This window comes from Homarus americanus, unplaced genomic scaffold (assembly GCF_018991925.1).
Source record: "Homarus americanus isolate GMGI-L3 unplaced genomic scaffold, GMGI_Hamer_2.0 scaffold11022, whole genome shotgun sequence".
NCBI classification, from domain to species: domain Eukaryota; kingdom Metazoa; phylum Arthropoda; class Malacostraca; order Decapoda; family Nephropidae; genus Homarus; species Homarus americanus.
The window spans coordinates 11,837,725-11,981,903 of NW_024737068.1; the positions used below are offsets into that span (position 1 = coordinate 11,837,725).

The 144,179-nt window shown below is 38.6% G+C and overlaps 3 protein-coding genes and 2 non-coding genes across 8 annotated transcripts; 1 reads left to right on the forward strand and 4 right to left on the reverse strand.

The window, feature by feature from the left end:
* Positions 1–23,261: 23,261 nt before the first annotated feature.
* LOC121872961 (E3 ubiquitin-protein ligase ZNF598-like) lies at positions 23,262–43,210 on the reverse strand. The gene is given in 7 exon segments (XM_042376107.1): positions 23,262–23,659; positions 25,571–27,326; positions 28,428–28,602; positions 29,786–29,898; positions 33,469–33,680; positions 40,554–40,796; positions 42,832–43,210. Coding segments are annotated over 7 exon segments (2,886 nt in total). The 5' UTR covers positions 43,033–43,210; the 3' UTR covers positions 23,262–23,473.
* A 5,393-nt stretch (positions 43,211–48,603) lies between these two features.
* LOC121872962 (synaptogyrin-like) lies at positions 48,604–64,124 on the forward strand. The gene is made up of 5 exons (XM_042376108.1): positions 48,604–48,762; positions 52,972–53,206; positions 56,253–56,386; positions 60,268–60,448; positions 60,840–64,124. Exons 1-5 carry the CDS (start codon positions 48,661–48,663, stop codon positions 60,863–60,865), a joined length of 678 nt encoding a protein of 225 aa, XP_042232042.1. The 5' UTR covers positions 48,604–48,660; the 3' UTR covers positions 60,866–64,124.
* A 16,466-nt stretch (positions 64,125–80,590) lies between these two features.
* On the reverse strand, positions 80,591–99,921 carry LOC121872963 (mpv17-like protein). Of its 4 annotated transcripts, none has more exons than XM_042376109.1 (6): positions 99,769–99,921; positions 96,266–96,430; positions 85,965–86,056; positions 83,964–84,076; positions 83,767–83,837; positions 80,591–81,150 (listed from the first exon to the last, which is right to left on the reverse strand). In XM_042376109.1, exons 2-6 carry the CDS (start codon positions 96,383–96,385, stop codon positions 81,019–81,021), a joined length of 528 nt encoding a protein of 175 aa, XP_042232043.1. In that variant the 5' UTR covers positions 96,386–96,430; positions 99,769–99,921; the 3' UTR covers positions 80,591–81,018. The 4 variants fall into 4 exon arrangements, with proteins under 4 accessions (XP_042232043.1, XP_042232044.1, XP_042232045.1 ...); XM_042376110.1 differs by lacking the exon at positions 99,769–99,921 and adding an exon at positions 99,551–99,694; XM_042376111.1 differs by lacking the exon at positions 99,769–99,921 and adding an exon at positions 99,192–99,535.
* Positions 99,922–138,947: 39,026 nt separating this feature from the next.
* On the reverse strand, positions 138,948–139,020 carry Trnaa-agc. Its single transcript has one exon. It is a non-coding gene; the product is annotated as a tRNA-Ala (tRNA).
* Positions 139,021–139,032: 12 nt separating this feature from the next.
* Positions 139,033–139,104, reverse strand: Trnaa-ugc. The gene has a single exon. It is a non-coding gene; the product is annotated as a tRNA-Ala (tRNA).
* Positions 139,105–144,179: the final 5,075 nt, after the last annotated feature.

A 144,179-nucleotide genomic window follows, 5' to 3' on the forward strand; every position in this document is an offset into this window, starting at 1 on the left:
GCATGGCAACCCACAAGCTGGTCCTCCTCTGAGCACCCTCACCAACTTGCTCTCTCTACATCACGCTTGTAACCACGCTGCCACTTCTCAGCACCAAGCTGCACTGTACATCCAATATAACATGTATACAGAGAGCACATTGTGAGTTTCCTTTCTCCAACCATCCTGAGTGTGAACCCAAACCACCCGTTCCCCACAAGCGCTTTTCATGGAGAGCCAACTCCATCACTTCCACTACAAGGTTTCTGACTCCAGGAGCTTGATAACGGGTGTAAGGACCAAGGTAACATGCAATTACCTTGAGAATTACTTAAAGAAGGATCTAGATAAGTCCTCAATCACTTGCGTATAGGGTCCCCTCTCTACTGAATATAATCGCCTCGTATTAACCAGATAAAATATTAGAAGTGGCTTCCCCACAAAGGCGGATCCAAGGGGTCCAGACCCCAACCTTTTCACCAGAAAATTAAAATACGTTTTCTTTAATGCAGTATTGCATTCAGACGTTTTTGTAAAAAGGGTAAAGGTTAACGAAACCGTTATCACTATTAGGAAATGTGCGATTTGGTTTAAATTTGTTGTGCACACTATTAACACATTAAATACATAAAGGGAAATGACAATACATAGAGCCTAATAGTACCTGACCTAACATACCCATAGGTTGGGTATGTTAGGGCAGATTTTATCAAGTTCTATGTATTATCATGTTAATTTATGTATTAAACAACTTACCTTAATATTTAGGTTGATATCCATCAGCAATGGCGAGGAGGAATTCATGGAAGCATTCACCATTATTTAGGATTCAGCGAGGTTAACAACAAAAATGGCACTGGGAGGAGAATTGTGAAGCGGGATAGAGTAAATAAAATAAAATAAATACTAAAATTTTACTAGTTTTAATTTCTTGTAATATACTGTACTTAAAATCATCAAAACAAAAAGTAAAGCAAAAATAAAGAAAATCAACAAACAACTTCTAGTGAAAACGGTTTTGTAAACATTTACCGTAAAAAGCATTGACTATTGACTTCAGAATATCTCCTAATATCAAGTGCACATGGCTTCAAAATGGCCATGATCTTGGTCAATTTCAAAATAAAATTTTAATGGATCATGTCAAATACCACGGGAAAACCTAGATTTCTGGTCAAAAACCAATTGGTATCGAAACTGCATTTTCACCAAAATTACAGGTTGACAAACCTTTATCCGAAATTCCGAAAACCGAAAGTTTTTTTGTGGAGCAATTTTTTTTTTTTTTTTTTAAACAGGGATTAGCTCACCCAGGCATAGATCACTGACCCACAATGGGGCCTGGGGGCCGAAAATGTAATAGTAATACTAATTATAATAATAATTATTCATAGTAAATAAAAATTTTCATAAAAAATACACCAAAATAAAATAATAATAATAATAATTATAATAATAATTATAATAAAATATAATAAAATTAATAATAATAATAATAATAATAATAATAAATACAAGAATGAAAAAAGATAAAAAGTGAGAAACACGACCTAGACCTATGAATTATTATTATTATTATAATTATTATTATATTTTCGCCTCCCAGGCCCCAATGTGGGTCAGTGACTTGTGCCTGGGTGGGCTAATACACATATATTAAAAAAAAAAAAAAAAACCCTAACCATTTTGAAAACCGAAAAATTCCGAAATCCGAAATTCCTCTGGCCCCAAGGATTTCGGATAAGGGATTGCCAACCTGTACTATCATTTGAAAAAGGGGCTACTGTCGTAACTCTATAATGTAACTTGTCACAGCAAAACACTCATTCTGAAAGTTAATGCCCGCCAAATTGAATTAGGCACAAAATTTTTCTTATGCCGACTCAGTAGTGCCTCTGGCTTCCAGGCATAAGATTCCTGCATAGTCAGTTTGGTTAGCTGTATTCAGCAGCAATTTCAATAGTTTCTGCTATATTTTGATGACAGAAAAAATGCCCATTGCCACACTCACTGGGCTTTTTCTTCTGGAATAGTCAACATGGGTCCCAATAACATGTCTGTTAAGGAAAAGACCTGCATCCTTGACTTGTTGGGTTGAAAAGTTCCTCTGATAAAAATCCAGTTACGAGGCACTGCAATAGTTATTAAGACTGAATCACAAGGCACCCAATCTTCCTGTCAATTTCTTTCCATAATGAAAATCATCTCTTGGGAAGCCCAGAAAGTCCTTCAAGACAATGAAATGCTTATGAGATGAGAAGTTACAAAGAATCCAACAATATGTGAAGCAGGAATAAAAAAAAAAAAAATCTCCTTAAGGATGTGTCAGAATGAACGATTTAATAACATCTGCAAAAGGAACTGAACATGCCAGTTTGTCAAGCTCCCATAATACCACGTCTCACAAAGTGTATGCTACAATAGTCTAGTACAGGGGTTCTCAACCAGGGGGGAATTTCCCCCCTCAGGTTTTCAGGGGGGGGGAACTGATACAGGTACTAATATGGAAAAAATAAAGGATTTTCAGTATTATATGCATATTATTTGGAATGCACTTTTTGAGGCAGACAATCTTGGAAAGGAGGGGGGAATGACATTCTGACATATGGTGAAAGGGGTGCATGGGGCAAACAAGGTTGAGAACCACTGGTCTAGTATGTAGAGTACTGGAGTGACTGGGGAACTCATCGGATCTAAACCCTACAGAGAACACACTGAATCAGATAAAACGCAAGCTGTCAAAATGGACCACACCATCAGTACCTTTCCTGCAGGAAGATATCAGGCAGATCTGGACAATAGACAAGTAGTGATTACGGGTATTTCAAAACACTTATGAATCATGCTGAATGGACTTCAACTACATACAGTAGTGTCAAAACCAAAGGGAAACTTGACAAAATATTAAATTATGTAATATATAAGCTTGCACTTGTTTTATCGTTTCACTTATCCTTAACAGGGCGGACCAGCATTTTAGCTTAAGCTCCACAGAGGTAACATTCCTACAAATCTTAAAAAAAAAAAAAAAAAAAATTATATATATATATATATATATATATATATATATATATATATATATATATATATATATATATATATATATATATATATATATATATATATATATATATATATATATATATATATATATATATATATATATATATATATATATATATATATATATATATATATATATATATATATATATATATATATATATACGGGGTATATATTATCCTGAACTAATGCTTTTGTTGGATAAATATATTTTGTGGCCACTGTACTTTCACTGTGAGTGTGGACTAACCTTGACATAGCCTGGGTAAGGTCAGACCCATAGGTGTCAGCAGACTTCATAGGAAATTGGATCACCAGTAATGAAAATACCTTATGCGCCTTGAATCAAATAAGGACTGAGATTCACCTTAGTGCTAGTTTTGTATGGTCATGCAGTAGTTAGGTTACAACGGTAAAGTTCCCCAAGTGCTATACATGGGGTATAAGCAAAACTATCCAGTGAACAACTTAATTCAAGCAGGGAGATGGCTGGACTGAAGTTTGTTACTGTATGCAAGATGGCTGAAGATGGACAAGGAAAAGCTTTGATGCACAAGCTGCTGTAGAACCAAGATTTGCCTGACTTTGAACCATGAAAAATGAGAAGTGACCATAATTTTGCATCCCAAAACCCTCTTTGGATAGGGTTCTGATGAGAGTCGTACAAATTATTTGATTAATGTCAGCCATCAGTGTTAAGGATTAGCCAAGGTTGCAACCCATAACTTGCTGGATACTATACAAGATCCTTTGTACAGTATACAGTCTAGTACAGTAAATGCTTACCATCTTCATGTAGCAAGAACATAAATAAAAAATATAAATCACAATAATTACTGTTTATTAGAGTATTTACACCAACTATACAAAACTTCAGTATAATACAATTGGTACATTGTTTATATAACAATATAGGCACTTGCTAATCACAGGCTTAAAGAGAATAAAGTAAATGGGGGAGATATTTACCTCGTTAACAAACTCCATCTCTTCGGCACACCAGGAACATATTTTGGAGATTAGGCATCAGAGCAACTGTTGAACAAAACCTTGATAATGTTGCACTTAACCCATAATTGTGTAGTCTAAGCCATTCAAAATGGTGCACACTGTACTCACAAAGGCACATTGTCAAAATTGTCAAATTAATTACCACCAATGTAGGCTATTAAAACAAACTGCAATAAAGGAGGTCAAGCCTGATCCAATATTAGAGTACTGAATAATATACTTTATCTGTATCCTAAATAGTAGCTCAAAAGGCTTTTACAGTACAGGTACAGTATTTGCTATATTAAATAAAAGTGTAAACAATTACTGAAGTAAATTCAATTATTGCAAGAAATATATTTGAATTACATTAAATAAAAAATTAGTACCTGTATGTGGACTGAGGGTGACCAGGAGTGCACTACACTTTATTATGTAATGAATTTATGGAAAAAATTTACTAAATAAAGAATATGTTATGAATATAAAATATAAATGTAAAAATAAAACTTACAATGTGGCATTTATGAAGACAGTAAGTGCCAATATCCTTCAAAATACAGTTGATGCTGATGCCACCAGTGCTCAAGAGTCACTTTTTATATTCTGCATCATTTAAAGTAAAAACAAAACAAAAAAGGCATATACAGTACAATAATGGTTTACGTGTAGAGTTAAATTTCAAAACCTTTCCGCTTCAATTTCCAAAAGTTTTCAACACCAATTTCTCACAGCACTAAGGCGTACACAATGCTTCTCTATAAGAACTTCTATTTTAATATAGTTTCTAGCAGGTATAACTATCTTATACAATTTTTTTTTTAAATCGGTAATGTAACAGATTTTTTTTTTTTTGGCCATTTTGCAGAAGCAGTAACATGTATCGATGAAATAAGTAAATAATCTGTCTTTAAAAGCTGCGACGAGATTGTATAGAGCAATGACTTAATACATTTAACTCTGATAAAAGAAAATTATAAAGATAAAATGCGAATATCATTCCTACCAAAGCACTTCATATCTGACAAAACAATATCAAAGTGTTTAATTAAATTCCCAATACTGTACACAACAATCAACTATGGTAATATAAAATAGTCAAATACAGGAAGACCCCAATTTATGAGAGGGTTATGTTCCTGAAAAACCTCTTGTAAAACAATTTTTTAACTCAACGCACATTTTCCCATAGACTCAAAAAAAAAAATTATATATATATATATATATATATATATATATATATATATATATATATATATATATATATATATATATATATATATATATATATATATATATATATATATATATATATATATATTTATTTATATAATTTATTCCTAAAGGGGGAAAACCCCCAAACATCTTAATAGAATTATGCCATAAAATAATGTTTTTATGTTTTTTTTAAATAATGATCAAAAGACAATAAAAAACATAATAAGTGATACGCATTCAGTACAGCACATAAATGAGTTTATACCTTTACTTAGAAGAGAAACTGAATAAGATTTGCGAGAAGTGTAAATCAGGCAAATAAATTATTGGTTCTTATAAGAAGGTCGTTCAGATATCAAGACGGTCCGTCACTCGTTGCAATCTTCAAGAGTGAAGTGCTTCCCCATCTGGAGTACTGTCACCCCGTCTGGTCCCCAAGATATGCTAGGGACAGTCAGTTGGTTGAAAATGTTCAAAGGAGGGCCACCAGACTGGTGCCTGCACTTTGGCACCTCAACTACCTTGAGGTATTGGAGCGCCTGAACTTGCCTAGCTTATACCACAGACGGGAAAGGGGCGACCTAATTGAGGTGTATAAGCATCTCAAGGAGCACTACTCAGTCGAGTGTCCTTACTTGGAGCTGGCGGACGCTCACCCCACAAGGGGTCACAGCTCAAGATTGAAGAAGCCGCAGGTCCAGAAAACTGAGAGCAAACTTTTTCGGAGTGAGAGTTGTGAACTCTTGGAACAATCTGCCAGAAAGTGTTGACGGCACCGAGTGTGAGCTCTTTCAAGACCAGACTTGACCAACACTGGTGCAGGTTTAGGTACATTCAGGAGCCGGTGCATGCCCAGTACTTGCCAACAGTGAGTAGCAGAGACGTGACCGATCGCCCAAGCGGCTAACGAGCCGATCATTTGGTGAAGAGGATAAAAGAAAAAGAATGGTAACAGAGATGTGACAAATCGCCCAAGCAGCTAACAAGTCGATCAGTGGTGAAGAGGATAAAAGAAGAAAAAAAAAATTTAAACAAAGTAAACAATATGAAATGCTAAGCTAAAATTTATAATACTCTCTGGCTTACTCTTATTGTATATTACTGTAGTAATACATTGATGAAAATATAAAATCAAATTCCTGATGAGTTACTGTACAGTACCATCCTAAATTCCTGTTTTGTTTACATTGTACAAATGCTGATGTCACAGACAACTTGAACTATGATCGACACTGGTTCATGTACAGTGTCATTCCAGGTGTGCTGTATTTTTTTTTTTTTTCATATTGATTTTATATTGCTTTCTTGATGCCCTCAAATAAACACTAAAGTGACAGAAATGAGTTTAACAGTACTAAAAGAAAACAAAGTGGTGTATATATACCACACTGTATCTTAAAAAAAAGAGGAAATTCTACGAAAACTGTACCAAGGACAGTCTATGAGGAACTAAAATTTCAACAATATTGTGATTTCAGCATGAGCTGGCATCAAATATTTAACAAACAATGCCTTAAAATTTTTGGAGAAAAATATCAGTACTGTACACAAAGAGGAACAATATGTTTATACACCAAATACCAGTCAGTCTCACCAGCCAGTCAGCCGCCCAGCAGTATTTCAGCTCAATCAGCAGACGCTCCATTCACTCTCCTTTTGCGTTGCTGGTGATATCTACACTTCCAAACCCTTCTTCATTTCCAAATTCCACACTCTACACCTTTATTGTGCACTACAGTCCCCCCAAAAAGTATCATTAGCCATGGGGTCAATGTCATTCGAGTCTTTCCGAGCAATGTTACTCGACCTGTTTCTGAATGGTTGGTAGGTTTTACGTCTGCGACCTTTGAGTATGAAAGAGTATTTCAATATAACAAGAAATTCATTAGGCTATATTAATGTATGTCTCGTTCAAACATATATTAATATAGTTTAATGGATTTCTTGTTATATTGATGTACAGTATCTAGTATGCCATACAAGTACAACACTACCCAAATCCTACCCTCATCGCTAGCCTAGCTGTTGCTGATATGGCGAGCAGACGTACCAACTTAAGGCGGTGGAACACTGGGCACTTTCCTCCCAACATGCTGGCCTGACATCCCAGCAAGATTTCAGCTGTTGTGAGAAATGGACAAAAGTTTGGTGGCGAGCTTTGCTGGCCAGATTGGTGATTTAATGAGCTTCATACTAAGTGATGAATATTTAAGTAAAAATGGAAATAAATCATCAAACAAAAATAATTTAAAATATAAAACATAAAATGGTGACATGTTACTATAAAACTTCTTTAGTATTATTAAATTATTAAGCAGGATCTTCTTTGACCAACCAGCCACTGCCACTTGACAAACTTTATGATGGCTTCCCCAGCACCCAAACATAAGCCTTTCCTAGTCTTTTAGGAAGGCTATTTAGAGTTGTGAAGCACAGCACAAATTAACAGTGTGTGCTATGGACTACCCTATTCTGTAGGACCACAAACATGAGCACTTCAGCAAAAATCTCCTGAAGAAAGGCAAGTGGAAGGACATCGCCCTAGAACTGCAACAGGAATTCCCAGTGTGACGAAAACATCTGCTTTGCTGACTGGACCATGTTGGCCCAGCACGGTTGGGAGGAAAAGTGCTCGATGTGCCGCCGCCTTTATGATGATGCACTGGGAACCATATCAAACCATTTCATCTTGCATTTCACCTTATAGCAACAGAAAATCTGATGAGAATTTTTGGGGGGGACTGTACATTAAGTAGTTAGCATATGAAATTTTAGAATTGAGAACAATTTTCCTTCATTTAATATTTCACATATTACATGAGTAAATGAATAAAAATTGGCCATCATGCAACTGGGTGACTGAATATGTGTTATGGTGTAAGTGACCAGTGTAATTGTCTTCACGTGAGTTTGAGGAATAAGTTACAGGGGTATATAGTGATTGTAGGAGAATGGTGACATTGTGATAAATAATTTGTAGACTTATAACACTGCAAGTGTAAGAGTATGTATTGTATAATGACATAACTTAGAGAGGTAATCAAGCATACTAATAGTAAAAAAAAAAAATTTGCATATTAGGACGTTTTCATTATTACAAGTTATTTTTTCATACATTCAGGGTTTCACTTGTAAATCAAAACATGGGACAAAATAAAATTCCTTGTAACTGCAAATTTTTGAAAATCAAATGCTCATAAACTAGGGTCTGACTGTAATCATAAAATATTCTGAATATTTTTTCAGATAACCCACACTAACTCACCTTTATGATGAGATAATAAAAACAAAGACAGGATGACATACAAAAAGAAGCAGAGGCAGACCAAATATGGAAGCTAAAGAATTTTAAGCAGATATAAGAAAATAACACCAAAAACTAAGAGCTTGAGCTGTTCTGTCAATTGATCCTACTTGCAATTTTGCATGTATACAGTATGATAACTTAGATTTCAGAAAAAATAAAATAAATAAATAAATAAAAATAACCAAGGCATACATTTCCTGAATTGCATCAGGAGTGACCTTATCATATTCATCTTTCCTCTTCTGAAAAAAAAAAATGGTATCAATACAGTAAACCCTCTCTAGTCTGCATGCCTTTGGGACTCTGTTTGCCCAATACAGTAAAATAATTTTACAAACCACAGAATGACTAATACCATGAGTGCAATTAATAGAGAACATGAACCCGAAATATTAGTGATGTAAAATACTTATGTTTGGACCCAGAGACAACAAGTGCAATTTACCACACGTAAAACACTTTATAATACAATCAAGGTACAGTACAGCTAGACCCCGACTTACGACTGCTTCGACTTATGACCGTCGGGACTTACGACCACCGCAGTTGTGACCAATTTTTTTTTTTCCCCAAATGACACACGCATTTTTTATACCGAAACGTTTGCAGTTAATGTAGTCTCCATGTATAATTAGAAAATTATGAGGGCTCCATGTGCATTCAGCTGACTACATTAAAGGTAAGTGCTCAGTCACACTGTATCCATTCCTCATTATTTATTACTTTCACTGTACTGTATCCATTCCTCATTATTTATTACTTTTACTGTACTGTATTTCATTGTAGATTTTTTATTTAATTTTTTTTTTTTTTTTTTATCTATCGGGCTTACGACCATTCGGACTTATGACCTGGATTTGGGTCCCTAACCCTGTCATAAGTCGGGGTCTAGCTGTACTAGTGATCCTAGGAGCCCATATTAGGCATATGTGCTGCCTTAATAAGTTAAGAGTACAAACTAAAAAAACAGTACTGTAGAATCATACCATATATACTCACCATCCAGAGCTGAAACATTTAACAAAAACAGATGTAAAGAAGGATATACAGGTACAGTCTCACTCAAATATTCATTAACTCTCCCAACCAGCTATTGCTGCACTACCTGCTACAGATGTATGAACTTGAGTCTGTTACTTCGAACCTTTAGATTCATTCGTATCAGATTCATGTTCTGGTTGGTACCGAGACAGTTTCAAACATCTGAAGCATGCAGTGCAGCAATAGCTGGCTGGGAGAGTTAACAAACTTTTGGGTGAGACTGTACCACATAGAAGTCGTAATCCAAAATGTACTTAATTAATTTAATTAAAAAATATAAGATCGCCAGTACTTTTGACGAGATTTTGTTCACTTCCTCCTACTTATTTATTTATTGGTATACAGTATTCAATGTAGAGAATATGTCATCATTGTATAAATGTCAACATCATTACTGTACTGTATACATTTTTTTTTGTATATCTGCTTTTTAACGATTCCAACGTGGACTTTCTGAATTACATGTCCAGTAGGTGTTGTGTGATAGCATTTGATATGGTTCAATTTTCATTATGCTATGTTGTCTAGGCACAAAATCTACCAAAAATAGTTTTGTCTCATCACAAAATGTGGTAACTGCCTGGTAATGGTATCACATCACTGCTCCAACATCAAATCTGATGTTCAATGGCTACACAGAGCAAATGGCAGGGGGGGAGGGGGGGTCTATGCTGCTACATCACAACAATTGTTATTTTGATGTTAGAAATTTTTCAATTGTAGATTTTTGCTGTAGTACTGTAATTTATAATAGACAATACAGTGGTCCCTCGGTTAAAGAGGGCAATTCGTTCCAGAAGGTTGCTTGTTAACCGAAAAATTCGTTAACCGAAACCATTGTTTCAATGGGTTTTTGGGTAATTGGTTCCAGCTCACCAAAAATTGCATAAAGTCAACAAAAAAGGTAGTAAATTACACTTCCTTTGAGGTGTGTATGTAGAAGGCTCCTAGATGATGATGCTGATGTGAATTTGAAGTGGGAGGTGCAGGAGGAGAAGGGAGAAGAGAAGGAAGTGGAGGTGGAGGAGAAGCATTTTACTGCTTCTTGGAAGGTGAGTCACCTTCCATGAAAATGTTAGGAACCTCTGGACTGACAGATTCTCCAGCAGGAACATCCTCTCTCCTTCTTGAAGTGGAAGGCTGAGGGCTAGCATCTGTTTCCCGCTGCCTTTTGATGAAGAAACTGTCCTCCTCATCATTAACTGATGTTTAAAGAAGGAGACCACTGTGTCCTCAACATTACACAAGGCAAGTTCTGCTTTTTTCACATTAGGGTGCCTTGAAGCCAGCTTCCTGAACTTCTCCCAGTACATGTAATGAACATCTTTTAAATCTGAAGTTGACATATGGTCATCACTTTCCTTTTCCTCCTCACCACTGTCAGCCTCTAACATCTCATCCAGTTGCTGCAAGTCTTCAGGAGTAAGTTTCTGCTCATGAGACATCAAAAGCTCTTCTACATCATCCTCCTCCACTTCAAGGCCCAATGACTGACCAATGGACACAATCTCCTGGTCCAACTCTGCTTCTTCCTCAAATCCCTCAAAATCATGGACTACTGATGGCCACAGTGCTTTCCATGAAGAATTGAGGGATCTGGTGGAGACTTCTTGCCATGAGGACACAATCAATTTTACAGCCTCCAGGATGTTAAACTGTCTTCCAGAACTGTGCCAGTGTTAGTTCAGGATCAGTGGAAGTTGCCTGATGACACCACCTGAACAATTTCTTCATGTACAGCTTCTTAAAGTTGCTGATCACATTCTGGTCCATTGGCTGGATGATTGATGTAGTGTTGGGAGGCAAAAACAACACCTTGACAAAGTCGAATTGAGACTCCAAAGTGCTGGCAAGTTGAGGGTCATGACCAGGGGCATTATCCATAAGGAGAAGTGCCTTTAAAGGAAGGGCAAAACACATCAACTGCCCATTCATTAAAGAGCTGTCTTGTCACCCATGCCTTACGGTTGGACCTCCAATAAACTCCAAGCCGTCCTCATACCACTTTTTGTTGCTTGAACACCCTGGGGTTCTCAGAGTGGTAGACAAGCATAGGCTTCAGTCAGAAATCCCCTGAAGCATTGGCACCAAGCAATAGAGTGAGTCGGTCTTTCATGGGTTTATGCCCAGGTAAAGAGGCTTCATCTCTGGTGATGAATGTCCTTTTGGGCATCTTTTTTCAGAACAGCCCAGTTTTGTCCACATTGAACACTTGCTGTGGAAGATAATTTTCTGTATCCACCAATCTTTAAATTCCACAAAAAATTTTGCTGCCCCTTCCTTATCAGCACTGGCAGCCTCACCATGCCTAACAACACTAAAAATGTCACTTCTTTTCTAAAATTTTTCAAACCAGCCCTTGCTGGCACTAAACTCTTCAAAGTCTGTGCCTGAAGAACCAGGTTGATCTACCTTTAAGTGTTCGTATATTTCCCTGGCTCTTTCACAAATAAATTCAGTAGAAATTGAATCACCTTTCATCTGTTTTCCCTAATCCAAATGAGAGGTAACCTCTCAGTTTCTGCTTTTAGGGATCTACCTTTGAACACTAGTAGATTTGTCTCTCACTTTCACTTCCTTGAATTTGTCTTTCTGTGAAAGAATTGTCGACACAGTTGATGTCGACATGCCATATTCTTTGCTAAGCACATTTGTTCTAATGCCTTCTTCATGTTTCTTAATGATTTCCTGCTTAACCTGGATTGAAATCGCTTTTCTTGATTTCTTGGGACCCATGCTGGATTCAAAAACAATTTCAACATGTGATATTTTAAGTTTAATTGCTGTAAATAAAGAATATTTTCTTTAAATTAATACTGCACTGCGCTATATATAATCAATATGTAAAATAAATTTCAAAATGACCAATAATTTCACTGTAAAAACAGAAAAAATCATTTATGTTGGAGAGCCTGAAGCAAGATGTTACCTCCACTGAAAAGACACAGACTGACGCCTGCTTGGTGTGTTGAGAGGCTGTTTGGCGCACTAAAAACTAGTTTCCCTGTACTTAAATTATGTTAAATAATTGTTAGAATGACTAAAAATTTTAATTTAAGACTTAAAATTATTGAATAGTACAAACTTCTTGATATTTACTAAAATAGTAAGGAATTTAAGCCCTAGAACCGATTACTGTATTGGCAGACTAATACGACAGCTAGTGTGCAAGCGAAAACATGTTGAGGGGCACTCGTAAGGAATTCATTAATCGAGGGATTGCTCGTTAACCGAAGTTAAGAATCTTATGGAAGGTAATTCGGTAACCGAAATTTGGTAAACCGAGGCGCTCGTTAACCGAGGGATCACTGTAGTAGATATCTAAATTTAATCTTTTACAAAAGTTTTCTCTAATGTTCAGTAATGTCATAGAAAATAAAGACTGGTGCCTTTACCTATCCAATGTACACTACAATACAGTAAGTAAAAATAAAATACTGTACCTGTATTCAACACAAAGTGTGTGTGTGTGTGTGTGTGTGTGTGTGTATGTATCCTTGATTCACATGACATGTATGAAAAAAATCACTCTTTAAATACAATACTGTATGTGAATTATTGCATTTTTTTTAATGATGCAGGTAAATTTATACTTTATATTGACAAACCAAGCCATTTTGCAAAATACCAACAGGTGTACTAGGTGAGGTTCTGTTGTAAATACATTATTTTATGTAATAAAAGATCATCTTGAAAGCTTTTGCAATTTAAATATTGAATGCGTAAAGAGAAAAAGCAAGATCTTGAGAAAAATAATGGATTGATTTATTCTCATTAAAAATTAAATTTCTTGTGAATTGCATACGGCACTACTTGTTAGTTATTCTAAATAGGAGAGTAATTATCACTTCAATTAAAAGAATGGAAGGGGAATTTTTTCCAGTTCACATAATTTCTCTCCTCAGTGGTTTAGGAGCCTACAGTATACATAAAGGGCAACTAATTAATGATGACATTTTGAAGCACTGGATACTAGCAGTATTTTGGCAAGTACAGTCAGTCAAAAGTAATCATCTATCCCTTCTAATATCATACCTGTGAGCTCAAAATCTTTCTACACCCTCTTTGATCACAAGCGGTAGGTATTGATGGCGGGAGAGCTAGAGGTGGCGGACCCAGGTAGTGTAGGAGGGAGCAAGTCAAGAGCTACATACGTAGTGAGTGTGTATGTGGTCTTAAAATTATCCTGACGACCTTGGCAGTTGATAAGCCTAAGGCCCAATCAACCAACCAACCAGGAGGGCAGGTGTCCGGAGAGGTGTCATGTAAACTTAACTTTTCCTAAGTTATTGATGCTTTTATTTTATATTCTGGGGAGGAATATGAGCAGGCTTTTGGCAGGCAATGTGCCATTCGGGTTTATAAGGTATCTGGCTTCTATGAGGGAAAGCCCCTGATATGACAACCTAAGAGAGGAGGGGGCATGGCATTGCTCACCACCAGTAACACTGAACAAGGCTGTTACTTGCTCACTTCTACCTCCCGCCACTACCGTTCTTGAAAAAAAAAAAAAAAAAAACACTTTTAATTGAGAAAAAATTATGAATGAATTGTTACCTGATCACTTCTACCTCCCACCACTACTGTTTTTGAAAAAAAAATCACTATTAATTGAGAAAAAATTATGAATGAATTGTTGGATAAAATGGGACTTGTCAACCCTGTGATATGTTTATTAGAGTTGTGAAAATCATTGCAAAGTGATGAGATGGAATGACAATGGTATTTGGCCACTGTTCTTCACCGAGACCATGATGAACGCTAAGAACATGTTGGTAAATATTAATGTGATTTCCACCCTCGTATGCAATATTTTTCCTCAATCAACGTTATTGTAAATATCTAATTAACCATTGTTGAAAACCTGGACCACAACCTGAAAAAATAAATAAGGAAATAGATGGCGCCTTATAAGGGTCCTCATTTATTACTCTTTTAGCATATAAACCTAAAATATGAAAATAAAAAAATTAGATCCATCCTCCCCTTCCTTCTTTAATAAATTTCCCTACCCTCCCACCCCATGTAACTTGGCTCACAGAAAGGACCTGGCCAGGCACTGGGGTTAGGTGGTGGGGTGGATTATTACTTTTGACTGCGACTACCTGAAAGGCCAGTAGTTCTGTTTTGTTGACTTTACACTCTCTCAATGATATCTTCTGTAAATGAGGGTTAGCATGAAACTGTATAACATCTGTACAGTATAACATTTTGCTCAGAACATTCCCTATACACATAAAGCTTACACGCTCTTGAAATTTTGTACCATTTCTTTTTAAGTATGTAAAATCTAGGGAGTTTGTACTCACATTTACGAGTAACCTTATCTACTGTACTTCAGTGACTTCCATGAAGACTCCATCACCAGGTATCTATTAAGAAGTCATTTCATTATCTGCATTAGTAAAACATAATTTTCATCAATAATGAGTCTTCAATCAACAGATGTTATCCTCCAGTTGATAAGAGTGATACTTGTTCAAATTTTTGTACAGAGGGTCCCCGACTTACGAATGCCCACCAATACAAAGCGTTGAATTTGAAATTTAAAGTATTTTATTTACCTGATGACATATTTTTCACTTTCTTTTACCGTATTTTGTCATTCTACTTCTTCTTTTGTCTTAAATTAAGTAATTTTAGATGGGTATAAGAACTTAGGCTATGATATAGTCGGATTTTAAGCATTGTTCTGTAAGTACAGTATGCACATAGCATGTGTTCCAACTTACCTACAAGTCCGACTTGAGAACGTCCTCGGGAATGGAAATCGTTCATAACCCAGGGACCCCTGTATAACTAAGAAAAAAATGTGTTCATAATGGATTTATAGAGCAGACTTCAGTAGGTATACAATTATAAACACATGAGACAAATGTATATCAGGGGCAGATCCAGGGGGGTCCTAGGGGTCCTGACCCCCCCCCCCTTTTTTCCAGAAAATTACAATAACTTTTCTTTCATGCAGTATTGTACTCGGGTAACTTTTATATAGTAAAAAAGTATTTACTATTGACCTCAGAATATCTCTTGATATCAAGTGCACACAGCCTCAAAATGCCCATGATATTGGTCAGATATAAAAAAAAATTCTGGGGCTACCCAAATCCCCCAGCTGGGTGGATTCACTGTGCTCGCCATATCCCCACCCCCCTTTAATATTCCTGGATCCGCCCCTGCATATACATTACAGTATTTGTAACTATATATTACTAACTTTCTTTGATATATATTACAGGCAATCTGTCAAATCAGACAAACTGTAAAAGGCCTGTTAAAATCTTCTGCTTCTGTTGTGTATGTAGTGTATATTAGGGGTTAGGTTAAATATTTTTAGAATATTCAGCTAAGATTTGTGAAAATTCATTAAACTCCGCAGTGAGCCTAACCTGACCTAACTATACATAACATATCTTAACCTAACCTATACACAACAAGAAATGGAATTTTTTACAAGCATTTACAAATTGCATACAGTATATATACTGTATACTATAGTAATATTTTCGTTAGCCAAAATCCCTCTTAACTGGAACTATCCGATAGCCAGAATTGAAATTTGCTTGGAATTTTCCAGAAAATTCCATGATGGGAATGAATTTCCGACGGGGAGCATTTTCTGGGAAATTCCGAGAAAATGTTCCTAATACTGTACATATCTGGAAGATCCCAGGGATAGGGGATTTTTTTTTATGGGTTTGAGAGTCGTCTCGTTACCCAGAAATTTTTCAGTCCCAGAAATGTTCTGCACCAACTGATCTGGCTAATGGAGATATCACTTGTATATACAGTATGTATATTATTTAACCTTTTAAATAGCTATGTATATTTATGGAAAGCTATTAATAAATGCATATAATATAAACTAAACTGATGTAAACAATCTGTATTACTCTTTACATATGTAAAATGTATGTATGCATGAATGTATATGTAAACACAGGCTTTGTATCATAAGCATTTGTGCAAATGCTGTATACAGTTAAGGATTTAAAAAATTTCATAAACTCATTCCTACTTACTACATACGGTACTGTAAAAAAATTCATAAAATTTTAGTATATGATCCTGTGGTGTTTGCTGATCCCTTGCAAGTTGGAAATAATTCATTAAAAAATTCATAAAAATACGAGATTTACTTTACTGTACTTAGGAAAGTGTTTCTAATCTTCAGTATCAGGGTCCATAATATCAAGTGTGTGATAACTGAACATAATATTTATCTCGGTGAAGCTGGTCAATTATTTGTTCTTGTTTGTGGGGAAAAAATTAAAGATGGCAGAAATAGTTTACCACTTATGCATTTGGTGATATCAGTCAAACACTCTGGTCACTGATCACCTCCATTCCTTATACTGTGTGCTAAAGACCCAACTGCTCATTGGTAGCATCTGCCTAAGAATTGGTAAACTACATGATGCAACCACTTAATGTTAACAGTAAGACATCAGTAGGTACGGTAAGGCTGATGATTGCCAAACTAAGTACTGTATGGAAAAGATGGGAAGCTTTAAGTAGAAAGCAAAAACAATGAGAAAATATAGCAATCTTTGACAAATATGTGCAGCCCAAGAATGTGGCACTGCAGTGTCAATGCCACCAAAGAGGGCAACAACCAATTAATAAATGACACCCCCTTTTACTTGCCCTAGATGACATTTTCATGGGAGAGTAGAGCCTCTTTAAAAAATTAATGGTCATATTGTGAATATGCATAAAACGTCTCCTCATCAGCAAAAAAACTTTTTTTTTTAGCTTAAACACTCCCAAATAACCCAGATTACTTAGTACATGTATAATGGGTCATATGCAATACGATGGCACGCACTTGTAAACGTGGCACTTAAAAATACTAATTACCATTTTTTTTGGCTACAAAGTACTTGCAACACTTCAATATACAGTAGTACAGTATTATATCACACTAAATCGGCTATATTAATGCACACAATGTTTTTTTATGAATGGGCTACATTACCAGTCACAGCAACACAGCCCAACAGGCTAAATTACTGAACACCAGGGGCAGACCCAAGGGAAAGGCGGGAGATCCTGAGGGTGCACCCCCCATCATCAGAAAATTTCAACATTTTCTTTAATACAGTATTGTACTCAGGTGTTTTTGTATAGTATAAAGTAATTACTATTGACCTCAGAATAACTCCTAATATCAGTGCACATGGCCTTAAAATGCCCTCAAAATGCCTATGATATTGGACAGATTTCAAAAATTTTCTGGGGCTATTGCATTTGCTGCCACCAACCAAATCTTGGGAATTTTATCTTTGCAATTAGTAGCGTAGACAATTCTAAGACACCTTTCTTCTATGACGTTTTCCTCGCAAGCAACCTAGAACCTAGATATTTAATATACCGAGGGGGTAATGTTAGGTAGGTTTGGTTGGCTGAGATAGCTTAATTAGCAATACATATTTGACAATACAATGGTCCCTCAATTAATGAACACAATTGGTTCCACAGAGTTGCTCGTTAACCGAAAATTTCGTTAACTGAATCTATTATTTCAATGGGATATTGGATAATTAGTTCAGACTCACAGAAAAAGTACATACAAAGTACAGCGCCTCCCCAACTTACGACCTAGTCGACTTACGACCTGCCTCAGTCGTACCAAATATTTTTCAAATTAAGTATTTTCGAGTCCCAACGTCAGTTCAGACAAAATTTTTGTTTGTAATTCACTTCAAAATGGCTGGCAAGCTTAAAAGTGGGAGATTATGGTGCTGAGAAGAAAAGGAGATACCCATTTTAGATTTTCTATGTATTATTTAAGCATTTTCGACTTACGACCTGGATTTGGATCCCTAACCCCATCATAAGTCGGGGAGGAGCTATACTGGTAATAGAATTCATAAAACATTAAATATAAACTAAATACAGTACTGTACTGTACAGTATACTGCATAATAATAAATAAAAAACAATAGAATACTATATTTTAACTTACTTTGAGGTGTGTATGTCGTATTCCAGGCAACTTTGTTTATATATCAAACAGCTGATTGTAGAGGCAGTAGTGTAATGCCTTCTTCATGTTTCATAATAATTTCTGACCTGTATATTATCAATATGTGAACTAAATTTCAGAATGACCAATAATTTTAATGTAAAAATGCAAAAATATTCAAGAGACCAACAAACTGGATATTCACTCCACTGTAAACAAAGTTAAACTGAGAAGAGTTGGCGAGTGATTCGATCAGCTGATTGGCACACAAAAACTGTTCCCTGTACTGTATATATTATCAATATGTTAACTAGATTAGAATGACCAATAATTTTAATACAGTCAACCCTCGCTTTACGCGGTCCCACTTTACGCGTTTCCACGTTTACGTGGTACCCTGCCGAAACCGGAATGCTCACTTTCCGCGGTGTGTGTACCCTTTTACGCGGAGAGCGGCGCGAGCAGGGTGCCCACAAGGTCGCCCAGTCATCAAAACATTACCGAGTTCTTCACCCGCCACCCACCACAGCCGGCCCAAGTCAGTGATAATGATAGTGAGGATATGGACTTATATGGGCTTTGAGGGGTTTGACAAAGAGGTCCTGCAAGCCTCTGTGGTGGATAGTGATACAATTGATACAGGTGAGGGCCAATAATCTGCCCTCTGCCTCGGAACCAACTCCCCCATCCCCGTGTGCCCAGCCACCTTTTCTACTAATGTAAGTGTTAAAAAACCTAATATTATTGATATTTCTCTTAATTATTAATTGTGTGTGCATACAATCATAAAATTAAGAAGTTATTTTTACTACAACGTAGGTATTGTGTCTGAAAAAGTGGAGTTTGGGGGTCGGCCCGGTCTCTATTTCAATTAATCCCATATGTTATGTTGTTCACTTTACGCGGGCCGCCGTGGGTTGAATTAACCGCGTAAAGCGAGGGTTCACTGTATAAAAAATGCAAAAATATTCAAGAGCACAACTTTCTTGATATTTACTCCACTGGAAACGAATGTAAACATAGAACCAATTACTGTATTGGCGGACTAGCCGATCAGCTGATGCGCACAACAAGTTTTGTTCGTACTGGAATTGAAAATCCTTATGGGAGCTAATTCGTTAACTGGACCATTCGTTAATCGAGGGACCACTGTACAATAAATACTATTATATTATTTCTTCTATTACATAAACAATGGACTGGCAAAATAGCCTGTCAGCTATTGCCGTGACCAGTAATTTACCCTTTGAGGCTATTTTACCGTGACCGGTAAGTTACCTTTCGAGACTAATTTGCCATGACCAGTAATTTAGCCATTGCCTTCATTTTATTACATGCAACACATGATTAACTGACAACAAAGATGTTATATGACTATATTTCACTTCATTCTCAAATACCTTTCAATGCTGCACTTGTTAGGAGGTTCTCAGGCTGGGAAAATTTGTACAGCGCAGATATATTACCATTTAGTGTTTTATAATGTTTGTGAGTCTGGCAGCTGCCCAGTGGACAAGTAGATTCGAATAATAATCATAAAGTTGACAGAGATTAAAACCAAAATAACCCTACAGAAATATACAAAAGTAGACCAGCAATTGTTTTTTAACCCTACACTCCTAGAGCCATGTCATAGTTACCACTGAGGCACTGCTATGGGGCCAAAAATAAATTGCATCTCAAGCTACCAAAATATCTATGATTCTTTTTCAATTTAATCAGATATTTATTAGCCTACTTCTTTACCAAATACAATATATAATGAGAGAAAATTCAACAAAACAAACAAATACCTGGTTTCGCACACATGGACTGCCCCTATGCACACACATGCACCAGTTGTGTCAGAAGCTGGAAAGATATATATTTTTTAATATTTACTTGTAACTTACAGTATCTACGATTCTTTTTCATCATATCTATTAACCTACCTTTTACAAAATTGTATGAACAGTAAAATTTTATTATGAAAAAACAAATCCCTGGTTTCGTATATATACACAGCTGTCAAACGAGAGAGAGAGGGAGGTACAGCAGCCTATGGTGTACTGTACTTTTTTGAGTGTGACTTTCTATATATTTTTCTATTCCTTCTCCTTTCTTCATTTCACACCTAAGATTGTATGACCACCACATAGGCCTTTCCTTATCTATCCGAGCAATGGGGTGTGGGAGACTTACTGTACTGTATATTGATTCAATGGGTAGTTGGACTGATTTTATCATTTACAGGGTATATTTGTACCATTGGATGACTAGCATGTGTGGTCATCACAAGTAAGAAACAAGCAATTTGGGCAAGATTCTTCAAATGGCAAGGACCACCAACAACAACTTCAACATTCAGTTAAGAAGAGACTTCTTAAACTGTTGGCTGCCATTTCTGTCAACAGACATTATAGTAGTATTTTGTTAACTCAGACTCACACTCTGGAACATTGGGTACTTTATCGTGGTTACCAAATTTCTCTGCCTAATGTGTTATTTAACATTAAAGAACAGTTCATTCTAAGCTGCAAAAATAGTTCATATAATTTTAATATACTGTACCGCACCAGTACCGTATAGTATTAAGATGTGTAAAACAATGCTATGAAATGATCTATGACTGATATTCCTTTACAAACTATAATAGGTCACTCCAGTTCCAGTTATCTACTGTTGAATTCATGACAAAACACTGCCAGTGTCAGACCCTCACACACACACACGCACAAAAATTATATATATATATATATATATATATATATATATATATATATATATATATATATATATATATATATATATATATATATATATATATATATATATATATATATATATATATATATATATATATATATATATATATATATATATATATATATATATATATATATATATACACAAACACACAAACACAACAATTAAGAGCTAGTAAATTTCCAAAACAGCTTTATCAGCGCAATGAAAAAAAAAATATATATTACGAAAAGCAAATTTCAGAAGTCAGTAGCCTGGGACAAGCACATCCTCAGCACAATCTTCCCAGCCTCCAGGTTAGGTTCTATTTATTTATTTATTTATTTTAACATTTTAATTTAAAAATATTTGTGCTGTGGTATGTGCAAACTAAGACTAATCAAATTTATTCCACATCTTTGAACTGCGAGAGATTAGGCTGTCTGATGCAGCTGGCGTATGATGGCGCCACTGTGATCAGCAGTCATCTGAATTGTTTACATCTGTTTGAATCTTCAAAATAATATTTTGCTCGACTCCACAAGGAAGGAAAGGCTGTGTTGTCTGCCAAAGACAAATCCAGATACAGGCATATAAAGTTTCTTTGATTTCCCAAAGATTCTAAAAGGTTTCAAATAAATAGTATAGTCTACCATCTAAAAGGTTTCAAATAAATAGTATAGTCTACCATCTACCATTCTCTACACATTTTCCTTTGAAAGTATTATGCTCTACCAACAGGAAGCACCGCGGTCTCACTGTGGTAACTCCGTAAAAATAACGGCTGCAATGGAGAATTATACTTCCTTATTAGACATTCCCTGCCATATACAGTATACAGTATTACCCCGCTTTACGCGTTTCCACGTTACCCTGCCAGACCCGGAATGCTCACTTTACGCAGTGCGTGTACTCTTTTACACGGAGAGCGGCGCGGGCAGGGTGCGCACAAGGTCGCCCAGTCATCAAAACATTACCGAGTTCTTCTCCCGCCACAGCCGGCCCAAGTCAGTGATAGTGATAGTGAGGATATGGACTTTGAGGGGTTTGACAAAGAGGCCCTGCAAGCCTCTGTGGTGGATAGTGATACAATTGATACAAGTGATACAGGTGAGGGTCAATAATCTGCCCTCTGCCTCGGAACCAACCCCCCATCCCCGTGTGCCCAGCCATCTTTTCTACTAATGTAAGTGTTAAAAAACCTAATACTATTGATATTTCTCTTAATTATTAATTGTGTGTGCATACCATCATAAAATTAAGAAGTTATTTTTACTACAACGTAGGTATTGTGTCTGAAAAAGTGGAGTTTGGGGGTCGGCCCGGTCTCTATTTCAATTAATCCCATATGTTATGTTGTTCACTTTATGCATTTCTCGCTTTACGCGGGTCTCCGTGGGTTCAATTGACCACGTAAAGCGAGGGTTCACTGTACTCTGATACACTGACTGAATCATAGCATTGTTTTGAATAAAGTATACAGTATATATGTGCTGCCCAGGAATCATACAGGCCAAAATCACGTATAAATACGTGGTGTGGTGACTATTGATGTGTTGTGTTATCTTTAAAATGTGGCTGGGATTACTACATTTGCAATATGTAACTTATTACAAAAGGTAATGTTCTATATCCCTAGCTACCTGGTACAGTAGAGCTAATTTATGATTGATGACAGATACAGTAAAACAAGATAGAGTGAAAAACATTACATGCAGACAATATTATATAGCAGTCCCTAGGATTTTTAGCAACTAAATACTTAAACTTAACTGAAATGTATCTAGTATTTTTTACTGTTTACATTATCAACAAAACCCAAGTCTTTGACCAAAAAAATTGTGAGAAGTCCAATTACAAATGAAAAAAGTCCAAAAATCCAAATAATAAAACCTTGCACACTGAATGAAAGACTCAATTTCTTTAGTTTCTGACGTCTCAGAAGGAAATGTATATTTATTAATTAAATTCTTTTTAACTTAAACCCCTGTATTTAAAATGTCATCATGGAAGTGCACTACACAGGGCTCAGCCCCATTTATGTATTTCACAGATTTACATATTTACAAGAAAAAAAAAAGTAGTGTATTGACTGTTTTTCTCATATCACAAAACACTGTGATTCTCAAAAGGTGACTCTTCCAGTGGCTGCTTCCTGGTTACCCTGCTTAAGATTTTTTTTTTCACTTCTTGAGCAAGTGTGAGGACACTTGAGCTAAAGAAGGAAACTCTACAGTTGCTTGGTCATGTGTTTCCATGTGTTGGCTGAAGTCATCCTGGTTTAGAACCTGCTGGCATACCACACACACAGCAAACAATGTGGTGCATCCACGGCCGCCATCAAGTTTTCTGTAGGCTGCTAGTACCTCCTGCATACAGATAATGTCAATATGAGAAATTATTTTGTGTTAAATTAATTAAAAATACATATACAGGTAACTGTTTTATGTCTTTCTTAGATTGGGTAACATCCTTTAACCCTTTCACTTCAAGGGGACAAAATGGTCCTAAACCATTATTTTACCTGCATCATAAATTATGCTAAGCTTACAATGCTTAATTTCTATGTATATTACCATATTATGCTTAGTGTTCAGGATTATTTCGGTAAAAAAATGACGGTTCTAACTACAGCCACTCCTCGACTTACGACAAGGGTTAGGGACCCAAATCCAGGTCGTAAGTTGAATTGGTCGTAAGTAATACATAGAAAATCTAAAATGGGTGTCTCCTTTTCTTCTCAGCACCACAAGACTCTCACATTTAAGCATGCCAGCCATTTTAAAGGGAATTACAAACGAAAATTTTGTCAGTACACAGCACAATCACTAACGTCGGGACTCAAAAATACGTAATTTTAAAAAAATTTGGTACGACTGGGGCGGTCGTATGTCCGGGTGGTCGTAAGTCGAGGAGTAGCCGTAATTAGAACTGATTTTATTGACTCCAGTAACAACATTTCTTATATTTAAAAAATAATAAAAAATTGAACCCTAATCTTTATACAGTATTGCCAAAATATTTTGTTTAAGGACCTATTGGAACAGTCTTGGAGAGCAAATGTTCTGAACAAAATTTTATACACCTTTTTGCTAGGGTATTGGGTGGAGTGAGTGAGGGAGGAAGGGACAGAGTGCGGTTGTTTCTCCCCCAAGGTACACCTCACTCCCTCCCACCCATTGTGTGCCCTTGACTCGCTGCCTCTCACTCATTCTACTATGACTGTCATTCATGATACAATACAGTATTGTTCATTTGTTATTCATTAATTAGTAAAGATAGGGTACTGTAATAATGTGTTTATTAATACCTGTACCCTTCATATACAATACCTGTACTGTATAAACCTATTAGGTAAAAAATAATGCTATCAGGAATGCTTCTCCCTATATGCAATGGTACCAAATTCATTTCTCAAACACAAATAGAGTACCTCAAAAATACCTTAGGTTTCGTCTTTATTCAAGACATCTTCAGGTCATGAGACCCCCACCCTGACAATGGGTGACCTGACATTGCATCATAAGGTCAGTAATATGAGACCGCTAATCCCCCAACCCCACCTGCACTTAACATTGATCAGGTCAGTAACATTAGACCCACTAATCCTCTACCACACCTCCATCACAACATCTCCATATGTTTTTTCATAAAAGAATTGAGTCCCCCATCATTATTAACATGTTTTGGGGACTGAAGTGAGCAGTGTAAATTTGAAAATGTCTGGCAAGCATTTTGCTCGATTCATTGATGTCTCTACTCCATCTTAAGAGTCACTTTAGCCTTGAAGGGGTTCTGTGAGGACAACCAGACTTGTTCTTAATGATGTGGTGAGTGTTGTTTAGTGATACATGTGGGTGTCTGACTGGCCAGGAACCTATCCCATTGAACCCCTTGTTATAATAATCCTGATTTATGATATTTCAACCTGCAATGGGGTTTTCAGGAACCTAACCCCATCGTAAATCGTAAATAGCGGGATATCTGTATTAGCATAAACTTGAATTATTAGCTGAAAATTGAAGGTCAACTAATGCACCAGAAGGACTAGTATGCCAGTACAGTATACAGGAAATACTGTATACCTGCACACTAAATATTGGTATGTTAAAGTCCCTACACACCAAAATCAAGGAACTGTTTCAGACCTTCTCAGGTCCCAAATTTCCTAGATAAGAGATCCCCCCCCCCCCACACACACACACACACACACATGTATTATATATAAACTACACAACAACTTTTATCAATAACAGCGAGATCAAGTAAACAAAACATACCTGTTGCTTTTTAATATCAGGCAGCAGCACCAGTAGTTCTGGAAGTATTTTGTGGAAGGTGTCCTTACCCATAACTTCCCGACACTGTTCATAATATAAGTGACCCGAAAATTCTCCTGTCCTTAGTTGACTTGCTAAATGTTTAAATTGTGTGAACTTATTCTCATCCCCTTGGCACTCGTCATGAATTGTCTTGATTAATGTTTTGTTCCTGAGCTCAAACTCTGGTGGGAGGTGGAAGGAATGAGTTGCAGTGGGGTGTGCTGTGAAGGTAGTAGAAGAGACAGCAGCCTCAGAAGTTGGAGAGATGGGAAATTTCTCCCCAGAGCTACTAGTGAAGGTCATATCAGTGGCACTAAATCCAGGAGGTACCTTTGGTTTACCAGCAAATCCCGGGGGAGGTGACTTCTTGGCTGGGGAAGACCATGTAGAAGTGGCCAATAGAGAGGGAGCAGCTGAAATCCCAAGTGTAGGGAAGGCCTCCTCACTGTCCATCACTGGTGGCGGAGATTTTAAAGTTCCAATTTTTAGCTCAGATTTTTTTCTTTCACTCACCAAATCAGTTGTAATCATTTGGAGATTTGAACTTGCAACAGGAACTACCGACTGATAGTCTCCTAATCTCTTCATTGACAAATCAGTTTCAGGGCCCTCTTCATCACTGTTGTCAAATATGTTGTGCAAGCCAAGTGGTTTCTTTTTTGGTCCAGATTTTGCCTTTGAAGTATAATTCGTCAGGCCTGGAGCTGCATTTCCATTACCACCGATGCTGTCTGATGAACCCGTCTTGCTGGATCCTTTTTTCTTTTTCTTACCTTTTGATCCACTCGAATTCTCACTTACTTCAGTAGGCTTGGGAACATGGTCTATGGTGTGTGTCCAAGCATTACTAACAGGAATGGTAAGACTCGAGCGGCCATGATAATTCCGCATGTGTGACTGACTTTCAACATTTGGGTTCAAGGATGGAAAATCATTAGCATGAAACTTCTTCCCAGGCTTAGATGGTGTTAAGGATGGAGCACCCATAGATGGTCCCAATGATGGAAAGTCATTCATTACAGTCTTGGACACCTTACTTGGCACACTGATTGGAGGCGGTGTCATTGCGCTCCCCCAACCAGTTGACCCTAAGCCAACATTTGTTGTTTTAGAAGGAACTGCTAAAGCTGGAAAATCTTCCTCTGGAGTATTTGATTTAGGTTTCCCATTGGCTGTACTCTGGAGAGTTATGTTACTGCTATGTGAAATTACTCCAATCTGTGGCCCTGTTGTTCTATTAGTTTCTCCTTCAGTGGATGGTGTTTTCGTTCCATTGGTTGCAGCAGGTACTGTGCGATTGTATTGTATTGATACATTGCTACTCCTAGAACTGGTACCCTGAGCATCTCGAGGAGCTTTCTTGGTGTTAACTTTAAGGTGTACGGAGGTGGTCGGTGATGTTGGAGACTGGGTTGTAGCCTGGGCTGTACTTACTGTAACACTTGTTGAGCCAAGGGATGGAAATTCGTCTTCTAATAAATTTGTTCCACCTCTCGCTCTTATAGTAAATCTATTTTGTGCTGCCAAGTGTGTAGCCATTGATTTACTCGCACTGCCTCCCCCAGCCTCTGCTCCAGAACCAGGGCCACTATTATTTAATGATGGAAAATCTTGCACACAATTTATATCAATGGAATGTTGTGTGACTGGTGGTGGTCTAATGTCCACCTCATCCACTGTTCTCTGGTCTTCATAGTCTCTCTCTCGATCTCTCCTGAAAATTTAAAATAGTTAAAGTTAATTACAGTAATATGAAAATAACAATATTCCCTCACTAATCAAGTTTTGAATATCCACAATATCCAATGTTAAGTATCCACAGATTTCCATAGAGACTGTAAGATTTCTAGCTCAGCATAGGTATGTTTGCTGGACCTGATCTACCAAGTGATTTGTAATATTTGCTTCATTGTGTGATGTTCCTCAAATCAACAATTTATCATCATATACCATGGCCAGATCCTCTTCCTTCTCTACCCTATTTAAATCAATTTATTTCCATCATTCATATTACAGCATACAATACAGTACTGTACATGGCATTCTATTGTCTTGGTAATAGTCATCACTAAACACCCTCAGGGTTGGGGAGTCGGCCACACACCTCGTGGTGTGGGTGCTGAGCTCACTCAATGCCTATCAGTCAAAAGGGTTTATATTGATAGAATACATTCTAGAGAAACACCATGTGTGTGTGTGTGTGTGTGTGTGTGTGTGTGTGTGTGTGTGTGTGTGTGTGTGTGTGTGTGTGGTATATAAACCAGGAAAATAATCACTGAAGCTGAAAATATTTCATGTTATGTATAGTGGCATGTAAGTTGGGTAATGCCATGTTGTCTCAGAGCCGAGGGCACTTGAATTCTGCGGATTCTGACCAAACACTCACCAACCCACTGTGACCCAAGCCAAGCCGCATTAGCAGTGCTTTGTTTATAACCATACCCAGCGGACACCACTGTGCCTTTATAGTGATCTCAGTGCTTGTGTGATGTCTTTTCTCTTTGATAGTACAGTACAGTATATCAAAACACTGCAGAGAGCCCGAAGGGTAATGGTGCTAAAAGGAAACAATTCCATACCTATAGGAAAGATATTTAAATTCTTCAAAAATGTAAAAGCAATGCATCAGCATAGAGGCTAAGTAAGGAGAATATACAGTGCAGTAATTAGTTCACCTGCAATTTGAACACAGATACACTCATCCCTAAAAAATAGCGTATTTAGGATTCGGAAAAGTAAAATTATGGATGAGCAAGAGGAGAATCTTAGGGTATATACACTTATCACTAAAAGCAAATAAAGCTCTAAACAATACCTTCCTCCTCTGCCCCCTCTGCCTCCTCTTCCTCCTCTGCCTCCTCTACCCACTCTGTCATCCTGACGATGGTTGTCTTGTTGACGGTGGTTGACCGTGAATTCTATATCTACTGTACGAGCCTGTCGAGCAGCTTGTTTACTCATGTTCTGGCTATGGGTCTGTGTACAATGGGCTGTAAAAAAAAATAATCATTATTTACTGTACAGTATATATATATTCTGTACTCATATTTTTTTACATATACCCACACCAGCTACAGCATTAAGAGTGTGGGCACGTACAGTATTATAAGAATATATATAGTAAAAAATAATCCATTAATCAACTTGAAAATGGCTTTACCAAAAATGTCTAATAGCAGCTCTCCATGCTGTGTGGTCTCTTGCAGCTTCTGTTATGTCATGTTCTTAACTCTAATGTCATTTCTTACAACCTCACATCATGTCATTCTTGGCCTCCCCTGGCTCTCCTCCCCTCCATATTCAGATTATTGCACCTCTTGACCCAATTGGTCTCTTTCATTCCTTCCATTATTCTCAATATCCAGCTGCTTCCTTAGTGCAGGAGGGTGGCAGCTTGTGGTTTTTAAATACCTACATAGTCTGCTTTTTGTTCTCTCTTATTGTGAAGTTTAATTTAATTTGTAAATGTACTGAAATAGTAGTGATTATGGATAAATGTAAAAAAATAAATAATATGCTATAAAATAAATATTATTATAATGTTCTCATATAATTTATTAAATTATATCTTTCGTGGTTCTTATAGGTAAACGTTCGTTATAGGAATATTCGTAGTAGGATCCGTTCGTTATAGCATACCCCACTGTACATCTTCAATGCATTTTTTTATTATACACCATTGCAATTGAGGAAAAGGAAAGATGCTGGTATGATTAATATGAGCATTAAGTGTATCATCTTGCAATAAATTCTGGGATGTCTAAGCATATTCTAAAGTGAATTATTTTAATTTATGTGTTTAGAATATAAAGCATGGAAATTTTTGTACAGTACAGTATTTATTTCTGATATGTAGAGTAAACTGTCTACAGTATTTCTAAAGCAAGCAAAGAATTTGATTTCCAATTTGTAAACAAACGAATATTTTTGCAACCTGCATGCTACAGCATTGTACTGGTACAGTATTTTGATATACAGTATACTAGGGAACAATATAACAAGCTTCCTCTGTAACTCATAAATTAATACAGTGAAGTATTACAGTACAAGGAAACTGCTAAATAACCACTTTAACTCATAAATTAATACAGTGAAGTATTACAGTACAAGGAAACTGCTAAATAACCACTTTACACTGAGCTCTACATTGCATAAAACAAATTTTCCACTCACCTTGTAAGTCTAGCTTAGTACGAAATACAGAAGTAAATCGTTCTTCTTGGCAGTCTCCCTCTTCACACAGGTAATGATCCTTGCGGAAATGTCTTCGTAATGCATTATAATCACTTAAAAGTAAAAGAAAATACAAAGAATTAAAAGATTTCACCAACAGTTCCTTTAGGAGTCACTCAATGTTAAAGAAAAGGTTATGTAAAACACGTTCCCACTAAGTTCCAACTATACAAATATAAAATTATACCACCTCTTTCAAACAGCAGTGTCTGATGGGACAAATGGAAAGGGAAGCAGAAAGTTTTTTATGTCTGTGGCCCATGGCATAGGCTAGGTATAAAATTCCTCAAATCAACATGTACAGGATACGCTCCTGTAAATTGGAGCGCATATAGTATGGAAATGTGTTCCTGATGACAATACTTTTTTTTACCTATGAGATATATACGATATTGTATGTCAAGAGTACAGGTATTAATACTTTTGGGGTTTTCATACGCAAATTTGCATATGAAGTAAAAAAACTAAAAATAATTTTGTTTACGTATGAACGCTTGATACACAAGACGCACATTTGATACCGTCGGCGTGATCTGGCAGCTATACAGACTGCCCTCCAAGGTCAAGTTACCACACCAGTCTCCCTTTGCGTTTCAATGACGTAGGACACACCTTTGACCCACATTTCCCAGGCATTTTCTCATTGCTTGTGCTGATATCTCGTTCATCACAGTGATTTCATTTACTCATAACAGTGTTGTAAGAGCTTTGAACCATGCCTTGTGTTGCTGGTATGGGTGGAGGGGTGGGAAAACGTTAAAGGTAGAAGGAGATTGCACCACGTGGTGATAGTGTGGTGCCTCCTAATGCCTTCTATTCTCACTTATGTATAGAAATAATCCACTAATCCGGGAAGCTTGGGACCAGACCAGTTCTGGATTAGTGAAAATTCCGAAACATCAAAGCCGAGGTTAAAAAAGGCAAAATAATGCCTAAAATGTACTATTATTACTGTCTAATTTCTTCAGTCTGAACTACTTTTCTAAAATAATTAATATCACTTGCTTATGTTTTGCCACATTACAACCACTTCCACTGCTTGCTGGTCTCTTAGGAGTCATATTTAGGGGTAAATTATAAGTATTTATAGGTAAAATAGTGGCAACAACCACTAGAAGTGAACCATGACACCGCCCCGAATCATCGAAGCTGCCGGACTATCGGGGTCCAAGTACTGTAGTACTTTATTTACAATGGTAATACTACAAATCCCATCTTTTTATCTCAAATAGCAAACTTGCTACAACTAATTATGTACAATTATCTCTCATGTGGTGCAGTCAAGTGTGATGAGGTGAGTAACAGGTCAGACCCCAATGGTCTCACAGGGAGCTCCTACCCAAACCCAAGAGTGTTAATAAACACAGATTATTACAGTAACTAATCTTCACTAATTAATTATTAACAAATAAACAATGTACTGAAACTTTTTTTAATCATGAATGACAAGTCACACTAGAGTGTGTGTGTGTGTGTAATTGGCAGATTGCCAAGATAGACTGTCCCTATAGCTTCATTCCCTACCAGGTCGAGCTGTATTTTTTTTTTCAACTCGTATTTTCAGGTAGATAAGGTATACTTATTTTTACTAATTTTTACTGTTACATGCACAATAATAGTACATATTCCTAATTTTATTTATTTATAGATTTTTTTTGTTACATACACACAATCATTCATACAGAATGTGAAGAAAAAAATCATAAGGTAAAAAATTAAATAAATAAATAAAACATTTCTTATGTCCGGAATTAATTCACAATCGTGGGAGCACAAGGGTAGCGCACTACTGTCTCTCTTGCCATTAGTGTAATGATTACTAAATGGCAATGCAGATTTTTTATTTTAGTTTATTCATTAGTATTATTTTTATTCATTCCTCACATTTACAGAGGAATAAATTAGACCACGGAGGGATAAAGACGCCACAGTATTCTGCGGATACCTGTGCTTGAAATTCAATATACAGAGGTACCTCAGTTAACGAACACAATTCGTTCCAGAGTCGTTCGTTAACCGAAAATTTCATTAACCGAATCTATTATTTCAATGGGATATTGGGTAATTGGTTCCAACTCACAGAAAAAGTATACAAATAAAGTACTGTACTGTATACCAGTAATAGAATTAACAAAACATTAAATATAAACTAAATACAGTACTGTAGTGTACAGTATACTGTATAAATAATAAAAAAAATAGAATAATGTACTGTATTTTAACTTACTTTGAGGTGTGTATGTCGATACCGGCAGCTTTGTTTACATATCAAACAGCTGATTGCAGAGGCAGTCGATGATGATGCCATATTCTTTAGAGAGTGCATTGGTTCTAATGCCTTTTTTGTTTCATAATAATTTCTGCATTGTATATTATCAAAATGTAACTAAATTTCAGAATAACCAATAATTTTAATGTAAAAATGCAAAAATATTCAAGAGACCAACAAAATCGATGCTCACTCCACTGTAAGCAAAGTTAAACTGAGAAGAGTTGTTGGGTGATTCAATCAGTTGATACGCACAAACACAGTTACCTGCCTGTATATATATTATCAATATGTTAACTAAATTAGAATGACCAATAATTTTAATATAAAAAAGCAAAAATATTCAAGAGACCTACTTTCTGATATTTACTCCACTGAAATGAATGTAAACATAGAACCATTACTGTATTGGCGGACTCACCGATCAGCTGATCGCACAACAAAACGTGGTTTGTCGAAGGATTTGGTTAATCAAAGTTTTTGTTAATTGAACTGAAAATCCTTATGGGAGCTAATTTGTTAACCGAAATTTCATTAATCGAACCGTTCTTAACTGAGGGACCACTGTACTGTATCTTGGTGAAATGGTATAGAATAAAAACCGTGAATATCCAGAATCTGCATATGGGAAACCATGAAGGCGAGGGTTTACTTTACGTATTTATTCTGAGCAGCAAACACTACTAGCTTTCTCCTTTTCAAGTAATTTCAAGCCAAGTGTCTCCTTTATAATAGAGATCCAAAGAAGGTGAAGAACAGTGTAGTCTTTTAACTTATTCTACCTTTGGATTCCAGTCAACAATTTGGTCCTGGGACTTGGGGTTTTATCCCTAAGACATCTCTGGCTACATGGAATTGCTTGGTCCTAGAAAGAGGTTCTACAAAAAAAAATTTAAGGACATGAAAGAATTTTGCTTCTGGATTACACCCTTGTTTTACCATAAATGTTAAATCTAAGACAAAAAATTTGCTAAAGACTGATACCCTGCAGAACAAATTCTTGTTCCCTGTCAAGGGTCCACTGTAATTGTATTGAGAAGTTTCAGATAACACAGACCAACAAAGGGCATGGGTGATGACAATAACATTTCCTAAAACTGGACAATGGGTAAAACCAATGGCCGAACATTAAAATAATGAAGTGCTGGGACATATCTCTGAAGCAGCCTCCTGGATTTTGGTCATTATTGTTAGCATTAAGAGTTCAAACATCTTTTTTTCATTAACAAACTATTTTACTCACATTAAGAGGTGATAGATACATATAAAATGCAAACTATGTAATAGAGTATTGACTATACATGACCAGTACATTTTTAAAAAATTAATCAACTTCTCAAGTTACCCAACTTACTCGTAATACTGATGTGAGCCGTCGGCATCACAAAAGTGGCAGAAGAAATGATCTCGCCGCAAGTGGCGAAAGAGGTCGCTATTATCCATGAATCGAGCATCACAAAATTCACAGAGTGGATGACCACGATGACTTTTGTCATCAGTATCACCTTTGCGCCTGCAAAGTGATTAATCAGGTTGAGTGTAGGAACGTGCCTTATGAGTGAATATCTGTAAGGAAAGTATGACATAATTTTAAGACAAATTTACATCATAATTAAGCATGAGGCCCCGAAAGTTTTAGTTAAAGAAGCTTGTTCCTGAAAATCCATTAAGTGATAGAGCTTGTTAGCTTCACCTTGAAACCCATATTGGTATATTGTGTGTGCCTGGAGGCAATCCAGATCACTCAACTTTCATGTGACACCATCACTCATAAAGGACACATTTGAGGTCTCAGTTTACCTTATGATGATGGCAAACACAAACAACTAACTTTTCCAGTGGACAGCTCACACTTAATTTGACACCATTGAAAACCAGGTTCACAGCAATAACCCCTTCACTCCAACCAAATTTCAAGAACATTCCAGGCAGGGTTGGTTGATTTAAATCAACTTGAATTAAATCACTTAATTTGGTACCATATTGATCCTGAATACATTCTCTACATGGTTGCAAAAAAAAAATCCATAACAAAGTATTTCTACACAATATATATAATGGTGGGAACTCAATTATTTTATTATATATATATATATATATATATATATATATATATATATATATATATATATATATATATATATATATATGTATGTATGTATGTATGTATGTATGTATGTATGTATGTATGTATGTAGTATATATATATATATGCACTTACAATTTGATTTTAATTGGGCTTCTATTATTCATGATGACACCCTGGATGTACCGATGGATGTCTGCGGGTAGTTTTAAAGTTGGCTGCATTTTCACGGCTCAAACGGGGAGCCTGCGAGTTTTATGGCAACCACAAGGTGTCTCTCTTGCCCCAGGTGGGTGGGCCATGCGTGCTCACTCTGCCTCAGTCTGGGTTAAACATTTGTCAGTTTCGTGATTGTGCTACTCTGCTCTCTTAACAACTGTGCTCCTCATGCTTGTGATGGCTCCCAAACATCCTTCATCCAGCCGTGGGAAGGTGACCAAACAAGTAAAGAGAGAAAAGAAGGTAATGTATTTCTCCCATATGTATGCCTGGTAATGGGGGCAGCCAGGAGAGTGAGTGACTGCTAGTTAGCGCGTCGTCTGCAGTTATAACTCTCCTCACTCCCTGCCATATTTCACTGGATTTATTGTTATTACTGGTGTTTACTGATAGAATAGTGTTTAATAGTGATTAATCATAGCATTGTAGCTAGGTTAGCTCGTCATTGGAACCACCAGGCTACTGGGCCGAGCTGTGAGGTGTTATGGTTGTTTTTCCAGCACGTATTTTCAGGTAGATACACCGATGCGGCATATAGGACGCGCTTTTTGTTCTCAAAATTTTACCCTCAAAATCACCCCAATCCAATATGGTGGAGGTCAGGATTAGGGTCCAGCTTGGGATCTCGGTATCCCCCTAGTCTAAGAATCCAAACAACTTCAGAATGAATATATATGGTATATTACAATAATATTTTAACAAAGAGAACAATTAAAACAATAATAAATAAACAAGGAATATTCAGTAATGACTACGATAATTCTTGAAACTACCGTTGTCATAGATGATTACAGATTTACCACCAATAACCAGTGTTATATTTTCTGTATAAACGTGCAACTGCCTTATAAAATAAAACAAACCTTCATTGAGGCACGAAATGCTTCAATTACCGGTTAATGCTCAACAAACAACGGAACAACAGTCTACCCACCCGGCAGTATTTTTTTTGGTAGTACCGACCGAGCACTGACAAACCTTGCGAACTGCGCCGAGTACCTGCAGCCAACTTACTTCACCAGTCTGGAACAAACCTCCTCGTAGCATAGTGCTATTATTCCATGGCTGTTCAACCAAAATACCCTAACAGAATGGAGTCAAAGAAAAGGCATAGCTACACTATCAGCTACAAATTACAAGTGATAACATATGCAAAAGAACACGAAAGCAGCTGCTAGACACTTTGGACCGCCTCCGACAGAGGAAATGGTACGGATGTGGAATGCTGTGAAAGCCGAGAAGATTATAAAATCTTTAAAAAAACATGTGGTATTAGCAATGCCCTAGATGGCACCGAAGATGATTTTCTATATAACGATAGCGAAATCTGATTCTGAAATCATTGATGGCCCATAAGGATATTCAATTTGGTTAACGAACAAAACTTTGATTAACGAAATCCTTACAAACAACACGTTTTGTTGTGAGCATCAGCTGATCAGCTGATGGGCTAGTCTGCCAATTCAGTAATCTGTTCTATGTTTACATTCATTTCCAGTGGAGTAAATATCAAGAAAGTGTTTTTAATATTTTTTGCATTTTTATATTAAAATCATTATTCATTTTAAAATTTAGTTAACATATTGATAATATATGGAGTACAAGGAACTATTTTGGCCCATCAGCCGCTTGACTCGCCACCAGCGCAGTGTGGTTTTGGACAGGAGTGAACATCTATTTTGTTGGTGTCTTGAATATTTTTATTTACATTGAAATTATTGGTCATTCTGAAATTTGTTAACAAATTGATAATAAATTGATTTAAATAAAATAATCTTGAATTACACCTAGTAAACTTAAAATTTTATTGGTGAAATGACTGCATCAAGCATGTCCCCTGAAAAGTGATTTCTCCTCCATCCGCACTTCCTTCTCTTCTCCCTTCTCTTCCACCCCAACTTCTAATTCCCATCATCATCATCGACCAGAAACCTTCTGCATACACACCTCAAAGTAAATGTACTTACTGCATTTTTTTTTACTTTGTATGTACTTTTCTGTGAGCTGGAACCAATTACCGAATATCCCATTGAAACAATGGATTCAAGATGAACGACTCTGTGAAATGAATTGTGTTCGTTAACTGAGGGACCACTTTATATACTATTTCCTATAAAAATATCATTGAATTTCTGCATATGTAATGTATTTCATGGGACAAAGGAAGGCCCAGGAACATAACTCCCGTATTTTATATATTTCTTATGGGGAAAATTTATCCTCTTAACGTTATTTCGTATAACGTCGTGTTTTCAGGAACATAACCTTGATGTTAAGCGAGGACTTACTGTACAGTACATTTCTTTGCAAACGAGTTAGCTGGCTGAGTGAGGGAGAGGAAGACGGTCACAGAGTGTGTGGGGGGGTTGCTAGGGAATCGGCTTCCCAGCTGATCTTTGTTACCATGGTGATACAGGGAATGTATGCAAATGGCCAATGTGTTAAAATTTCATTTGGCTTTTACTTACTGATACAGCAATACAGTATTTTTTGTTGGTATTACTGTTTGTTTATTCCTCACATTTCCTGGTACTGTATATGTTATTTTAAGAAAACTATGGCTACAGGATGAAAATACACACAAAAGCTTTTTCCTAAATACTCCCTGCCATAAAATACAGTAATGTATTTTTGGTGCTTTTATATTATTTATTGTTTTTTAACATTTAGTACATTTGCTGTAGACTGAAGTAGCATTCATATTTTTTGCATTATTATTGAAAAATTAAACAATAACCCTGGCCCCTAGAAAAGTTTGGTATCTGTAAGGGTGGTGAGAAGGTAAGACTAAGGCCTTATCAGTTAACTAAAAGTAAGTGTACAGTACTTCATGTACACTCGGTAAAAAAAACTACCGTTACAATTCCTGCACAAAATAAACTGACACTACAAACGAAGTGTTTAAAAAAAGGCCCCTGAAGCATTCCTCGCATTGGTAGCCCCGCAAGTGTATGGGATCGGCCACACGTGCTCGAAACAAGTGATCGGCACTCTGAAACGAAACCCAATACAGCTCCTCTCCGACTTACGACAGGGTTGGGGACCCAAATCCAGGTCGTAAGTCGAAAATGCTTAAGTAATACATAGAAAATCTAAAATGGGTCTCTTTCTTTTCAGCACCACAAAACTCTCACTTTTAAGCTTGCCAGTAGGTCGTAAGTCAGGAAGAGCTGTACAAGACTTTCCGGAATTATCGACAGTATGGTAAAACGTCGTTGGGCCGGGTTCCATTATGACGACATGCGAAACTGTGAAGCTATTCAGATGTTTCGGAAAAGCATGGTATAATTTCCAATACGAATAAAGAAAGACAATGTGGCATTAGACCAAAGTGAAGTAGCAATAAAAATTCAGATTCGAAATAAGGTTGCAAAATAATTTTATTCCTTTACTGTATCCACTAATTCTGCCAAACATATAATACATTCTTATATGGCAACTAGTCCACTTCCATGGTTACTGTAGTCCACAGTGTGTGTGGAACACTTAATATAACATACAATTTAACTTATCTAGTTATACGAACATTCTCCAGTCATACTGTAACAAAGTAATTCAATATTGTCAATGAAATAGCTAATTCCAGCCTACCAAATTAAGTACAAAATGTCTCGCATTCAGGCCTACCAACCCACGCGAGACAACGGGAACGTTCAGTTGGAAAATCATCGGACCCCACCTGTACAGTAGTTTTTTACCGAGTACATTACTTTTAAAAATTAATTTTGATTAAAAAACGTGTATTTCTTTCATAAAATTGGATACATTGGTGCTGTACTTCTTTTGTCTATAAAATGGCAGTCTTTTCAAAAAAAATTGCTCTAAGATGGACAATCTCTTATCCCAGACACCCCTTACCCCCAATGAGTCTGCCTGAGCAAGATATTGAAAGTGGGTAACATTAGAGAGGGTAGTACCATTAAGCTAGATGGATGGAGGTGGTGTGGCTGAATTAAGGGAAGGTTGAAAGAGAATCTGAGTCTTACGTAAATTCACCTCAAGGCCGAGGTGTGCATACACATCTGTGTTGGTGTTCAGGATCTCCTGTAGGTCGCGTTCAGTGTGAGCAACAAGGGTGAGGTCGTCTGCATATTGAAGCTCAGTAATGGAAGCTGCCGACACCTTTGTTCCTGCCTGGAGTCATCTTATGTTGAAAAGACCCTTCATCCAGCAAAATTGGCACTGGCACAAGTAAGGAAGGCAGCCATGAAAATGAAAAAGAGAGTTGGTGCAAGTACACACCCTTGTTTATCCCCCATTTGGATGGGGAAGAAATCAGACTGGGTGGCATTGTACAGGACACTGCTGTTCATGCCATCTTGGAGTTGCTTCACAATGGCAATGAATTTTGGTGGGCATCCAAAACAGCTGAGGGTCCACCAGAGAGCTTCCCTGTCGACTGAGTCGAAGGCCATGGTTAGGTCAATGAAAGCCATGTACAGGTCACGACGCTGTTCTCTACACTTTTCCTGTATCTGACGGGCAGCAAAGATCATGTCAGTGGTGCCATGTGATGGTCTAAAGCCACAATGAGATTCTGGGAGGAAGTTTTCCGTCTCTGTTTAGGAGGACTCGGGCGATAATCTTGCCAGCTATGGACAGCAGCGGAATCCCATGGTAGTTGCCACAGTCTGACCAGTCTCCCTTGTACTTATAAGAATTCAGGGGATTTCCTCCTTTTCCCATATATTCTCCAGGAGAGAGTGAAGATGGCTGGTAAGCAGAGGTCCTCCTGTTTTATACACCTCAGCTGGGATTCCATCAGGCCGCTGAGGGACCTGCTGGGTAATCAGGACATCCACATCAGTGTTTCGGTTTTACAGTGAATGGTAGTGCTCTTTCCAGTGTTGAAGGATGCCTTCATTGTCTTTAATTAGGGAGTTACCGTCAGATGAGCGGAGGGGGGCTGCGCCACGAGTGATTGGCCCATAAAAATTTTTGTTTCACATGCTTTATTTTTAAACCAACCATTCTTTAGAATGTGAAGTTCTCTCTGGGCTGCCGCTTTCTTCTTGCATCAGCTTTGGTCCGAGACTGAGGGTTGTTCTGCCAGTCAGTTAAGGTAACGCGTTTATCATCGACGAGTACATTGATTGCCGGTCATTTTCATCAAACCAGTCCTGGTGTATTCTTTCAATCTGGCCGAGGGTCTCTCTGCAGGTTTTTGTCATGACAGTATTGAGAATATCCCATTCGACACTGGGATATAGGATGTTTGTTGTTGGGTTGTTTGTCAGCCCACGTTTGAGCTGCTCTCTGAAAGCACGTGCGAACGCTGGATCCTCCAGACGCTTAGTGTTAAACCTCTTCTAGAGGCTTGCTGCCTTCACCGTTTTGGGGCAACTTGATCTGCATGTGGTTCCAGCAGGAACCATCTCAGCAAATTGGAAAATAACAGATGCAGCTGAACAATGGGAATACTTTATCATCATATTACGAGAAGCTGAGTAAACTGGTGAACATTTACAACTGGATAGAGAGATCAAACTCCTTGAACAAATCTTCATTTATATACTGTTGATTCCACATAATCACCAGTATTCACATTTGTCCTGGCCTTGAGTGTGGGACAGAGGTTAGCATACTGGATTCTAATTTGTATATAAGTATTATCATCTTGATATTAGACACAGTATCTGTACATGGGATCTGCAAGTGAATAGTGCATGAGGTAGATATGAGTTGTATCATTGAATCAGATTTGTTTTGTGTATGTGTAGACACACACAAAACACATACAAATAAATAATAATGGGAAAATCCTCTCAATTATTTAATCAGAAACAAGACAACAAAATTTAGAAAAAATGTGAGTCTACCTTCAATTCAACTCCATGCTTTGTTATTAAAGTTTACTTTAATAACAAAGCACGGAGTTGACGTGAGGGTAGGCTCTCACAGCATTTTCTATTTTTTTTTATCTTGTTTCTGATTCTTTGTGAGAGGATTTTCCCATTATTATTTATTTGTATGTGTTTTGTGTATCTGTGTGTGTGTGTGCATATATACTGTATAATACAGGTAAAAGAAATAATTGTCCTAAGGGCAAACACATAATGGAATATACATTTCTTTGCACACGAGTAAAAATAAATTATTCAAGAACTAATATGCATACAGGACAGTACTCATACCTTTAGGTGTTCTACACAAAGTTCACAGTAGAAGCGTTCATGAGATTTTCTCATGTGGTCTTTAAGCTGAGTGAAGTTTTGGAAAGTAGAATAGTCCTCACATACACGGCAAGTGTGTTCCAGCAGCAAATCGTAAGCCCTCATCACTGCTTCGTTTTCAAAGAAAATAGCATAGCGACGTTCAAAGTGCATATTTCTTGTCTTGACGTTGGCAAAGGATGTCACTGTGTAGGTGAACACTACCTGTTGGGTTACAAACACATTAGCTTTGAGGGTCACCCTATACAAAAAAAATAAAAAACTCTCTCTCTCTCTCTCTCTCTCTCTAACCATACATGGCATAAGAACTCTGTTGTGCAATATACAGTACACAAAATCAATTTAAGACATCAATAAACATAAAACTCAATATACTCACTGTAAAGACTAAACTGTGTGATATCTGTAAAGCTAGAAATATGAAAAAAGCAAAATCCATACATGTCAAGAACTTGATGAATGTGAACTAGAGTAGTACAGTATATAGACCAAAGAAAACTTACTTTATAAAACCAAAATGTTTAAGGAAGTTTCATTAACATACACAGTAGTACAGTATACTGTATGTGGTTACTGTTTCATACTTTGTGCTTTTCCCATTTCTCATATAAGAACACAAGAACATAAGAAAATATGGAGTCTGCAATAGGCCGGTTGGCCTGTGCATGGCAGCTCCTGTCGAGAGTTATTACCACTCTCTATCATCCATGAATCTATCTAGCCTCCTTTTGAAACTTTCCAGAGTTCCCGCACTTACTACAAAGTTGCTAAGCTTGTTCCACTCGTCCACCACCCTATTTGTGAACCACCCACCTCCACTTTTACTGAAGATCATATGAAACAACCAAACCTAACAAACTTAGAATACTCTTTAAGCAAGTTAGGTAATGTTCTTAGAATGTTCGAACAAAACAAAAATGACTCATGACAGTTCTATGAAATTTAATAAAAAATTTGACATGCCATTTGCTATTCACATTTCATTTTCTTCACACCAGATTCTTACTATTTCAGTACAGTATTGTACTGTACCAGGTATACAGTAATATTGTACAGGTACAGTACTATATTCTGGGACAGGGGTGTGGGTTAACCAGCAACTTTAGAATTTTTTTCAATAGAATACTATAATATCTTTCTTACCTCAAGAATAAGCTATACCAAACTAGGTGGAAGATTTGCCATTTTTTTATTCATTTTTTCCCTAAGTTTTTTTATAATTTTTTTTCGAGACGTTTTTCAACAAAATTAATCGCTAAACGAATAAAAAATACACCAAAACACACTCGAAAACCTAACCTAACCGACTCTCACCATATGATGGAATCACCTATTTCTTACCTTAGTTGGCCTGGAGACCAGGTTCTTGTTCGTCGTTGGATTCTGAAATTCTTACACAACGCCACATGTTGGTCTTTGCGATATTCACATTGTCTTGCTCTTAGTACACTTTACTGAGGTTGGAAGAACACCATGCGATAGAAAAAATGCTATAGTGTCTTCGTTTTTTTCCCCCAAAACTCGCAATCAGCTCCATATAATTCAAGTGACACCCATCGCAGACTTCCATGGTCGGAACTGACCTTGAATTTCGAAATATGAGACCCAAAATAAAAATATATTTTGATTGGTCTAAATATACCGCGAATTAAACCCAAAATAATTTTAATTGGTTGAAAAAAAAAAGGCTTTTGATTGGTCGCGTGACGTATACGGGAAGGCATGCGCGTGATGATTTATGAAGGAGACACGCAGAAACACGCAGTGTGAAAGGTGAAGTGCATGATAAATGGCGCATATTATATCATTATGTCTAATTCAAATGTAAGTCTATATTTTCAGCCACCGGCTGCAACTCTTAATAAACCGTTTATTATTATTATTATTATCATTATTATTATTATTATAGAAAAAATCGAGAAAATTTTGGATTTCCTATCTCTGTTAATATACATTTCCGGCGATAATATAATAGATGAAAATTATATTATAATTAGACGTCTTATTAGAATATGATAATAGATTAGCGGTAGTAAGTAGGAGTTTTTAAACGCAATAATACCCAAAGATTGAATTGATATCCTAAAACATTCACATGACAGATGGTATTTGAACAAGTCCAGAATAAGAGCAGGAGGTCTAGTTCTTTGACAATGACAGGTCATAAAATACCAGACTTTGGCCAGCCACACCAACCTTGTACTGAGATTATGCACCTTATGTAGTGCTGCCACCTTACCTTGGAAATGTCTTTCCTGCAAATAGGGCATTCATTCCTGGCACACAGGACCCTCATCCTTGTAGAACACTCGTAGCACACGGGATGGTCACACTCTCCGATGCTGTAGATCTCCACCCGCCTAAAGCACACCACACACACCTCTTCCTGGTCCTGCTCAGGACACTCAACCACCCGGGGCGCCACTACAGCTTGAGACATGGTTTATTTCTCTCCAGTAATGTCACTAAACTGCACTGCTGGTTCACTCTCTCTTGCCTAGGCTACTGTTACTTTTGAATAAATGAGTTGAACTGTTGGCACTCCGGCCGGGGGAACAAAGCCAGGATAGATGGCGCTGAGGGGACCACACAACACCATCTGATCCCATTCTCTTCTTTCTTGTTTGTGCCTTGTAGTAAGACAGCTGAAAAGATATTATAAATAAATATACTTTTTTCAGAGGAAGGAGGGAGTGGGAGCAAACATGACGATCTACTAGTTTTATCCATACTCTATGAAGAAGTAAAAAAAAACCTTGGGCTTTCTGCTCGTGGTAGTTTTCTAACTTCAATTATTTTCAAGATATTAAATTGTTTGGTTGTTAATACTAGTTTAGTATGGATTGGAAAAAATATTGAACTTCTACGAAATCATGTAATAAATCATGTAGTAAAGAAATTCCCGCAAGTTACAAACATTTTATCCAATATTCAGCTCAAATATAGCGAATATATGAAAATCACAAAGAACCAAAAAGTTGAGCAGGATAGAAGAGCAAATAGGCATTGAATCAGTTTTTTTGTTAATGGGCATAACCACTGCTAATCAAAGCAATCAAATGAGAACGTCGTAGCATATATAATTTTTAAAAAAATCCAGTCTACAACTCTGTAACTTGCAATAGGTGCAAAATCCCTTCCCATAAAGCATCAGATACCCTATATTGTTTGTACCTTAACTCTTGGAGGGTTCTTCAGGAAATATGATGACAATAATTACACCACGTTGAACTATGTGTAAACAGACATCGGCATCAGTTTCTACTTTATAAATTATAACAGGCTTTTAGGAACCCGAATGTAATAGTTAAATATAGGCTAAATACAATTATATAATTTTTTTAAATCCTGTTGCATAATCATTTATTATAAAAGAGGACATGTAAACATTATTAAATGCAGTTATAATTAAGTCACAATTATGTACATTCCTGATACTTGTATTACGTTGGACAGTAATACACGTGTAGCGTACTGGAGCTCAGTTGGAAGTTGTAGGGGAGAGTAGCCACTACACACGTGTATGTAATTACATTGAAGGCCTTATATCAATTACTCTCCAGCGAAATCCTAATATTTTTAATACTGTTTCTCAAGGCTAGATTAAGCTTTTGTCCAAGGGAGTTTTATGTCTGAAGGGATTTTGTCCTATGGGGATTTCGGCCAAAGGGGATTTTATCCTAAAAAGATTATGTCCAAAGGGAATTTTGTTCTATACTCGGCAGCCTTTAGGGAGAGTTAACAATGTGTATAAGTAAAAACAAAACAAAACAATGTCAGTGCAAACTTTTTCGGAGTGAGGGTTGTGAACTCTTGGAACCTGCTTGTGACGGCACAGAGTGCGAGCGCATTCACTTGACCAACACTGACGCAAGTACTTTTTACTTTTATCCTCTTCGCCACTGATCGGCTCGTTAGCCGCTTGTGCGATCGGTCCCGTCTTTGTTACGCACTGTTGGCAAGTACTGGGCATGCACTGGCTCCTGAATGTATCTGAATCTGCCCCAGTGTTGGTCAAAGTATTGTGGGGTACGGGTTATTTGGTTCACACTCAGGATGGGATGGAGAAAGGAAACTCACAATGTGCTCTCTGTATACATGTTGTATTGAATGTACAATGCAGCTTGGTGCTGAGAAGCGGCAGCGTGGTTACAAGCGTGAGGTAGAGAGAGCTGGTTGGTGAGGGTGCTCAGAGGGGGACCAGCTTGTGGGTCGCCATGCTCGCCGGCGGGAGCGAGGGCCGCCAGGCAGGAGCGGAGGAGGTGGTGTTGCTTGCTGGTTGGTGTAGGTAGAAAGAGAGCTAGGTCACCACGAGGTCAGGTCTTATATAGCGGAGGTAGGCTAGAGTGTGTGCCGCCCGGGGCGGCCCTTGAGTTTGCCCCCCCCCCCCCGTGCCCCCACAAAAAATACATATTGCACAGTGACTGGAGGTTGAAGGTCGAGACTAGGTCGGCGATCGTACCCCTAAGTCCACTGCATAGACCTAGTAGCTCGGCGTAGCTGGCTGTACGCTCTCACCATGAACGGTTACGAGTTTGATAACGTGGCGCGGATACGTCCGGATACGCCGACCTGCCCCAAGAAAGTAAACCTCCTAGTTCTCAAGAAGTTCTTGAAAACTAATGAGATCGTGGGGGTCACCAAGGTGGAACGACTGAAGCTCCATGGTGACATCAAGGTCACCTTCGCCGAGAAGGGTATGCCCGTACAGCTCGCGGAGATCCCAGACATCACCGGCATTCCATTTAAAATGATTGCCTACAAGTGGGACAACCTGATGCTGGGAGTAATCTCCCACGCCGAAATTGCCCACGTGGACCAAGCAGAGCTGAGTGAGCTCCTCAAGGGGCAACTCCAAGTTGTGAAGAAGCTGTCCGACACCACTGCCCTCATCGGACACCATACAACCTTACCCAAGGAGGCTCAACTGGCGTGGGTAACTGTGCCAGTCAAGCCCTACTGCAGACCGAAACGCTGTTACAAATGCCAGCACTAGGGACACACTGTCAACAAGTGTGAGGCGCAGGAGGACACCTGCTCCCTGTGCGGCAGCCCCGGACACCGCTACACGGTCTGCCCCAACACAGTAAAAAAAATGCGCTGCCTGTGGCGGCCCACACTCCTCCGCCGATCGGACCTGCCCGAAATGGAAGGAGGAATGCAGGATAGCCAAGGCACGACTCGACAAGAAACTGAGCTACAAAGAGGCCCTCCTCGCTGTACGCTCCCAAGAAAAGAAAAAACCAGCAGAAAAGAAAAAACAAGAAAAGAAAACACAAGAAAAGAAAACTCAAGAAAAGACACCCGCCACACGGAATCAAGAACACCACGAGGCCCGTGGAGCTGAAGCCCACGTGGTCAACCTCACCGTCTCCGACTTCTTCCACACCTATGAGGACTTAAGACACGAGGAAGACGAACAGCAAGACCCAAACACGAACGAATGGACACTCCAAGAGAGCAAGAAGAGGAGGAGAGTTAGAAGAAAATCTACATCAAGCTAAGAAGAATACCAAGACATTTCCTCCACCTGACGCTAGCCTGACTTTGTCCTGTCGCCTCCTGGCCGCGTCCGGGCGAGTTGCTGCTGCCTCCAACTTATACTCCCTCACGCAAGCGGTGTTTAGCCACTGCACCTATTCTCTCCTCCTAAAATTCACTTCAATCCTCCCTTTATTCTTCCCCTGAACCTCCTTCCCCCCTGTCACTAGCATTTCATGTCATGTCATGCTGTACGCTGATTGGCTGGTAGGCGCGCGGCCGGAGCTCAGTTGGAAGTTGTAGGGGAGAGGAGCCACTACAATATACCTGAATTCTGTAATGCAAGGGCTGATTCAGGGGTCCTGGGAGTTAGGACCCCCTTTTCATCAGTAAAATCCAATACTTTTTCTTTAATGCAGTATTGTAGTCAGGCATTTTGGGATAGTAAAAAGTAATTACTATTGACCTCAGAAATCTACTAATATCAAAAGCACATGGCTTCAAAATTCCCATGATATTGGTCAGATTATAAAAAAAAAAAACCGGGAGCGAGGTTTACAGCCCCCTCCCCCTAAAAAACCCAGCTGGGCGGGCTCGCCATGTTCCCTCACTCAAAACTTCTTCGACCCCTTCCCTTTTTTATATTCCTGGACCCGCCCTTGAGTATAATTTACAAAGGGGGCATGTAGATGGACTAGTATAATATATAGTAATTAAACTGTATGGCCTATTAGACAAGATTTATTTATCCTATAAAATAAGTTACAATATTTTTTAATTACTTTTGAACAATATCTTGGGATCATTTAAATTTGTTTCATCAGCTTATTTCACCTATAGATTAAACACCCTAATCCTACCTAGGGATTTATGTTAAGTTAGGTTAGGCTTAGGTCACTTTAGGTTTATGAAAACTGGGATCGAGATGAAATCCACAGCGAAAGTACACCAACAACTTCTTCCTGCACCCAGAGATTTACTGTAGATCTATTGAGCATCACTACCATATGACACTATTCCCACGATGCACCCACTCCTCCCAGCTAGGAAATCGATTAGGCTTAACCCCAATTCCAGTTGACTGTTATATACTGCATAATATTATGGAAGTACACTTCGTGCTTCAAATAATCTTCAATGGTGGCTCTCAACATGTTCCCAGTACAGTAGAAGGACGGGAAGTGCAGTTGTCGTGGTATACATTGTAGATAACGTGTACATTGTATAGTTAATATAGAGCTTACTGATTCCTAGGCTATTTGTGTAATTGGAGCCTTTTACACTGCCATCCGTAGGTGGATTATGGGGTGTACAATAGACGCCGCGAAAGTTAAATGTAATGTTGATATTGTTTGGACGATAATTTTGTGCGTCAGCTTTAGGCAGTCAGGCGCATTTTTATATCAGCAATTACTAAGAATATTCATAGAAAAAAAATGAAAATCTGACTTTAATACCTTCAGCCGAGATAGAGGGAGATAGGAAAGGGTTGAGAGACGGAATGGGCGTGACTCCACCTTACCCTCCCTCCCCCACACCACCAGTATTCACCCTAAAGCGGGAATATAAAGCTAAACAACACTAAATACGATACATGTACAGTACTGTACCAACATTTTGGTTTCCACTTTATCCGAGTCGTGATATGAGCAATGTAAGAGATTCTACAATAAAGTTTTCTGCAATGAAAAACAAGTTATAATTCTTAATTTATTCCATTTCATGCTTTGAGGGATATTTTATAGTTTAGTTTATTACAGTTACTCTCTGCATTGTATGGCACGGTAATATTAATATATTCATATCCTCACTATAATTCATCAGATGCAATACTGAAAAGCGTTAAGTAAAATCAAATTGTATAATCGATGCTTAAGTAAAATCACAGATCTCCGCGTACAATGACGTAAGAATCAAGCCTATTAAGTTCTGTATTATTTCAGGTATGTCTTAATTGCATCGTCATTTGAATAGCTACTTATCACAATGAACTACAGACATTATATATATATATATATATATATATATATATATATATATATATATATATATATATATATATATATATATATATATAACAATTATCAATATTAAAAATACCCAACAGTAATAATAGCGAGGTGGTCATGTAGTACTGTAGTGTAATCCACTTCAGTACATTTAAACTTCAAACCAATAAGTAGAAGTAAAAGTATTTTCGAAAACTTATGTATGGCAATGACCCCTGTACTTTTATATATACTTACAGATTACTAGATAAATACTTTTTTGTAAAACTATTCAGCAAAGCTAGCTATGCGTGTTCCATATAAACCGATTATTAAGTGTAATTGATTCATGTTCCCGCACTTGCGCGAAATTTCTGTCGTCTGCTTTGGTTCCAGAGATATTCTAAATTCTGATAATGTGTCAATTTTAAATTCTTTACGATTTGTATATGCTAAACTAATACTGATCAAAGGCTTTATGATTCCAATTAGTATTTAAATTGTATAAATTAATTTTAAGAAGAAACTGAAAGTGGCAATGTATTTTCAGAAGATTTCAGGAGTGGGTGGAGGAAGCGAACATCTTGGCAGACGCAAGGATGATGGAGGAGGGGGTATACGGCGGCGGCAAGGCGGGGGCACCTTTTGACCCGCTCACATTTATCCAGCGGCCCCAGGTCATCCTCAGGGCAGTAACTTGGGTATGTAACATCACTGGATCCTTTAGCCATAATATTTTGGCACTTTGTTCACTGGTGGCAGTTGTTTGGCCCCAAACCTGATCGGCTTGTATTGATTTTTGACCGAGTGTAGAGGGCTAAACTTGGACTAAAGTATATAGATGGTAGTTGATATGCCCAGCTTGACACACTTAGGAGCTGACGTTATGTGGCCGCAGTCCAGTAGGTTTACTAAGAACCCTATTGATCTGTGAATGGTCCTGTGACATTGAGTCAGTCGTGGTAAAAAATGGTGGACGAGTTGTGGCGTTTCGGGACATTTTTTTCTTTCTTTGATTTAATGCACTTGTTTGTTCCCCGTCGGCAGTGATAGCTCCCCTTATTTGAGATAATTACCTAATTCTTACGTCATACAACTCCATTAGTCCATCACCCAACTCTTCACTCAATGCTGAGATAATTCATCAATTTGCATGACTGATCATTGTGTTATTCACCCATGTCTAAGATAATCCTTATGTTTTGTTTAATATAATTCCAAAACTTCCTCATAATGGTAATTCCGCTTCAGGCTTGGTTGAAATACTGTCATTATTTAATTAATGTTTAATTCCCAAAGTACTGTACAGTACATTATGGTTGAAATAATTCAGGGTAATCTCTAAGAATATGGCTATTTATTCTGTTGTCCATTGCTTATTTACAATTGGTACCATCATTGTGGGTGGGGTCATGTGTATGTATCCCTGGCAGGCTTTGATGAGACTTGTCAGTCTTTACATAGACCAACGATTACAGGTAGGTACCTTTCCAAGAGCATTATCATAGGCACACACCCCAGAAAAAATAAATGTTAATTTAGAACCTATCCTACACTGTATATCACTGTACAGTATTAAAATATCAAATAGGCAATTTTGTTCTCGGCACTTGGAATGTTTGTACAGTGGTGGCCAGGCTGTAATCATTCATGCTCCGTAATTGCGAGGAGCACCAACTTATTCAGGGAGATATTGGCCTACTGTAGTCAGCTGTCTGTCTTCATGCTGCAGACTTAAGCAGTCACTGGATGGTGTGTCTCTTATTGCCTAGCTGGAGAACCTAATCCCCTCTTGAGTAGGGAAAATCTAGGTGGTAAGCTGGTAACCCTTGTATCATCCTGTCAGCTGAAGGTAAAGACTAAAGCTTTTGCCTGATTTTGTAACACTGTCAAGACTTCATCAGATTTTAACTTGATTTCCCTGACGGTCACCTAACTACAGTAAGAGGTGGCCATGTTGAGGGAAGGAGGCCAGTTGTCTGTGTTGGATTCCTCGTTGTTATTGCATAAATCACCCGATATTGAATTTTTAGAATTTTATGGTTGCAATCAATAGTTTTGACAATGCTAAGGCACTTTTCTTCTATGATGTTTCCTTTGCAAATGACTTATATACAGTATGTGGGGGGTATAGGAGGTTAGGTTAGGTCAGGTCATCTGTGAGAGAAACATCATTGAAGAAAAGTGTCTTAGAATTGTCTAAACTATTGATGGAACCATAAAATTCTCAAAATTTAATAACGGGTGAGTTTATGCAAATTTACCGATTCCTCCATTGTTCTTGATATTCTTGTCAAGGGCTATTTTGAACCCCAGTATTGTCCTCGCTTCCATGGCTGAAGCGATCAAACTTCCATAGGTCTACTCCTTTGCGAGCTTGAAGTTGTCCTCGTGTGTTTTAGTGTGCGTGACATCACGAAAAATTGGTCTGGGTTTACATTTTCCAATCATTCAAGATTTTGAATGTCTTGAGGTCAGTGCTGTAGTGTCTTAGTAGGAAGAGTTGTCAGTCCTAATGCCCTCAGTCTATTGTACTTGGATAATTGAAACCATTTACTTCAAGAATAATCTGTTGCACCTTTTCTAGGGATGTTATGGCTTTCTGGAGATATGTCTCTATGACTAAGGTAGCATCCAGCACCACCATGGCTGTTACAAAAGACAACAGGTTATCATATGCACAAGTTTCTCCAGTAAAATTTAATGAGTGGTCCTGTGTCATGGGATATTTCTCTTACGTGATACACAGTGCTAGTTCCCCAGAGTCATTTTTGGGCATGGGTGACAAAATTTATACTTATTGTGATCGATGTATATCTACCCCACACTTGCCTCTGTATTATGGTGAGACATTACTGTACTCAACATGAGATATAATAAAGTTTTAACACATTCACTTGACCAAGAATCAGGTAGTTCAAAGAGATGGCTTTTGCAAATACAGTATACAGTACAGAGAATTTTGAGCATGGAAATAAGATTTTAATAGATATCAATGATAAGTATTTCAAATTTAATCATTATTTAATGAATAATAAGGACATTTCTTAGGGTGGCATTTACCTAATGGCCACCTACTAGAGGTGGCCATGCTGGGGGGAGGATGCCAGTGGCCTGTGTAGGACCCTCCATTGTTCTTGGTAATTTTGTCAAGGGCTATCTTGAAGCTCAATACCTGATTTCACATCTTGGGCTGAGCATGTACAATACTGTATGTGAACGAACCATGATACTGGGTACCGTGTAGCCTGAAATTTTAGAGAAATAAAATTAGCTCAATCCTATTTTCCTCCCACCCATCAAAACAATACCTACTGTATACAGTACTGTGCAGTACATATTTTCAAATATAATAAAAAAAATTAATTGACAATTCTATTTGTCAATAATTTTATTGCCATTTTCTATGCGTGTGTGGGTTAGCTGTGATTACCTAATGTCAGTTCTCTATGCTGTATGGCCTCTGGAATTCTCTCTTGTCGAATGTCATTTTCTACCTCCTATTTCGGCTTACCGGTATGCACCTTTTGACCCATTTTCTCCACATGACCAAATCATCATGGCCTTTCTATGTGCCAATCTACACCAATACTCTCAATACTGTACCCAGCTGCCCTCTTAGCTCTGACGAGGTCTTCTTGTTTTTCAGTGTCATACCACAGTCCTTATTTTATGACCATTTTATTGCCTACTGTGTCTGAAAAATATTTGTCAAAGATAGGAAAACACAAGGTACAGTCACCCCCACATTACAAACATTTGGGTTATGAAAATTTGCCCTTACCTGTATTAAATTTCTAAATTTAGACTATTTAGTTTGAGATACGGAATGAAACTTTGCCAATACGGATTTATTTATTTATTTTTATAATAAAGAAAAAAAATATCAAATTAACTGTGTGTATGTATATGTTGATTTCATAACATCTTTGTACACCAACAAGTGTACCAGTCTTGTTTACATCTTCTAGTGTGTGTGTAATGCATGATCCTTAAACTTCCTTTGCACTTTTACAGTATTTTATATGATCTTTAGGTTCATATGGTTTTAAATGTACAATATGTAATTATAGATGTTCAATCAGAATCATTAAAATGTATTAAAAAATATAAATGACGGTAAATAGCATCACAACTTATAATTGTGTGAACATATACAGATGCTTTACGAACAGTGTGAGCGCCCGGGCCATTTAGCACATACTGTACAGGTACAGTACAGAACAGTACCAGTATACTGTGGTGTCCCGCTGGTACCACCCACCCGGCCTGTTAAAGTGGAACTTTATTTTCATTATTATTCTGCCCACAACTGTGGCACAAGGTAATGTTTTCAGTCCTGTAAAGTATGTATTTGAAAATTGTCTATAAATTGATCAGGTGTTGTTGTCATGGTAACGATTTGTGCAAGAACAGTTTTTTGGGTGTGAAAGAAAATGATGACATGACTCAGCCACACGGAGGGATGAGTGAGGTATGATTTACAGTACTAGTTATAGTAAATTATACTTCACTCATACAGTTCCAGAGGTTTTGAACATACTGCAGTATACTAAGGCACAAGTGAAAAAAAAAATCTTTTTTGACTCGAGGCTTGACTCCTCAATTAAGTCTTGAGACTTGCTCTCAGTGACTCATGACAAACTTGAGACTCAACAAGAATGGCTTGTAAATATCTGCTTAGACCTGGGTCAATCTGTAGATTTAGTTTCTACATACAGGATGTGATTTGTCTGGTCCAAGCTTAGTCATAAAATGGGATTTTAGGATCACTCCATTTATGGCTTCATATGTTTAGATTTGTACCATTGTACATGGTAAACCTTTAAGAGCAAGTCTGTATTTATGATGATAATGTAACCAAACGTATGTTACGGATGGGACTTTGATAATATTTTTGTTTGTTGCAGTTGTTTTCCGTCATCATCTTTGGGTGCATCTCTGCAGAAGGCTGGTCCAAAGACGCGAAAGGGGTTGAACACTGTCACTACAACAATGACAGCAATGCTTGTAATTATGGTGTTGGCATCTCTGTTATTGCCTTCCTTGCATCCATTGGCTTTATTGTTGGCGAATATTTCTTTGAGCAGATGTCATCTGTCAAGACCAGGAAGCGTTATGTCATGGCAGATATGGGATTTTCAGGTGAGTTACTTTTAGTGTTGCAAGTTTTTTTTAACACTGTACAGTACAGTGAGTTCTGCTATAACGCGTGTTTTGATAACGCGAATTTGCTCTAACGCGATTTATGAATAGAGGAACGATATTTGTATAACGCGAACGCTTGTTTGCTGTAACGCGATTTTTGCTTACTATTTCTCCAATTTTGTGGTATTAACTGTGAATATGGTAAAGAAGAATATCTCCAAGAAGCGTTCTAGTGATCGAATTCCCGGTGATGATCGTAAAAGAAAGAATATAACACTTGAAGAGAAGCTCGATGTTATCAACCTCAAAATCACCCTTCTCCCCCATCAAGTTATATTCATATTTTTTCAAGGTAAAGTGTTACATTTACTGTATGATTTCATTATTAGATATGAATGTAACATTTATTTAGACTGTGCTATCCTTTGTGTTAGGCTAACTACTAATTTTTTTTTCGATTTCGAGTAGTAATCTGCACCTAACCCTATTTTCTCCATAAGCCCTGTTATTTCTATTACGCGATTTTCTATAACACGATATTTTACAAGAACACAACTATCGCGTTGTAGCAGAACTGACTGTACCTGTAATAATAATAAGGCCATTAATTTTTATTTAATTGTATTAAATCTGGCAGTCAAAAATTCATTAATTTTCAAAATTAAAATGATTCACATCCATAATTATTATGTTTTCTGTGAAAGTAGAGCTGAGAAAAAATTATAATACAGTAATTTGCAAGAGAAAAGTTCCTGAGTTTAATCGGTTTGTTTTACAAAATTTTATTACCCGAATACTGTACCTGTATTGAAATATCACTCATTCCAAACGTTACATGTTAAATTTATGCATTATATTAATTTGTCTGAGGTGAGAAAAAAATCTTATTATTTTTCCCCACCTCCTTAGGGTTATGGAAATATCATTGAGAAACAGTTAGGCAAAAAATAACTGGCTTGAGAGGAGTGAGTGAGCAATTACTGTATTTTATGGCATATACAGTAAAGTCTTCCTTTACGCTGTCAATTGAACCCGTGGAGGTCCGCGTAAAACGAGAAACGAGTAAACGAAATAACAGAACATATGGGATTAATTGAAATAGAGACTGGGCCGACCCCCAAACTACACTTTTTCCCACACAATACATACGTTGTAGTAAAAATAACATCTTAATTTTATGATGGTATGCACACACACTTAATATTTAAGAGAAATATCAATAATATTAGGATTTTTAACACTTACGTTAGTAGAAAAGATGCCTGGGCACACGGGGATGGGGGGTTGGTTCCGTGGCAGAGGGCAGATTAATGGCCCTCACCTGTATCACTATCCACCACAGAGGCTTGCAGGGCCTCTTTGTCAAACCCCTCAAAGTCCATTTCCTCACTATCACAGACTTGGGCCGGCTGTGGTGGGTGGCGGGTGAAGAACTGGGTAATGTTTTGTTGACTGGGCGACCTTGTGCACACCCTGCCTGTGCCGTTTCCTGCGTAAATGATGGAATGAACCGTGTAAATAAAAATTGTCGGTCTGGCAAGGTGCCGCTTAAATGACCAAACGCGTAAACCAAATCCGCGTAAATCGAGACTATACTGTAATGGGATTGAGCTCAGCGTGCATTTAATTAGTGAAAGTCCCTTTATCTCGTTTGATGTACAATATCCTACTGATTGGTCAACCATCACCCAGGCTGCCATTACTGCATGCTGATTGTTCAACAGTATTATTACTGTTACAATATTAGTAGCTCATTAAATGTGAGTGTACAGTACAGTACTTTATAATTATAGAAATTTAACATAATAGAGATTTGTCAGTTTATCAGCAGAAATTATCCTTTTAATCTCAGACGGTTTTCAAGAACAAATCATAAAATAAATTACAGAAATGAAAAAAATAACAAAAAGAAAACAGATCAAGAGTGAAAAATTATATTCAGTAATATCTCTGTTAACTGGCATCCCTCTTAACCGGAACTCTCCAATAGCCAGAATTGAAATTTTCTCGGAAAATTCTGAGAAAATTTTCCTGGTACCTGGAAAATTCCGGGGATGGAGGATTTTTTCCAGGTTTGAGAGATGAAAATCAGGCCAATTTTCCGGAAATTCTGAGAAAAATTTTCTGGTACTAGGAAAATTCCTGGGATGTGCGACTTTTTCTGGCTTTGAGAGATAAAATAAGTATCGTTCTGGAAAAGACTGATAAAATTCCTGTACCCGTAAAATTTCTGAGGATGGGGTATTTCTTTTCCAGTTCGAGAGATGACGTAATATGCAATTTTTGGAACTTCCAAGAAAATTTTCCCAGTGCCTGAAAAATTCCGGGAATGAGGTATTTTTTTCGGCTTTGAGAGAGTCATCTCTTTGCCCGGAAATCTCTCATTCCTGGAAGTGCTTTGCACCAATTGGTCTGGCTAACAGAGATATCACATATGTTGTGTTGTCAAAGTAAGAGAAACAATTGAGAGTCCTGTATTTGTGTGTAAATGAGAGAAACAATTGAGAGTCCTGTATTTGTGTGTAAATGAGACAAAGTCAATCAGATCAGCAACCTGGAACTTGGTCACAATTTTTGTGATGCCATATGGCAGCAGGGTTGTAGTACAGTACCTCCCTGTTTGATAGCTGCCCACTACTTATTAATTTGACAGGATTGGTCATGATAGAAATAAGTGTTATATTAACTCCTTGTGTATGGCTTCTTTCTGAACATAATAAAATTGTATGGCCTTAGGCAAATAAAATATTAAAAGTGGCATCCCCGTAGTGAAGGAGTTAAGTATAGTATGTTGTAATCATTGCTACCCACTTAAAGGGAGAGATTGTGAAGTGGTTATACCTTACCTGATAACACTGAGACCTGGTACATTTAAAGAGGTTTTGTGTGATGCTTGAATTATGAATTGTAAATGTTTTTTAAGATTAGTCACAAAGTTTTTATTTTTTTTATATGCATGTCTACTACGAGTACCATATTACATATTTCATAGAGGTTACATAAAAAAATAATTATCCTGCGTAATAATGTTGGTCCTTTTCAGCATTATGGTCATTTCTGTACTTCATCGGATTCTGTTACTTGACTAACCAATGGACCAAAGCTGAAGCCCCTGAATATGTTGTCAACAACATGCAAGCAGCCATTGTCTTCAACTTCTTTGCAATCTTCCCTTGGGTAAGTTGTTATGTTGAGTTCTTGTGCTGTCTTTTCTTCCTTCTTTCTGTGCATCCAGTTCAATAAGATCCTCGTTACTTAGCTCTTCTGCTACACTTTCCACCAACTGCTCAACATCTTCATTATCAATTTCTAACACCAGTTGTTTACCCATCTGCAATATCTTGTTAATAATCTCAGAAATTGCTTCATCTTCATTAAATCCTTTGAAACTGTTCACATATCTTTTCAGGACCTTCCATATTCCATTCATGCACTGACCTGTAACCATTTCCCATGCTGCAGCTATGTTCTTTGTACATTGCAAAATGTTGTAGTCCTTCCAAAACTCTGAGCATTTTCTCACTTTCAGTAGCAGCAATAGCCTGAGCGAAGGTAGTATGTAAATAGTGTAATACGCTTTAAAAGCAGTAATAGCACCTTGATCCATGGGTTGGATGATAGAGGTAGTGTTAGGTGGAAGGTAGACTACCTTAATATCAGGGTGCAGGTCGTCCAGGTGTGGTGGGTGCTCCGGGACACCGTATCCCGTAGCACTTTCTAAAATTAATAAAATCTTGAACGCAATTCCTTGTTGCAGACAAGACTCCTTGGCTCATGGAATGAAACAACTCAGGAACCAATCTTCAAACAGTGCTAGGATCATCCATGCTTTCTTATTACTGCAATAAAACACTGGCAGTGTGTGCTTGTTGACATTTTTAAAAGCCCTTGGGTTCTCTGAATGATATATCATGAAGGATTTTACCTTGAAACCAGCTACATCCCCCCCCCCCCCAACAGAAGTGTGATTCGGTCCTTGAATCCCGGCATGGTTTTCGCCTCTGCGGATGTATATCCGTTCTGGCATGCGTTTCCAGAATAAGCCAGTTTCATCCACATTATATATTTGCTCAGGCAAATAATTTCCCTCCACGATGACACTATCTAGCTCCTCCTTCAAAGCTTCGGCAGTACCCACATTAGCACTTGCTGCCTCTCCACTCACCTTTACACTGCAAATTGTAATGTTTCTTAAACCTTTGGAACCACCCATGACTTGCTGTGAAGTTTTGGTTGCATTCATCTCCTGCCTGCTCTTTCAGGCTTTCGAAAAGGCTTCTTGCCTTATAGCCTGTATGGTTAGAAGGCTTAAGGGTACATGCTTTTCAGCTGATCTTCCATCCATATCACAAGTAATTTCTCCATCTCATGAAGAGGACCTTGTCTTTTTTTCGTTATTATTGTTCTCTTTATAGGTGCTGATCTTTTCACTACCTCACGAATTCGTTCCTTGTCCTTCAAAATTGTTGCTACCATTTTTCCATTTTCATATTGCATTATTATTTTCATTTTCATCTCAAAAGTAATTGACTGTCTCTTTTTCTTCTCAGCACCACCAGAACTCTCACTTTTAGACTTGCCAGCCATTTTAAAGGGAATTACAAACGAAAGTTTTGTCAGTACACAGCGCGATCACTAACAACAACGACGGCCAAACACCAACTGAGCGGGCTACGGCATGTATACTGTACACCACGAGGCGGACCAGCCCAAGCTGTCGTATGGCGTCACATTACGACCAAACGTCGGGACTCGAAAATACGTAATGCAAAAAATATTTTATACGACCATGGCGGTCGTATGTCCGGGTTGTCGTAATTCGAGGAAAGACTGTACTGTATTGCCAACTCAAGAAATATTTCCTTAACTTAAGAGAAGTAATTAAACTCGGAAGTTGGAGACTCATTCCAGGGCTAAGGCAGGCACAACTGCTTAATTTTTATACACATACATATCCAATCTTAGAAATTGTGGACAGCAATAATATCTTTTTTTTTTTTTTTTTTTAACTAAGGAAAATAACCCCAAATTATTGATGGCTGAAAAACAGATGTCACATTTCTGTGCCACTGTTAATTTAGAGGAATACAGTATATTTTCAGAAAGCGGATATTTAATCGTATCAGTCCTAAGCATGGTCTAATATTGTATTTCCTAAAGTTTATTTACACTTACACATGCACACAAATATTAGAACCTCGCTAATTTGGCTTCTATTAATTCAAAGTACAGCAGGGTCTTAGAGTATATGAGGGTTACATTTCTTTGAAACCCTGAAGAGCCAGAGTTATCACTCAATCCGTATTTGGTTATTTTAAAACTCGTAATTTTGAGTAGACATGTACTGTATACAATTTTTTTTAACTGTTACATGCACAGACGATCTTTCACCATACAGAATGCCCCCAAAAATTATTATAAGGTCAAAAACAAGGGAATAAACATGTCTTACGTGTGCAGGACTTGTCACAGAGTGAGGATAGACAAACGTAAATTTAATTAATTATTTTTTCTGTTACGTGCACAATTTTTCAAATATAATGGGTTTTATTTTTTTAATTACTATTATTTTTTATATATATATAACAAGGTCAAACGGAATAAAAATTTCCTACGCCCACGTAAGTTAGTGTGGGAGGTGGGTGCGGCATCAGGATTTCAGCCTCCCCTACCAGGCCAAGCTGTGAGCTATATTATTGTTATTTTTCAACTCGTAATTTAGGGTAGATATACCGTACATGATATTATTAATTTATTTATTTTTTACTGTTTCTTACCTACACACACACATTTCCAAAAAAGGCCAGTCTTGTCTGCGATGAATACTTGTTCTAACATGTAACCCTTCTTCTGAATTAACTTTTTTATTATTTGATATACAGCACAATGGCTTGGTGATCAGGTGATGCTGATTCCCCAGAGAGTTTCACATTGTGTAGACTATCTTTTCTTAAATTTTTCAAACTACCCCTTACTGGCTTGACACTCTGTCTGCTACACTTCCCTCACCTGAACTTTCAACAAGGCGGTTGTACATCTGCCTGGCCTTCACACAAATTACCTCTTAACTTGAAGGTATATTTATCCTGGCCTGGTCTTCCATCCATATGTTTAGTGTTTTTTTTTTTTTTCATCTTTTCAAGATTATGGTCGTGTGGCATATATGTCATTTTTGCACTTTTCGGTGTACCACCAGCAACACTTGCCCTTATCATAGCCTTGCTCTCTTTGATGGCATGAATCGAGGATTCGTTTACCCCATAGTGCGTCTCACTGATGCTATACTCTCCCCACGTGCTAGCCTATCAAACACTTCAACTTCCTTTTCTAATGTCATTTTGTTTCTTGCCCTTTTCACCTCCTCACCTTTATCACTCACACTCAATGAATGCTTAGGAGCCATAGTTAAGGATAAAATCGATGTTAATACAGTAGAAAATAAATGAGAATGCGGGGCAGTGCAGTATGTCAGCATGCAACGAGATCACAACACTGAGAGGGTGTAGGTAGCAGTGGCGGGAGATGGGACGCTGTGTGGAAGAATAAAGACGGTACATAAAACAAAATGCCAAGGCCGGTGAAATGGTAGAGTGAAAGCCGTGGATACTTAGAATCGGTGGTTGGCGGAGGCTACTGTATGATTAGCCAAGAATACTGTACCATAAAAGCAGTTAAAACGTAAAAAGTAAGTAAGGGTACTGTATTTTGTTTATTTACAACACATATATTGTATGTGTACACGGGTACTGTAATAGCATAAATAAACACAACTCTGTGTCTGTACATGCGAGATGCATATTTTAGACTCGGAAAACTTTCCCCAGTACTGTACCCGGAAAGATTATGGTGATATGCAATTTTTTCCGTGGATGAAAATATTTGTCTCCATACCCAGAAATCTACCAATCCTGGAAATTCTCTGCATCAATTATTCTTGCTAACAGAGGATCTCACTGTACAGTATAGTATATAGAATATCTTTCGAGCAAAAATGTACAGTATTGTAAAATGGTTTGAGAATTCTAAACTCTTGTATGAAAAAGTTTATTCCTTTCTAGGCTGGTGCAGCATATCTTGCATTCTTGAGGTACAGGCAGGGATCAGCCCAAGCTTTTGCCCCAAGTTATGAGGCTGACCCCACCAACATGGGTGGATACAACAGCTACCCAGATGCCACAGATCCTGATGGAGGTTATTCTCAGCCTCCATTTGCTGGGCAGCCAGCACAACCTCAATCAGGTAATGAGAATTTCCCTTCTGAAGAGATTGGCTACCAATCACAGGCCTAACATCTAAGAGAAGAATGGTTAATTACATATGGGATGATTATATGAAATTTATGATACAGAAACGAGAAATCAGAGTTGATATTTTAAGGAAATGTTAAAGAATATAGTTATATAATTCTCACAGTGCAAAGTTATCCACAATTACATCTCTATTTCTTTAGCAAGACAACTATAAATTTGAGTATAGAATACCTGTAGAGTAAATTTGCATGTTATTCAATATTTTAGATGATTATATTGAAGACGTTGGTGATGCATGCTTGCTTATTATATACTGTATAGTACTATGCATTATTGCTAGTACCCAGCTTTTATTCAAGTACTTCCATCCTGGCATACAGGTATGCAGCAGGCACCGCCCTATTAGGCTGCAGGCGTGAGTGTTTCTTAAAGCTCAGCTAGTCAGTCAACTTCACTAGTCAGCACCGCTCAGCTGGATAGCACCAACATTCCTGCCGCAGCTAGCCACCAAGTATTGCCGATATTCGCCAGCTTTCCCTGGGGGCTGGGCCATCCAGGAAATTTCACTAGTCAGGGGCAGACACAGCCCTTGCACAGTGTTGTGTTATGTTGAGATTGTTGGGGAAATAGGAACTATGTTGTACCAAAGGTGAGGCTTAGGTAAGAGAAAAAATTTTGTCGACTCTAAAAGTCACCTCGCTCATTTGTTTACCTCACCTTTCGGAGGAAAATCTTCCTTTAATAAATAAGGAAAACTTGAAAGTTAACCTCTCGTTCCGTTACTGAGGTGTTATTGGCGGGGTAGTGTGTTAACTCTTAAAAAGATTGTTTGTTCTTCATATTAGCCAGATCAATGGATCAGTTAATTTTAACACTTTGGGATAAGCCTACATTTTACATGTAAGAATCCCAAAAGGTATACATGTATTTTATGTAAAGAAGAGGCTTCATTGAAGTGTATTTTTACTTTAACAGTCAAGTTGTATACAGTTGTGGTAGTGTGTGTAGCAGTGGTACTTCCTCAGTAGATATTCCTATTAGCACTACTATGATACACCAATATACAGTGCCTAGGTTATTCAGTGCCTGGTTGACAAGTTTACTTGTTATCCTGAACCTGGAGTTTGGTTATTTATTATTAGATTTCATATAGATATTATACAAACTATGATATTGTGAAAAACCCAAATTATTGTTCTGGATAAATGTGCATCATGTCAGCTGGGGTTTGTTTAACTGAGGTAATGATGTATATGTGGAGTCTGTAACACCAAGAACAGTTTAAGTTTTCTCTTAAAAGACATGGTAATATTATTTTGAAAATGAAGATGGTTGATGTAAAGTATTGTAGATGTGTCACTCTTAATTTTAATAGGCCAGCATTTCTATACCTGTATAATAATTGGAAGAGCCTGTTTTCTATACTGTATATTGTATTTTAGTTATGAAGAGCATGAAAACTAGAAACAGGTGTCCAAAACCTATGGTCTGGTCAGTATAGGTAAATAAACCACAAGCGAATCTTACTCAAAGTTCCCACATTTTTGTGTTCAGGTGGATGACCTTACAGTTGTTACACAAGACGGCATCATTAATGTCATGACTTTTTTTTTCTTACTCATGTGCCAATAACCTGCAATAATAAATTAAAAGTCTTAAATACTTAAGGTGTGAAACACTACTTCAATTCAAATGTTTACTGTACAGGAAGTTGATGTGTAGTCCTGTGTAATTTACTAATGGAAGTGTGTGAAATGTGTGCCGTTTTAATTAGGTATGGATAGTGTACGTTTAGGGTTGCCAGCTTTATTTTTGACAATTGGAATGAAAAATAAAATTGTCACATGATGATCCGGTACTTTATTTAAAACTCATAATCTGCTGATCATGATTTAGATTTTTAAATTTTATACAATAATTTATGTAAATAAGTTTCTTGGAAGAAGTTACTGTCAACCTTCCTTATTGGTATTTTTACCTTTGTTTTTGTAGGACTACAAACCTGAAAATGGTAATGAGATTTTCCATAGAGGAGGATAAAGTGTTTATGCACAACACTCCATCCTGTCCAGCATCTTATATTATTATAGATAAATACCACAGTGATGGTTTGGAGTATACTTCTCATGTTTATATTTATCCCTTAAAAATTTACGCGCAGTACTACTTATACAGTACAGGGTACTTGTTTTTATTAAAAAATAACGATAAATTTCTGAAGTTGAGTATTATTATTAGTAACTAATTTGTATGATATTAATTGTACATCCACATCACTGGTATAATGAGAAAAGGTGCACGTCTTGATGATTTGAATTACGTATATAATATTTTTTAAGTTTTTATTGTTCATAGTTTTATAATATGAGAATGGAGCTGATGAAAGGAGTAGTAATTATAATGAAACTTGGCACAACACCTTTATATAGACACTTAAAAGTTAATTATTTATTACTGTGTGTTACTTGCAGAATTTGGAAAAGGTCTTAATGAAGGAAATATACTTTCATCAAAGTTAAGGACATATAAATGCAGTTTTACTAAATCACAAGATTCCCAAACCTGTGTATGCTAGAATTCATCAAAGACAATATTATGAGAAAAATATTCATATGGCAACCCTGCATCAGATGGTACATTATTGAGCATTCTTTCTTAATTATATGGAGTAAAAGCAGTGTAAACTCCTTAATTTGTGTGAAGGATTTTCAATTTATATTTTCAAGTATATTTTATGTATATAGACTGGAAAAGCAAATTAATATTGTTAATGTATTTTCCTTAAAACAGAAATGTAAAGTGTGGATATATTTATATATTTTGATCACAAAGCCATTATTTTTGTCATTAAGTGCTAAAATCTTCCACATGCTGTTTCTCCATTCCTAACATTACTTCCACATATCAGTCCAGAGTACTTATATGATCCAAGATTTAAAATTTTTGGAAAGATTGCATGCAAAATGGTATTATCAGGGATGAAAAAAAATACACATTGTCCCCAATTAAAAAGGATTTGAAGAGACTGGGCATCATTATGAATATCTATTTTCTTATGAATCTCTTGCTAATTTTACACTGCCTACACCAGTTCTAACACACTCTGGGAAAACACACCAATGGTGGTTCTTGTATTATTGTTGCGTATTATTAAACCACCTCAAGTCTTCATTGTTTGGTTGGCAAGACTTTTTTTTTGTGTAAATGTTGTACCTATGTGAAAAAGGCAGAGTAGCCAGGTTCTCTTTATGTAATCATACCTAGTTATTGGTGTATAAATGTACGTAAGTTTATTGCAGCGTCAGAGTTCGTGAGTGTAGCTAAAGAAATTGTTAAAAAAGGCCTTTCTGTAGTTAAGTTGACTGAAGGTAAACTGCCTCTGCAGCATCTCATGTATGTAACAGTATCATGTACTGTACTGAAAAGAAAGATTTGTTAAATAATTAATAGTTTTTAGAACTGTTCAAGTACAAGAAAGAGATGATTCAGGGGCTGTGGAGCTACACAAGCGATCTCTGATATTATATGTATAGTGAAAATTCAGTGCTGTAGATACTGTTGCCAGGCTAGGTGAGGAGGTTTGAAAGCGTTAATGGGTCAGCGTTCAAGGAATATCTGGCAAATGCAAATAAGATTTTCTTGCTAAAATTTCACTTTGAGGACCTATATATATATATATATATATATATATATATATATATATATATATATATATATATATATATATATATATATATATATATATATATATATATATATATATATATATATATATATATATATATATATATATATATATATATATATATATATATATATATATATATCTATCAAGAACACTAATTGTACTTTGTCGACATGAAGCTCTTCTTTAGTGTCGGTGAGAGTACTGTTCATGAAGAAAGGTCAGTATTTGTTTGTATACAGAGGCATTCCTTGATGACTGATTATTCCCATGATTGTTGCTGTTAAGTACTATACATTCCACATAGTTTTGGGAAATGGGTAGTCTTAAATTTTTTTTGATGAATGTATGTGGCTAACATTTACTTGAAGGTTAGTCAAGGTAATCTTGTTTTCATTTCGCTGTCTTTTCTTTATCTTTGAGTTAGAGGCATGTGGTGTCAAGTTACATAAGTAACAGGATAACCACAGTTAGTTACATATAGTTATGAGTTTACAATTTACTCGAATACTTAAATGCAACCTCTTCCAAGTGATTTGAAAATTTCTCACTCAATACGTTCTTTGACTTAAAAATCAAAATGAATTTGACCAGATGTACAGATTTTCTAAAAATTTCTTATAATTGTTATTAATTTTTGAAGATATAGATTCTCATGAGTTAACTGGCCAGTGCATTATTACAGCCCAGGACCTGTGCTGCAAATCATCGAATCTCATTTTAATGCTCACAAAACCTCTTCTGTACAGGAAGAAAGTACCAGGTATTTGGCTGATACTTTTATTCATAGGCCCCTTATTGTTTTAATTTTCATATATTGTGTATGTGAACTTTCATTTGAGTTCATGTGTGAACCTTCATCCATAATGGAATGTATTGTAATGCACACAATAAAACAAAAGTGCTTGAGACAATTTTCATATTTTTTTTGGTCCAAGTTGTAGGTGTACTTAAGTACAGGTCTAGAATCCTTTACCTGAAATTCAAAAACTGAAAAGATTCAAACCCTTTTAATTTTTTTACAGGCCTTACTGTATTTGAGTATAAAGGCAAAGAATTCTGGGTATCTTGGATGACAGGATAAAGACAAACCAATAAACTTTGCCAGTACAGTAACTTAGGATTGTGAAAAGTTGTGTATGCAAGTACAGATTCAACAAGTAAAATCTGGTTTGTGAGGAAAGTACATTTATACCATTACTATGTCACAATAAATTAATTGACAAACTTAGGTAATTGCAGATTGAATCTTAAAAGCAGCTGGATGGGACAATCAGCTGACCTGGTTAATGCTGTCTCAAAGCATCTTGACCTGTAACCCACAAACTTTTGTGTTTTGTGTAAAGTTTTTGCTGGAACAGTTAAAAAAATACCCAAACAAAATTATGTTTACTAAAAAAACAATTGTAAATTATACATCTAAAACTAAAGCAGCAACAATTGTACAAGTATTTGGTGAAAAAGTGGCGGTGCTAGTGGGGAAGAGAGAGCCTGCCAATATTTATTTGGTTTTATTTAGTGTTCGTAAATCAAATGAATCGTTACCAAATTCTGAAGTATACTCCTACAAAATTATGTTTATTGTAAAAATATCTTGAATGCAAAAAGGTGGGGAGTGGTAGTTAAGTAGAAAAATTACCTGTGTCAGATTTGTGGGCTAGATATTGTAATTTAGGTAAGCCTACACATTTATGTATGAAAATCTTGTAGGGTATAAAATCTTGATACAAATCTAATGCATTGCTAAAGGAAGTAGCTAAGGAAAGCATCAAGGCCAGGTATGTGGTGTCAGGGGGGGACTCCCAATACAGGTACTGTATACTTCATTTTATTTAATACCTGCACAGTGTACAGTAGACCCTCGCCAACAGCAGCATTTAGTTTTATGTATCTGCTGATTTGCATGACATTTTTATCCCTCTGCGGTCTAATGTATTCCTCAATAAATGTGAGGAATAAATAAAAACTAATACAGTACAGTATATAAAATAAAATAAAAATACTGCACTGCCATTTGGCAATATAGTTTCACTAAGGAGACAGGAGTGCCCTTCCCATACCATGATTGTTTATTCTCTATGTTTTTACCTTATAATAATCACTTCTTTTATATTTTTTTTGCACATTCTGTATGAACGATTTTGTGTGCATGCAACAGTAAAAATAAATGTATATACTGTATATCTACCCAAAGCTACGAGTTGAAAAAGAAAATTAACGCAACTCGCAGCTTGACCTGGTAGGCAACACCACACCCCTTCCTCTCCCATGATCTGACACTAACTCCGGTGGACATAAGAAATATTTATTCTCTTATGTTTTTGACCTACAGTATTACTGATATCACGGCCTATATATAAGGCGGCGGGGTGCATAAGACGCCCCCCCCAAATTTCCATTTAAAAAGTAGCTTTTGAGCTCTATTTGCTGTATAAGACCAGTACCCCAAATGTGACACTTACCCACTGACTCAGTAGTCCTTTACCAACCATCCTTGATTTTTTAAAATAAGGCCAATTCACTTCAAGTAATGTCATCAAATTATACTCGCTGGTGTAGTGTAAACACTAGTGACGTCACTGAAGCGTGGTGGGAGTGTTCCCTCGTCTGGGTGGTGTGACTATTTATACAACATGTGGTTCAACAGCAACCACCGTATTCTAATTGTGATGTTTCATTAGGATTTGAGTGAAAAAGGTTACCAGTATGTACTTACTACATACATTTATTACACATATATATATATATATATATATATATATATATATATATATATATATATATATATATATATATATATATATATATATATATATATATATATATATATATATATATATACTGAATATACTATGTACAAAAAATGAATGTTCAATGAATTATTTATGGTGCATTAGGGTACTAGCCACTTCTGATGGGCTATAAATAGCCTTCTTTATCTCCCCTACATCTCACCCTGAGCCAGACGGAAGGGTCTTGGTAAATAACATGTTTGCTTATTTTCCATTTACTTTAAATAAATTTACCGAATTATTTGTTTTATTTATTTATTTATAATATACTGTAATATATTAAACACACTGTAATTATTTTCTTTAATTTATAAACTGTTTTGCGACAAAGGAATGTTCTCCAGTAGTGTTTCATTAGGATTTGAGTGAAAAAATATTACGTACTTACACAATTGTTCCTCTTACTTTGACAACACAACATACATACAGTATATTATTTCTCAGTTTTGATCTTTTTTTTTAATTTTTGTATTTATTTATAGTTAGTTACTTAAAATAAGGCCAATTCACTTCAAGTAATGGCATCAAATATTACCAGCTGGTGTAGTGTAAACACTAGTGACGTCACTTGAGCGTCTGTAATTAACCGTCGATAGTTTCAAGAATTAATGCACTTTTCCTTTCTTGTCTCCTCACTGGCAAATGGGGGGGGCGTGGGGAGGGGTGTGTGATGATAGCTGTGTTTATTACAGGGGTATAAATCTCTTTTACGGTATGTTAGACAGGTTTATAATACATTTTTATTATTTTAATATACCGGTAATCTTAATTTGAATCCAGCTTGCCAAACGTAAGTTTCAGTATAAAATAATTAGTGGTAAGACCTTGTGAGTGGCTTACGATGTTTTCATCACCACTCTTGACACACTAAACCACAATATTTAAGAGGTAAGAATTTTAAACTTGGTGGTTTAGACGACCCCCTAACTTTGGGCAGATTTTTTTAATGTTCAAATTTCGTCTTATAGGCCGTGATATACGGTATACACAGTTGTACCCCGCTTAATGCGGTTTCACTTAACGCGATTTCTCATATACGCGGTGCCTCGCCAGAACCGGACTTTCACTTTACGCGGTTCATCTACTCATATACGCGGGAAGCGGCGCGGGCACGATGCGCACAAGGTCGCCCAGTCATCCAAACATTAACCGAGTTCTTCACCCGCCACCCACCACAACCGGCCCAAGTCAGTGATAGTGATAATTATAGTGAGGATATGGACTTATATGGACTTTGAGGGGTTTGACAAAGAGGCCCTGCAAGCCTCTGTGGTGGATAGTGATACAATTGATACAAGTGATACAGGTGAGGGCCAATAATCTGCCCTCTGCCTCGGAACCAACCCCCCCATCCCCGTGTGCCCAGCCATCTTTTCTACTAATGTAAGTGTTAAAAAACCTAATATTGATATTTCTCTTAATTATTAATTGTGTGTGCATACCATCATAAAGTTAAAATAATATTTTTACTACAACATAGTTGTGTGTCGTCAAAAAGTGGAGTTTGGGGGTCGGGCCAGTCTCTATTGGAATTAATCCCATATGTACTGTTGTTCACTTAACGCGGTTTTCACTTAAGGCCGTGTAAAGCGGGGCACAACTGTATTTTAATCACTTTTTTTAACACATTCTGTATGAATGATTGTGTATGCATGCTTTTTTTTTTTTTTTTTTAAACAACTACTTGAAAATACGAGTTGTAAAATAACAATAACGCAACTTAGCCTAGTAGGAGGAGAGATAGGGGATGTAGCTACAGGTGGCCTATCAAAAATCCGGCAACCGATAAACCGGAACCTTCAGTTTTCCGGCATGGATTTCGGAGCGCATTTTCAAATATTTCTTTGTTTATTTAATGAAGATATATGTTTTAGCTCATAAAATTCATACAAATTACCCGGCCAGAATATAATTTACATTGCTGGAATTCTTACAATTTGATGATCATTTTGAATATAAACATCATAGATTTTGCATTAGACATACAAATTTTAGATACAGTCGACCCTCGTTAATTCGGACTAATGAGGGAGAGGGTGTCCGTTTTAGCTGATTGTCCGAATTAACCGATTTAGGGGTTAATATCGCATTATATTTCAAAGTCATTGTTTTCGTCACGATTTTATCCCACTTTCCACTGTAATACGTACGTAATTTCAGCAAAAATATTACATTTCCGTGAATGTATTATATCAAGCACAGTATGAATAGAATATCATTGTAATATAACAGTATTTTAACCGAAAACTAGTAAAAAAAACGAATAACATCTCAAGAACATCGAAAGCTTAGGTAAAGTCTTTTGTTTTCGTCATGTATTTTATCCTATTTTACATTGAAATACATCACATTTCAGCAGAGCTACTATTTATTTCCGAGAATATATTCATTCAGGCGCACTTTAGGTAAAATATACGTGTGATGTAACAGTTTTATAACTGAAAACGATTCGAAAAACACGTACCCTCTAGCCCTGTTCAAGGAGAGGACTGGGAGAAGCTGTTTGGTGCTGCAGACGATGACAAGGAAAATGATTTGGATGGATTTTAATGAAAATATTCAGAAATATGGTATCGTAGTATTTATTCAAGTCAATTAGGATAGAATATTATTGTAATACAATTTTAACTGAAAACCATTTGAAAAGCGATTACGGTAACATCTTTTCAACGAACGAAAGCGAAAGTCGTTGTTTTCGTCACGATTTTATCCTACTTTCCACTGTAATACGTACGTCATTTCAGCAAAAATATTACATTTCCGTGAATGCATTATATCAAGCACAGTATGAATAGAGTGTTATCTGTGGCCCTTGAACCTAACCCCCTATTTCCCATAAGCATTTAGTCTTGCCATCATGGATTTTCAACCACATGGTTTTTCAGGAACCTAACCCTTGTGGCTGACGAAGGACCACTGTACTGCATATTACAGTATTTGTCTACAGTAAAATAAAAGTTTTTTAAGTACTGTATACAGTGTATACTGTAGTATACACCCTGTACTTATTTTCTACCTTGAGCTGTACATTACAGTACTGTACAACTGTATGGTTGCTTTTTGTGGGTCATGTTTTCTAAAATTTTAATTCTGTACATGAAGTAACATCCACAGCTCCTTGTTGGAATTTATTCAGACCAAAATTTTTAAATAACCCCACCAAGTAAGAAAAATCTTGTGTTCCAATGCAATCTGTCCACCAGAGATGCCCGAGTGATTGGGAGAGTGACCTCACAGTCAGGACAAATGCATTCACCCCAACTCCTCGTCCCTCTATCCTACTCAGGGGTTCTCAAACCCAGGGTTACAAGCTTCATCATAAATGGTCGCATGGAGCTCATGGGGTCACGAGTTAAAAGTGGCCACTTTTCTTCGATCAGGCCAGGGAAAAACGGGTGGATCATGTGAAATCTCGTTAGGTCAGTGAATTTACATCTGGTATTTGAAGTACTGTAAAATCATTCTGATCTGAGGCTTGACATGTTTGACCGGGCTTGACGTAATGAATTTTTTATCAAGTTCCAAACGCATGCTCTTTAAAATTTTTACATATAATGTAAACAAATTTGCACAAAATATGTTACCATGTAAGGGGTAGACTTTCTTTACTTCATACTATTCCATACTTATTCTTCAATGTATTTATATACTTATATTTTCCAAGTCAATATTCTTTTCTTTACTTCATTTCTTGTTTCATATTTTTTATTGTAGTTATATTCTAAACCATGGATCAGTCTGGGAAATCATGTCATTCTTATTACAACACTTATTATACTTAAAACGGTAGCCTGCCATCACCCAGACTTTTATTAGAATATAACATATCTCATGGAACTGTTTGGTAGCGTGCTAGCGAGCTTCTAGGCACGTGAGTTACAATACAGTGGTCCCTCAGTTAACGAGTTACCTTCCATAAGATTCTTAACTTCGGTTAACGAGCAATTCCTCGATTAACGAGTTTCTTACGAGCCAACCTGAACATGATTTCGCTTGCATTTGGCGGTCCACCAGCTGTAGTATTAGTCCGCCAATACAGTAATTGGTTCTAGGGCTTAAATTCCTTACCATTTCAGCAAATATCAAGAAGTTTATTCTATTCAATAATTTTAAAAGTTTAACATTAAATTTTTTACTCATTTTAACAATTATTGAACATAATTGAAGGTAATGAAACTAGTTTTATGCGTGCCATCCAGCCTCTCAACACACCATACAGGTGTCAGTCTTTGTATCTTTTCAGTGGAGGTAACATCTTGCTTGAGACTCTCTAACTAAATGCTTTTTTTCTGTTTTTGCAAGCAAATTATTGGTCATTTTGAAATTTATTTTACATATTGACAAAATATAATGCAGTGCAGTGTTGATTTAAAGAAAATAATCTTGAATTGCACCAAGAGAACTAAAATTTTATGGGTGAAATGGCGCCATGGGGTTACTTCTCTTCCACCCCAATGCCTTCTCTTCTCCCTTCTCCACCCCCATTCTAATTCCCATCATCATCATCCAGGAGCCTTCTACATACACACCTCAAAGTAAGTGTACTTTTCTACCTTTTTTGTTGAATTTAGGCAATTTTCGGTGAGCTGGAACCAATTACCCAAAAACCCATTGAAACAATGGTTTCGGTTAACGAGCAACCTTCTAGAACGGATTGTGCTCGTTAACCGAGGGACCACTGTAGTTATTTTCTGAGAACCAATGTGTAGAAGGAATAGAGTGGTGATACTCGTAGTTTACTAATTTAATATTTATTAACATGAGTGAATAAAATGTTAATTAAGTTCACTCAGAACAGACTGGACCCCCAGGTCTTACTTTACAAGTAAGAAAATAGATATTAATTTCTTGATTACAACATTACTCACTCATTATATTACTTCATTGTCAATACAGATGATTATATAATACACTCGACAAGATCCAATATTAAGATATCGGACACATCCTGTTAGTTCGAAATGAACATGGCACTTTAATTAGCATTCAGTGGTAGTACACCTGGTTGGTGGACTCAACTCCTATAACAACAGTACCACTGGTAACACCAACATTCATGGGTTCAATACTTAACCTGGGATAACTATATTTCTGCGAGTTAATCCCCAATCATAGATACCAATACTGCCCCGTACATATAGCCTAGATCAATGGAACGGACAAGACTACGTCCACTAGTGATGGGAGTTGTTTACGCCACAGACAGCTCGCAAGGAGCGCCCGGGGTTCCCTGGGTAATCTTGTCCTTGGATTATTATCTCGCCATATTAAAGACAACCTTCAAGAACCATCTTGCCCATAGGCGGCTACCGAACCTCAGTAGTGGTGCCAACACAGACAGAGCCTGGAGATGTGTTGAGGAAGATTCACGAACGTGTGATTTTTCCTTGTGCATCCGTATATACGTGAGCCTGGGGCAGTTCCGGCTCACGCATACATACCAGAAAGGCTAATTTCACCAACAACAGAAATTCTATTCACCTCGGTTGTTGTACACTCAACTATGAACGTCAGTGTCACGGGTCAGGCTAATTTTCCACGTCTATCCCTATAATCTAATCGGAGATTGAGTCTGTCAGGAAAAAGTGAAATGGACCTTAAACATGCACTAACAACTCTACTTACAGGAAACCACAGCCAAGGAATTCTTCCTGAGAAGAGCCGTTAGGTCTTGGAGATTTTGAGTTTGACAGAATTTTTTCAAAAGATTAACGACTTTCTAAAATAGACAACTGACACTAACTAAACTACAAACATCTGATTCTCTGATGTTTGGGCATCAAAATAATCTAACTTCAGTAGCACTTGGAAGTTATGGCTATCCCCAAGGACGATATAGGGATATGCCACTCATACTGACAAACTTGACAAGTTTTACTAACAATAAGGACAGTTGAAGCTTTCAACATCACTCGCAATGGATCTTGAATGTTCCAACTGTATTCAGACATATCTAAGTTGCCTCAACATATGCAACCACAGTTGCAATTTAAATTCTGTGTCATTACTAAGGAATAACGAAGTCTCAGGTGCACTCTAAGATTGTGGGAAAACGGAGGACTCAGGTGTCCTGAAGTGATGAGAAAACGGACTCCTCAGATGGGGGACTCCAATAAAGAAAGCACAGCTACATGTTTTGTGGGCTATTGAGCGTAATATGAATCGTCTGATTTTACGTTAACTGACGTGTTCGACCGTGGTCAATACAACCAGTAATTTAGGAAATATCAATAAAACAGTTTTAGTCATAAACTTATTCAGTACTAATATATTTCAGACATTTCCAGAAAATGGATAATGTAAAGAATGATAAAATCAATTGTGATAAAAATAATCAAAAATAATATTGTACCTAACTACTGTACAGTATTGTAATTTAGTACGGTATCTAACTACTGTATGATAAGTACAGTAAGCCCTCGATGACTCTGAATTTCAATAACTTGGCATGGATATGGTCTCGGAATGTATTAGTATAACTTGGCAAATGCCAAGATATATAAAATTATCTGGGAAAATCTCGGCATATCTGGCCACCTGCATCACAGAGGCATGAGCCTCTGTGTCATCTACCATGCATCTGTGTCTCCTACTATGATGCTTCATTCTTTGCCTGCCATACTGGTAAGTGTTACTTTTTTATTTTAGTAATTACATGTACAAATATGGGTCGATAATTTTTTTTATTACAGTATTGTATTTCTGTAGGAGGGGGGAATTGCCTCGATAAGTCGGAATTTGGGATAACTCAGCAAGGCCAGAGCTCCATATGTGCCGAGTTATTGAGGGTTTACTGTATTAAACTAAATAAAATACACTGTCCAACTGGTACATTACCTTAACGGGCAGTCAGTGCTCACCACGGGGAGATTTGAATTTTCGATCAGACCATCTTTCGGATAGAGAAAAGAGTTGTAAGAATAACATTTTCATATAAGTAAATTTTCGTATACAGGGGATCCCCATTATAAGGGGTTTCATACTTAAATGGTCAAATAATTGTGGAACTACAAATAAAAAATTCCCTAAAGTTAGAAGGATTCCAAGGCTGAAATCAATCAATCACCAGGAGCACAAGCGTTTTAAATTCCCGCTTGCCTCTCATTTTCTTAAAAGTTCATCCTTCTCACCTGTGCTATGCATGCTCAGTGCTGCCATCTGTGTCCACAGGCATCGTTTGAAGTGCTCCAAGGACTATAATTATCAACTTTGTTGTGCCTTTGGTGGAATATTTTTGTAGCCATATAGCTGACCAATTAGGGATATTTTGAGACCATATGCACTGGATATTAGGATATATTCCAAGGTTGAAGATGCAATATTTCCAGTGTTATTACATTAGATATATAACATCCAGTACGATCAATAAAAATACAGTGTAGGGGGTCCCCGACTTACGAGCACCTGCCGATGCGAGCGAGGTTCCATAGTTAGTTTTTTTTAACAGGGATTAGCCCACCAGGCACATTATGCTTTCAGTATCTTCCCAGGCAGTAGTACTTCCGTTTGATAGCTGTCTGGTACCTACTACCTTTACTCGACTTATTTTTTTGTACTTTCATTTACAGGTGTTCCTCTACAGCTTACAAACTTTCAGAGATACAAACATCATCATTGAGGGAGGTTACTTGCCAGAACAGGTGTTTAATGTGGATGAGACTGGATTATTTTGAAGAAAATTCCAGATAGAACAAACATTACCTAAGAGGAGAAGACCGAGCCAGGTTTTAAGGCTGTAATTAAAGGGTATAACTGTAGTAAATATCCATAATCTTTTCATTTTTTACAATATGTTTGGTATCTACAAGAGTAAAAATACTTATAAACAAGCCTCAGGAACGTAACTCGTTCGTAAGTAGAGGAGCACCTGTACTGTATTTTGTCACTGTTTCTTCTTTTCTCTTAAGTTAAGTGATTTTAGATGTACAGTACATAAAGACTTAGGCTATGATATAGTGGAATTTTAAACATTGTTTCTGAAAGTACAGTATGCACATAGGTTATGTGTTTCGACTTAAGAACGTCTGTAGGAACGGAACTCGTACATATCCCGGGGACCGCCTGTATACTCTCGATTTAACGGAATATGAGATAACAAACTCAATTTAGCGGACAGCATTTTTCCGTTATTTTTTGCTCAATTTAGTGAACTAGTTTGCTAAATTGAGATTAATTCCATTAATATGCTCACACCCACGGAGACACATGATACAGTAAAACCTACTTCATCCTATGGCAAATTTCCTAAATTTATAAAAAACGATAATGATATAAAAAACACCATATAAGATTCAATCCCCATTTTAACAGTATTTAGGAAACTGTTACCAGTAAAAGATTTGATAAAACCACACAGGAAAAGGGAAACACTGGAGCACCTTAGCTTTCATCTTTATTCAAGACTTCTTCAGAGGCAACTGAATTTAAAGGGACTGAGAGAGGCTTACGGTAAGTACAATGAGTGACCTTACATAACATCAGGTCAGGTCAATAACATGGGATCCACTAATCCACACACCATCTCCACCGCAAACGAAAGAAGAGCTTATAAAAAAAAAATGGGTGACATAACAATAGGTCAGGTCGAAAACATGAGACCCACTAATCATCTACTGTACCCTACATCCACCTCAAATGCTTTCAAAGCATTTTTAACCTTAGGTCAGTTGTTGTTCATTAATTAATACCCCAAAACCACAACATCTAGTCTTGTGTGAGACACTGAGCTGGAGGGAGGCTGGCTGGCTGGTGTATGTTTTATCATTGATAATATAAAATATTAAGCACTATAGAAAAAATACGATATATAATTTGATCATCAAAATTACATGACAAACTGAATAATAAGGTAATTTTTCACCCAGACCTCTCCACCGAGAGGAGGCTGGGCAGGGTTACACACGTCCTGTACACGATCTCTCTCTCTCTCTCTCTCTCTAATGTAAATCCACAATGGGAACATGGACAAGATAAATCTTGATAAAACCACACATGAAAAGGGAAACACTGGAGCACCTTAGCTTTTGTCTTTATTCAAGACATCTTCAGAGGCAACTGAATTTATGAAAGTTGTGGAAAATCATACAATTATCACAACCTGTACTCAAATGTTTAAGTTAATTACAAAAAAGCCATAATCTTGAACAACATATTACTGTACAGTATTCACTTAGTACTCAAATGTACTAAAGCTAAAAGACTAAAATTTATATATCTAGGGCAAATTGTGGGATGTTTATACTCAAATTAATTGCTAATTTTACAAGAAATCCAGCAATGCAAGTTATATTCTGCTAAGTCAAGTCAGTGATATTTTGTAAGCGAAAAACTTAAAACTCTCTATTGTATAATCTGAGTCCCTGACCCCTCCGCCCTCCAATGATAACTATGCACTCGGTAATCTCCCCACCTGGCTGTCAACACCTCACCACCACCTCCCAGTCACAAGGCAATAAGGATTTTAGAGGGTGAAGGTATTAGGCTCAAAGTTATTCTTATAAAATGTCAGACTTGACTTAGCAGAATATAACCTGCATTGCTGGAATCCTTGCAAGATAGCAATTAATTTGAGTATAAACATCCCATACTTTGCACAAGAGTTAATTTTTTTTAGTCCTTTAGCTTAGTACATTTGAGTACAAAGTAAATACAGTAACATATTCCTAAAAATTATGGCTTTTTCATGGAAGTCTATATAACTAACCCCAGTGGTCAGGATATTATGGCATTGAATGTTACAGAGTATTTCATATCTTTGTTAGTTCTGTACATAGAGACTAGTGGTGGAGGGATGGCCTTAAGGCAGTGGTGTCAAACTCAAAACCTTTCGAAGGCCAATTCTTATTTTAGTTACCCTCTTCAAGGCCAACACAAATGCTATATCACATATTTGCAGGACTGAAGTTCACAGCTTCACACATTGCTTTACCTGGCTTACCAGGAATACCTCATTTGAGTTTGTCTGATCTTAAGTATGTAAAATTCATTTTACTTAATAAATATAGGATAGCAAAATGCATATACAATACAAGTACAGTATATGCATTATTTTTGGGCTACAATTTATTATACAATTCCATTGGTGATTTGAAACTAAGAGCTCAATCTTGTTATGACAGTTATGTCATGTACATACAGAACAAGAACCATCATGCAACACACAACTTTGTCCTCATTTGCCACTGTACGGCAAGCATTTTTCTTCCACAAGTTTTTCTATATTTGGCTGCAAATGTGATATTCCGAGTCGGAGGATGGCATTCAAGTGCTTCATTAATATGGGTTCGATACTTAAGATTTATTTATCTTCATCCGAGAGAATAACTGTTCACACCCATAAGTACTTCCAAACTGAACAGCCCAAAAGCACACATTGTAATGAATGTGTGGTAATGGCTGCGGCTTCGTTTTTTAATTCTTTAGTGATTTCGATTTATAAGCATTTTCCCTTTACAATAGTGTTATTACTAGCATTAACAATATAAATTCAATTGTTGCCACAATGATGTAAAGATCATTTCGGAATTTACTGACTTATTCCTATCTGCATTTTCCCCTTCTTATTTATTTCTATCATAATTTCACGGGTTGATAAATTTTACCATCATCCCGCAGGCCACACCTGACCATTCCATGGGCCACATTTGGCCCGCGGGCCATGAGTTTGACACCCCTGCCTTAGGGGGAGGAACTGACTGCTCATCCCCCACTCCTGCCTCTGTCATTCTTACTGTAACTTGACAAAATATTGTTTATTTGTTGTTTATTAATTAGTAAAGATATGTTACTGTAATAATTTGAGCTTATTAATACCATTACTCTTCATAGACAGTAACATACTTATTTTTTACCTTATTATTTGGCTTGTCACTTATTTTTTATGTAAATTACTGATTATATACTTAATTTTTTCTATACAGTAGTAGTATTTAATATTTTATGTTAACAATGATAAAACATACACTATAAGAGGCTGATCATATGAGAATATATAATAATAAATGTTGGAGGGTGTGTGTTGGTGGTGTGTATATGTGATATTGAGGTGTGTTACACACAGGAATTTAGATAACACACATCCAGTGAGGGTCTTATTGTGTGACTGCCTGGAGGCGACATAAACATCAGCTGTTGAGGAGTGCTTGGCAACACGGTGCATGTTACCACTCCTTTCCGTTCCATCTCTCTAATCACCCATACCTTTCTGCTTTCTCACTCCATATTTTAAAATGTTATGTAACGTAATGTTGAAGGGATACAACTTTGCTTATTTATACTTATACTTATCACAATCTCCCTAAAAATACTTTAGCTTTCATCTTTATTCAAGACATCTTCAGGTCATGAGACCCACTAATCCCCCACCTAAGAAAGGGTGACCTGACATTCCACCCCTGTAAATTTAGTTGCCTCTGAAGACGTCTTGAATAAAGACTAAAGCTGAGGTGCTCCAGTGTATACTTAGTTGACCGAGGGCTCGTTATATCGAGAAAATAATAGCTAACAACTAGAATGATTAACTAAAAATAAGATTTTTTTTTTACTAGATTTAAGGTACTGTATTTGGCAACCATTAAACTAACGTCCAAATAAGGGAGCAGCCAGTTAGAAATGGGAGGTGAGGTGGCGAGCGACTTTTTTATAATTAAATAATGTGGCAATGCCGCAAAACCTCAATGCCCTAAAGTTTATAGGCTAGAACTGCCTCAGTTGAAGCTAAAAGAAAAGAGTTAATAATTCTTTCTCATATTTCTTCTAGGGGTGGGAATTAAAATTTCATGAAGTTAGAGATTTGTAGGTAGCTATGGGATGAATGTGAAATTAGAAGTTATATATTGTAAGAAAAGTGGTGAGCATGTCTCAATGAACCACTTTCACTAATGTGAGCGTGTGAATGCGTGGTTAGGTAGCTTGTGCTGCATCAATACATCGACCCAAAATTACTTTAAGGACCTTAAATAAGTTATAAATTTAAATAATTTCATAAAGTAATGTGGAATCAAATGTTTAAAAAATGTTTCTAAATTATATATATACTGTACCCTGTTAAAATATACCAAATTAAACTTTAAGAGTGTCACTTACAGTGTGATAGTCCTGATTAAACTACAGTAATACCCCACTTTACGAGGTTTTTTTTTTTACGCGTTTCTACATTTACGCAGTACCCTGCCAGAACCGGAATTCCCACTTTACGCGGTGCATCTACTCATATACGTGGGTGAAGTATAATTTTTTTTATTTAGCTCATAAAATTCATACAAATTACCTGACCAGAATATAATTTACATTGCAGGAATTCTTACAATATGATGATCATTTTGAATATAAACATCATAGATTTTGCATTAGACATACAAATTTTAGATCTAATGTAAGAATTTTGTTTACTCAGAGCAAATATGTTATGTTTTGTGCAAAATATATGACGTGTATATTCAAAATATTCCTGGTCTTGCAAGGAATCCAGCAATGTCAATTATATTATCTTAACTTTAGTCTGAGGTATTATTTATTACTAAAAAAGTAAATATACTGTTTTAACCCAAACATTTTTCTGGTAGGGACGGAAGGTGGGGGTGGGGGGTAGGGAGGGAGGGAGGGACCCAGCGTGTGGGAAGAAAGGGGGGAGCCGGAGGTGGGGTATTTTGATTGACAGATGGTGTTTGGGTGAAGTATATTTTTTTTATTTACTGAAGATATTTGTTTTAGCTCATAAAATTCATACAAATTACCCGGCCAGAATATAATTTACATTGCTGGAATTCTTACAATTTGATGATCTTTTTGAATATAAACATCATAGACATACAAATTTTAGATCTAATGTAAGAATTTTGTTTACTCAGAGCAAATATGTTATCTTTTGTGCAAAATATATGACGTGTATATTCAAAATATTCCTGGTCTTGCAAGGAATCCAGCAATGTCAATTACATTATCCTAACTTTAGTTTGAGGTATTATTTATTCCTATACCTTAAAATCTAGTGTTTTCACCCAAACATTTTTCTGGTAGGGACGGAAGGTGGGGGTGGGGGGTAGGGAGGGAGGGAGGGACCCAGCGTGTGGGAAGAAAGGGGGGAGCCGGAGGTGGGGTATTTTGATTGACAGATGGTGTTTGGGTGAAGTATATTTTTTTTATTTACTGAAGATATTTGTTTTAGCTCATAAAATTCATACAAATTACCCGGCCAGAATATAATTTACATTGCTGGAATTCTTACAATTTGATGATCTTTTTGAATATAAACATCATAGACATACAAATTTTAGATCTAATGTAAGAATTTTGTTTACTCAGAGCAAATATGTTATCTTTTGTGCAAAATATATGACGTGTATATTCAAAATATTCCTGGTCTTGCAAGGAATCCAGCAATGTCAATTACATTATCCTAACTTTAGTTTGAGGTATTATTTATTCCTATACCTTAAAATCTAGTGTTTTCACCCAAACATTTCTCAGAGAGGGAGGAGCCAGCGAGCATGGGAAGAAGGGGGGGGGGAGTTGAGTCCATTATTTGAATGGACATTAACCTGGCGACTGTATTTCTCTTAAATATTAATTGTGTGTGAGTACCATCATAAAATTAAGATGTTATTTTAACTAGAACATAGGTATTGTTTCGGAAAAAGTGGAGTTTGGGAGTCGGCCCAGTCTCTATTTCAATTAATCCCATATGTTGTTATTCCATTTACGCGTTTCCCGTTTTACATGGACCTCTGTGGGTTCAATTGACCGCGGGGTATTACTGTATACTGTATAGTGTATTTTCTTGGAACTTGTTAAAAACACTGGTTCCCCCGAAGCTCAGATGATATGATAATTTTAACCAGGGGATTCAGGGTGTTCAGTAATATGTTTGACTTTGGGTAACTGCTCCATGTGGTGTTGAGTTATAACTAAAGTGGGTGAAAATGCTGCAATGTATGACAAGCCTCCACCTCATTCCACATGAGCAATGACAAATAAAACTGGAAGGCATGATCCTCAAGGTAAATATTACTGAAATTTAATTATACTGTATAACAAAATAAAGAATTTTTTACTATACAATATTTACATTAAAAATTAACATCATCATTGTCTTTTATACCAACAAATAAAGTTGCACCATATAAAGGTGCAAACACCTAGAAATATCACCCTCATTGAGTTGGGCATCAACCAGAAGTTGAGAGCCATTGCTGGCAACCAAAACACACAGCCACCCTGTAACAAGAAGTTTATCAAAAGAATGAACTGTTACACCTACTGTTATATACACCCATCAAAAAAGTATTGCGACCTTATGGTTCAATGGAAATTGAAACGAGCAATGTTCTGTGATTAAGACAACAGTGGTCCCTCGATTAACGAACACAATTTGTTAACCAAAAAATTTGTGAACTGAATCTATTATTTCAATGGGATATTGGGCAATTGGTTCCAACTCACAGAAAAAGTTCATACAAGTAAAGCCAAAAAATGCATAAAGTCAGAAACACAACCAAAAATCCCCTAAATCGCCCTCAAATCACTACAGTGGGGTATGCTATAACGAACGGAACCTACTACGAATATTCCTATAACGAACGGTTTTACCTATAAAATTGAGAATGCTATAACGAACGAAACTCCTACAACGAACATTATTTAAAAAAAAAAAAAAAAAATTTTTTTTTTTTTTACTAATTTATATATTTTTTATTACAAGTATTAATGATATTCTTTATTTCAGGGGTTTAGATGCATATTTATGCACTTTTATACAATTTTTACAATTTTATATTATATTTTTCAGTGTTAAGTGGTTGTATTTGGGGGCCTGGAACGTATAATCCTATAACGAACGAATGCTATAATGAACAAGGTTCTAGAACCAATTAGATTCGTTATAGCATACCCCACTGTATATATATATACGTACATACTGTATATACTAGAACTCTTAAATCACTACTGTAATGTGATACAGGCGATTAATTTTTATCTCTTGTGCAAAATATATGACGCTTATATTCAAATTATTCAGTCTTGCAAGGATTCCAGCAATGCAAATTATATTCTCCTAACTTTAGTCTGTGATATTATATAATATAAAAACTGTAAGCTTATAACCACCCAACCCTGGCTGAGAGGGAGGAGGGAGGGAGGGAGGGAGGGAGGGAGGGGAGGGAACTGACAGTGACATGTTTGACAGTTGGCGCAGAAGGTCTAGTGAAGTATTTATTTGTTTATTTATGTCCTTTAGATTGAGTTTTTGTTTTTTGTTTATAATATGTCACAGAAGTGACCGTGGAGAATAAATTTACATTGCTGGAATTATTATAAGATAGTGATTAATTTGAATATAAACATGCTATAGTTTGCACTAGACAAAAATCTTTGGAATCATTTAGTACATTATTTTGAGTACATGTACAGTACAGCTTTGCCCTTAGGACAGTGTGTCCATGTAAATGAGTAAAAAAAAAATGAATAAAGTTACATATATCGAGCCAAAAATATTAGTTGAAAAACTTTATGTAAACAGAGCTTGTATGGCTAAATTTTAGAATGACCAATAATTTTAATAAAAAAAAATGCAAAAATATTCAAGAACACAACTTTCTTGATATTTACTCCACTGGAAACTAATGTAAACATAGGCTTTCGTTAATCAAAGTTTTGTTCGCTAATGGAACTGAAAATCCTTATGGGAGCTAATTCGTTAACCGAAATTTCGTTAATTGAACCATTCGTTAATCGAGGGACCACCGTATACTGAAATTAATAGAGTCTAATATCTGTATTAAAATCAACATTTAAGTACTCTGTAGTACAGTAATTTAATGATGAATGATTTGGGATCTATTTGCGGCATACTGTTGGAAAGGATTGTTTAAGACCAGTAGAGAAGAGTTGCCAGTTCCCAAAATACAGTAATACATATTTATGGGAGAAAATCAACATGTAGCAAAAGGGCTGACTGAAATAATCACGAGATTATGGGGGTATTTCTCCTTTAATCCTTGGATGTGTTAGTTTAATTCAGAGCCTTTTCCTTACAGATAACTATGAGCAACTTTAGTTAGAATATTTTGAACCATGAACTATGGTCTCAATTTATGAGATTTGAGATGGATTTGACTCTTTTATTAAACAATCGAAACCAAAGTGGCATGGCATATGTGTTGTAATCAATTTACTCTCCAATAATCATCTACACAAAGTGGAAGGCAGATGTTGAGCCAAAACATCTAAGGAAATGCAAGGTGCCATCATCACTCTCCACAATTATGTAACAAATAATGGTGAGGTGACACAGCAGACTGGTGTACACAAATCCATGGTAACAAGGTGCATTTCCAACTATGAAGCAACTGTGCCACTATGGACCATTCCAGGATAGGTCACCCTTGCTACAGAACAGGGGAACAGAATGATACCATTGTACAGTAGTTGCTATTGAGGAAAATCCTTTCTCCACCGCTACCATCATGCAAAATCTACTTGTCCAGTACGTATATCTAAATTAAGGAAGTACTGTATCTGGTAAGGAGAGCAGGCATACCAACACATCATCATACCCAGGGTATATATCAAAACACTTAATTCTGTGTTCTAAAATATAAAGTGCAGCAAGGATCACGATACTTTTTTTAATGGGTGTACAGTATACAGTACGACAAAAACTGACAGAAGGAATATTCCTTTTTTTTTTTAAATCTTTGTACTTCTCTTATGTTAATTTTCTACAGTCAATTGTATCCAACAATATAGATCACAAAATACTAAGAAATATTTTCTCTATCAAAATAGAACATTAATTCAAACTTATGATTAAAAGCAAAACTTAATCCATACCATAAATGTTGGAATGTATTTCTGTTTCCACTCTGCAAATATGTCTTCCTTTCTCTCCAATATGCTCATGCCTGAGAACACAAGAGAAAAACATAGTATTAATTGAGATGCCAACACTCAAATAATTCTGTTATTCTCATATGCAGTATTGTACATAATTTATCACCAATATACAAATACGTACAATGATAGCTAACCAATAAAAAATGATGCTAGAAGTGGAGGTTCCATAACAAACTGGTCAATTAGAGACTTTTTTGTTATCATTGCTAGAGAGGTGCCCACAAATCTTGCGTCTAACCAACGGTACCTGAAAAACAAATCAATCTGAATAAATACAGTACTGTAATTCTCATATTGTGCACAACTTGCATAAACTTATACTGTATCATACTATACCATGGGGTGCAGCAGCAGAGTGGATACAGTGCTCATTTCCTATCCCAAGAGTAATTTTTTTTTTTATCTGAGAGCACTCCCAGTCCACCCAGCTGTAAATAGGCATCTAACTTTACTGTCAGGGGAGTGAAGGCTGTTGAGTGCAGTCCCGGCCACACTGCCTCTTTGTGTACTCAAGGATTAGTACAGTGTTCTGTAAACAACACTGTCCCTAAGAGGCAGTCATGCCTATGGAACCCATTTGCATTTTTATACACCATGCACAAAATACAAATAGCACAATGAATTAATAATACCAACAATACTGTATGTTCAAAAACAAAAACATGTCATGTGACCCTGTAAAAAAAAAGGGGGGGGGGGGGCCAACTGCAGTATCATTCCCAGTTAGCATGAGTCAGTGTAAACTAATAGATTCAGATAATTACCAATTAGGATGTTTAGTGGAAGGCAATTTGGTTGCTTACTGGTGAAGGAGTGTGCATGATGATCACTGGGTGAAGAGGTGTAAGATGGTGGTACAGTGGTAACGTGCATAACTCTCACCAATATGTCAAGGGTTCGAGCCTCGGCCTGGACACACGTGGCGGGAATTTCAAATGACAAATATTTAAGGGTTCGGACAAATGTTTCTTGCCTGGAAAGGGTCCGGACTATCTAAAATTCGGATTTACGGGGGCCGGAGTTTCGAGGGTTTACTGTACATGTTAAGTCCCACACATGTAAAAATGTTTATTCCCTGTACATTTTTGACCTTATGATAATTATAAATTTTAAAATTTATTTTTTGTACATACTGTTTGAAAAATTGTGTGCATGCAACAGACCAAAACAAAAACAACAACAAATTACTACTGTATATCTACCCTAAATTACAAGTTGAAAAATAACCACTCTGACTCTTCAGGGTCTCAGGACCAGAACCCATGTTTCCCCATAAGTTATTAATACGGATATACAATCAATCACTTAATAATGGCATTTAGAGGTTCATAACCCCACTGTTTAACAGTCAACACCTGTACTGAAATGAATTTTCCACAACTTTTATAATTTCATTACATGTAACAATGGTAACATGCAAAGCCATCTCACAGCTAACTGGCGATGTGTTATGGTCATGGGGAGTTCTATTATTATTTGCAATGGTTACTTTACATGCAATTAGATGCTCTGCTATTCATATGTCATTCTTGAGTACTGAGTGGTCACGCAGAAAGTAGACTGTCACAAACCACTTTGTAAAGATGAATTTGAGAGAGTGAGAGTGGGCTGACAACCGTTGAAACAGGAAAAAATGCCCGATGAGGCCACAAATCCAATGCTAACATTCCCAACCATCCAAATGCACACAACTTATGATTTTGCACAGATATATACAGTGTGTATAGGCCATTAGCAAAATAACTAATAAAAATTTCTTACCCTTCTCTTCACTCACTTAAGGCTTTGAGACAAAGATATACTTGTACATACACACATGCAGGGAGAATACGAAACATCTAGGACCACAACAATTTGTGGCAAAGCACAATGGGAAACTGAACGATCGTGCCAAAACAATGAAGTGAATCCACTTGGACATTACTGGACACTACCCTTCATTTAGCGAAAGGCTCCGCTAGATGGAGAAGCAAAACCCGCACAAATTTGTTCAGCTAAATCGAACTTATGCTAAAAGGAATTCTGTTCTAAGGAATGAATACTGTACAGCACTAGTTTATACAGTACATTAAACCATTTCAAATATGTAACTTATAATTTAACTGATTAATCAACTGTAAGAGCTTATAACTCACCAGTAGTGGTAAGCCACAGGGTACCACAACACTCCGAAGAAAGCATAACGAGAAAATGCTCCCATGTCATATTTAGGGTCCTTATCGTTTTTCTGTCAGTAAGAAAAGAAATTCACTTGATGATTGGGGTAGCGACAAAATTCTATAATACAGATCCACATTCAGAGACTTTATTCAGAAAAATCAATATAGATACAGATTTAAGTACAGTATCGTACAATACAATACTGTATAAAGTACTGTACAGTACAGTGGTCCCTCGGTTAACTAACGGTTCGATAAACGAATTAGCTCCCATAAGGATTTTCAGTTCGATTAACGAACAAAACTTCGATTAACGTAATCCTTACGACAAACACGTTTTGTTGTGCGCATCAGCTGATCGGCTAGTCCGCCAATACAGTAATTGGTTCTATGTTTACATTCGTTTCCAGTGAAGTAAGTATCAAGAAAGTAGGTCTCTTGAATATTTCTGAATTTTTTATATTAAAATTATTGGTCATTCTGAAATTTAGTTAACATATTGATAATATACAGTGCAGAAATTATTATGAAACACAAAGAAGGCATTAGAACCAATGCACTCTGTAAAGAATATGGCATCATCATCGACTGCCTCTACAATCAGCTGTTTGATATGTAAACAAAGCTGCTGGTAATACAACATACACACCTCAAAGTAAGTTAATATACAGTACTATACCTGTATTCTATTGGGTTTTTTTATTTATTATTGTACAGTATACAGTTGTACCCCACTTAACGCAGTCAATTGAACCCAGAGGGTCCCGCGTTAAGTGAAATCCGCGTTAAGTGAACAACAGAACATATGGGATTAATTCCAATAGAAACCGGCCCGACCCCCAAACTCCACTTTTTGAAGGCACATACCTATGTTGTAGTAAAAATAACATCTTAATTTTATGATGGTACATGCACACAATTAATACTTAAGAGAAATAGAGAAATACAGTCGCCAAGTTAATGTCCATTCAAATAATGGACTCAACTCCCTCCCCCTCTCACACTACACAGCCGGCTAACAGATGGTCGGTCGGTCCCTCCCTCCCCCCCCCACCCCCCACCAACCGTCCCAAGGAGATGTGTGGGATAACCTCAAACTAAAGTTAGGAAAATATAATTGACATTGCTGGATTCCTTGTAAGACCAGGAATATTTTGAATATAAATGTCATATATTTTGGACAAAAGATAACATAGTTACCTAGAGAAAAATTTTTATCTAAAAATTGTAAGTTTAAAGCAAAATATATGATGTTTATATTCAAAATGATCACCAAATTATAAGAATTCCAGCAATGTAAATTATATTCTGACCGGGTAATTTGTATGAATTTTATGAGCTAAAACAAATATCTTCAGTTAATAAAAAAAAATAATCTTCACGACACTATCTGTCAATCAAAGTACCCCACCTTGCCTCCCCCCCTCTTCCAACCGCGCGGTCAGTCCCAACCCTCCCCCCCACCCCCCACCAATCCTCCCTTCCAGAGTTTTTAACATTTAGTATTAAATAATACCTCAGATTAAAGTTAGGATAATATAATTGACATTGCTGGATTCCTTGTAAGACCAGGAATATTTTGAATATAAATGTCATATATTTTGCACAAAAGATACCATAGTTACCTAGAGAAAAATTTTTATCTAAAAATTGTAAGTTTAAAGCAAAATATATGATGTTTATATTCAAAATGATCACCAAATTATAAGAATTCCAGCAATGTAAATTATATTCTGACCGGGTAATTTGTATGAATTTTATGAGCTAAAACAAATATCTTCAGTTAATAAAAAAAAATAATAATTCTTCACAGGGTAACAGATGGTCGGTCGGTCCCTCCCTCCCCCCCACCCCCCACCAACCGTCCCAAGGAGATGTGTGGGATAACCACTAAATTTTAATAAATAATACCTCAAACTAAAGTTAGGATAATATAATTGACATTGCTGGATTCCTTGTAAGACCAGGAATATTTTGAATATAAATGTCATATATTTTGCACAAAAGATACCATAGTTACCTAGAGAAAAATTTTTATCTAAAAATTGTAAGTTTAAAGCAAAATATATGATGTTTATATTCAAAATGATCACCAAATTATAAGAATTCCAGCAATGTAAATTATATTCTGGCCTGGTAATTTGTATGAATTTTATGAGCTAAAACAGGCAGTCAGGCAGGGTGGTGGGTGGGGCAAATCTAAAAATAGCGTCTCGGACACTCACCGCATATATGTGGAAAAAATCCGCGTTAAGTGAAAGTTCAGCTTTGGCAAGGCACCGCGTATATGCGAAAACGCGTTAAGTGAAACCGCGTTAGGCGGGGTAAAACTGTACTGTACAGTACAGTACCATATTTAGTTCATATTTAATGTTTTGTTAATTCTATTACTGGTATACAGTACTTTGTATGTACTTTTCCTGTGAGTTGGAACCAATTACCCAATATCCCATTGAAATAATACATTCGTTAACGAAATTTTCGGTTAACAAATGACTCTGTGGAACCAATTGTGTTCGTTAACCGCGGGAACACTGTATATATGTATATGCAGCCACTCTTCGACTTACGACAAGGTTAGGGACCCAAATCCAGGTCGTAAGTCGAAAATGCTTAAATAATACAGTACATAGAAAATCTAAAATGGGTGTCTCTTTTTCTTCTCAGCACCACAAAACTCTCACTTTTAAGCTTGCCAGCCATTTTAAAGGGAATTACAAACGAAAATTTTGTCAGTACACAGCGCAATCACTAATGACGGGACACGAAAATACGTAATTTGAATTTTTTGGGTACGACTGGGGTGGTCGTATGTCCGGGTGGTCGTATGTCCGGGTGGTCGTAAGTCGATGAGTGGCTATATGTATGTATGTATGTATGTACGTATGTACATATGTATGTATATGTATATATATGTGTATATATATATATATATATATATATATATATATATATATATATATATATATATATATATATATATATATATATATATATATATATATATATATATATATATATATACAGTCAACCCTCACTTTACGCGGTCCCACATTCCGCGTTTCCACGTTTACGCGGTGCCCTGCCGGAACCCAGGATGCTCACATTCCGCGGTGCGTGTACCCCTTTACGCGGAGAGTGTCCGGCTCGACGCTATTTTTAGATTCGCCCCACCCGCCTGGTCCCGCCTCCGCCTGGCCAAGCCGCGCGGTAAGGTTGCGCAGTGCATGTCTCGGTTGCATTATCACTGACGTCATATGACGTATCGGACTGTGATTGGCCATGCATCCCTACCTCCCTCCGCTACTAGCTGTAATTGGTTTAAAGTAATATGACGTGTCCACCCGGGGGAGGGAGGGAGGGAGAGAGGGGGAGGGAGGAAAGACGACGCTTGACCTAGGCGCGGCAGTTTCATCCCTCCAGGCCACACCGTGTAATCGTGCATCCATTGTTCTGTAAAATGGCTTCCGCCGGACCACCACCCCCAGAGAGAAACCTTTCCTTGCCTGGACCCAGCCGCCCTAAGCCCAAGAAGACACGACATTCCTTAAGCTACGAGGTGAAGTACAAGATCATCCAAGAGTTAGAGAAAGGAACAAGACAGGTTGATTTGGCGCGCCAGCATGGTGTGAACGAATCTACGATCCGGACGATAAAGAAGGATGCAGCCAAGATAAAGGAGCACATGAAGATCACAGTCTACAGGTGCTTCTATGATCAAGTATTTTCAAAACCAGGTGCTTCTCAAGACAGAAAAATTACTTGTGAGCTACTTGGTGCGTCAGACGCGACGGAACATGGCGGTCGACACGCGCTCTGTTAAGGAGTACGCACGTGAACTGTATGCTGCAGTGTCACGAAAGATGGGAATTACAGAGCCCAAACCCTTTAATGCTTCCTCTGGGTGGTTACAGAGGTTTAAGATGAGGAACAAGATCACCAATATAAACATTGGTGGTGAAGAAGCCAGTGCTGACCGTGCTGCGGCTAGGGAATTTCCTCCGTTTTTACGTGAGATTATGGAGGAAGGACAGTACACCGACGACCAGGTGTTTAACATGGAAGAATCTGGTCTTTTTTGGAAAAAGCTACCTTCCAAGACCTTCGTTGTGAAGAATGCCAGCAAGATTCGGGGCCGGAAGATGCAGAAGGAGCGCATCACCGTCCTGTTTACCACCAATGCATCCGGTACCTGTAAGCTCAAGTTATCGGTGATCCACACAACACGCAAGCCGCACGCCTACAAGAACATGGACATGACCAAGCTAAATGTCCACTGGCTGACCGCACATAAGGCGTGGATGTTCTCTACTCTGTCCCTCTCCTGGTTTGATGACTGTTTCGTTCCTGACGTTAAGAAATTCTGTGAGCAATACAATGTTCCATTCAAGATTTTGTTGCTGCTTGACAACGCACCAGGACACTCGCCCCTACTGTTAGATCGTCACCCCAACGTAAAAGTGGTCTTCCTTCCTCCCAACACTACGTCTACATTACAGCCCATAGACTAAGAGTTAATCTGTAATGTAAAAGCTGCATTCTCAACAAAAAAATTCCAGCTCCTGAACGACTACACCAACACCAGGGAAGAGTTGCGTAACCTGAGTGACACCACCACCGATAGCAAGGGCGAAGAAGACGAGGATGAACAGTTGGCAGAGCAAAAAATACTTTTCAAACAATTCTGGAGAATATTTAACATCAAGAAAGCTGTGGACTTCTTGGTGGAGGCATGGGATCAGCTGTCTGTAGCAACTGTTCGTCACGCATGGAGACATGTGTTGCAAGGCATTCCGGGCGTAAGGCAGAGTCAATCTGTGACTGGTGAGGTTCAGACTGTTGCAGTAGCAGAGGACCTTGCCAGAGAAGCTGCGCAGAGTGTTACAGCTGCAGGCTTCTCCGAGACCACCAACGACGGCATCCTGGAGGTGATAAGGGATCCTGATGTGACTACCGACGAGATGGTAGATGATGATGACATCAGTGAAGAGGCAGGTGGTGCGTCATCCCAAGAAGAACACCGCTTATTCCATAGTAATGTTAGGGGTGCCATCGAGTGTGTCGAGAAAATCAAGCTCCTCCTTTCCGACGACCATGACGCAAACAGGTATGAAATCTTCACTACCCAGCTGTTGCAGACTATGGAGCCCTACTTCAAGGTTTATCACAACATAAACACCAGCCGTCAGCAAAGCATAACAGAGTTCTTCGCCCGCAACCCACCACAGCCAGCCCAAGCCAGTGATAGTGACAGAGGTAGAGACAGTGAAGATGACTTTGAGGGATTTGTCAGGGAGGCCCTGACAAGTGTGGATGACAGTGATGGTGACTCACCTGAGGGCCAGTAGCCTGCCCTCTGCCTCGGAACCAGCCTCCATCCCCGTACGCCGACCCATCTCTTCTACTAACGTAAGTGTTCAACCTAACTTTTAGTTTTCCTAACCTAACCTTTATTTTTCCTAACTTAACCTTTATTTTTTCTAACCTAACCTCTTCTATATTACTTGTGTGTGCATACCATCATAAAGTTAAGATAAAATTTTTACTACAACATAGTTGTGTCGTCAAAAAGTGGAGTTTGGGGGTCGGCCCGGTCTCTATTTCAATTAATCCCATATGTTATGTTGTTCACTTTACGCGTTTCTCACTTTCCGCGGTACCCTGTGGGTTATATTAACCGCGTAAAGTGAGGGTTGACTGTATATATACCCAAGACCAAACCCAGTGCCTCTAGAAATAGAATGAGACCGCTATACAAAACTATGCGGTGGTCGACAAAGTTAAGAAGAAAACTAAGAAATTTGAGACGTGGGTTAGGACAAACAATGAGCAGGACAGGATGATGTATGTCAGATACAGGAAGCAAGCAAAGTCAGAGTGTAGAAGGGCTGAAAAAGAGTTCCAGAGGTCAAGTCAGACCCAAGGGCGTCTTACCGCTACGCAAAGTCAAATTTAAAAATGCGAGTAAGATATCGGGCCTGAGGCTTGAAGACGGTAGTTACTCAAATTCTGACCAGGACAAGTCGGAGGCATTGAACAGTTTCTTTTCCACGGTGTTCACAAGAGAGGATGCAAACAATCCTCCTGTGTTTGACGACAGATGGTTTGACACAGCGCTGACCCACATTGTGGTCTCAGAAGAAGTTACAAGAAATAAACTGTCACAACTAAAGGTTCATAAGACGGCCCTGACGTGGTGCATCCTAGAGTGCCAAGAAAGTTGTGCAATGAGCTTGGTGTGCCCTTGAAGATCCTGTTCTGTAAATATCTGAATGATCAAAAGGTCATCAGTGATTGGAAAAATGGCTTATGTGAGTCCTATTTCCAAGAAGGGCGATTGTCACTCCATGAATAATTATAGACCAGTGAGCCTGACCAGCATAGTGTGTAAAGTACTTAAGAGCATTATAAGAGATGCCAAGATGGAATATCTACTACAAAACAACCTTGTAAAGGAGTGCCAACACTGTTTAATGCAAGGACACTCCTGTTTAACACAATTACTCAAGGTACTGGATATTTGGACCCAAATTCTGGAACAGGGTGGCAATATAAAAAATATATACCAAGATTTTGCCAAGGCTTTTAACAGCATACCCCATGAAAGGCTGAGAATTAAACTGGAAGGGAACAGGATTCGGGGAAATGTCCGAGTGTGGATGGGAGATTTTCTGTACGATTGAAAGCAGTGTGTGGTGATTAATGGTATGAAATCATCATGTGTATCCGTGACAAGCAGGGTACTACAGGGCAGTGTATTGGGCCCATTGTTGTTTGTTTCATAAATGACATGCCAGAAGCTATACACTCCCCCAAACAAATATTTGCAGATGATGCCAAGTTATTTAGGGAAATTAAGAACCAAACAGACTGTGAAGAGCTGCAGAAAGATCTCTGTGAGTTCTGAGAATGCTCGAAGATATAGCTGCTAAGAGTCAATGTCACGAATTGTAAGAGGATGCACCTGGGTCGTACCAACGGTAAGGAGGGCTGCTGTGAAAAGAAGATGAATCAAGCAACTAAATTATGAGGTCTTATTAGAAGGTGGTTCAGATATCTAGATGGTCGGCCCTCATAACGATCTTCAAGAGTGAGGTGCTTCCCTGCCTGGAGTACTGTCACCCTGTCTGGTCCCCTAGATATGCTAGGGACTGTCAGTTGATTGAAAATGTCCAAAGGAGGATCACCAGACTGGTCCCTGCATTTCAGCACCTCAGGTACCCAGAGAAGCCTAGCTTATACTACAGACGAGCAAGGGGTGACCTAATTGAGGTGTATAAACATCTCGAAGGGCACTACTCAGTCGAGTGTCCATAGCTGGAACTGGCGGACGCCTGCAAGGAATCAGCTCAAAGTTGAAGAAGCTGCAAGTCCAGAAAACTGTGAGGGCCAACTTTTCAGAGTGAGAGTTGTGAACGCTTGGAACAACCTGCCAGTGTTGTGACGGCACCGAGTGTGAGCTGTTTCAAGACCAGACCTGACCAACACTGGAGCAGGTTCAGAGACATCCAGGAGCCAGTGCATGCCCAGAACTTGTCAACAGATACTGTATGTGACTGACTGCCCAAGCAGACAATAAGCCAATCAGTAGCAAAAAGGATAAAAGTAAAAGTCTTAAAAAAAAAAACGTACTTTACCTTTTCACTTAAATATTTAACACAGTAAGTCCTCCATACATGTGAGCTCAACATATGTAAGGACCCTATTCCTACCAGGAATTCAATTAATGCGAGCAAAATACTGAATTCAATTAATGCGAGCAAAATACTGTCTTATGCTAATAAGTGCGTTGTTACCGACTCTCGTGTTTCACTAGCTACTGTTGGGTGTTGTGCGTCACTTCTCACCACTTGCGCTCAATCTCGCATTTGCCCATGTTCCATGTGGTCTACCACTCTACCACTTCAGTGGAATGTTTCAGGATTTGGTGTTTTTTGCACCTATTATCCATTTTTCTCAAGTACAGTTACAGTTATGGCTTTCAAATACCCTACAGTATCTTCTAGTCCCTGTCCACCCATGAGAAGAGGAAGAGAACAGCCTTAACAGTGGAATTAAAGTTAGAAATTTTGAATCATTCTGAAGTGGGTGAGGGAGCATCTGCGCTTGGTCGTTACTACAAATTACTTGTAGTGACAGCTGGGGGATAGCCACTCACTACTGCACATATCAAGTAAGGTATATGAAAATAAATCTTTATTTTGTATAAATTTATTGTCCGTTGTCTTTATTTTGTAGATTTTTTATGTCTTTATTTTGTATAAATTTATTGTCCTTTGTGTCTTTATTCTGTAAAAAATTACTGATTCTATGTCTATTTACAAATTATTTGAGTTATTTAGACATTATTTAATCAATGTAGCAGCAGGATTTATATAAAACTTGTTTGGGCTCTTTAGGGTCTCAGGAACGGAACCTATTTTTCCCCATAAGTTATCAATATTGATATACAGTACATTCGATTGCTTATCAATGGCTTTTTGAGGTACCAAACTCCATCGTATAATGGCCAACATTAAATAACAGTTCATCCTAAACTGTATTAAGAACAGTATTAAGAAGAATAAAATAATGCTACTAATGCTGATATTCCTGTACAAACTACAATAGGTCGCTCAAGTTCCAGTTATCACTTACGAGTGTGAGTGGATCCTGTCATGGTCTTGTGAAGTGTCAGGCGGCAGTGCCTGGTTAGATGTCATTGCATATATTTATGTGCTAAAGGTTATAAAGGTTTTAAATTGTTGTTTAGTTTAGTCTTATTACAGTTTTAAATATTGACTAAACAATTGTACAGTACTCGAACTTGCTTCAAACAGTCAAACTAACATGAGCATTAATATTTACAAATAAGTATACTGTACATGCTTTTTCCTGTTTTATACAATGCTTCTCATTTTGTTCGTAGCTTTTGTAGGATTGATAAATTATATTAACAGTTATACTGTACTGTACCTAAAATTTAAACTTTAAAATTTAAAACTAGTGTTGAATTCCATTATAAAAATTGCATATGACCAAACACTGTCAGTATCAGACCCTCATGCCAGAACCGAGAGAGTTGGGCCAACCACGTGCCATGTTGTTAATGGGCGGATGAAGAAGTTTGAGCTCGTACTGTAGAGGATGATGATGATGATGATGATGATGATGATGATGATGATGATGATGATGATGGTGATGATGATGATGATGATGATGATTATTCGGTAAAATTGTCATACATGTTTACAATTGGATAAGCATGTTTATAAACTACTGTGGGAAAGAGCATGAGAAGACTTTCCACCCACCGAGTAATAACAGGGAGCCCGATTGACCAAACTCTATCTATTGCTCTGTCTCATGCCATGAAAATTCAGGAATAGTAAATTTCCAAAACAACATTATCAGGGCAATTAAATTTCAGAAGTCACTGTGGGGCAAGCAAATCCTAAACACAATCTTCCCAGCCTGCTTCCTCAGCTTGGCAAACCATTCATTGCATTTTTGAAAATAAAGCCGTTGCCATTGACATTTTTAAGGCTCATGGTATTCTGCCATCCTCTGTGAAGTGTGGAAAGTGCAGTTCGGTCTGTCGCTACTGTCAGGATAAGAAATTTGGTTTTGTGCAAAAAGATGAAAGGTCACTAAGACGATGAAATCTCCTCACTGTAGTTTCTGTGTTTAAGGGAACTTGGCTGGATAAAGCACATGTGTCGGCATGGAAGAATTTTTTAGTTTTAATATATTTATCAGGAAAGATTTAAATCACCAGTATGTTGCAAAAAACTTGGATACAGGTGTATTGTATATTATTTGAAACTGCCGTAAATTGGAAAAGCTTCTGTTTTAAAGTCTATGAACATTGGTGACTACTAAATTTGATATAAGAATAAAAAATTCGCCTTATGGAAATGAGGTGTTTCTTCAAAATTCTCAAAATACACACACACACACACACAAAAGGATTTCATAGCCTCTTTGAACACCAGAAAGTGTACCAGTCTTGTTTACATTTGCTTGTGTGTGTAACATACGATTTTTATACGGTACTCCCTCATTTCCTAAACACCTTTTATTTTATATGATACTTAGGTTCATACGGTTTTGCCATTCCATCGCCAGGCACTGTGTGAAGTGTGGGGCAGTGTACAGTGCATTGAACCTACCACTACTTGTTATACAGGTTGTATTAAAATTTAGATTATGCCTCTTAATGTATAATGAATTAACTGTGCAAAAATTTAATATCCTAGGCTTGATATGCCTATACAGTACATATTTGGAACACTTACCCAAACTCTCTTGAGAAGAGTCTGTTGTGTCCACTCAGCCCCAACGTACATCACACCATATGCCACCATGTTCTTGACTAGTGGTCTGGACTTGAAAAATTTGGAAACACTTTTCCACATGGCTTCTCTTCTGGTAGTGTCAATGACAGCAACTTACACTTATCTCTGCAAAATAATTGTTTACTTCTATACTGTGCTCTACTGTACTATGGTAAATATATAGACAACACAGGTTTCTCAACTCAGCAACGAGACATATAGTTTATCTAGAGTTACTTTTTTATGGTCTATACACTGGTGACAACCATTTCTTGTGTAAATACTTTGTTTTGAGTTATGACCCATTTCTCCTCCTTCAATATTAATACCCCACAGAGTGGGCAGGGCTTTTAAGAAGAGGGAACATGGGGGGGTTAAAACCTTATTTTTAGAAATTTTTTAAGGCTAAGAGTTTTTTAATTTTCTTGGCAGCTGGTGACACTGTTACAAATGTCCAGCCAGTCTGTAGAAAACTGCGGCAGTATTAATAAAACTAACCCAACCTAACCTACCAAACCTACAAAACCAACCTAACCAAAGCCTTGCCCACTTTGTGGGACATCAATTTTGAAGGAAGAGAAAAGTCTTGTTGCTGGGTCGAGGAACCGGTGCTGTCTATATAATACAGTATAGTCTAAAATAAGACACGTGACTGACTGCCCAAGTCAGTAATAGGCCATTCAGTGGCAAAGGAAACAGAGTAAGTATTAAGTAAAAAGACCTCACCCTGTCTCTTATTGAGAGACTGGTAACCCTCTGAAGTACCAGAGACTGCTACATTATACAGTATATTTTATTACTCATACAATGAACCAAATTAACTTACCTAACCTATATCATATAATAGTGGTTATGCGAAGGTCAAGCTTAGGTAGGTTAGTTTGGTTCATTATATGAACAATAAATTAATAAATATACAGTATACAATATGGTAACTATTGATAACTGACTTGTTGCCAAATTTTCATACAAAATTAATTTAAAAATACGATGTACCACAATATCACTGTGTTTTGCAGTAGACACTGTTGTAGTTTGGGAAAATGTGTTAAAATTAGGTTATTTCTAAAGTAAATTTAACCTAACAAGTGGCCAAAGAATTGCTAGCAGATGGCACCAACCTAACCAAAGAATCCTACCTAACTTCCCCCTGGCATATTAAACAGATAGAACATACTTTGATATGGCGTAATTTTAGGTTTTCATGGACATGAGAGTAAACACAGACCAAGAGGGTCAGTTATTACACTGAAACAAACAAAGAGCGGACGACAACATCAAGCGTGAATTGGGCTGCCATACCGTTTCACCGCCAAGATAGACGAAGTAGTGTGAGCCTAAAGTGCCTAATTATTTATAATACAAAGCATTTGCCCAAGAAATGAATAAACGAATATCATCACTAGTTGATTCTCGACCAGTGAGACATTATATATATATATATATATATATATATATATATATATATATATATATATATATATATATATATATATATATATATATATATATATATATATATATATATATATATATATATATATATAATTACAGCAAGTAAAAGCTGTCTTAACCAACTAAAGAATCCTACCTAACATTACCTAACTTCCTAGCCGGAGAGCAGACCCGCAGACCTCGACATATTAAACAGAAATTACTTATTTTGATATCTAATAACAATGAAAGCAACTTTGTTGAAGCGTCACGGTGTAATTTTAAATTTTTGTGGACGTGGGAGTATGCTCAGATCGAGTGGTTAGGTTGCAAGCAAACAGAGCTAATGACAACACGTGACAACAACAGCAGATTTTTCGGAGGAGTATTTAGGGTAAATAATTCATTTCTTCATGTACAAGGCATGTAGACATAATTTTTGTGTCATATGATCAGTTTTTCACTGTTTTTACCCTGCAATTTCCCCCATCCTTCATGCCCTGCTCAATACAGGCTATTTATGATGGTAGGTAGAGAAAAACTAAAAAAAATACTAATTATTCAGATCGTGACCATCAGCTGTTTTTATTAGAGGATACTGTATTATTTGGGGAAAAATATAAAAATGGCTGAAATCATGTGCTAACCTAACCCAACCATACCTATATCTTAACTTGCCTATATCTAGTAAACTAAGTATTTACACAACAAAATGAATTGAACTGAAAGTAATCAGTGTACAAAACTGTGTCTAAAAAGAAGCCCTCCTAATAACCGAATTGCTAATGACCACGTTTCGTATATTAGCCCTCATGGTACATTGTTTACATCTGCCACATCACAGCTAATGACGTGACTGTAAGAATGCTATCTTAACCCACCTATACAGTATCTAGAAAACTAAGTATTTGCCCAAGAAAATTAATAGAAGTTAAAGTAATCAGCATACAAAATTGTGCCTAAAAACACCCACCACTAATACCGAATCGCTGACAGTCACGAGTCGTATATCAGCATGTACAGTACCTAACCTAACACAACTCAGATTAAATTAAGTTTACCAATTTTTTGTGACTTTATGACACCAAATAATAATCAAGAAGTGATTCACAGCCCGATTTACACTTGTAGGACCATCATTTGACTTCATTGCGACTACATTTGGGTACATTTGGGTAATTACTCGCTCCCTCGGTACAAGCACGCAATCTATTAACTCAGATTAAATTAAGTTTTCCAATATTTTTTTTTACTTTGTGACACCAAATACTAGTCGAGAAGTGATTAGCAGTCTGATTTATTCATGAAGAACCATTGTGACTTCATTGCGGCTACATTTGGGTAATTAGTCGGACCACTTTCAACCAGACTTGACCAACACTGGCGCAGGTACAGCATAGTCTATATTCTATACAGATACAATTCAGGAGCCAGTGCCATGCCCAGTACTTACCAACAGTGCATAACAAAGACGTGACCAACCGTTCAAACGGCTAATGAACTGATCAGTGGCGAAGAGGATTAAAGTAAATGTTGATAAGTGCAAAAAAAAAGAGATGTGCTGACAAAACAATTAACTTCCATTAAATTGTAGTATCATATCATACCCTACAAATGGTGACCCCAGAGTGACCACTCACACAGGATGGAGGAGAAACATCTCATAGCCTACAAAATAACGAATTAACGTCCCTCAATATTAATATTAGGCCTAAACTTAACTTTATCCAATAATGATCCTGAGCCACTTATTCATTATCTAATCCAGACGACAGAAAAACTTTTTAGTTCACGATGTACTGCACATCTTACCTGAGATAAAGACGGTGTATGTAACCGTTACCTGGAGGCTGGTACCCGTGTCCAAAAGTATTAATCTAAAACATTTAAAATAAATATAACAATGAAAAAAAAATAATAATGATTCTTTGAAATGTATTAAATTCGGATTCGCTTTAGTCGAAGTTACAATTATTTCCGAGCGTACAAACATAGTCGATATTTTGTTGAAAACCCGAATTTCAAATTACCTCAGCATCCGTAGCCGTATGATCTTCGCCACTGATCAGTATTTGAGCCGCTTGGAGTGGTCGGTCATTTCTTTGTTACGCAATGTAAGCAAATACTGGGCATGTATAGGCTCCACAATGTACCCGAACACGAGTCAGTAACGGCCAAGTCGCCGCCAAAAAAACAAAGTAATAGAAGAGACCAACCGATCAAACAGCTAGTAGGCTGATAAGTGGTGAAATTAAAATAAATAAATGAAATTTGAATAAATAAATACTGCTAAAAAGTTAGGAATATACGAATAAAATTAGTTATCCCTATCCATTTTCTTTAAGCTGATATTTTACTGTTCATAGAAGATGTAAAATATATATTTAGGATAAACCTGTCTACTTACAAAGATTAACCATAAATTTTCCCCTTACAAAAATAACTACCACAAAGCGCCATTTAAACATTTTAAAAAAGAAAAGAAAAAAGTAACAGAAAAAGTTGATAGTGTACTGAAAACAGCGCCCACTACAAATACCGTGGTTCAACAGACATCTCGTTACGGCCAAGTTAGGTTTGTCGCTACATGTTGAATTGTGTGCATATATACCTGTAGTATTTGTGATACTGTCTAGTAGTCCGACGGGACTCTAGTAGAAATATAGTATGACTTAGTTAACACTATGGCACAATTGTGACCTAGTAGATGGTCTATGCTTGCAGGCCAATGATTTACTCTCTTGTCTTTTTTACTTACCTTTATCCTCTTCACCACTGATCGGCTCATTAGCCGCTAGGGTGATCGGTCACGTCTCTAACGCACTGTTGGCAAGGACTGGCTCCAGGATGTATCTGGACCTGCTCTATTGCATGTCAAGTCTGGTCTTGAAAGAGCTCACATTCGGTCCCGTCACAATACTCTCTGGCAGATTGTTCCAAGAATTCATAACTCTCACTCCGAAAAAGTTACCCCTCACAGTTTTCTGGGCTTGCGGCTTCTTCAACCTCGAGTTGTGACCCCTTGTGGGGCGAGCGTCCGCCAGCTCCAGGTAAGGGCACTCGACTGAGTAGTACCCTTTGAGATGTTTATACCCCTCAATTAGGTCTCCCTTTGCCCGTCTGTAGTATACTTTTTGCTTTTATCCTCTTCACCACTGATCGGCTCGTTAGCCGCTTGGGCGATCGCTCACGTCTCTGTTACTTTTCTTTTTCGTTTATCCTCTTCACCACTGATCGGCTCGTTAGCCGCTTGGGCGATCGGTCACGACTCTGTTACGCACTGTTGGCAAGTACTGGGCATGCACCGGCTCCTGAATATACCTGAGCCTGCTCCAGTGTTGGTCAAGTCTGGTCTTGAAAGAGCTCACACTCGGTGCCGTCACAACACTTTCTGGGAGGTTGTTCCAAGAGTTCACAACTCTCACTCCGAAAAAGTTAGCCCTCACAGTTTTCTGGACTTGCGGCTTCTTCAATCTTGAGCTGTGACCCCTTGTGGGGCGAGCGTCCGCCAGCTCCAAGTAAGGACACTCGACTGAGTAGTGCCCCTTGAGATGCTTATACACCTCAATTAGGTCACCCCTTGCCCGTCTGTAGTATAAGCTAGGCAAGGTGAGGAGCTCCAATCTCTCAGGGTAGTTGAGGTGCCGAAGTGCAGGCACCAGTCTGCTTGGTTATTAATTTCCCGAAATAACTGGGCGTCATCCGCAAACATTTGTATGGAGGGATGTACAGCGTCAGGCATGTCATTTATGAAGCAAACAAACAACAGCGGACCCAATACACTGCCCTTTGGTACCCCGCTTTTGATGGGTACACATGATGATTTCATGCCATTAATCACCACACACTGCTTGCGGTCACGGAGAATGTCTCCGATCCACGCTAGGACATTTCCCCGAATCCCGTACCCTACCAGTTTAATTTTCAGACTTTCATGAGGTACGCTGTCGAAAGCCTTGTCAAAATCTAGGTATATATTGTCGATATTACCACCCTGTTCTAGAATTTGGGTCCAAACATCCAGTACCTTGAGTAATTGTGTTAAGCAGGAGCGCCCCGGCATAAAACCGTGTTTCGTAGTAGATGTTCCATCATGACATCTCTCATAATGCTCTCAAATACCTTACATACTATGCTGGTCAGGCTCACCGGTGTATAGTTATTCGTGGAGTGACTATCGCCCTTCTTGAAGATAGGACTCACATAAGCCACTTTCCATTCACTGAGGACCTTTTATTCATCCAGGCATTTACAAAACAGGATCTTCAGGGGCTCGGCAAGCTCGTTGCACAACTCTCTTAGCACTCTAGGATGCACCATGTCAGGACCGGGACTCTTATGGACCTTTAGCTTTGAAAATTTATTTTTAATACCCTCTTCTGTGAACACAATGTGGGTCAGTGCTGTGTCGAACCGTCTGTCCTCAAACGCAGGAAGGTTATTCGCACCATCTCTTGTGAACATCGAGGAAAAGAAATTGTTCAATGCCTCAGCTTTGTCCTGGCCATAATCTCCGTAACTACCATCTTCAAGCCTCAGGTCCGATACTCCAACTCGCATTTTTAATTTCAACTTTGCATAGCGGTAAAACGCCTTTGGGTTTGACTTGACCTCGCTTGCAACCAGCCTCTGGAACTCCTTTTTAGCCCTTCTACACTCTATCTTTGCTTGGTTCCTGGCTCTTGCATACATCCCCCCGTCCTGCTCATCGTTTGACCTAACCCACGCCTTGAATTTCTGGGTTTTCTTCTTAACTTTCTCGCCCGCCGCATGGTTCATGTGTAGGGGTCTCGTATTCCTAGAGGCACTGGGTTTGGTCTTGGGTATATATTTCTCGATCAAATGGTTCATTTTACTAGCTATGATATTCAGCGGAGTGTCTGCGTTCTTATGTTTTAGTGAGTCAGGCCAGTGGATACCCCTCATCTCCTCCCTCATCCCGTCGTAATTTCCCTTGTAATATTTGCACCTTGGTCTGGTGCCGTCTCTTACACTTCGTGACATTGAATCAAAACAGCCATCCTTCGACCACTCTTGAAGCCGACAGAGCTCTCTCTGTAACTCTTCACACTCTATTTGGTCCTTAATTTCCTTGAATAACTTGACATTGTCTGCAAACATTTGTTTGAAGGAGTGTATAGCTTCTGGCATGTCATTTATGAACCAAATAAACAAGGGGCCCAGTACACTGCCCTGTGGTACCCCGCTTGTCACGGATATGCATGACGCTTTCGTGCGATTAATCACCACACACTGCTTGCGGTAACAGAGGTGTTTCACTGGTGATGATAGCACAGATGGCTCACTGGTGGTGGTAACACATGTGGTGGTAACACCAGTGGTTCACTGGTGGTAACACCAGTGGTTCACTGGTGGTGGTAACAGGTGGTTCATTGATTATAACACAGATGGTTCACTGATGGTGGTAACTCAGGTGATGGTAACACTGGTGGTGGTAACACATGTGGTGGTAACACCAGTGGTTCACTGGTGGTAACACCAGTGGTTCACTGGTGATAACACCGGTGGTTCACTGGTGGTGGTAACACCAGTGGTTCACTGGTGATGGTAACACTTGTGGTGGTAACACAGGTGAGTCACTGGTTGTGGTAACACTGGCGGGTCACTGGTGGTGGTAACACAGGTGGTTCACTGGTGGTGGTAACACTGGTGGTGGTAACACTTGGTGGTGGTGACACATGTGGTAACACTGGTGAGTCACTGGTTGTGGTAACACTGGCGGGTCACTGGTGGTGGTAACACAGGTGGTTCACTGGTGGTAACACTGGTGGTGACACATGTGGTGGTAACACTGGTGAGTCACTGGTTGTGGTAACATTGGCGGGTCACTGGTTGTGGTAACACTGACGGGTCACTGGTTGTGGTAATACTGACGGGACACTGGTGGTGGTAACACTGGCGGGTCACTGGTTGTGGTAACACTGACGGGTCACTAGTTGTGGTAACACTGGCGGGTCACTGGCGGGTCACGGTGGTGGTAACACTGGCGGACACTGGTGGTGGTAACACTGGCGGGTCACTGGTTTTGGTAACACCGACGGGTCACTGGTTGTGGTAACACTGACGGGTCACTGGTTGTAACACTGGCGGGTCACTGGTCGTGGTAACACTGACGGGTCACTGGCTGTGGTAACACTGGCGGGTCACTGGTAACACTGGCGGGTCACTGGGTGTGTGGCAACACTGGCGGGTCACTGGTAACACTGGCGGGTCACTGGCACTGTCACTGGGTGGTAACACTGACGGGTCACTAGTTGTGGTAACACTGACGGGTCACTGGTTGTGGTGGTAACACTGGCGGGTCACTGGTTGTGGTAACACTGGCGGGTCACTGGTTGTGGTAACACTGACGGGTCACTAGTTGTGGTAACACCGACGGGTCATAACACTGACGGGTCACTGGTTGTGGTAACACTGGCGGGTCACGGGTCACTGGTTGTGGTAACACTGGCGGGTCACTGGTTGTGGCAACACTGACGGGTCACTAACACTGACGGGTCACTGGTTGTGGTAACACCGACGGGTCACTGGTTGTGGTAACACTGACGGGTCACTGGTTGTGGTGGTCAGTGGCGGGTCACTGGTGTGGTAACACTGACGGGTCACTGGTTGTGGTAACACTGACGGGACACTGGTGGTGGTAACACTGGCGGGTCACTGGTGGTAACACTGGCGGGTCACTGATGGTGGTAACACTGACGGGTCACTGGTGGTGGTAACACTGACGGGTCACTGGTGTGGTAACACTGACGGGTCACTGGTGGTGGTAACACTGACGGGTCACTGGTTGTGGTAACACTGGCGGGTCACTGGTGGTGGTAACACTGACGGGTCACTGGTGGTGGTAACACTGACGGGTCACTGGTGGTGGTAACACTGACGGGTCATTGATGGTGGTAACACTGGATGGTCACTAGTTGTCAACGTTGGTGGTTCTCTAAAGTTGGTAATACTGGTGGAACATGTTTCTTATCTCTATCTACTTTGACAAGCATGTAGAGAACACACACACACACACACACACACACACACACACACACACACACACACACACACACAGTTAATACTATGTGTGAGTTAGGTTAGTGTAAGGAGTGTCCCACCTCATTAAGGAGACGGACTTCACACCTTACAAGAAAAAAAAAAAGTTGTTTTAAACAGGTGAGGTTGAGGTCAACACACATCACCGAGTCCTGTTGCCTCGATAATTCATTTTTGTCCGTTGTCTCTTGTTCGCTTTACCTCTTACTGAAAACGTGAAAGAAGAAGACTGGTCAACAAACAAGAGAAGAGTGAAAGGGGTGAAGAAGATTGACGGAAGTGGAGAAGAATGAGGGAAGTGGAGAAGAGGGAAGGAGGTGGAGAAGAGCAAGGGAGGTGGTGAAGAGTATGGGAAGTGGAGAAGAGGGAAGGAGGTGGATGGTGAGGGAGACGTTGTGAGGGAGGTGGATGGCGAGGGAGGCGTTGTGAGGAAGATGGCGAGGGAGGCGTTGTGAGGAAGGTGGATGGCGAGGGAGGTGGATGGTGAGGGAGGCGTTGAGAGGAAGGTAGATGGCGAGGGAGGCGTCGTGAGGAAGGTGGATGGCGAGGAGGCGTTGTGAGGGAGGTGGGTGGCGAGGAAGGCGGTGTGTGGAAGGTGGATGGCGAGGGAGGCGTTGTGAGGAAGGTGGATGGCGAGGGAGGCGTTGTGAGGAAGGTGGATGGTGAGGGAGGTGGATGGTGAGGGAGGCGTTGTGAGGAAGGTGGATGGTGAGGGAGGCGTTGTGAGGAAGGTGGATGGTGAGGAGGCGTTGTGAGGAAGGTGGAGGTGGATGGTGGGAGGCGTTGTGAGGAAGGTGGATGGCGAGGGATGCGTTGTGAGGAAGGTGGATGGCGAGGGAGGCGTTGTGAGGAAGGTGGATGGTGAGGGAGGCGTTGTGAGGAAGGTGGATGGCGAGGGAGGCGTTGTGAGGAAGGTGGATGGCGAGGGAGGCGTTGTGAGGAAGGTGGATGGTGAGGGAGGCGTTGTGAGGAAGATGGATGGCGAGGGAGGCGTTGTGAGGGAGGTGGGTGGCGAGGAAGGCGGTGTGTGGGAGGTGGATGGTGAGGGAGGCGTCGTGAGGAAGGTGGATGGCGAGGGAGGCGTTGAGGGTAGCATCATTACTGGCAGGTCGTAGCCTCAAAGATTAATGACCTCCCTCCCTCCCCCCTTCCATTCCTCCCTCCATCCCTCCCTCACACACACACACACACACCTGGCCTTACTGGATTAAATTGTTATAGATACAAGTTAGCTCAAATACAATTACTCTTCATTTTCTACTTGACAACAGAAGTAGGCAGCTACCAAACAGGGAGGTACTACCGCCTGGGAAGATATTGGAAGCATAATGTGTTGTCTAATGGAAGACCCTGCTGCCATATGGCATCACGAAAATTGTGATCAAGTCCCTGGTTGCTGATCTGACTTTCTGCCTCATTTACACAAAATTGCAGGGTCTCAATTGTTTCTCGTACTATTGACAACACAACATACATATATTGGTGCTCACTTTTGATCTTTTTTTCATTTTGTATTTCTTTATGGTTCTTTATTATTATTATTATTATTATTATTATTATTATTATTATTATTATTATTATTATTATTATTAGTGTTGTTATTATTATTATCATTATTTTTCACTTTATTATTATTTTATTTCTTATAAAATATATAACCTATGAATTATCATTATTATTATTATTATTGTTATTATTATTATTATTATTATTTTATTATTATTCTTTTTTATTGGGCACCTACATCCTGTGCAAGGAGAAGCGCAGAAGCGTTTACAGCGCCCAACAGGGAAGCATGCTAAGTTCATGCTTGCCATTATGTCTCATGAGTTAAGGGCGTAGAAGCCTGAAGGGTCAAGGGCGTAGAAGCCTAAAGAGTCATAGGTTTTTGTCAGTAAGTTATTGGAAGCTCCAACAACTTTCCCTGAATACGAATTCGCAACTTTCGATTTACAACAGGTGCCTGCATTACTGCTAGGTGAACAGGTCAAACCCGTGACATCTCGCTTGCGAGGCAAGAGCCGTACCGTTCTAACACCGGCTCCCTATTATTATTACATTTTCGCTCCCCAGGCCCCGATGTGGGTCAGTGACCTGTGCCCGGGTGGGTTAATCCTCATAAAAAAAAATGTCTTTGGTTAGAATAAGTTAGGTTTAGTTGGTTTATTTTGATTTGGGTTGGGTTGGGTTGAGTTAAATGAGGATGTTAAGATGGTTGAAGTTGAGTTAGAATAGGTTGGGTTAGGTTAGGTTTTGGTTTGGTTAGGTTTAGTTAAGATAGCGCGAGTTAGGTTAAGTTAGGTTAGGTTAGGTTAGACTAGATTAGGTTTGGTTAGGCTTGGGTAAGGTAGCGTGAGTTCGATTAGGCTGGGTTAGATTACGTTGTTTTAGTTTAGGTTGCTTTGAGTTAGGTTACATAAGGTTGAGTTAGGTCAGGTTAGGTTGAATTAGACTGGGTTAGGTTGGGCTGGGTTAAGTTAGGGTGAGATAGGTTTAGTTAGGTTAGACTGGGTTGGGTTACGTTAATCGTGGTTGAATTAGCGAAATTTTGGTTGGGTTGGTTAGGTTAAGTTATGTTTGATTAGGTCAAATTAAGTTGGGTTAAGTTGGTATAGATTAACTTGGAGGTGGGTTAGGTCGGGGTAGGTTAGGTTAAGGTTGGGGTTGGGTTAGACCGTTTGACTGAGATAGGTTAAGTAGGGTGAGACTGGGTTGGGTTAGGTCAGTGTTCTACAAACAAAATTGGGTACTGTATTTGTGAATCCACTTAAAGTGTTGTGACAGGTGGACTGAAACACTCGGGAGAAAATGCAATTTATCTTGTGTTTATCAGCTTTAAGAGGTAAGTAAGACATCGGCAGTCGCAAGGTTGTGAGAGTGACAACTGGCCACCTGGGTGATGGAGGCATGATGGCAGGGTACGGGAGGTGGGAGGGGAGGGGGACGCTGGTCTGGCAGAAAATATGCCTGCTATGACCAAGAGTGACAGAGATATGACAAGAAGGCGGCCAGGTTGACAGATGAGAGGACACCCCACGTCGAAATATCGGTTATGAGAAGCACGACTCCACGCGACACAAAAACGATAATAATACAAGCCGTCGTATGAAGCTCGGCGCGGAGACAAACATCAACATAAACAATAAAAAACACTCACAAAAAGCAGTCAATCCAGGTGACATTTTGGTATGAGTGTTGGCAGCCTTAATGAAGCCTCTCCACTAACACCTTGCCAGTCCGCCTCGACGGTTGCCAGTCAATGACAGTGAAATAGTGAATAATTATGGTGGTTACATAATTTAATAAACAAAAACGGAGAATAATGATTATGGGTTGATAATAGTAAGTAAAGTTTGCGCTCTGCGAACACCACTGTAGAGACAACAAGGTTAAGTCATAGTCCCACTCACACTTCACTATCCACCCAACACAGTCTATCAGTGCTCCGTCACACCGCTCTGTCATCGTCATGCTGGTAGTAATGGTTACAGAAACGGGCAAAAAAGCGAGGAATATCTGAGTTGGAGGTGACGTAATTCACAAATTATAATAAGTACGGAGTAACGAGGGTAGGCCATAAAGCCTCGAGTCCTTCTTGCACAGAGTCATCTTCAACACGCAATTTTCCTATCATGGATCCTAATGGTCCTTGTGGTCGTGTTCCTGTCGCTGCTCCAACCTCCGGCATCGGCTTCCTCTAACTCTCTTAAGTTTCGTATATTTCAATTTCCTTTGTTACATACTCATAGCGATAAGTACTGCTGTTTTATAGACCTTCTTCGCCGCCAAATATTGCATGAACTTCTTCAGGACAAAGGCATTAAGGGCAGGATAAAACTTGGAAAGATTCGGGTCGAATCTTCGTGCACAAAAACATCTGCCAATCAAAATTGATACATCAGGCTGTCTTTCTCCTCATACGTTAAATAAAAAAGCGGCGTCGCACTCGTCACTGGTACTGTAAACACAGGTTCTAGCAAGTTCATTACAATTTGAATCACCAAAATAAGTGATTTCATGTGTATATATTGAGGCTGAAACCACTTGCATCTATTGACGCTCGATAGGTCTCACTACCTTATTGAAACGTTCTTTGTACACCAATCAAAAGTGACCGGAGATTGGACTTGTATTGTGATTGGTTGAGAGGGTGTTGACACCGGTGCGCCCCACCAGGAACCGTCTGCAAGGTGAGATAAGATGAGCTTACTGATAAACAGAGGTGATAAGGGTAAGTGGTGTCTATTTGTAGCTTTTTCCTAACCCGCGCACGTCGGGCTGTTTGTACAAGGCGTTTCTTTAAGTTTAATTAATGAGAGTAAGGCGTAGTGCAGTGTCCCACTCGGCCACACTAGTCATTTGTTACACCTTAAGTTGGAGAGAGAACTGAAGATATACGGATTTTGTTAACTTTTCTCAGAAACACACACACACACACACACACACACACACACACGCAATATATATATATATATATATATATATATATATATATATATATATATATATATATATATATATATATATATATATATTATATATATACTGTATGTGTGTGTGTGTGTGTGTGTGTGTGTGTCACGGTTAATACGGATAATAGCTATAAACTGATAGTTTTATATACTGTATATTTTTTTTTTTCTGAAAATTTAACCTGGTCTGCACAGGTACTTGCGATCATGTACGGTACGGCACATAATCAAAACCCAGATTACAAATGATTAACATTATTACTACCCTAATTAACCTGGCGTTATTTAACCTAATCCGGATACAATTAGACCATGTTCTGATAGTAAACGACGCCTTAAATTAATAAAGTTGATCATAGTTGTTCTTTATGTTATAGCTATAGTAACAAAAGTTATCTCCATCTGACAAAATAATTCAGTTGTGTTTTAAGGCTTTATCGACGATTATCCCCAGAGAGATACAAAAGCCTAGAGGATTGGTAAAAACAGCCCGAGGACGTTTAGAGTGGAGGACTGTGGTCGCCAACCCTCAGATATGAAGACGATACTCTGATTGATCCTTATATAGTGGCTGGCTCACACACACACACACCAGCCAACAACGGTGACACATCTCAATACTGGTAACTCACTAACAATGAACTACATAAATACAGTGTTAACACATTGACAACGGTGACATATTGACACCAGTGACACATACCAACAGCGGTAACATATTAACAACGGTTACACATCGGCAACGACCGTCCATTGACAACAGTGACATATTGGCAACGGCAAAACACAAACAAGTGTAACATTGACAACAGTGACATTTATTGAAAACGTCGACTCATACTGACGTCACAACGGCGATACACATTAACAGAGAAAATACTGACATCAGCGACACATATTGACAAAGGACATATAGTACTGTACTGTATATTGAAACGATCTACCAATACTGACTTCAGCGACACATACTAACACATGTGGCACATACTGTAAACAGTGACACATAGTGGCAAGAGACACATATTGACAAGTGACGTATTGACAGGAGACACATACTGACAACAGTGACATATTGGCAAAGGCCTCATTAACAAGCTCGGCACATACTGTCAATAGTTAAACACATTTATGACAGCGACACAACACATACTGACCGCGTCACACCATACTGAATTAACACGAGCAACACATATTGACTAAGAGTACACAAATTGACAGCAGCTACACATATTGATTACGGCGACACGTTGACAACAGTGACCTGTATTGATAATGTCAAGGTATATTGACAACCGTGACTCATACTGACGACAGAAATTCGCCCGGATGGTGGGACAGGCGAAAGTGCACGACCATCCCTCTAGGCCAATCTAGGGTCTAGGCCACCCGCACCTCCCAACCAAATTTCAGCTGTCTATCTGTGAGATTGTGGACCAGCTCGCGGGTAGGGGTTCGTGGTCGGGACCCGCCCCTAGTTGAGGAACAGGGGATAGTGCACGACCAATCCCTAGGTCACCCACACCTTCCTATCAGATTGCAACTCTCTATTTCCAAAAAGTGGAAATGCACAAGGAACTTACACTAAATTAGATAGGGATAATTGTTTATAATACAAGGTTCCCATATAAATCAGAATGTTATTTTCCCCGACCAAATAACTTAAAAGACTTTTATACTAACTTGCTAGTGCATGTGCAAGTATGGTGAAGACACTTGTGGATTCTTTCTGGCCAACACCTGATGATTTTATATAGTTTAGGGCAAGCCCTTGGGCTGATGGGGTTAATCATAATGTATGGCGGTGCATCACTGTCATGTAATCTGCTCTACGTGACTCTATGGGTGTGTGACAGCATGAAGCGTAATTCTAAAAAAAAGTGATACAAATAGATTCTACCCTTTACTATATGGGCAACTGAAAATACGGCCTCCCCTCACAGCCACCCGATCCACCCATTTCAAACCTACTTTAGTACATGAGTAACTATTTATTGGTTGGTTTAACTACGTTAATATACAATATGAGTTGTTCAAAACAACAGTTTGCAGAGCAGTAAACAATAAATCAATGGTGTTGCCCAACTGTTACCTGGCATGGCAAAAGCAATAACGTGCTTAGTCACATAACAGCAATACCATTGTATTATCAATCAATGACACATAATCAACATATCTTTCCTCAGCAAGTGTTTTAACTCCATCAGCTCGTGTTCAAGCAGGTAGAAAAATACTGAAGACACACTAACTATAAAAGAAAATAAGTTAAATAGTTTACAAAAGGCATGATCAATGAAAAACATCAGTGTGCGAGATGTACTTTTCCTCAGTCTACCATCTCCAGGCAGTTGCAGTACTGTACTTCTCTAGCATCTGTTCTCTGAAGGTACATGACTTACCAACAGGGTAAAACCATGTTGTTTCTGCCTTCTTTGTCAGTGCATCTGTTTTCTTACACATAATTGTTACGATGTTTTTAAATTTATTTTTTTCCTCTCTGCCTATGTGATACTCACTTCAAGAACGTTTTGTTTTCTGCACATGAGATCATCAGCCGCCACCTTTGCTTTGTCTTTCAGCAGTTTCAGGTATTGCTGTAAAAGGTAAAGTATGCACAATGCCGCTTATTACAAAAAACGGTCATGATAAGTGTTGCAAAGTTGCCGTTTAAATGTTTTCTAGTTTTCCAAAACTTTCCCATGATTGGTAAATGACGCCTTAAACGAAACAGCGGCTTTTACCATATGCTAATTAATTTTCATTAAGTTGCAGCACTAAAAGGAAAAGTTATCCCTTCGTGCCACAATAAATGGTTGGTAGTGGAGGCGGGTCATATCTCCATAACTATTCATTTCCGCCGGAAATGAAGGTCTGATTCTTTTAAATCAGCATCAAATATACAAGAAAAACTTATTTTTGTTAATGATTCCCGTCTACGTACTAAACCGAATTTTTACCTACTTGTACGTCTCTCACACTACACTACTACTACTACTACTACTATTATTATTATTTTTTTAACATGGCCTCCATCCTCCCCCAATAGCCACACCTTCGCCGCCATTTTATTGCCTTAAAATTAAATATCCTAATACATAAGTAGCTATCCTAGCTGTGTTGAGTTAGTTGAGCCGCAGATCTATGCGGCATTCAGTGACTGTTGCCTCATAGTCAATATCTGCAACTGTTGTCGGCTTTGGGGCCGATGCTCACGTTCCCCTGAGGCAGAGCAAAGCACACATAAGGAGAGAGGACAGTCGACATCTCATCCAGGCTGTAACATAATTTCTGGGCTGTTGCTTCTGTTCGGATAGCACCTCCGCGAGTCTGACGTAGAAGCATCTTGCATTTGGTCCCATCCCACCAGAGGCTGTGAACACCAGAGGAGTGAAGCTGCCTTGATCAACGTTCTGAATTCTCTCCCCGTATGCCCCTATCTCATCGTTCTCGTTCTTCCTGTGTGCAGCATCAAGAGCTAAGTTACAGTGACATGCGGCCATGGGATAAAAAATCCTAATGTCAAAGAAGGCTTGCTGTCCTCGCGTCCAGAATCCTCGAGCACTGACGTCAACACGGGCTTCGTTGGATGTGTTTGAAGTCCTATGTTGTAAATTCTCACCGTCCAATGGAAGGAGGGTCGGTTCTACTCTGACATCACGACAGATTTCCTTCAACATATTTGCTGTAAGATCTGTTACTTCGTCATGCCTCATGCACATGAAGCCCCCTTTCTTGCACATCATGGCGTGATCGCCGTCATAGGAAGAGCCACACACGCATTGGGAGGGCAAACCTTCTACTGGCCTACCGTACCTTAGAGCAATGGCATCTGTAAATTCTTGTTTATTGAGACTGAAACCGTTTGCCCTTATCGGTAACGTAGTTAACCAGTTCGAGGCGCCCACCTCCTGCACTATAGCTACTTTTTTTTTTATATTCTCTGGTACTTGCAGCATCAGTTGCTGCAACTTATCACTTTGGCCGTGCTGTCGTTCTGTCGTAATGGACCTTCGAATCTTGTTTACTTCACTGGTATCCACCTCCCCTGTTGCGTTCTGAGCTATTATGTGGTCAGTGAGGGCTGCTGTGAGCTTAACTGAGTTTTGATGTTCGGTGGTAGCAATCTCCTCTGGATTGGTTTGTCCCATTCCTCCCAGTCTCGGTGGTAGTGCAAGGAGTGATCTTTCTGCTGGGGTTAAGTGAGGGTGTTTCATTAATTTGGGAATTAAATTGACGCTGATAACTTCTTCCAGAGGGTGGAGGAGGGGTCCGATATCAGGGATAGTGCGCATCAGGTAGTTCCAGCGATGCTACTGCTACTATTATACTACTACTACTTTGCTGTCACTCGGAATCGAGTATGACGATCATCCAGCTATGATACAATGATACGGGTTATTAAGGATGTCACCTTCATTGGTGAGTTTCGAGGTGACTAGAGAGACCGATATGGGACCGGCAGGGTCGTCCACAGATGTTGCAAATGTGGAGGGTTACATCTAGTGCGCGAGGGCGACGGCAGCGTATTTCCAGTGTTTGCGCTTACCTTCCTCGGTATGTAGTCGGGCTAAGTTGAAAGTATTGATATCTTCTCGTGTGGTGCTCGTCCAAGCGTTACGGTGTGGAGTACTCGTCTCCCAGGTGAGGGGGTCTATTTGGCACTTTTTCAGTTTGTCTTAAGTCTATTCTTATACCTTTTCAGTTGACCGCCAGCGTTAAGTTTAATATTCGTTAGGTGACTGTAAAGTAGCTGCTTTGGCAGTCTACTGTAGTCCATGTGGGTAACATGGCCAGTCCAACGTAGTTGTACATGGATAATGGTAGCCTCGATGCTCCTACAGTTAGTTGTCTTCCCAGCGAACTCGGAGGATGGAACGTGGACTACGTTAGTGAAAGTTTTCAAGTGCTTTGAGGCGCCTCCTGTATGTGACCCAGGGTGGGGAGGACCACTGCTCGATGTACGTGCAACTTTGTAGATAATTTCAGCTCCCTACAGCTGAAGACACGGGTACGAAGTTGCCAAAGGCTTGAGATGTATATTTGATCCGATGTTGAATCTCTTCATCGATGTCTGTGGTGGTGGACAGGTGGGAGCTGAGATATTGAAAGTGGGTAATATTGGAGAGGGCAGTACCGTTAAGCTGGATGGATGGTGGAGGTGTGGCTGAACCAGGGGCAGGCTGAAAGAGAATATGAGTCTTACGTACATTCATCTCAAGGCCGAAGTGTGCATACGCAACTGCGTTGGTGTTCAAGATCTCCCGTAGGTCGCGTTCAGTGTGAGAGACAAGGGTGAGGTCGTCTGCATACTGAAGTTCAGTAATGGAAGCTGCCGACACCTTTGTTCCTGCCTGGAGTCGTCCTATGTTGAAAAGACCCTTTATCCGGTACTCTACATATGTCCACCCCGCCGGCTAAATTGACACTGGCACGAGTAAGGTAGCCAGCCAAGAAAATGGAAAAGGGAGTTGGTGCCAGTGCACATCATTGTTTTATCCTCGTTTGGATGGGAAGAACCCAGACTGGGTGTCATTGTGCAGGACACTGCCGTTAATGCCATCGTGGAGTTGCCTCACAATGGCGATGAATCGCGGTGGGCAACCAATACGGCTGAGGGTCCTCCAAAAGACTTCCCTGTTGACCGAGTCGAAGGCCATGGTTAGGTCGATGAAGGCCATGTACAGGTCATGACGCTGTTCTATGCACTTTTCCTGTATCTGGTGGGCAACAAAGATCATGTCAGTGATGCCACGTGATGGTCTAAAGCCCATTGAGATTCTGGAAGGAAGTTTTCCGCCTCAGGAAGACGTCTGTTTTGGAGGACTCCGGCGATAATCTTGACAGCTACGAACAGCAGGGAGATCTCGAGGTAGTTGCCACAGTCTGACCGGTCTCCCTTGTTATTATAAATATTGACGATGGAAGCGTCTTTAAGAGCTTGGGGAATTTCCTCCCTTTCCTTATATTCTCCAGGAGAGTGGAGACGGCTGGTAAGCAGAGGTCTTCCTGCTACAGTATATACACCTCGGCTGGGATTCCATGAGACCCGTATTACGAAACTTGTATGTCTCACACACACACACACACACACACACTGCTACGTGAATCATCACGTTGACCCTCTCCCCTCAACCCCTCTGCACCGAGAAACCAGTGCAAGGATTATTAATTATATTATCAGCCCAAAACCTCCTTGTGTGTGTGTGTGTGTGTGTGTGTGTGTGTGTGTGTGTGTGTGTGTGTGTGTGTTCCTTATGCATTTCCGCAGTTTTGAAGACAGAGGTGCAATTTGGTAGGGAGGTGCAGGTGGTCACAATTTCCCGTCCCTCCACCCGGGCGAAGCTGGGTAACTCACCTAATTATTAGTATTATTACTTATATGAGACACACACACGCTCACATACTAGGACTGTTAAGAGAAAGAAGGAAGAACAGGAGGAGGAGGTACACCAGCAGTGGTCATTCCCTGGACCTGGTGTGTGTGTGTTCGGCATCAATACAGCCTCAGGTGTTGGCTTCACTACTCTTTCCTTTCACTCTTACTCTCTTCTCTTTTTCTTCTTGTTCTCCCTTATGCTTTGTTTAGGGTCATAGTTATAGAGGAGGAGGGTCGTGTCTATATGTCTCTCATAATTATTTTCTGATGTTTTATTCAAATTTGTTTAGTTATCCGTTTTTTCACTCTTTACCGTATGTAGTCCTCTTCTCTCTCTTTTACATTGTTTTAATGTACTGTAGGTCTCTTGTTTTTGTCTGTCTCTCTTTTATCCTTGTTCCTCTCTTCTCCGACTTCATTCTTTTGTTTGTTTGCCATCTAAAATTTCTCCTCTGTCTCATTTCCTATCTGCCTTTCCTTCATCTATCTTCCTGTGCCTGCATCTCTTTCTCATTTCATTTTCCACCATCTCTCTTTTGTTCATCCCGTGATCTACATCTCTTCTCTCCCCCTCCTTTTTGTTTTTTTGCTTTACGGCTGTCTCCTGTTCGCCAGCGGTGTCCTTGACCAGCGGAGTGCACCACCAGGTTAAGAAAGCGTCCTCTCGGCTCATTATACAGTAATAGGCTTTGTCTCAGAGGCCTGTGCGGAGCTGCCCACCACTCACCTCGCTTTTATATTATATCTACACTTAAAAAGGTAATTCAACCAAGTAACGATTCGTGGAATAAGGTTAACAAAGGTGAAAAAAAAAAGTTGTGTTGTCCCAGTCACCTCGACGCGTTGGAGAATCTGCATCGTCACTGGTTATAATGTCCCGCTCCTCCTCCTTCCCCCTTTCCCTCCCTCTCCCTTCACGCACACAGTCATTCTCCTGCCACACTCTTCAAAGTCTTATTTAGTTACAAGAAGCTCAAGTTAAGTTTTGATCGGTACTTTTAACACCAGATCAGAGTGACTTATTTCTCAAGCTCGTTTTTACCTTTGCTCTTTTCCGAAAAAAAGACGTCTTAAAACAAAAACTTTCGCAAAAAAAAAAAAAAAAATGCAGTCCCGTGTATTTACATCTTTACAAGGTTCAATGTTAAGGAGTTTAAATCAGAGAAGCTGTTGAGTATGGGACAATCACTCTGTCTGTATAACACAAATTAGAGTTGCAGAAGCGCTCTGTCAGTACAATGCAGCTGCCGTTAGACGTTAATGATACTGCGAGAGGAGAGTAATAACAGTCAGCTCAACCCTCCAGACAGCTAACTGACAGCCCTACCATCGTCTCTCTTTCATTTCGTAATTCAGTATTCGATTTTCCTATTAGTCATCGCTATTTTTTTTTACGTAAGCTCACTTCACATGGACTGCTGAAGAACGATACCATCCTCGGTGCGTTATGGACTACTGTTACTGATGCAGGTCTGTGGTGGTCAGCGTGTAGACGAGGTGACGTGTGGGTTAATGTTCCTCTGTCCTGTCTGTGTGAGGCTGATGACCCGTCTCCTTAATAGCCTGTGTGTGTGTTATAGGCAGTGTCTTTAAGGACATATGTCTTTATTTACAATGTGTCTATGTCTATATTGACCCGTGTTTATTATATACATAGTCTGTAATGGTCTGGGGGACTATAATGGTCTGGGGGACTATAATGGTCTGGGGGTCCATAATGGTCTGGGGATCTATAATGGTCTGGGGGCCTATAATGGTCTGGGGGTCTATGGTCTGGGGTCTGTGGTGGTCTGGGGTCTGTAATGGTCTGGGGACTATAATGGTCTGGGGGTCTGGGTCTGTAATGGTCTGGGGGACTATAATGGTCTGGTCTGGGGTCTGTAATGGTCTGGGGTCTGTAATGGTCTGGGGGACTATAATGGTCTGGGGGTCTGTAATGGTCTGGGGTCTGTAATGGTCTGGGGGACTATAATGGTCTGGGGGTCTGTAATGGTCTGGGGTCTGTAATGGTCTGGGGTCTGTAATGGTCTGGGGTCTGTAATGGTCTGGGGGACTATAATGGTCTGGGTGTCTGTAATTACCTGGGAAACTGTCTCTAGTGGTATGGGGGTCTGTTTATAATGGTCTGGGGTTCTGTCTGTATTTTTCTGTGGGTCTGATGTTAATGACGTATGTAATAGTGTGTGTGTGTGTGTGTGTGTGTTTTTATAATGTTTTTTCTGTGTTGTATAACGTTATATACTTATGTCTTATTTTTCCTGGCCATTATCCTGTGTGAGTCACGGAGCTTGTCAGAGGTCAGTTATTGTCTGAGGATCCGGTCCTTGACTTATGCAAATTGTGCAGTAATATGATGGTAATGATCACCTTATAGCCCAAGCTTTATGGCGGAGTCATCCTCCTGCTGTGTGTTGAGGTATTACAGTACCCCGAAAAAAACATCGTTACTTTTTTCGCCTTTACAATTTGAAATATTGGACGAAATGCTTTGATATACATATTCTCTAGTGCTACCGGAGAATTTGATCCACATAGTTGATAATGGTGTATACTAATTTGATTGTACTGTACCAACCTCTCCGAAACTAGTGGACTAGCAAACCACTAACCGTATACCGACCACACGGGTAACCCTACATTTTGAGGGGACTGTGCGCTATGCATTGTGTGATTTGTTTATTTAGAACCATCTGTACAAGGACACAGTTATATCATACAGATAACAGTAGTATCATCATTATAGCAACATCATAAATGTGATGCTTTAATATTGACGAATCTGAAGGTCTTTAAAACTTATTGATTTGGCAATGAAAATCTTATTAGTATGTATATTTATATCACATATAATCCATAATAGAACACAAGTCACAGACAGCCCGAGAGAGAGAGAGAGAGAGAGAGAGAGAGAGAGAGAGAGTCTGTGTGAGAAAAGACTTGTTAGAGCGAGACGAACAAGAGTTTATACAGTACTGTACTGGTGTCAAACTGAGCAGTTATAGCTACGGTAACTCACCCAGGGTCCGCCCTCCCTCACCTGACTGATATACTGTATACTGTACGCTACTATGTTTTTATGCCTGGTGGATATTTCCTCTCAGGTCTGACACCTGTATGGCTTAACATAGCCGCCGATTATATCCTGGTCACCCTTGTGCTAAGCAGTGTACACTACATTATGTAAGATGGTGTATACACACACTGTGATTTAACACACACACACACATATGCTTTGCGTAGAGATTACACCCAACTGATTTCACACTTCTGGATGATATATTCTGGTAGAGATACGTGTCATTTGTAAAAATATACACCGTATATATATATATATATATATATATATATTTCATGTAGATCCACAATGAAAACGTGGATAAGATAAATCTTGATAAAATCACACGTTGTTTCCCTTTTCCCGTGTGATTTTATCAAGATATATATATATATATATATATATATATATATATATATATATATATAAATATATATATATATATATATATATATATATATATATATATATATATATATATATATATATATATATATATATATATATATATATATATATATATATATATATATATATATATTAGTGGTGGTGGATGGATCGGATGTCAGGTTTCTGACCGCCGATGAGGAAATTTTACATCCGCGGATGCGAAAGTGGATGTTGTGTTATGCCATACAGTATAATATACTGACACAATAAAAAATTAAAATAAATATATGCTTAATTAAAAATATGAATCCTTTTAATTTGCTTTAAATATTTTACAGTACAATATACAGTATTGTGAGTGAAGAATTCTTTTAATCACTGTTCTGTTAAGGAAACTTGTGTTGATGACTTTAACACAATGTAAAATTACTGAACTACGAAATACAAATAATAATTGCTCATAGTTTATATCCATATAAGTTTTCAGTAAGTCATAACCCACCCTGGCTGTACCCTGTAGTGTAGATGGATTGAACTATTAACGCACAGTTTGTAACGAATACAGCTCACTCATGAAGAAATATGAAATAATAGGAAATCAAAGGAAAATAGGTCCTCACTATTCTGCATTATAAGAGAAAAACTAATTCTATTCGCTGGATGGTCGCATTGTGTTCCCGTACACGTTGTTTAGAAGGGTGAAATTGGCGAATCATGGGCCACCCTCCACCAGTGATCGTGGCCACCCTACCTCGCCAAGGGACAAAAAAACCCGCAGCCTACAGTGATAAATGACTTTATGACCCATGCGAGTTTTTTTCTGCGAATCACAAGAAATTTATCGCCTGAATACCACGGAATAAATTATCTGAGTTGTGTAATAAGGAGTTTGAGACAGGGGAGCCACAGGTAAAAGTTTGCTATGAGTACTGAGCTGAATTTACGTAGTGTAATATAAACTTGGTGTTTTTCGGTGCCTAAAAGAGCTTTGTAACTGCAGTAAAACCACACTTTTATTACCTTCTCTTATAGTAAGTTATGGGGAAAAATAAATTTCCAAATGTTTTTGAGATTTTAATTATTTTAAGAATGCTGACAGACACACAATACACTGAAGGTCACTAAACGTACACAGGTAACATAATACTGTACAGTATTTGTCAGGGCACTAATAGGGTTTTCTTGAGACACACTCAGTTCAAATTACATTTCCACAAAAATTACTTATCAATTGTTCTGATGTTGCAAGACTTACAATTTGAGACTAATATAATTACCAATAAATTTGGTCAGTTGGTCATTTGGTCTAAACTGTTTAAGGTTTGGTGCCTGAGGCTGTGAGGACTGAGGCTGTGAACTGTGGGAACTCCGCAATAATGATCTCAATAGGCAAAGATGTGAGTGTAGATAATGCTTAAGGCGTATTCTTGGTGTTCATCCGGGTAATCCTAATGATGTGTTGCCTATGTTAATGTGTATACCGTGGCCAGCAGCGATGGTTCTCTGCCAGAAGGGAGTTAATCTTCCATTTAGAAGCGTCAGTTCAGTGCTCAACCATATTCTTAGCACTGGCCGCTCTATCTCAGCAAGATGTGTCAGTATGATAGTGAGGAAATATACTGTAGCTGACGACTGAGGGATCTACTTGATAACGTAATTGTTGTGCTAAGAAAGATACACAATCTAGAGGCCAATGATGTCCAGATATAGAAAATTGGTCTCAACGAGGAATTATTGTCACAAAGAGACGGTCTGCTACTGAGTAATTATACTTCTGAAGTTATTAATTCAGCTTTATATGAACCTTGTGTACGAGTCGTCTGGGAAGCGGGTTGATTACATTACTGGGTGTAAATGATTAGGTTAAGCAGTGTTCAAATACATTTATAATCATTTCTACCTCAAGACCTGTCATCACGCGGGAATTATTGTACAGTATATGTATTAAATGCACACAGACATGTACAGTACACACACACACACACACACACACATATATATATATATATATATATATATATATATATATATATATATATATATATATATATTTCATTAGCCCAATAAAGCACGCGGACTTCTACATATAATCAACATCACTGGCCAGGATTCGACGATACGACTAGACCACCAGGATACTTCTAGACTCTGTTATATTTCACACAAAGCCTGTTCATAAGCTCGTTGAACAGGCTTTGTGTGAAATATAACAGAGTCTAGAACTGCTTTTTGTATCCTGGTGGTCTAGAGGTAGCGTTCCCTGGTCACAGTCATGGGCCGTGGGTTCGAATCCTGGCAGCGTGAGGTGTTTATATATATATATATATATATATATATATATATATATATATATATATATATATATATATATATATATATGATCCTTACTTTGTTACTTCAATTTATTCTCTTCGCCACTTGTCACTTGCTACGTATTAGTGACTCTTGAACATAACTGAACATGTGCCAGTTTAGTCAAGTCTGGACTTGAATGAGTTCACTCTTGTTGCTCTCACAATATTTACTGGCAGGTTAAACCTAAGGTTCACAATCTTACTCCAAAGAAGTCAGCTCTGATAGTTTGTTTAACTAGAGGCTGTGACCTCTAGCTGAAACGCTATCTGTTTTCTCCTGATTTGTACACTTGACTGAGTAAAGCTCTTCGAGGTGCTGATACACTTTTATTAAATCGCTTTCTTGCACTTTGTATTAAAGTCTGGCATCTAGAAACATTCTAGTCTCCCTTGGTAGGTGGGGAGGGGGAGCGTCAACACCAGTTTGGTCGCTTGTTCTTCTATGAGCGGTCTCAATAAATTTTCAGACTTTGGTGTACCTCGGAGACGAGACACGGTTGCATTACGGATTACATAGGTAGAGTACATATAAAAATTTCGCCTAAATCCAACAAGTTTATCAGCAAGAATCAACTTCTCGCGATTAACCGAAACTTTGATTTCGTTGGTAACATAAATTACCCAGATTTTTCTCACATCTAGTTTCAGGAAGGGAAATGGCCCTCTATTTAAGCTGGGACAAACGGTGGGCTTCTTTACTATTTCTACAACCCAGGTGCATCTTCGTGTATTTTTCAACACTGAATCTGAGCATATATTCTTGTGACCATACATGATTCACAGTCAGTTATTATACTACATATTTCCGAGACCAATTTAGCGTCACAAGCAAACATTTGTATGGAAGACTAAAAATATCTACCAAATAATTTATGAAATAGACATACAACATAGGCCCTGGCACGCTGGTATACACGATAATTGCCACGCATTGTTCATGATGGTAAAGTTAGTCACTGATCCATGATAAGATATTTCCCTCACTGACACCTCTTCACAAGGCTGTTCCGTTGTAGATGGTTCATTACAGCTTCGCGTAAATTGTTCTTTTGTTTCATTATATTTAATTAATTTATGAACAACGACATAAACTTATAACACTTGTTCATAACTCACAAAACAAGTGGCCTCGCAAATCACTCATAATTTTCCTCATATTGACCACCATTAACTCATAAGGCCCTCCGTTTCTTGAGTCAAATAACACACTCGCACATTAACCACTAACTCACAGGCCTCCTCCCTCATATTTCACATAACACACACACACACACACACACACACAACAACCACCACTAACTCACAACACCCCTCTCTCATAACTCAAAAAACAAATGAGCTCACAACTCACAGGAAATGATCCCCGGGTAGTTTGCATTGGTGGTCGTAAATTGGCGTGAGTTGAGGAGCAGACCACTTACTGGAGCGGGGAATTAGGAACCACCAAGTGTTTTATTCCCTGCTAACTCTAACCTCTTCCTGCCACTCAATTTGAATACTCAGCTTCTGGTATTAGTGGTGGGGGGACGTGTGTGTGTGTGTGTGTGTGTGTGTGTGTGTGTGTGTGTGTGTGTGTGTGTGTGTGGCGCCAAAAAGGATTACAATGGATGCGTAAAACAGACTCCAGTGCTCAGGATATTAAGGCATTGAATGTTAATAGTATTTCCAATACAACATTTGTTTAGTTCTGCACACACGAGTTGTCTTATTCACACCCGCCTGAGGGGTATACTGCCAGTGTGAGGCAATATATTTGGTCGCACACTTTAAATTAATATTTTTCACATCTGTATGCGAGGCACTTAGTACATCTGTTTAAGTCTGTACATAGTAAGTAACTTGGCTACTAGGTGCAACAAATGGATACAGTCTTCATATTATATCAACTGTCTTCGTATCAGTGAAAAAGTGCTGTGCTATTTCGCATTCAGTGTGCTTGAACCTGTCCCTAAAAGGTTGTAGTGTGTGGTCATAGTTTGGCTACACACCTTACATTTAGCTTTGTTCACATCTGCTTAAGGGACATACTGCCAGAGGAAAGGTACTTATATCGTAACCTCAATTTAATGGTTAGAACATCTTGTAATATACTGACCTTTTTACTTGCTCCATATACATAATTATTTTACTTGATACATCTCATCATGATAGACATGGATTGACTAGTACAGTTGTGGAAATGTGTTCCTACACCACCTGTGGTAACTCGTGTCTCCAAGCGGTCAACGTATATGACCTATAGCAAACCTATCCACCAATCACGTCCGTCGTTACACGAACAATACCCATTTATTCATAAATAGTGATACTGCTACTGCGACGGTGCCGTTTGGAGGCACTAGTTACCGCAGGGGACGTAGAAATACATTTGTAACTGTAACTATTTGAACTTTCGGCTTGTCTCAAATTCATCAGCAAGTTCTTTCCTGATTACAGTTCTGCGGTGACCATCTTTAACAGACCTAAATTTTATTTAACAGTATCTTTGTTAGACGCGAGTTTGGTTAAAGCATAAACTTCATCATGTTCACTGAAGCCTATGTGCATGAGAGGGGATCTACAGCAGCTTGAGTTTCACCCACATCAACAAAGTAAGCATATTTGTGTCCGGTTAGAGAGGAGCGCATGACAACTTAAGTTGAGGGTGTCAAGGGCAAGTAGTGAGGATAGAGAGGTAGTGACGACGAAACTGTTTGTGGTGGTAACTTCAACAAGTTTCATGGCTGTGAGTATGGCAACTAAGAAAGTTTGTAGGATGGATGTCCATTTATTAATTCAAACTCCTTTCTCAATTATATTACCATGAGGATGAGTCACAATGACAGTACTTCCAGCCCTCTCACAAACAGTGTTAAGGGATCCAGCAGTGTAGATGATCTGTGTGATGTTATCAGTCTGTAGGTTATGTGTTCAAGAGCTCTCACTTTGGTGGTGTGTTGGAAATAAGGACTGTGTGTAATGAGTCGTTTGGGCGAGTATGTACCCCCTGTAAGTTAGAAGTGTTGCTGTGTTTCAGTTTTGTACAGGTTGTCTAGTACAAACAGCTTCGTGTGTGTAGCTGTAATTTGGATCCATTTTGATTCACCAGTTCCATGACTCATACACACTAACAGTTTTATGGACACAATGCTATCTGGATCACCACACAAGAGACTCAGGGCTATCATGTGGTTAACTTCAATAATTCCATCTTTGACACTGGGTACTCTTAGTCCTTTCCCTATATTAAGTATTTTAGTGCTCATGGGACAGCCTAATATAATTCTAAGGGTTTTAGTTTTGCCTTTTTTTTCAAGTTTGTCAATGCCTTTCCCGTCACGAAAAACCAGAGATTATGGGTAAATAATCTATCAGAAATCTTGTATAGCCGAGGTACAGTTCGTGTGTTCGATGGTGGTATCCGCACACCCTGTTATTCTGAATAGCGCGCGCACACACACACACACACAAGTCAAGTCAATGGAAAAATTTCAGCATTTCAGCTTGGTTTCCATCTTGAGCGTGTGGCGGTGACCATATTTAGCTCTCAACATGTGGTGCACGAGATGCTTGTGTGTGTGTGTGTGTGTCATAAGCTTTTACTCGTCCGAGTCATAATTTTTGTTCAGTTCACCATTCAGCATTATAAATAAGATTGAAGTTATCTTTTTTTTTACGCTCCTTCTAGTTGCATCAAAATCATTCAACAAATACAACGCCCCAAAACTTTTCTGACCGACCAAAACAGGTGTTCAGTTCCCTCTGTAATTACTGTCTACTTGTTCCTATCACATCAAATCGATATAAAGTTTCTGTCAGACGGAATAATGTCGTGTCAGATCACTTCACTAGGCGGTGCTGTTAAACAAGGTGGCGTGTTTAGTTCTGTAATAGTATTTGTTGTTTATCTTGAACGTCTCTGAGGAAATTAACTAATGGTGGGGGTCGTATAGGGACACCCGAACTATATATGTTGATAATGTGGTGCTATGACGCCCTACCATCCCCGCTCTGAACTGAAGTAAATGATTGAAATAATGTTCAAACTTGTATGATGTGGAGTACAATCCAAGATTTAATCTCGACAAATGTACTGGACGTCGGTTGTAATTTTCGACTGCCAGTTTTCAGCACACACACATGTGAAACTACAATAAATTGATGAGGAATTTCCTGTTCAACACCGATAAACACTGGGCTCATTATATAGTGTTTTCTGGTGCTGTAATAAACTTAAAAGGAGGGAGTAATACTATTACAAGTAAAAACCGGATCTTTAGCACTAAAAATCTTTAAAAAAGGCAGGTAAATGGGCAAGCCTAAGTAGGTAAAAACAGGCAACAACCGATAAAAGGCATAAATTATGTTACTTAAGTAAAAATTATATATAATAATACAAACACTTTTAGTAAAATAAATGAGTTAGCCATTCAATTTGTTACAATAAGCTAAGTTTTATTAATATTCTCAATTGAAACTTTGCTGCTTCTCAGAGAGAAAGCGGAGGCAAGAAAAGTATCATTTACAAGTGTCAACATAATTTTCCGTAACGTTGCCTCACTTGGTACATTATCCCTGGTGTATTTCTCCCGAGCTTAAGACTTATTTTCCAGTTTTCATAGAGGAATGTCGGCATCAGCAGCTCCAACGAAAATTAAGATTGCCGACCGGAAACTGTACAGTATATACAGTATATGAAGAGAGAAGACATGTACCTGCACTCTGTTGACCAGTTTTGCGAGCAGTGGCAACTTGGTGCTCAGAAGTCTCTAAATACTGAAAACAAAGTCCTCGTAATTCACTGATTTCTATCACATCATGCAAAATAATATTGCTCCATCTGTACACACACAACACATCACTACCACCTCTGTAACTAAACTGTTAAGTTTTGAAGATCGACTCATTTTAGGCATTGTAAGTGAAATGCTGAAATGCGTCCAGCAATGTTTGAAAGAGAACTTACTAACTCAAACAGTACGGTGGCGGCCCAGGCTGTGGCGGACGGAGTGCTATGCTATACCAGGATATATTCACATGCACTGTATACCCGCCATACACACACACGTTCAGTACCCGTCAGAATTGTGTCGTAGGAAGTGTTCGATTTTAACATCTGCTTCGTGGAAAGGAGCAGATAAAGTTATTTTCTTTAACCACTTACAGATACGTACGCCCCCCTGAGCTGAATAAAATCATCTGGCGTTAACCAAACAAAATATTAAGTGACGTCCCCGTAGTGAAGGGGTTAGTGAAAATAGTCTAATAAAGACAACCAAATAGTAATTAAAAACACTTTGGATTTTCTCCAACAGCGGAATGATATAAAAATAATTGAAATAGGCAAAAAAGGCATATTAAGAAAAATAAGCTATTTCACATTGAAATTGCCAAAAAATGGCATTTATGGCATTTTACCTGAACATCCGGGCTCTATATGTAAGTTTGGTCATCTGGACACTGGGGCTGAGTTAACTGTTGAACAGTCAGTGCCCGAGGCTGTACGGGTGTGAACTGTGGGACCTCCACAATAATGAGTGTATAAGCTGCTGTAAGATGTGAGTGTAGGAAGTGCTCCAGGCAGGTCCTCGGTGTTTATGCTCATACAGGTAATGACGTGTTGTGTGTCCTAATGTGTACATGGCGGCCACAAGTGAGGGTTCATACAGGGTTATAAGGGAGGGAAGGAGTCTCACCTCGGTGTTCAAGGATACTCTTATTACGTTTTATATTCTAAGAAATATTACCAAGATCCTGAGGACATGAAGTATAACTTACAGGTAAATGATGTACTTAATAATGTAATCAGTGTGCAGAGGAACAACGAAGCCATCAAATGGAAATTTACTATCAAGTCACTAATACTACAAAATGGTGTGTTACTGAGCCACCTTGGGAGTTAAACTGTGAACTTAACCTAGTGTGTACACTAGAGTCTAAGAAACAAGTCGGCAAGCCTGTGGAACCTTGGGAAGGGGTAGCCAGTATACACAATTGATTCGTATAATTACTTATTGTCTCCAGTGATCATTCATTATGGGGTATATGTGTGTATTTTCCACAATTAGAATAGTAAGGATACTATTTCGAACCATTATTTGTTGAACAACTCGAAACTTGTATCATTCTACTCAGGCGTACCAAGTGACCAGCTGTAGTCATGGTACAGGTACTCTTTCAGTATAATCCTTCAGATTACAAAACTCATCGGCCAAAACTGGGAAGATGCAGTACTTGTTTCTTACTGTGTGTACTGTACCAGAGGGATGATGTACGATAATACACACTTTCAGTTTATTAATAATTTGGGTGTCATTGTATTTATACAGTTCTGTTGTTTTCTAAATACAAAAAGTTTGAATCTCAGTCACTGGATACTGAGATGAAACTACGTAATTATGTACTATCGTGCACAAAAGTCCCTCCCAGTAACCAGCCGCAGTATGAGTCCAAATCACCTGAGGTTGAATCAGTAAAACAGGTGAAGTAAGTGTCTTGATTGGCCGACACTTTTGTGCACGATAGATACCACAAGTGAAAAGTACCAACCTCAAATGGGTGTCAAAGGTCACGGTTAAGGCTAAGGTCAAGGCTCTGTAGTTCTTTCAGGCCACGGCCACGGCACCCCCTCCACTATACACCCGAAATAAAGGAGATAAACAGAACTGTCAAAATATTGCATAATACCTCGTCAGTAACGTTCTCCGCAAATACAGCTGTAAGGAAGCCATATATCGCTTACAGTGGTATATTGTAATTATTATTATTCGTATTATTATTTACATAATAATTGTAATAATAATGAAACTACTACTACTACTACTACTACTACTACTACTAATAATAATAATAATAATAATAATAATAATAATTATAATAATAATGAAGATGATGATAATACCGTCTCACAGTCACGAGCAGACAAATAATTGACCACCTGCTGCTGATCATAAACTTTCTTGGTCTTGAAGAATTGAAGACACGAGAACTTAATGTAGACCAATGCACACACTAACTTGTATGTATGACGGTACTGTAATACTGAGTGGATGGATGTACTGTAATACTCTGTGTATGGCAGTACTGTAATACTGAGTGAATGGGTGTACTGTAATACTCTGTGTATGACAGTACTATAATACTGTGTGTATGGCGATACTGTAATACTGTGTGTATGACGGTACTGTGTGTATGACGGTACTGTGTGTATGAAGGTACTGTAATAAACAAGAGAAGTAAAGAAGTAGAAATAAAAAGACTAAGGAGAGAGGAATCAGTAATAATTATAGGTTGTGTATAAATGTGGTTAAAACCTTCAGCAGTGGAGGGTGGTGGGCAGGACGGGGTAACCATCACCCGCCTCCACTTTACTGCCCAAGATTCCTTTAATTTCTTCCAGTTATCCTTGTCAAGATATCATCAACACCGCCCGGGCACTGCCAGAGGAGGGGGGGGGGGTGATCGGAGGACAGGAAAAGGAAGGGCTAAAAGACGAGGGAAACGATGAATGGAATGGAGGAGGAAGGAAAGAACAGGATAAGAGAAAGGAGGTGAGGAAGTGAGGAAGAGGGGGAGGAGAAGTAATAGTAGTAAGTGGAGAAGGAGGAGGTGGTGGGGGTACGGGGATTAAACGATCTTTATTATTATTATTATTATTATCATTATTATTATTATGTGTGTGTGTGTGCGCTAGTCTCCCTACGTAGCTGTTTAATCTCCATGCTAATTGATGAATGACAAAAGTGGTTTGATATCATTACTTTCATATATATATATATATATATATATATATATATATATATATATATATATATATATATATATATATATATATATATATATATATATATATATATTTATTTATATATATGGACTGATGAGTGATGGTTTTGCCTTCCCTCTTTGTCTTCTTTTGCTTTCAGTGTGTCATATTTGCCAGACAAGCTGTGAAAGAGAGAGAGAGAGAGAGAGAGAGAGAGAGAGAGGCAGAAGCCATAACGCCTGCTGACAACTGCTAGACTGGACTGGTCAGCGCCTCCCCCCTCCCATCCACCACACCACCTCCCTCTATCAGATAACCCGCCTCTTGAACCGAATAATTCCGGGTTTTAAAGTGTTGCGGACCCCCAGAGACCTATTACGCGAAAATAACCGCCCGCAAAACCCCGGCGAAAGTTAGTGGGGCGAATAATAACAACCGCCAACCAATATACGACTCTCCACCTGGAAATTATCAAACATATGAACCATCGCAAATTCCTACTTGGGTCCCGATTGGGGGGGAAAATATATAAATAAAATGCACTTTATAATAACCACAATACGATGTGTGCTGAGAGAGAGAGAGAGAGAGAGAGAGAGAGAGAGAGATCAACCTGGGCGACCTTAAGAAAAATGTCCACAATGCATTTACAGGTATGGACGATTTTTTTTTTTTTTAGACTTCAACGTCAGTATGGGATCTGAACGCCATCTACGAACAAGATTTAGAACTAACACGCCACTATGAACAATAAAAACTTACACGCCATCTATGCAAGGACTTAGAACTAAACATCTTTATACGACAAAACTTTGCTTCTAACTCAACTGTGGAGCAGGAAGATGAGCGGATAATTACTTGTCTGGATCTGCTGCAGGTGCCTGAAATGTCGGACCTCACAATTATAATAAAAGCTGCAAAAAATATCATTGATGTTAAAAAGACTGACAAGGCTCCAGGACCAGGTGAGATTCCCGCCCAGTTCAAAAAAAAAAAAAGAAGTGCTCTACGCAACTTTCTCCTGTTCTGTCCACACTCTTCATGCCACGTCTATACACAGAGTTTTAGGAAAGTCCCTATATGGTCACAGTAAATGTTGGAAGTGAATATCATTTCCCAACATTAATATAAGTACCCCAATGTACACAACAATGTAGGTATAAGAAGGAACAACTATATTTTTAAGTATTACAAGAGCATAAGGACTTTTACAACACCTGTATATCACTGTTCACGTCATTACAGAAATATGTCATCATGATCCAACCCCCAAATATTACCGGCCAGTTTTTCTCACCCCAATACTCATGATGTGAAACACCTTATTAGTAACACTTAGACACTTGGCTCAGAGATCAATAGTGTGACTTCTGTCGTGGCCGCTCTATGTGATCTTCTATAGGCCGCTCTACTGCTGTAGTGGCCGCTCTACATCTTCTGTAGTGGACACTTGGCTCAGAGATCTTCGTAGTGGCCGCTCTAATCTTCTATAGTGGCCGCTCTACTGCTGATCTTCTGTCGTGGCCGCTCTACTGCTGATCTTCTGTAGTGGCCGCTCTACTGCTGATCTTCTATAGTGGCCGCTCTACTGCTGATCTTCTGTAGTGGCCGCTCTACTGCTGATCTTCTGTAGTGGCCGCTCTACTGCTGATCTTCTGTAGTGGCCGCTCTACTGCTGATCTTCTGTCGTGGCCGCTCTACTGCTGATCTTCTGTAGTGGCCGCTCTACTGCTGGATCTTCTGTAGTGGCCGCTCTACTGCTGATCTCTTCTATAGTGGCCGCTCTACTGCTGATCTTCTATAGTGGCCGCTCTACTGCTGATCTTCTATAGTGGCCGCTCTACTGCTGATCTTCTGTAGTGGCCGCTCTACTGCTGATCTTGTCATCCCTCACACAGTCAGTCCTTCGTCGGTGTAACTCGTGCAGGAGCTCTTGGCACGCATCACCAACACGTCCGACAGTTTGCCTCTCATCCTTACTTGTAAAATTACCCTTAGTCTCGTAATTTCTTCTTCTCTGTTTGGTTGCACAAGGTGTTCACATCTGGCTCGTCGATTCTTCAACTAACACTATTAATGCCTGATGAGTTTTCGAACTATACACCACTATGAACTGTAAACGCCACTTGGGAACGAATTATAATATTAAAGGCCACTTTCTGGTATAAACGCCATCTTTCTCTGAGTTTTGAACTATACATCATTTCTTGAGTACCCGATACCTGAGAGCGTGTCACTAACCCCTTCACTACGGGATGCCATTTTTAATATTTTATTTGGTCAACGCTAGATAAATTTATTCAGTGTCTCTCTGAACTGAATAAATTTATCTGGCGTTGGCCAAATAAAATATTAAAAGTGGCGTCATGTAGTGAAGGGGTTAGTGGAGGCTGCACCACTTACCAGCAGCAGTAGTAGTGAACGCTGTCTGCATCAGCTGTAGCTACTAACAGTTAGGAATACTGTCTCCATCAACAGAAGACTCGGTGTAACATCAACAGCAGGAATAACAGCGACACAACAGTAATAAAACTATAACAAAAACAGCAGGAGAAACAACAAACTAAATAATAAATGCAAAAAACGTTTAAAAACAAAACAAAACAAAACAATAACAGTAAAATAACAACAATAAACAACAATAACAGTAAAACAACAATAACAGTAAAACAACAATAACAGAAAAACAGCAATAACAGCAGTAAAACAAAAGTAAGAGTAAAACAACACTACTGAAGCAACACGAGAAAAACAGTAATTGATGGAAAAAGTTGGCGACACCACAATGAGGATTAAATAACATAGCAACAGTAAAGGGAGCTTTTGTCAACAACAACAACAACAGGAACTATTGTCATCAGATACAACAGGGGCTACTGTCAACAGTAGGAACAGGGACTACTGTCAGCAAGAGCAACGGGGGCTACTGTCAACAGTAGGAACAGGGATACTGTCAGCAACAGCAGCAAAGAATACTGTCAGTAACAAAACAGGGAATATTGTCAGCAAAAGATTGAAAAAAATTGTGAGCAGCAGCAGTAGCAGCAGCAGTGGGGAACTATGTCAGCAGCAGCAACAGCAGGGATCACTGTCAGAAGCAACAACAGGGAATACTGTCAACAGCAGGGAACAATGTCATCTGTAGCAGCGGGGTGCACGATCAGCAGCTGCAGTAAAAGTGGGGAACACTGTCAGCAGCAGCAACAGAGTAGGAAAATTGTCAGCAATGGAGGGGAATGTTGTCAGCAGCAGCAGCAGCAGCAGGGAACACTGTCAGCAGCAGCAGGGAACACTGTCAGCAGCAACAGGGAACACTGTCAGCAGCAGCAACAGAGAACACTGTCAGTAACAGCAGGGAACACTGTCAGCAGCAACAAGGAACACTGTCAGCAGCAGCAACAGAGAACACTGTCAGCAGCAGCAGGGAACACTGTCAGTAGCAGCAAGAAACACTGTCAGCAACAGCAGCAGCAAGAAACACTGTCAGCAGCAGCAGCAGCAAGGAACACTGTCAGCAGCAGCAGCAGCAGGGAACACTGTCAGCAGCAGCAGCAGCAGCAGCAGCAGCAGGGAACACTGCCCACAGTAATACCCGCCTGTAAAGATTTATGCGCCGTGGCCTCTCTCATCGTTGGCCAGGCACGACATCAAAATTATACCTCAGACATTTCTTTATTTCCTCTCCTAATTGGTGTCTCCGAGATGGTCGTGGCGAGGATTGGGTCGTCCCCAAAAGTCGTCCCAGAGCTCATGGTACTAAAAAACCTCGTTGTCGTCTTCGCCTCAGTAAAAATTCTCATTAAAGAAACAAAAGATCAATTGGGACAAGAAGAAGGAATGAAGTCACCCACGAACGCCTCCCGGTACAACTCTGCCTTGATAATGGTGGATAGTTTTGTTTACGTGGGGATGCGCGAGGTAGAGGCGAGCGTTGGGGTAGAGGGAGGGGGGTGAGGCGCGGCCACACTGCAGCTATAATTTGTGAAAGACAGACAGCAGGTGTAATTGCCACCTGGCCCCGTCCCACAGCCCCTCTGCCTCAGGCTCTCCTCTGCTCACCCCCGTCAACCACCGCTGTCAACCCGTCAACTCAGCCTGTCAAGACGTCGTCTCAACATCAGAGTGAGAACTTGCTTTTCAAGCCTTTCTAAGCTGTCAGCCAACTTGTCGAGACGCCAGCCTGGACTTCTTAATGTTTACCTGACCCTTAAACCTTCAGCAATAATGTTAAAAGCCTTCTACCAGAGTATCACCCCTGTCAGTCAATCTGTCAAGCTTTCAGTCTAATCGCCAGAACATTAACAAGCTATCTAGCCGTTAACAATAAGCAATCAAATCACCAGTAATTTATCATCCAAGCTGTCAACCTGTCATACATATATGCCAACACTGTTTGTCGGGAAAGCATTCACTGTAGGTGTCTGTATGTCTGTCTGTCTTACTAAAGGCGGTAAGGTGCTTCCCCCACACCACACCGAGAGGGTTAACACAGAGTTTTATCTCTCATATTTTTTTGTCGGTGTTGGACTAGTGTATTACAGAGGGCAGTGACGTAGACTCTCACTGTCACACGATTGTATGAATCGATTCTCAGGAGAAAAAAATTCCCACACATTGTTGAAGGATAAATAAATTTTACTTAAAAATAATTATATGGACAAAACCCCAGGATGAAATAATTAAAAGAAAGAAAAAAACAACTAATTAGACAAAATCCAACTATCGAATTAATTTCGTAGGTAGACTCCCATTATCAAATTATTTTAGTGTAAAAAAAAAACTCATTATAAAACGATTCAGACAAAACCTCGCCATTAAGATAATTAAATGGATAATACCTGACCATCATGTGAGATTTGGTTAGGTTAGGTTGGGTTGGGTTGGGTTAGGTGAAGTTAGGTTAGGTTAGGCTAGGTTTGATAGAATTTGGTCGGGTTGGGTAAGTAAGGTTTGGTAGGTACGATTTGTTTGGGTTGGTTCAGTAAATTTGTTTGGGTTGGTTAGGTAAGGTTTGGCTAGGTCAGTTACTGTAGGTAATGCTGACCTAGGTTAGGTTTATTTCAATAAGCTTAGGTTAGTTTAAGTTTGCTTACATTAGGTTGGGTTAGGTTAGGTGGTCAATTTTAGATTAAGTATGGCGAGGATAGGTATTGTTAGGTTAGGGAAGGCTAGGTAAAGTATCATAAGATTAGGTATTGCTAGGTTAAAAGTATAATCAAATTGGACATAATTTGTGTATAATTAGTGTGCATCATATTCTACTAGCCAGTGAAATGACACCAACACAACGAAGAAAACAACAAAAACATCAACACAAACTCAAGTAAACACTGACTAAATCGATGATAAATCCCTTATTTTCTTCATCTATAAATTCCAAGTTAAAGTCCAACTCGACCTTGAAGTCCGTTGTCCCTTGAGTCATAGCGGTGGTCGTGAGGTGTGCCCTGGTCTACCTGCTCTTTACAAGGCTTCTCTTACCGGTATTGTGAACAACACCGGTATGTGACCAAGCTTTCCGGGTGACACCCACGTCAGCCGGGTTCTTATTGGTAGTGGAAACCTCGGCAACCTTGGAGGAGTCAGGAAGCTTGTTTATAAGATATTTGTTAATTATTACGCTCTTGAGAAGTATCAGTGATTATTATTATTATTATTATTATTATTATTATTATTATTATTATTATTATGAATATAAAAGTAACTAGAACAATAATAATGATGTGATGTGATAAAATAATAATAATAATAATAATAGTACTAGTGTGCCCTGGTAGTACTAGTGTAGTGTTAGTACTTGTGGTGGTGGTAGTACTAGTGTGGTGGTAGTACTAGTGTGGTGATAGTACTAGTGTGGTGGTGGTAGTATTAGTGTGGTGGTGGTAGTACTAGTGTGGTGGTGGTAGTATTGGTGTGGTGGTAGTATTAGTGTGTTGGTGGTAGTATTAGTGTGGTGGCAGTATTAGTGTGGTGGTGGTAGTACTAATGTGGTGGTGGTAGTATTGGTGTGGTGGTAGTACTAGTGTGGTGGTGGTAGTATTAGTGTGGTGTAGTATTAGTGTGGTGGTAGTATGGTAGTAGTGGTGGTAGTATTAGTGTGGTGGTAGTATTAGTGTGGGTGGTAGTAGCGGTTAGTATTGTGGTGGTAGTATTAGTGGTGGTAGTATGGTAGTAGTGGTAGAGTGGTGGTAGTATGGTAGTGTGGTGGTAGTAGTTAGTAAAGTGGTGGTAGTATTAGTGTGGTGGTGGGGGTATGTGGTGGTAGTATAGTAAAGTGGTGGTGATTAGTGTGGTGGTAGTATTAGTGTGGTGGTAGTAGTATGGTAGTATTAGTGTGGTGGTAGTATTATGTGGTGGTAGTATTAGTGTGGTGTGGTAGTGATAGTATTTATTGTGTGGTGGTAGTATTAGTGTGGTGGTGGTAGCATTAGTGGTGGTAGTATTAGTGGTGGTAGCATTAGTGGTTAGTGTGTAGTATTAGTGTGGTGGTGGTAGTATTAGTGTGGTGGTAGTATTAGTGGTGGTAGTATTAGTGTGGTGGTAGTATTAGTGGTAGTATTAGTGTGGTGGTAGTATTAGTGTGGTGGGTATTAGTAGTATTAGTGTGGTGGTAGTATTATTGTGGTGGTAGTATTAGTGTGGTGGTAGTATTAGTGTGGTGGTGGTAGTATTAGTGTGGTGGTAGTATTATGGTAGCATTAGTGGTGTGTAGTAGTACTAGTAGTAGTGGTAGTACTATGTGGTGGTAGTAGTAGTAGTGGTGGTGGTAGTATTAGTGTGGTGGCAGTACTAGTGTGGTGGTGGTAGAGTGTAGCAGTATTAGTGTGGTGGTAGTATTAGTGTGGTGGTGGTAGTATTAGTGTGGTGGTAGTAGTGTAGTGGTAGTATTAGTGTGGTGTAGTATTAGCGTGGTGGTAGTACTACTATAGTGTGGTGGTAGTATTAGTGGTGGTAGTATTAGTGTGGTGGTAGTATTAGTGGTGGTGGTACTAGTGTGGTGGTAGTATTAGTGTGGTGGTAGTATTAGGTGGTGGTAGTACTAGTGTAGTGGTGGTAGTACTAGTGTGGTGGTGGTAGTGCTAGTGTGGTGGTAGTACTAGTGTGGTGGTAGTACTAGCACTGTGGGAGTATTAGCGTGGTAGTAGTAGTACTAGTGTGGTGATGGTAGCATTAGTGTGGTAGTAGTATTAGTGTGGTGATGGTAGTACTATTGTTGTGATGGTAGTACTAGTGAGGTGGTAGTGGTAGAACTAGTATGGTGGGATAGGAAGTAGCAACAGTATGATGGTGATGGTGACAGTACTAGTATGGTGGTCAGTGGTAATACTGGTATGGTGATAGTGGTAGTACTACTGTGATGGTGGTGGCAGTACTAGTGTGACTGTGGTGCTGGTAGTACTAATATGGTGGTAGTATTTGTGTGGTGGTAGTGGTAGTACCAGTGCGATGGTGGAGGTGATAATACTAGTGTGGTGATAGTATTAGTGATGTGGTTGTGGTAGTACTAGTGTGGTGGTAGTAAAGATAGTGGTGATGGTGGTGGTAGTGGTGGTGGTAGAGGGACGCTTCACTACAAGTAATTTCAGGTGTGTTCACAATTTATTACTGAACGGACCCAGGATAGTTGTCTTCTATTATATTATATAATTTTAGCGGCGGGGGAGGAGTGGGGGGTAGGGAGAGCGGGGGTAGAGGGGGGGGGGCGGCTTTGTCCATATACCCGTTAGTCGTGTCTTGTCTTTTTACGAGTCTCTGTCGCCATACAGTCTGTCTATACGTGTCTGTCTGTGATGTCTGTGCTTACATTCTTGTTTTCTTGACGTACTGTAAGAAATAAGATGTTAAGCTGTAAGATGGACAAGTTGGTATTGTAAACGTCTCCTGTCCCATGTCTGTCCATTTACCATAAAAAAACTGTGTCGCTGATTTCGGTAAAATTTGGTAAACTTGGTGAAACTTGGTGATTCATGAAGAACTTTTCTGAATCCTAGTGTTCTTGATGAGACTTGATGAACTTGGTGAAACTTTTTGAACTTGGTGAAACTTGTTTTTAGTGGAAGCTTTTGCTCTTGGTGACACTTGATGACCTTGGTGAAACGTCTTGAACTTGGCGAAGATTGGCAATGTTGGTGAAACTTGGTGATCTTGTGATCTTGGCGAAACTTGACCTTGGTGAAACTTGGTGACCTTGCTGATATATAAAACTGAAATTATCCAGCCTTGTGTTGAGAGAGAAGCCTTTAACAATCAGAGGTAATTTTGCTTAAGACTGGGCGAACCTGCTAACTTTGAGAGAATCCCGGTTAAAACTGAGAGAATCCCAATTAAAGTCGCGAGAATCCCGGTTAAAACTGAGAAAATTCCGGTTAAAACTAGAGATTTTCGGTTAAATTTGAGAGAATCCCGGTTAAAACTGAGAGAATCCCGTTTAAAACAGAGATAATCCCGGTTAAAACAGAGATAATCCCAGTTAAAACAGAGATAATCCATATTGAAACTGAGAGAATCCCAGTTAAAATTGACAGAATCCCGGTTAAAACATAAATAATCCAGGTTAAAACTGAGAAACCCGGTTAAAACTAAGAGATTCCCAGTTAAAACTACGAAAATATCGGTTAAAATTGGGAGAATCACGGTTAAAACTAAGTCCTCTATTGACAACTAAGGGACCCCTCCTGACAACAGAGAGACCCCTTCTGACAGCTGAGAGACACCTTACAACTGAGATACCTTATGACAACTGAGAGACACCTGATAACTGAGAGACCCCTTCTGACAGCTGAGACGCCTCCTGATAACTAAGAGACCCCTTCTGACATCTGAGAGACACCTGATAGCTGAGAGACCCCTTCTGACAGCTGAGACGCCTCCTGATAACTGAGAGACCCCTTCTGACATCTGAGAGACACCTGATAGCTGAGAGACCCCTTCTGACAGCTGAGACGCCTCCTGATAACTGAGAGACCCCTTCTGACAACTGAGAATCCTGCTACCATCTGAGAAAATCGTGCTTGAAAATTATGAGAATATTGCGCCAAAAATGAGAAAATCTTGTTTAAAACTGAGATAAATCTGCTAAAAAAAATATGTAAAATTATTCCGAAAACGATCGAAAACACATTTTTTTTTTAAATACAGTATTTAAGACATTTTCTCATTTTTTTTTTAGATTTGAGAGAAGCCTTAACATTCAGAAAATCCTGTTAACAAATTTATTTTATAATTGCCTTGACCTCTTTTAAATCTGAGAAAAATCTTTGTAAAATTCGGAAGAGTTAAAACTGAAAGAACCTGTCTGTGTTGCGTTTTAAAATCCAATTAATTTCCAAGTGTTACGAATATTTCAGTGGAGACAGGCAGACACACGTGGACGGGGGCCCCCCACACCATGGGTAACAAGAAGATACTCTTGTTTCTCACCAACCTGCATTAAGCGGGAAGAGGCTTGAGCAGGTAATATATATGTTTATCTTTTAATTTATCTTAATGTCAGGGAAGGAAGCCGGTGTGTTATATAATCTCCTCAATATTGTTGATGACTTTCTCCTTTATGGGTCCAGTGTTCCAGTATTTTAAGTGTTAAAAAGGTGGCACCCAGAGAATACTTCCTGTGTTCCGTAGAGTTTCATTAAATAAAACCCTTATTTACCAAATGGTCACCGTGCACTAGAGGTGTCCATGACGAGGGAAGATGGCCAGTGTCCTGTGAAGGATACCTCTATTATTCTTGATAATTTTGTCAAGGGCTATAAAAGCAATCCTTGGAGATGCGGGGTATCGATCCCCGTACCTCTCACATGCTAAGCGAGCGCTCTACCATTTGAGCTACATCCCCAACTTATGGCCGTGGAGGTGCCGGGGATCGAACCCGGGGCCTTTCACATGCAAAGCGAACGCTCTACCACTGAGCTACACCCCCGTAACTGTGTTATGTGTGTGTGTGTGTCTGATCCAGAGTAGATAACACCTTTAAGTTCAGTAGTTATAGGAAACCTATTAATGAGTGTTCATAATTATATTCATTGTTATTCTGCCCACCATAACAGAGTCAGTCAGTATTGTCATTAATTTTTTTACGTACTCTATGAATATGCAGTCTGGAATTCATTGATGAGGAATATAAATATATCTATAATGTTGGAATAGAGTTAAAATACCCTCGATCTTTTATAAACAAATACCTTAACATCGCTAAGAATTTTTTATAGAACTGATCCTAAGCCTTCCCATGACAATAAGAAACTCTTAGTATTACCATTCAACAAAAATTTCTCTCACATTCCTCTACAACTGAAAACCTACTGTATAAAGTAAATGTAATGTTTAGTAATTCTTGCACTGTAAAACAAATGTTAATTAAGAACTCCCCCAGCAGTGCAGGTGACTGCATTTACAAGGTTCCTTGCAAGGAATGTAATATGTTCTACTTAGGCCAGACGGGCAAAGATCTTATAACTAGACTTAAACAGCATAAATAATTAGTGTTAGGACAGGCCAGGAATCCAATGCTCTGTTCATTCATATGAGAGATAACAATCATTGTATTGTCTGGGCTAATGTCTCCTCAATCTTACCTTGCAATACAATTGTCAGTAGGAGCATTATAGAATCTAGTCTCATTAAACATACTGAATCTGTCAACATGAACTTAAGTAATGGCATGTACAAATTGGAAAATTTTGTGATTAACAAGATTTGTAACCAAGTGAAAGGGTTAGGTTACTACCTTATGACCTGAATATGGTGGACACCTGCTGTTCCTAGGGATTTGATTTCACTCTCCTTCACTGTATACATTAGCCTTGTCAGTAACTACTCCTTAGTCTGTACGCACTCCTGAAGATGTGAATTAAACGAAAGCGCTTGGGAACTTCGTGTTTTCTTGTTTCCATTGTGGTTATCAGCACACACACACACACACACACTTATATATATATATATATATATATATATATATATATATATATATATATATATATATATATATATATATATATATATATATATATATATATATATATATATATATATATATATATATATATATATATATATATATATATATATATATATATATATGGTTCCGTAGCTCTGTGAGTAGATTAATCGCCTCACAAGAAAATGACCACGAAATAAAGTCGAGAGTTGGGGTCCCTCTTATATACACTGGCCACTGTACACTCAGCAATAATTGAATACACTATCGGGTGCGCTGGTCGATGGTAGAACGACCCCGGGGTGGAGCAACATACTGTACTGCCACTATATGTATACATCAGGAAAAATATTGTATACAAAGGCATGTTTAAAGTAGGTGCAATCGGTGCAACGCAGCGGCGGGCCCCTCATATTGCGACTCTCAAAGTAATGAAAAACAATCATTCTACAATGTATTTTCTTTATAGAAAATTAAATTATTTTTTATAAATTGATACTAGCTAATTTTTTCTCTGAAAGAACATTGCGCGTTATACACATTACTAAAGGTGCGGCCACACGAAAGTAGAGTTGTTGGAGACATGCATGTTAGAAACAGTGTGGACAACAGTTGGTGTAGACTGTTGGTGTGTGTAACAATTATAGCATCGTTATTGCACAATATTACTGACAATGAAACTAACATTATCACACTGACATGGATGCATTGCAAATATTGCCGGTAACAGGTGTTGGCTACACTGTAAACAACAGTATTAAGACGATTTCACGAGCATGCTGTCTACATTATAAATGAGAACAGATGCTCTGTCTACATTATAAATGAGAACAGTGTTGTTAGCACACTGTTGTCTCTAGGTGATTACGTTTATGTTGGCAACACTGGTAGTTAGTACTGGTGGCAGCAGTTTGCCTCGGTGCCGAGGAAAGGTGTATGGCAAGGAGTGCCGTAGTCTGCCTGAGTTAGCATGGAGACCGTGTTCATGCTTATCGAGCTGTATCACTCCCATCCTTTGTTGTGGGATCCCACAAATGTAGATTACAAAAATAAGGTTAGAAAGACGGATGCGTGGAAGATTTCCCAAGTGTTAAATACAAACAGAGCGGAGGTAAAAAAGAAAATGAAACCGGTGATTGGATTGTATCGATGAGAGGCAAAGAAAGCAGCGAAGTGGAGTGGATGCAAAATACACATCGAAGTGGTTTGCTTTCAACAGTATGATATTCCTACAGGACAGACACAAACCTGTCCTGCTACACGACCTCACTCGCCGACATCGTGTTGTTTCTGACAATGTTGCCTACAATGTTACAGAATATGTGGTATTGGTGTGGCTTCACTGTTACAGCTTTGGTCCAAACAGTTATGAACAATGTTCCTAACACTGTTGTATTGGTGCAGACATGCCTGTATTTAACTCTGTTGCAAACACTGTGAGTAACTGTTGTCCAGCATGTTTACAGCGGTGTTGCTAAAAATGTTACGTTTGTATAGACTGGACTCTGAACATTGTTGATAACACAGTCGCTAACATGTTACAAACAATGTTTGCGCTGTGGCCGCACCTTAACCTAAGAGCATAACTTCAATTCATCTTTATAATTTAAAAACTTGAAAATAGAAATTTGAACTTTTATAGCTGGTCAGTAAAGACAAACGCTTCAGAAAACGGCTCCGAGTAGTCTGAAGTCTTAAAAAGTCTCTCTAATTCTTAGTACATTATATATACACACATATATATATATATATATATATATATATATATATATATATATATATATATATATATATATATATATATATATATATATATATATGCTGATAACCACAAGGAAAGAAGAAAACACGAAGTTCCAAGCGCTTTCGTGTAATTCACATCTTCAGGGGTGAGTACAGACTAGAGAGAGAAATACAAATCAAGGTGTATATATACAGAGGAGGGTGAGACCAGGTCCACAATGGTCAGGTATTAGGTAATGACCCTACTAATCTTTAAATAGCACACAACGGTTGGTGGTCAGGTCAGATGGTCAGGTGACCCGGCCTTCTCACCTGGTTACAAATCTTCTTAATTACAAAATTGTCCAGCTTGTACATGCGTTACTCAAATTCATGTTGAATGCTTCTGTATGTTTAATAAGACTAGATTCTATGATGTTCCTACTATCAATTGAATTACATGGTAATATTGAGGAGGCATTATCCCAGTCAATGCAATGCTTGTTATCCCTCAAATGAACAAACAGAGCATTGGACTCCTGGCCTGTCCTAACACTGTATTTGTGTTGTTTAATTCTAGTTGCAAGATCTTTTCCTGTCTGGCCTAAGTAAAACATATTACATTCCTTGCAAGAAACTTTATAAATGCAACCAATTTGTTTAACAGTGCATGAGTTTTTAAATGCCACATTGACGTTCCAGGTTGTGACCAATGTTCAAAAATATTAATTTATTCACCATCTGTGCTCATAAGTGAACAATTGTTCCCCGTATTGTGTTCTCCTAAAAGTGTTCACCAAATGCTCAGCTGTTCACATAGGTATGTACCTAACAAGAGCTCAACAAGTATTCAGTTGTACACTATGACAAAATGTTCGCCAAGTGTTCAGATGCTCAGTGTCGTACGTATTCTCGTAAGTGTTCATTAAAGGGTGAAGGGTTCAGTTGTTCAGTGTGTTCCCTGGCCAGTGTTCACAAGCGTTCAGTTTTTCACTCCTGTGTGTTATTTTCATGAGCTCTTCTAAAGTGTTCAATGTGTTGTGCTCTCCTATCAGTGTTCAAGGTAGTGCGGAAGTTCACACAGTTGTGCTCTGAATTATTATTCACCAAATGCTTAGTTGTTCATTCTAGAACGTTCTTCGACATATGTTCACCAAATATTTTTTCAACACGGTGTGTTCCCTGTGTACAAATAGTGTTCAGGTGTTCATCGTGTTCTCCTGCATGTATTCGGTTGTTTTCCCTAGTGTTCTCTCAAAAATGTTAAGCTGGTTATTCTCGATTGTTCAGTGTTCATCAAGTGTTCCGGTGTTCACAGGGAACTTATACGAAAGTTCAGTTGTTTACCAAAAGTTCAGTTGTTCAGTAGTGTTCTCCTACCAGTGTTCAATTTTTCAGCGTAATCTTCTCACTGATGTTCTTTAACTGTCATATTCTTCAGCCTAGTATGTTCTATTACTAATGTTCATAAAGTGTTCAACTGTTCACCTTGATATGTTCTATTTCTAGTGTTCATCAAGTCCTCTGTTTATATTTGTAGTAGGCCCTCAATCCAGTACCCCATCAATTGTTCAGCTTCTCAACCAGGAGTCCTAATAACAGTGTTCAGTTTTACATATTGTTGTGTCCTCTCACCAGGTGTTCAGTTGTTCAGTGTGGTGTCGTCTCTAGTGTTCAGTTGTTCAGCGTGGTGTGTCGTCTAATGTTCAGTTGTTCAGCGTGGTGTGTCGTCTCTAGTGTTCAGTTGTTCAGCGTGGTGTGTCGTCTCCAGTGTTCAGTTGTTCAGCGTGGTGTGTCGTCTCTAGTGTTCAGTTGTTCAGCGTGGTGTGTCGTCTCTAGTGTTCAGTTGTTCAGCGGTGTGTCGTCTAATGTTCAGTTGTTCAGCGTAGTGTGTCGTCTCTAGTGTTCAGTTGTTCAGCGTGGTGTGTCGTCTCTAGTGTTCAGTTGTTCAGCGTGGTGTGCTTTCTGTCTCTAGTGTTCAGTTGTTCAGCGTGGTGTGTCGTCTCTAGTGTTCAGTTGTTCAGCGTGGTGTGTCGTCTAGTGTCTGAAGGTTGTTCAGCGTGGTGTGTCGTCTCTAAAGTGTTCAGTTGTTCAGCGTGGTGTGTCGTCTAGCGTTCAGTTGTTCAGCGGTGTGTCGTCTCTAGTGTTCAGTTGTTCAGCGTGGTGTGTCGTCTAGTGTTCAGTTGTTCAGCGTGGTGTGTCGTCTCTAGTGTTCAGTTGTTCAGCGTGGTGTGTCGTCTAGTGTTCAGTTGTTCAGCGTGGTGTGTCGTCTCTAGTGTTCAGTTGTTCAGCGTGGTGTGTCGTCTCTAGTGTTCAGTTGTTCAGCGTGGTGTGTC

Coding starts and splice junctions, on each gene's coding strand:
- LOC121872962 (XM_042376108.1), top strand. CDS start 48,661: ATGATGGAGGAGGGGGTATACGGCGGCGGCAAGGCGGGGGCACCTTTT. Junction 53,207..56,252: donor GGCAGATATGGGATTTTCAG/GTGAGTTACTTT, acceptor GGTCCTTTTCAG/CATTATGGTCATTTCTGTAC. Junction 60,449..60,839: donor GCCAGCACAACCTCAATCAG/GTAATGAGAATT, acceptor CCTGGCATACAG/GTATGCAGCAGGCACCGCCC.
- LOC121872963 (XM_042376109.1), bottom strand. CDS start 96,385: ATGTGGAAAAGTGTTTCCAAATTTTTCAAGTCCAGACCACTAGTCAAG. Junction 83,838..83,963: donor TCTAGCATCATTTTTTATTG/GTTAGCTATCAT, acceptor TTGTGTTCTCAG/GCATGAGCATATTGGAGAGA. Junction 81,151..83,766: donor AATACATTCCAACATTTATG/GTATGGATTAAG, acceptor TTCTTGTTACAG/GGTGGCTGTGTGTTTTGGTT.